Source organism: Schistocerca gregaria, chromosome 3 (genome assembly GCF_023897955.1).
Source record: "Schistocerca gregaria isolate iqSchGreg1 chromosome 3, iqSchGreg1.2, whole genome shotgun sequence".
NCBI lineage: Eukaryota > Metazoa > Arthropoda > Insecta > Orthoptera > Acrididae > Schistocerca > Schistocerca gregaria.
Genome location: NC_064922.1, coordinates 875527702 through 875649597, shown reverse-complemented (window position 1 = coordinate 875649597; position 121896 = coordinate 875527702). Strand labels below are relative to the sequence as shown.

General features: G+C 42.4%; 1 protein-coding gene and 1 long non-coding RNA gene across 2 annotated transcripts; one reads left to right on the top strand and one right to left on the bottom strand.

Annotated features, from left to right (window-relative positions):
- The first annotated feature begins 7874 nt into the window (after positions 1-7874).
- Positions 7875-103554, top strand: LOC126354965 (uncharacterized). The gene is made up of 4 exons (XR_007565423.1): positions 7875-8061; positions 25624-25813; positions 32461-32655; positions 103252-103554. It is a non-coding gene; the product is annotated as an uncharacterized LOC126354965 (long non-coding RNA).
- LOC126354963 (rhythmically expressed gene 2 protein-like) lies at positions 9175-10657 on the bottom strand. Its single transcript, XM_050005048.1, has one exon. The coding sequence runs from the start codon at positions 10554-10556 to the stop codon at positions 9741-9743; it is 816 nt and encodes a 271-aa protein (XP_049861005.1). The 5' UTR covers positions 10557-10657; the 3' UTR covers positions 9175-9740.
- Positions 103555-121896: the final 18342 nt, after the last annotated feature.

Here is a 121896-nt window from a genome sequence, read left to right as displayed (position 1 = left end):
CAGGAGCTCTGTCATCTTGGAACACAGCATCACCACTGGGGAATAAACACTGTAACATAAGGTGTATCTGATCAGCCAAAATAGTCACATAATCCTTAGCAGTAATGTGACCTTTGAGAGTAACCTGGGGCTTATGAAATACCATGATATCATTGCCCTAATCATCAGTGAACCTCCTACACATTTCACGTGTGTGACGTAAACTCTGCCAGAAGTTGGAATCAGTGCAAAACAAGGCTCACATAACCAAACAACATTCTTCTATTGCTCCACTGTCTAGGTTTATGCCTTCAGGATCACATTTTTCTGTTACAGCCATTTCCATCACCAAACAGTTTTTGATGTTGTTGAGCAACAGTCATACAATAATTTTTAAGCGAACACACTGCCATTTGACTGTATTAGTGTTTATTTAATTACGACACAGGTTTCAGCCTTTTATGCCATTTTCAAGTGACTGAGTTTATGTAATTAATAATTAAATAAACAAGAATACAGTCAAATGGTGGTGTGTCCATTTAAACATTTGCATCACTGATGTGTGGTTTTGGAATTCCAGCTCATCTTGCAATTCCTTGCTTCATGTTGTTTGGGTGCTGACAGGGGTCGCAAGTGTGACATTCAGTTTTACAGTGGCTTTTGCACCAGTCGTCCTCTTATTTTTTATCACAGTTCTCTTCAATGACCATCTGTCATAATCACTCTACACAGGCTTTCATTCATGCTGTGAAGTAGTGCATAATGGTTTTCTTTTTCCCTGTATGTAGCATAAATCCTCAGTATGGTACCTCTTGAAACATCAGACACTTTCCCTAGATGAGCACCAACAATTTGCCCACATTCAAATTCACTTAGCTCCGACAATGCACTCACAACTGCAGAGAACAATTTTCTGACCACTACTGGCCCTTGCAGTGTACTGAAGACATTGCACAGGTGCCGTGCAGGGTTGGCTAGCACCAGCATTTATGATCAAGCATGCATTTCTCACAGTGATTCCATATTTCTGTTCAACCCCTATACATGGGCAACACACGTGAGTTAATGTTGAAATGTCTTTTCTGCTAAGCATAAACCCTTCCGGTAATATTACTCACACGAGTCCGGACCTCCCCGTGTCCTGAAAGTTTTTCTACGCCCTTAATAATAGTTTTCCTGTGTAACATGCCACCATTAATAAACTATAGATGGTATATCTTTCACATGCCACTGGGTAGCCCAAGGTGACTATGATGTTTGATTGATGATGCTACTTTTATCATAAGGTCTGACTTCTGGGTTCCTGCAATGTCATGAATGTAGAATGTGTTACTTTTTCATCAAAAATCTTCTCTACAATTGTAGATAATTTAGGAGTACAGGAGGCCACTCGGCGAATAGTAGAAGTGTTGAGTTGTCAACAGGAACACAAAAAAGCATGAAACCTTTGCTAGTTTTCAGGTGAATCCTTTAATGACCTACAGTTCAAACATATGCACATTTACACACTTATGCACAAGTCTGTTGATGAAACTGCTTTGAAAATCATTTATTTTTTGACTTAGAAAAGACTTCATTATAGCTACTTCCAGTGAGATCTCTATTTAAAATTACCAACTTGGCAGAAATTGTCAGAAAGCACCAGATCTTTTCCTGTTACATCATACTTGATTTTATCACATAATTTAATGTTGATGCTGTTGTTTTGGTTATCCTTGTTGCACTATTGGCCAATGAAATAGCACCAGATTTACACGGAATGTCCAGAGAAGTGTTACTAACTTCATTCTTGATACTTGTGTCAGTTACAAAACCTCATATAAAATAACATTACCTTTAAAGTTAGAGGCCATATCCAAAGCTTGGATTAATTTGCTAGAGAAGACATTCAAATTTCCACTAGGTGATCTGTACTCTCATAGTGTGGTAACTTCTTTCTCTGTTACAGATATTACAAAATGCTTGTCTTCACTGTGTAAGCTAATATTAGATCTGACTTTAAACTGTAAACATATATTTCTTTACATGGGAACAAATTCCTCCACATTTCAGGATGTGCTACAATAAAAACGTGCAATTTCATAAAAGGTTAAAGCTACATTCACTATTCCTGATTCCTTATACCAATTGTCTGTAATCCATACTAGTATGATATCTACTTCAAATTGTTGAACTATATTAGTCTTGACTGAATATTTTGGTGCAGAAATTTTAGACCAGTAAGCTGTTCAACCACTGCTTATCCTGGGTGTCTCCTCTTCTCTCTGGTGAATAATAATAATAATTTTAAAAAACCTTCAGGTCTAGAGGAAGCACATGTTCCTTTTTTGTACTGCACTTTTTATGATGTGGCCATTTCCATGCTTAAGCCTACTGCACTGGCCACATATAGGAGTAGGTCCCTCTCTGGTTATTTCCAGTACTGTTGGTTCATCTACTGCTGTGTCCTCCTCCACTTACAGTATTGTATTCCTTTCACTTGAAGATGCAATTCCCTGTGCAGCAGGAGATTTAGTTCCCTCATCTGTTGGTCTGGATGCTGTTGTTTCTTATGTTTTTTTTTTCCATTTTGCTCTTTTGTCTATTTTCTGCATTGTCACTTTCCTGCCCCTTCTGGTTCTGGTTACTTTTCTGTAATGATATCCATTTCATTGGTTGGTAACGATAGGAGTGCTGAAGGCGCTTGCAACTATATGATTTAGTGCTTTTTTAATAGTATTTTCACTGATTACTTTTAGGATTTCTTCAAACAACTTTTTCTTTCCCATCCCTACAAAGTCCATGCTTTGTAAAATTGTTCCTTACTGGAGATGTTACATGTATAAATGCTGCATTTGGCATACTACTACATACTTTCTTGAATTTTCTACTGGTTGTAATTGTATCTGTGTTGATACATGACTTTTCCATTAGATCATTTCTTTGTGGAATGCCTACCACAACAAAGTTCACTTATTGGTCTCCCTGTAGCATACATTGTAGCACTCTTCTGGCTGCTGCACTCTCATTATGGTAAACATCTTTTGGTTCTCCACTATATACACTTGCATCCAAGACTGAGTGAACTTGTACAGCCTACTGATCTGTAGCATAGTTAATGTTTATGTTCATGCCAAGTTTAACCCACTTTCTTATACAATGTGCTTCTTATAATAAAAACTACAACTGTGAGGTAAATTCAGAGAAAAACAAGTCTCCATTGGGGTATTTTGATGTATATTATGTATGTACATCAGGCAGAAACTATGAAGAAGGCAAGAGGGGGGCGGAAGAAAGGGGGGGGGGGTGTCCAGAATATTTAACTTCTGTCAGTTTTAGATATCATCTTTCCCAATTGCTGAACCTTTTGTAGGAGAAAGCAAGGTGGAACAGTACTGATGAAAACTGCAACATACAATAATATTATATTTTTTATGGAATATTTCATCAGTTCTTGGAGGAATACAGACATATTAAAAACTTGAAAGCATGGTATTAATGTTCCACAATAATATTTATTTGATAATTGTTATGAACTGTCTTTTGGTTTCCTGGGCCATTGTCATGTAACTTAATACTAGTATTAACCAGCTTTTGGCTTCATGGGCCATCATCAGGTAACTATACTAGTATTAAGTTATCTGATGATGGTCTAGGAAGCCAAAAGGCAGTTCATAATGAACTATTAAATAATTATTATTGTGGAACATTGATACTGTGTCTTCAAGTTTTTAATATTAATACACTGTATTCAGTTTTTTCATGTCTGTATTCTGCAAAGGAACAACGAAATGTTTCACAAATAATATTATATTATTGCACATTGCATTTTAATACTAGTATTATGTTACCTGATAATGTCCTAAGAAATCCAAAAGCCTGTTCATAATGAACTCTTAAATAAATATTATTGTGAAACATTAATACTAAGTATGCAAGTTTTTAATAATAATATGTAAATAAGGATAGATTTTTACTTACCAGAATGGAAGACGCACTGAGCACTCGGCAGGCTCATACATAAAGCTGAAAAGTCCTTATTTTTTGGAGAGAGTCTTCATTCAGTGGTACGGTAAGGAGCTCTAGGGAAGGTTGTAAATGCACTTCTGCTTGTTTTCCTCTTTCAGACTAAGTTCAACAACTTTTGAACCGTGCCTTTGTGAATTTACTGTTACAAGAATGGGGCAAAGTCACATGGCGTAAGATCAGGGTTTCATGTCAGACGCTCAAGAAGCTATATGCTCACTGCAATGAATTAGTCAGTAGAAAATTTTCACCAATGAGCTAAAGCACTATCACAATGAAAGAACCAATTATCGAAATACTGGTTTTAAATGTTAAGGAACACTATGTACACATTGTTTCAGTTTGACTGAAAAAAAGTTTTGGACATAAAACACTTCATCAGTTTTCTCTATACTGAAAAAAAAGAATGACAAAAGTGATAAGCACCTTCAAATAACCAAATCTGGTTATGTATGGTAACTTTTATTGCTCATGATAACTAGGAATTCTTGGATAATCATATATGACTTTATTCATTTAGTGATATACATCATTTTTGAAAATTTTTGGCATTTCTTCATGCCACGAGACTTGCCACTGGCTCCTCTGTTTTAGAATTAGTTGCCCACAAACGGCAAAACTTCTATCTGAGTGCACTCACCTGTTGTAGATCTTAAACTTGTAACACCTCCAACTACATTATGTGTTTATGGCATATTTTTAAGATAAAAATCTCAAAAATTGACTTTCTTCTGCTATATTCACTCGCTAAAGTATTACAGCATCATATTCCAGAGTACCTACTCTTTCTGGAAAAATGTGTACATTGCACAGAATTGCTTAATAGTGATAATACAGGGCGTCCACTTTAGAGATTTTTGTAGACACATCTTTAAACAGTTGGACATAATGACAACAACCTCGCATTGCATTTACTTCCTTTCAGTTTCCTGTCGACGCAAGTGCCCCCCCCCCCCCCCTCCACACACACACACACACACACACACACACACACACACACACACACACACACACACACACAGGGATTTACACCATTGTGGTTCCCACATTCAATATTAGAATGGGACGTGAAGAAACCTCAATATGTGGAACAATGCTGAAAGTTTTTTGCCAAGTGTGGGCGTAGGTACAGATAGTAGGAGATCAGATTTATGATCCAGGGAACATGCAAATAGCTAACAACTGGGTTTAGGTCTGATCAGTCATTAGCACGATACCTGTCACATGTCAGCTGTATTAGACTTGTTCAGACAACTTCGATTTCGTAAACTTTTGACAGACCTCAGTAAACCATAAAAATTTTAAATTTTCCTGGTTTTTCGTTGCAACCTTCCAAAAGCCAGACACACTAGTTCAGGTGCATAATACAATACGGCTATACTGAAATAACTCTATGATTAAATACATAGTAACAAAAGTTGAAGAGTTGTGTTGAGTGGGGTGTATGATCAAGGTGTAAGATGTACCTGATTCACCCACACACAATCTAATCTAGTCCTGTCTCAGGCTTATCATAGCCCATCAGAGAGCTGAGAATGCAGCCATGTGATATATCAACTCTTTTGCAATTTCTGCGCAGTGTTTTTTGTGGGGGTGACCACCAACTGGCCAACTGCCAGAACGAATGGCCTCTGCGAAACTGTGGCTATGAACAGAGTTGACCATGCAATGACAGAGCACACTGCTGAGTACAACATGCTCAGTTTCAATGGCTGTTTCACACCTTGTGCCATCTGCATCCTTTCCCCAGCACCAGCTTTTCTGAACTACATTGAGGGGAGTTATCCTTGTGAGATGTCCTTCATCCCTGTAATCTTCCTGGCCTCAATCTCTGCTAACCCACAGCAGCCACAACCTCTACACACCAGTCTACCCTTTCTATGTCCTGCCACCTCCTTCCAACCCATGTCATTGTCATTGTGCACTGCAAGAACTCATCAGCTCCGGTGCCTGTATGTCTTTGCATTTCTACCCGATTCACCTGCGTGCTCTCCCTCCACATTTCTATCCTTTATACATGCTGCTTCCCTCCGAGCCACCAGATACCCTTCCCCATCCACTCCTCCTGCTTCCTACCTCTCTGTCTACCTGCAACACCTGACAATCCCTCACCCCAGAGCATCTGCTGAACAGCAGTCTCGGTACTGTAGGCTCAACCGGCAGAATAAAGCTGCACTGATGAGCGTTTTCATGTTAAGGAAATGTACAGGTTAAGTATTGTAAATTTTCAAGTGTTTAAACTAAAATTTGAAGAAACATTCCCAAAAAGTATTAAATTCTATTGGAGGCATGAAAAATTATGATATCCTTCCAAACCCTGAAATACCTTGGCTTTCCAAAAAGAATCAAGTGTTGCTAGCTGTAAAGAAAGTCATGAATGACAATGTCAAGTGCCAATTGGACAATAAAGCAAAAGTGATTAGAACAGTTGAAAGAAAGGAAACATGGAAGGGAACTCACAGGGAAATAAATTCCAAATAAGAGAGAGAGAGAGAGAGAGAGAGAGAGAGAGAGAGAGAGAGAGAGAGAGAGAGAGAGGGAGAGGGAGAGGGAGAGGGAGAGAGAGAGAGAGAGAGAGAGAGAGAGAGAGAGGAGCATTAATTTGTAAACCAAGAATATTAGCCAACTTCCTACCAGTTGCTTCTTCAACACTGCAATAAAACTACAGAAAAACTTTTGGGAATCATACAAATTGCATGCCAGAAGCTACTTAACGAACAGTTGTGTTGTTACGCGCTACTGGGAAGGAAGTCAGAAACCTAGTACACAGGTTAAAAAATAAAAATGCTTCGTATAGATGAAGTGCTCAAAGAATGCACAGATAACAAAAATGGCTCAAAACAGTTCAGGCACCATTCTTGAGTACACCAGGCAAGTCTGAGTTTTGCCAGTAGGTATACAGTAAGGGTGAGACTGAAAATATAGAAAACTGATCTATCACTCTTACTGTTGTTTTCTAAGATAATAGAAATGATCATGAAAGATAGCTTTATCAAATACCTCGCTAAAGAAATCACAATTTGGATAGAGATAAGGCACTAGTAAAGCAGCAGCAGCAGTAGTAGAATTCAATTCAATTCATCATAATCAGTGGTTCCAGGGCACATGGGTACTGTGGGGAATGAAAGGACTGATGTACCAATCAGAGATAAGTGCCGTGATCCTCAGTTACTTCAGTTTGGTGTACCCCTGCATGTTATTACCTCGCTGTTGAGGTACAAGAGTCAGGTGTCATTAAGGATTTAATAATCAAGTACTACACCAGTTACATTTTTTCTCATGTATAGCATGGTGCACTTTAGGAATTTATTCCCGTTATTAAGTGCAACTATTTACATTGGTCAGCATGTGTGTTCTTCTGTCTCTCTCTCTTGCTCCGCGGTCATATTTCCTCAACTGCACAACTACCAGCATAGGAGTCCCGCAGGGAAGTACGTTCAACCCAGGTCTATTTTTCCATCTTCACAGAACGTGTTATGCATGGAGAAAAAATACTGACTGTTGACAACAACACTCATGATGTGGTAAAAGATGTTTGTGTGTGTATGTTTGGAGCTTATGGGTGCTCAATGCCGAGGTTATTAACGCCCTTACACATATTAAAAGAAATTAATGTGGGTAAAATGACTAAAATTGAAATGACACAGTAAGGAGGAAAGCTATAAAATGTCACTCATTCATCACTCCCACCTCACTTGTGCTGGCCCGCACGCTCTCTCCATCTCACAGGCCTTAAGACAACAGAGAAGGGTGAAAGCTGCGAGCCAGTCATCCTGTTAACACATTAAGAAATTTTACCTAAAACTTTTTTGGAAACACCTTGGATGCATCATGTAAGCTTTAAACTCTAATCACATTTGTTTCAGTATCATTAAAATAGAGGACAGATCTGCCGCTGCCCTCTGGTCCAAAAATAAAACACAGCCTAGCAAAATGTAGCGCACAGTGAGCTATACACCACTAACAACACACATTGGAGGATCCTTTCACTGGAGCAAGAAGCCATGCATCAGAGGACTGTGGCCTATGTGAAGACGAGGAAGGAGGATCTTGCCCTGTCCTCGTGACTGAAATGAGGTACACCACAGCTGCTTAGTGGGTTTTACAAGATGGAGGTTTTTATGTCACTCGCCTTTCCATTGATACCTGACTCTGTACAACAGTGAACAGTATTGCTAGTGCCCTGCTTGACACAGTCAAGTTTTTTTAAATAACTGGGTGTAACGTTGCAAAGCAATGTGATTATGGAATCACCAAGTGAGAACTGCGATAGGGTACGCGAATGGTCAGCTCCAGTTTATTGGGAGAATTTTAGGAAAGAGTGGTTCACCTGTAAAGGAGACCACATATAGGGCACTGTTGTGACCTATTTTTGAATATTATTTGGCATTTGGGATCCGTACCTGCTCAGATTGAAGGAAGATATCGAAACAGTTATGAGTTGGGCTGGTAGATTTGTTACTGGTAGGTTCAAACAACACCTAAGTATTACAGAGATGCTTCAGGAACTCAAATGGGAATCCTCTGAGGGATTTTCGAGTAACAATTCGAGACAATAAAGAAACATAAGATTGCAACTTCAGATAAACCTGCTCAAATACACATCCTCAAAAAGAATTATTGTGCAGTAAAAGATAATATAGGGCCTAAGTGAAATGTAATGAGTTTAGCAATTTATGTCAACGTTCAAAGCTAATGTGTACTGCGAATTTTTTTGGTTAAATGGTAGGTTATAAATTAGTGCACTGTGTCTCATATTTTTATTGCCCTGGTTTTTCTACGCAGTTATTAATTTTTCTGTGCTATACTGTATGTTATGTATACTTATCACTTATGTATATATCTAAATGTATTTAGTTGTTATGCATCTATCCGACAAAACCTATATGACAACCATTATTTTGCATTCAAGTCTGCCAGCTTTTCCAACTAAGAATGAAACTTTGACCTTCAAACCTAGCTTCCATGTCGGGCTATCATACAAATCAGTTTGTCACTCAGATTTAAAGAGATGAGTGGAGGGTGCAGGAGGAAGTGCTTGTCCAGTACCATGTTGTAGCCCTAAAATGCATACAAGATATGACAACTGATATCTGTAACATTACATGAGGAGACCATGAACCTATTACTCTGCCAAAATTAAGCAGGTTAATTATTTAACTTATATCTATTTATTTAAAAAAATAAAAGTGAAATGAAAGCAAAAAGTAGATCTAAGAAGAGTTTTGGGCATCGGTCTCATTACATTGCTCTACAGCAGCAATCATTACACAACATTAAAAAAATATACCGGCTAAATTAAACTATACCAAATTAAAAATAAGTTGTCCATTCTGAATGCAGCAGCTGCTAGCATCAATACGAAAAAAAGATCCCCAGGATAAAAGGATATATTTTAATTTCAATTTCTTATATAGTAGCAAATTTTTACCTCCAAGAATTATTTTAATTTTATTCCTGTATTACACTGGAATGAACACCATTTACATTACACACAAAATGTATAGTTTCGTGGGTAGCACTACATGTAATTCAGACAGACTTAACTTTTTTTCTTTTTAATGCAGGTTTACAGTTGATCTGTCTTTGCACGCCTACCCTTACAAACTCAAGATGCCAATATCAAACATTAATTGTGTTTTGACCATTTAAAACACGGTATAGTGTCACAACACTTATCACTAAATACACCTCTTTATTATCCGGTTCTGGTAAAGCACAAAGTTTTAGTAGTTCCATGGGCAGACTTTCTTTTCTCAGATATGAGGAAGTCTTGCCTTAAGTTCTGACAAATCATTAAATACGTAATTCGTCAACACTCCATCTTTTTGCAACCGCTTAATCAACAATTCGTCTTTGTTTTTCTTTAACAATGCACACTTCCACTGAGCTTTCGTTGCCCCTTGGTAGTCAGTTTCAATCTTGTCTCCGATATGCAGTGCGCAGGTTGGGCTAACATTACTATCAATTTTCATGGCTAAGTCAAGAGCTTTCTCAAAAATTTTCGTAGAAGGTTTTTCAATACCAGCTTCATAAGATGTTAAGACAAAATTAAAATATTTATTTAAATCCAAAGAGTTCAGCACACAGTGGAGCCTTTCGTCGTAGTTTGATATAATACCGAGAATTGTATTTGTTTGCTGAAGGTATGACAACAGATCTTGGGCGCCATCTGCGACATTATACTGTTCTCCGTCTTTGTATGCGGTTATGAGATACTCAGCAACTGAGTCATATTTGGTTCTGCTATACTGACTATTTGTTGCCTTCTCAAGGACTTCTACAACTAGTTGGTTCCACCATTTTTTCCAGCCTATACCCGTTTGCTGGCCGAAATTTGGATGGAGACTGCTCTGCTTCTCATATTCCGATAGAAATACAGATGCAATATTGGAAGGCTGCGCCTTGATACCAAAAAGAGATGCTGCTTCCGAATAAAATGTTGGTGGTGGGGTTCGAAAATTAAGGAGCGTACCAATAACGTCGAAAGTCACTAAACGGAACCGATGCATTGCACGCCCAACATACACTTCTACGAAGAACAGCTGATCGCAGAATTGTTTTTTCAGCATACAGGTGGCTTTTTTTTGTTCTGTGGGCTCAATGACCTTGGTCAAAGAGCTCAACACTAAGTTAACGACAGTCTGCTTGACGCCACTGTCTCTGGAAGAATGCGTTGTTGGATTGATGTAAAATCAAATATTTGTCAATGCTTACAAAGAAGAGTTGTGTTATATCATCAATTAACATAACCATACACAAATATTGTATGAAGGCCAATTCACACACTGGATGTCACGTCACATCACTTTACGCCACGTCGCTCCATGTCACGTCACATCAGGGTGTATTGAGATCTGTGCCTGCAGAGAGCGGGGAAACAAAGTCAACATTGCTGAATTGTGTTGCTGCGAACAACGATCAGGTTCATTCGCCTTCGGTACATCGTATTATACGTTCAGATTTATGAGGGAGTAATACATCAGTCGTCTAAATCAGAGAAATCTTACTTCACGTTTTGAGGTCGTGTCCACTGCCCCATAGCAAATGTGGTTGTGACGGAGGGAGATGAAAACACTGACGCAGCTTTGTGAAGACATCAAGTACAATTTTTCGCAAAACGATGATTGTCTAACGACGATATCATCGAAAATGGTTGCAGTAATTGCTATTTATTGCGATTTGGACTACATTACAAGTAAAAATTTAACACACAAAAAATAAGCTTCAAACTCAAACCGAAATCATTATATTTTTTTACACAACTGCTTGTATCCCATATATTTTTTAAATGTGTACAATGCACGTATATGGGTATGTTTCACTGCAGTTCAATGTAAATCACTATGTGTAAAAAAGAATTACTGCTAGGAAACACTAACGCAAAAGAATGACGTAAAAATTGTCAGTATGTTACCATATTTTTAGGCATCAACAGTCATTATGAGTTTCAACTAATTCGTCCGACATTACAGTGGGAGAACGCATTATGATCCACTGAACAAGGCAACAATTACCAATCTTCTGTGAATAACTCGACTGAATGCCGACCGATAACGTCGAAAACCACCAATATCTTGATAGGTAACCTCCCTTTCATTTTAAGGCATTTTCCAACTCGTGCCTTTAAACTGACGTGGCTATACTTGTCGAACTATTGAAGTTTTTGACGAATTTACGTGGCTGCATTCTCGCAAGTAGTTAGAGCATACAGCATGCTGGGCAAAGCTTAACTTCTCCTTGCACAACGTGTTGAACATTATAGTCTGAATATATCATAGGCTAAATCAGGGCATCCCAATCTTTTCAGCTGGTGGACCCTTTCTTCAATCGAAAACCCATGGCGGACCCATAGTCAGTCAAGAGCACAATAACTTTAAATTTCAGAGCAAAACCCGTGGGAACTGAAAGCTTCTGAATGCAAGTTCCCTGTTCCCAATGACCCCCCCCCCCCCCCCCCCAAAGTATCAATACTCTTTAGTTTAGAGATGAATGAAAACATTTTCGAAGATTGACTTATGAAATAGGTAGTGCACTGACAAAACAAGTTTAACATTTAATGATGCCTGGGGCCGCATACGTGCCAGCGAGCGCTGTGATTGGTCAACAAAGCTCACTCTGCGCATGCGTGAAAGGTATCACCACATCTGCCACCGTGAGCCGGCGCACAAACGACCCCCGTATTGTTGCGAAACAGTCGATCAGAGAAGCCACATTCTCCAGCACTAAACTGTGTATGTGTTCTCACTTACAAACCGCAAAGGCTGCTTGGGAATGCCACCTGAAGTAAAAGTACACATATTTTTCACACGAAAAAACTAGTAATGAATTTGATTTTCAGATTTTTATTCAATAATTTTACTCATTATTTTACACTTTTTGGTGAAGGGTGGCTGCAGACCCCCTAGAAAGAACCAGCGGACTCCTAAGGGGTCCACGGACCACACGTTGGGAAGCCCTGGGCTAGATACTCCTAGTAAAAAAAGCTAGGGAGTACTAATTTAGTATGTATGCAACTGATATGTCGACAAACCAAGTCCTTAAAACCAAGAAAGATTATTACTTTACTGTTTTTCAAAGTCTGCAACTTAACACCATCTGCTACCTGAGTCAATGTTGAAACCATTTGATTGTAAATTGAGAGTGATAGGTTCAAGGCTTTTATCCACCTTCACTTCCCTGTGAAGTCATACTCCTGAAGCTGCCACACACAGTTGCGTATGCTGAAGGGGGTTACTGTCTATTGCTTCATGCACAAGCGACTCAGTGGTTGTTATCTTGAATGTTTTATTTGCTTTCCTACATAGTTTGTAACCTGTGCACAAATTAATTCCATCAGATTATACTGACATTGATATGTGTGTAATCGCAAAACTGTGTGACCACACTCATATGCAAGAAAGTCAGATTTGTACATCTTGTCATGTGACTTTTATGAATCAAAGAGCTGCAGGAGTTCAGCATGAGTCTGGCTTATATTGTCTGGAATATTTATATTTTTCAGCCAGAGTACAATATCCCTTTTCTTGGTGCTTGTACTTTGTCTTTTCTCTGTAACAGCTGCATTATAATTTGTATGATAATTACAATGACCGACTTCGAAGCAAGGTATAGCAAGAATCGCTCATTGAAACACTTCTTGAGAGTGACAGCGTTCATTTCCTAATGGTAGTCATTACTGTTTCTCTTACACCTAAATACAAGTTTACTCTCAGGAACCCAATCAGAAGAGCCAAAATGCAGAATAAGTATATGCAAGCTTTTTCCTATGGTAACATTAAAGCTACTAACACTATCGCTCATTTTCCAACAGGTATTCATGGAATTATCACATTAACTCATGTTTCATCATGGTTATACACTGTAGAGCTACCTCCTTCTCTTGTATCATGCATCTTTATAAGGGACGTGGTTCGTGCTGCGTCTACGTCACTTCTTTCAATCAAAAACTCCCTTCTTAATGTATTTGAAACCAATACCTTTTAAAATTCTTTGCATTGATGAGGCGCAACATCTCAAACATGGAGCTCTTTAAAATATCGTTGTCAAAACCATCTATTTGTGTTACAGGTTACTTACGAGTTCATTGGTTTCCAGGAGACATGAAAACAAATTTTTCCTGAGGTTTCTACAGCTCTGACACTTTTGTTTATTGTTATTCTCTGTAGAGATCTCTTGCCGACGTGGGTTCTGCAGTTTCTTCTTGAGTCTTTAAAATGGCAAAGATAGAAGTCTCGCTTTCAGATTAACATTTGAAAAAGTTATAAATGTAGGACATGAACCACCTCAACTACTTGTGAAGCGTCTATATGTACATAATTACTCTGCAGTTCACAATTAAGTGACTGGCAGATGGTTCATGGAACCACTATCAAGCAATTCCACTCTCAAACAGCGTGTGGGAAGAATGGGCACTTTAATTTTTCTGTGTGAGCCCCAATTTCTCTTATTTTAGTATGGTGATCATTCCTCTGTATGTAGGTGAGTGCCAACTAAGTATTTTCATAGTTTGAGGAGAAAGCTGTCGACTGAAATTTCATGAGAAGATCCTGCCACAACGAATAACGCCTTTGTTTTGATGACTGCCACCTCAATTCGCACATCATATCCGTGGCAGTCTGTCTCCTATTTCGCGACAATACAAAACGAGCTCTACTTCTTTGAACTTTTTCGGTCAATGCTATCTGCTGTGGATTTCACATTGGACAGCAATACTTCAGAAGAGGGCAGAAAAGCATGGCGTAAATAGTCTCTTTAGTAGATGTATGTTGCATTTTCTAAGTGTTCTACCAATAAATCGCAGTCTTTGGTTTGCTTTCCACACAACATTATGAATGTGATCACTGCAATTTAAGTTATTCATAATTGTAATCCCTAAGTATTTAGTAGAATTTAAAGCCTTTAGATTTGTGTCCTTTATCCTGTAAACCGAAATTTAGCGGATTCCTTTTACTCACGTGGATGACTTCAGACTTTCCATTATTTAGAGTCAATTGCCATTTTTCTGCCATACAGACATCTTGCCTAAATCGTTTTGTAATTTGCTTTAATCATCTGAGACTTCATAAGGCTGTAAATCATCTAAAAACACTCTAAGAGGGCTGCTCATTTTTCTCCTAAATCGTTTATTAGATCAGGAACAGCAGAAGGCCTACAACACTTCCTTGAAAACGCCAGATATCTTTTCTGATTTACTCGATGATTTTCCGTCAATTACTATGTATTGTGACCTCTCTGACACGAAATCCGAACCCAGTCGCACAACTAAGATCCACAACTAGGCATACAATTTAATTAACGTTGCTTGTCAGGAGCTTCACGTTTATTGCTGTCACCTGACTTATTCATTTGGAAATCACAATAAAACGTTTGCAGATACATATTCACTGCAGTATTGCCATAAGAAAGTAATATCGACGACTGAATGAATAATTTGGTCGCTCTTTGAATGAAACTGTATTGTCACAAGCTGAAAGCAAGACGCTGTATTGTATTTGTCGTGTTTAGAAGCCAACATTCGGTGGGTTTTCTATTATATGTTAAACTGTATGAATATATGCTGTTTCTAACCATCAGCACACGGAATGTATAGAGAACAAATCGTTATTCGTACGATTTGTTGTAATAAAATGACGGGAAAAGTTATACTAGTGTTTGAAGAATTTTGGTATTTAGTTATTTTCTCGTTATAACTTGCATGTTATGAGAAAAATCTGTTTTAAGGCATGGATCCATTGAAGACAGTTCATGAAAACCTGTCATTCTTCTTATAATCTGTTAGAATTAAACATCAATAACATTTGGGCAAATGAAGCTTTCAGCATATTGTAATGTAAGATACGAGATTAGTGGAGGCAGATCATTAGCATAGCATCGTTAGTTAAACCATCATAATCCAGAATGGAGATGTGGATTGATAGCGAGTTTGAATCCTGCTGCATTCTACATTTTTCCCCAGTTTCGCCTTTTCTGAAACGTTATGGTAGTTTCCTATGAAATTAACAGTATTAACTTCTCTACTATTTGATTTTATGTAAATGTAAGTGTGCTCTCTGTCAAGAAAGAGGTTGATTGATTTTGTGAACTTTGTAAGGGTGATGTCTTCCTGAGTGGTCATTTTTTTCAGTTTTGTGTTATTACATGTTCTGGGATGTTGAAGTTTTTATTTATCTTCACCACAGACAGAACAACTCAACTAGCATACAGTCAAGAAAGGAAATGTGAGTTTTGATAGAAGTAACGTACAAATTCTATACATGTCCATTTTCGTAAACAAACTGTAAGATTTGCGAGCCAAATGAAGCCAACATCTGCCACTGCATAGTACTGAGAGCGCAAAATCACGTTAAGCAGCTCGTGGCATGTTCCGACAATGATGTGTGTCGTGACGTGGAATATCTCATGTCTGCTGCATGTCAGCATTAGCTGTCTCGTCCCGTGTGCCAAGAGCCTTAGTATCAAACGGTGAAACTGAGTTTATGAGTTAAGACTAATTCACACTGGCTGTCATGGTAGCATCCTGTTATGGCACCATCATGTCAAGGTGCATGCCAAAGAGTTATAGAATAAACAATTGTTTGTATAGGTCGTTCGTCGGTGTATATGATTGTCATGGCACTCTAAGTCCATTAAGTCAAGTGATAACAACTTGTATAACTGCCCTCGGCTGTTTTTTCGCGGGAATCGCCATCTTTGCAAGATGATTTTCAACTGTCCTTGTGCATGAGATACACATACACAATACGGCAGCTTATACATGTGAATGCTGGAGTACACATTTCTATGAAAATGACATTTATTGGTCTGAAATGGTTTGCGACTTGTACATTAGAGGAGATAGAGAGAAGTGCAACACAATGCAAGAAAGAGAAGCATGTGGGTCTGAAAAATGTCATGATGTGGTGCAGCAAGGGGCTTGAGGAAGAGAAATCTGCATTTTATAAATATTTTAACAAGTCGAAGCACCAGTTTTTTACATTTGTTATGTCAAACTGCAGCCGCAATTACTAAAAGGAATGCAGTGCTATGAGCTGTCATCATATACTGTGAAAAATTATTTTCTTTAATGTTACAGTTGATTACAAGTCCAGTGCAAATTTTTGTGTAATAGTAATATCTTTCTTAGTACCTGTTCCTTTAAGATTTATAGGTTTTCTTTAAATCCTGTGTGTGGCTTTTAATAGTCCAAGTATGTTATGTGTGATGGGTTTAGATAGTGAAACCACATGAATATGGACCACAGATTCTGGCAAATCTGTTTCACACACAGTGAAGGGAGCTACTTAACAATAACTGGGCCTGACACAAAGACATATTTAAACAAACAATTATAATACATTACTTGATGTATGACTGATTTTACTTAATTCCTTTGACGTTTATGGGGGCAAGGGCAGCCAGGAGAACTCGCCATCCAGCTCTGCCCTTGGCCATTTCCCTTAATTCCGCTCAGATCTTGCCAACTCTCCTTGCTACCTCTTCTGCCATCCTCTTCCATGTACCTCTAGGACTGCCTCTGTTCCTTGTTCCTTGGGGATTCCATTCAAATTAATCCACTTTCACACCAGTATCATTTTTGTCAGACTTTCTAAGAACAGGATCACTAGCACTAGAATTTAAATTAAAAATTACAGTTAAATCTGTTTTCCACATAATTTCTTCATGATTTTTTAAAAAGCTACCAAACATTGCTGATGGAGAAACTTTTTCAGTTTCTTTACTCTTTATTTTACCATTATAAATAATCTTCTTCCATATAAATTTAGTCAGGACATGAAGTTAAATTAAGTAAAACTGATGAAGAAATAAAAGAATGCTCTCTATTCATGATAAAACATTATTTTCTTTTGTTACAGTTACAAAATCAAATAGTTTTGGAGTATAATAATCAGTTAAATTCTTATTAGATTTTCCATCATATGTAGCGTAAACCGATCTATCAGTCTGAACGATTTTAAATTTCATATATAACTGAACACGTTTCGGATAAACCCAACAACCTCCAATATTTATATTAATTTCTATATTTCTACTAGGAATATTTAAATTATCTTTACTTTTTTCAATAACAGGAAAGGAATAAAATTAACAGATTTCAACTTTGTTCATTGATAATGATAAAAGTTGTATAAAAATTTAATAAAAACATCCTATTAAAAATTTATAATCCCCAACCATTATCATTGAGGTCCATACCTATTTCTCGTTTTCTGTACATTATTTCTCTAACTGCTGCCGCTGCTAATTTTCAACATTGAAGCATCTTCAACATACATTCTTTCTTTTGTCGTTAATTGAAGTTCTTTATCTGCTTCATATCTTCTTTCTAAATCTATATTACCTCTGTATGCAGTATTATCTTTTTTACATGCTTCATCTGATGGATTTATTCCATTATCATCCCTAGCAAATCTTTCTTCTCATTTTGTTCCTGGATCAAAATAATTATAACTAAGAATATGTATTTCAAAAGGTAATTTATTAATTAAAATATTAACTAATCCTGTTTCAAATTTTTCCGATTTCCAAAATGTGAGAGATAAATTATTAAAAAATTCGATTGAATAGGTTATTCCTTTTGGATTATTAATAATAAAATCACTGAATTTATTTGGTAAAATCTTTGTTAGGCTAACTTTTTCATTATAATTTTTATTTACAGCTAATTCTGCTCTGTGAATTATTGCTAATGTAACGATTCGGTTGGTTTTTATGTGTTTCTATGAAGCCTTCACCAGTGTTTGCATCTTCACTTGAATTTAAATCTACTAATAATTTTTTTTGAAAAACATACAGCTCTAAGCAAGCCACAATCCTGGACCTGTCATGATTGTCGAACCAGACTAATACTGATCCTAAAAATATTTCGCAGGATGTAGTGAATCTTTAAAGATGTGATAATCCATACAACTACCATACCCAACACACGGCAGATAATACTTCAAACTGTTTAAAGCCCATTATCACCAAACATAACATCAAGTTTAATATGACTGCTATGATGACAGAGAATGCTTCAAACATCAAATTATTTGGTTCTAATAAGATTACGAATATCCCAGTTATGTGGTTGCCCTCTGAGCAAATATGCAGAAAGACGAACTGGTCAAATTTTGTTTATAAGTCATAATGGTGATAGGTTTCCCCTTATGAGATACATACAGTGTCATGTTGATTGTAAACGAAATCTATAGGTGATTTCAGGAGGTAAAAAATTAATTTCCCTTATGTTGTAGTTTTTATATCATGTTTTGTTTTCAATAAAATTATGATAAAATGAAAAGAATGGGTTCTATTTCAAATATTGCTCAACTTGATAAAAATATTCAGAATTTTGTTGTGATAGTTTCAGTTTTTATGAAATATAGGACTCTCCGGATATATATATAATGGAAAATTACTAATTTTCTTTCTGTGTTATTCCAAAACATTAAAATAAGGTAAAAATACAGATTCAACGACCTTGACTCAGAAGTGTGAGGCACTTCCTTTCATTTGTTTTAGTAAGTGAACGGTGAGCCATGAAAAAATGCCAGTTCAGTCCAGCAATGAATACTTGTGAGCTAAGTCCTGAAAAGAACGGTTTTGCTTATTTCTATTTAGGCCACGGCATAGTAATGTTGCCGAGGAGCTGGCAGATTTACTTGTGGTGCAGAATCTACTTAATATTTAATGTTTCACTCTGACTCAGTTATTGTCATCCAGCACCAATAGAGGGTACTTTCAGACTGTGTGCTGTTCTCCAGGGGCAAATTTGTTTTTTTTTTTACCCCGTAATTCAGTGCAGATTCATGACATGTTGATCATGACCCATCAGAAAACGTCATAAATTGATCATCTGTTTGATGTCTGGGAAGAAGCCGTAGATTACTCTTCACTTTTTGGCGCCATTCCACGGTTGTTGCCAGAGGATGCTCTGATTTCTTACTTCTTTATGGTCTGTGGCCCGAATATCTGTAAGATGCTGAAGTTGATAACAGTCTTTCGTCTTCAACCAGCACGTAATTGCTTTCTTCCGTATTTGTAGGTCAAGTGGGTGTATTCTAAGCATCACTTGAAGTGCCTCCACAGAAACGGTGCCAAATATCCAGATAATCTGGGGAGCACTCCTTGCTCTATTATCTTTATTATTTCTGCTGGCATTACTAGTGGCAGCCAATGCATCCAGACACCTGAAAAATAGCCCACAATAGCAGTTAAAATCACCTTGGCAGTACAGTCATATTGCTTGTGATGCCAGCTTACAATTGCATCTGGCCAAGTGTTGCATCACTGTTCATCTACTTGTATCCACTTCTTTTAGAGAGCTGAAATTGAGTCGCTGGTCTATAAATATAACTCTGTATCAGGACTGAGTTCTTTTTATGGACATGTTACTAAAACACACTAGTAACCCCCAGCACATAGCACATATTTGAATGTATAGTGCCTGTTCCTTCGAAAGAACAGACACCACACAGATCCAGTAGCTGTGACATGCTATATGTAAATTAAGGGGGGATCACTGCGATCAGCTGCAGCAGGACATTAAGCTGATTCAGGTTAGCACATAGTTTCTGGGGTAATTATGTCAGGAGGAGGAGTTGGTCCAAACTGGTTTCGAAGGGCAAAAGAGCCTGTATGTGATACCTGCTTTGGTGCCTCTTTGTTGCTGCCTTGGTAATGACACAGAGGATGTAGCATTTGTCTGACGAATTTGGGAATGTTCAGTGCTGTGACACACTCTGGTCTGCAATGAATCAGATGTTGTTAAAGTAATGGCATGATGGTTAGCACACTTTTGATATCAAATTGATATTCAAATTAATTAAATAGTCACAGCTGATTGATTTATGGCCTTAACCTGTTGTCCTGCTACTTGGTTTTTCAAATAACCCCTCCCCCTCAATTTAATCTATTGCTCAGTTAATTGATTTATGACCCCAGGGATAATCTGTCCTTCGGAGAAACCCCCCACCTACCTTCAACTCCACCTCCCCACTCCTCTGGGAAATCCTCAAGCCCTCCCCTCTCGTCCCACACTCCCCCTCTCCAGTGTGAGTTAACGAGCATTTCACTCTCATTTAAGGATATGGCCAAAAGAGCTAGCCTTCAGGAATTGTGAAACGAATCCTGTCGACCAGGACCAGGTGCCACAAAGAAAGCAGATTCACCACGAGATGGGGAAACTCATAGATGTCTGTTGTCTTTTGAGGCCTAAGCGCTGTAGTGTGCGAGTGAGTCAGACGAGAACCTACATCATAGGAAAACCCAGTAGAAGCCGTTTGTGGCCGACGAGAACTAGCAGTGTTAAATATGGCGGACCTAAGATCAGCTATAAAGTGAAACATTTATGGAAACTACATAATTCTGTAGTAATTCAGGGAATGAAGCCACAGTAATTTTAATCTAGCGTCCTTCATAGATTTTTATGGTGACCCCATAAAACTTGAACATTGACCATATCTCTAATAGTTTAGGATTTACTGTTTAACTGAAATTAACAAGTTTTGTAACAGATACTTGAATACTAAAATCTAAACGCTTTGGTCGGTTTTATAGATCAACATTTCATATAGAAGCGCATCATTAAAATAACAAATGTTGTAAATATCTACTCTGTAACTTTATTTGTTTAAATAATATAGTAAATTTAAATTATCAGTATTTTCAGTTAAGCATCAGCTGATCATTTCCTCCACACAAAACACATTGAACGATGACAGCATGAGACCTTATTGAATCATTAGGATATCGAATTTTTTTTAAGTTTAGTGCATAATAGTTACTTTTGTTCTTTATTTATTTATCGGAAAGCACATGGGTGCAAGGCTACTGGCTATGACATTCAAAGTTAAGAAGGAAATTGTATTGGTTTTAGGTACAAGAATTTAAGGTTTATTAAATAATGGATATTATTGTTACTTTATTTAGAACATTAAAGTGGTCAAGCTTTGATTATTTAAATATGTTAAAATATAAAATAATGTAGAATAAGCTATAGCCAACCACATCGACGGCCTCAGGAAAGATAACTGCCCTAGTCTGTTGAGTGAACACGTTCGGTGTGCGGGAAAATGTGGTAGGAGACAGGCAGAGAGACAGTGGTGGTAGAGACGTAGAAGCGGATGGTTGGTCCTTAGGTAGCTAGGAAGTGAAATGACATAGAAAATTTCGCGTTGTGTGGTACCGAGGGACTTTCTCTCTGAGCGGTGAGCAGCCGCGCGCCTGGTGTGAACTCTTAACTTCTCGCATAGTTAACGAGGTAGAGTATTGGACCTGTAATTCACGATGAGATTGTGAATGATCGAACTGTGTCAAATGGGTATGCGCTCCAGTATAACAGTAACTTTAAATACGACCACTTTCGCTATTAGTTTCCTTTCTGAATAAACATTATTCTAACAATATAGCAATTTTGTGGCCTACATCATTTACAGGTCGTTAATTTAGTTCCCGACATTATTATTACCATTATTATACATTGTCTTAACTTTGTATTTCGCAAACTTTCCATTAGCCAGACAATTTAACTGAAGGGTCACAAGCGTCTAATTTAGGGCGTGTAATGCGACGCATGTGGTCTTTGGGAGGTTAGCTCGCAATTGGTGGCTCGTCTGGGATAGGAATTTGGAAAATGTTAGTGAGGGACAAGAATCGTGCAAAGTGTTGGAACACGAATGGATTTTGGAAAGTGTTAGTTGTGGAGTATGAAATCTGGAAAGTTTAGAATTGGACCTGAATTCTGCAAAGTATTTCCAAAACTATTATCTGAACTTTGATAGGCAGGACCCCTCGCAAAAATTAAATGTGAGATCGGTTCAGGGCTGAATATTAGGTTTCTTTAATAGTTGTGAAATTACAACTGTAATTCTCACAGTTAACGACATTCTGTGACCTAGGTCCCAAGTCTGTGGCAGTTTGTGTGGGGGCTCTGAGCTACCAATTTTGTAACAGTTGTGTGCACCGTGTTTTAGCAGTGGTTAGGAATCATGAAAAAGTAACGTGGACAAAGAGGCGACACTGAATGCACGTGGCTCCAGCCAGCAGCGGCACTTCAATGACGATTCATCGCGCAGCGGCGGTTGCAGTATCGCAGCAGAGGCAACGAGATCTTCAGCATTGGCTTTAACTGCAACATCGGCAGCAATACCATGGCAGAAGGATTCAGCACGTCAGTGCTAAGTACCTGCGCTGATAGCGAGATTACGTATGGTTCTGTAGTTCAATCGCCAATAGTAGACGTCGCTAATATTGAGCAGTCGGCCAGTTTGTGTGGGTCAGAAAATACCAGAGAGCTGCTTAGCCCATAGTCGTAGCACGAGAGCGTGATCGGCTGTGAATTTAGTAGGGCAAATAGTCCGATATCAGGCAAGGGAGATGAATTTGGGGGAGACATGATGTCGCAATTAATGCAAATGATAAGAGGACTGGGACCCAAAACTGATTCTGTTGAAACTGATATGGATGAAGTAAATTTAAAAATTGATTCGGTTAAATCCGAAATACCTTCAGCTGTGAAAGACGAAGTAGGTAAAATGGCTAGTGGAATCGAGGGATTGATAGACGAAAAATTAAAAACCATTCAGAATGAAATGAGCCAAATTTCTAATGAAGTTGGGGTACTTGACTCTAAGGTAGATGGGGCAGAGGAAAATTTCAGTTATAAGGTGGAGAAGTAACAGGCAGATCTGGGAGGCAATGTAAGAAATTGTATGAGTAGGCAAGAGCTCTAATGGCTGAGACGACAGAGGCTATTAGCAACTTATTCGTTTGAATAGGTAAAGGGGAGAAAGAAGTAGATAAAATAAAGGAACAAGTAGAATCTGGCATTAAAACTGAAAATAGTGAAGTTAAAAAGCAAACCAATGAAATAAGAAACCGAACTGAATTCCTTAGCTGCACATCAAACCTCTACAGTGATCAGTGTTCCGTGGATGAACTCGGGATCACTCAAATGTTTTGGAGACGACGGAAAATATCACCCAGCAAATTTTCTAGTGGTGTGCAGGGATGGTTTTATAAGGGGAATGTGCGACGAGACGAAGATAAAATTCGTGAAAAGACAGTTGGAAGGTGAGCTGCAGTCGTGGGCAAATATACATAGTGATACATTCACTGCCTACGAAATATTTGAAAGCAGTTTCCTGAACAAGTTCTGGAGTGAAGTGAAGCAAACGTGACTCCAAAATGAGTTTCTGAACGGGACAACATTTAAATACATGAACGGGTAGATGCGAGATTTTTATAAACATGAACTTGCGAGGTTAATGCATCTGAAACGTCCATTGGGAGTGCTTACTGAAATTACGACTTTGAAAAGGCGATTACCGGAAAATTTGCAGTGGGATCTAGTGCACAGCCCTAGCAACTCAACAGTCGAAATTTTGGACTTTGTAGAAAAATTAGAACGGGCGTTGAAATTTAAACCACGAAGTAAGCAGACAAATAGTTTTCAGAGCGGAAATCATAATTACGGTCTGGGTAACTGCTATGAAAGACATCTAGGAAGTTATCAACGGAACACAAACAACAGTTTTGATAAAGGAAACGGTAACAGGAACAAATCCAATGATAAATTCGTGAGAAATGCTCTCTTCTTTTTCAAAATATTTCAAATACCTTGTTAAATTTTTGTTAAATGGTTTTGGGATAAGCTGCCAAAAAGAAAGAAAATACAGAAAAACAAAATAAAAGAAAATGAATAGAAAATCCAAATAATAAAAGATAAAAACTAAATAAGAACAACTAAGACCTGCGTCCAAGTGGCGGGACACGGGGAACGGTGCGACTGGATGCAAGAACTGGTGTGGGGGTTCAAGCCACATCAGGGCCCACACGCCTCTCTTAGCAGCTAAGTGGTCAATAAAGACCCACCGTAAGCTATTAGTTGGTGGGTTGTAAAATAAGGGCGGCAAATGAAAATAAAAATCACACGAATTTTCCAGTCTTGATATACAGCATTTGAATCCACATGGGTTCCAAGAGTAAGAAATTTCCTCTGCCAAGTCACAGACCCCTGTTAATTCTCTGAGAATCTCATCACATTCTGACAGCACTGTTCCATTAATTAGAAGGCTGTATAGTTCCCAGTCCATCACTAAGTAGAGAGCTATCACAATGAGAAAAAATAGATACTGACATACAAGAGGAAATTCACAATAATGCAGAGCATACGTTGACTGCACAAAGAAATACAGAAACATAATACCTACAATTCATCAGTGTCGAATCATGGTCTATAAATATCACCCTGTACATGTCCTGATCTCCTGCATTGTATTCCTATGATTAGAAATGCCTTAGACATATGGCAGTGTAATGGCGCCAGAGACTTCGCTGACATCACAGTCTCTGTCTTTCTCGCTCTCTTCTCGTTATTTTTATACCATCCAATGGAGTCAGACTACAAACTATAATAGCTCACTAACGCCACTTGGTGGAGAACTGAATAAGATATTACTCAACTTCTCTCTTTTGATAACTCAAAAACAAATAATGTCTGTGTATTAACATCAAGCATATGTGCTGATCCTATTAAATATGCATACATTGGTCCATTGGAGCAGGTGGTCAGCGATTGAATTCGCTTGCACAGAACTGTGTAACGTTTTGTCGCCTGTACTGTAGGAGGACCATATCCCACAAACAATCAATCACAAGTGCTCCTGTGTTTTTCTCTAATAAGCTGTTTGATACAATGTTTTTATGCTGTGGCACATCCAAGCTGGGCATGACTGTAGCTTTGTACACCATAATACATCTTATTTTTCCACCGTGACTTTGACATCTGCGTCAAGTGCCAAACTGGCATTAACACGCTTTTATCCATTGGGTCTCACAGAAAGCTGGACATGGCATGTTGTAAGATAAGTTGCTTCCACAAAACACAGCACAGTTCAAATAAAAGACAGAGGCAGTGTTTCTTATTGACAAAAATGTGGAAGACATCACAACTAATGGAAACTGGAGCAATTTGCAGCATTGTGGAGTGTCTCCAAGCATCTCTGAAAAGGTGACAAACTCTATATTTAAACTCATGCTCGCATTAATGGGATAGCAGACCTCGGTGTTTGTTTTCAAAGAGACCAAGAGCATTGATTCCTATTATTGGTGGGGTATATTGAACAAAAGTATATGATCACTGTTTTGGTGTTCTAGGTGGTGCTCATCATGACTGATAAATCTTTGGACACTGCAATTTTCATTTTTATGGCTTACAAAGCATAACTGCATGCAGAAAAGACGTACTCTGCAGGACTTACACCCATGGAGCACAGATAATATCGACTATTAGTTATCAATCAAACCAGTGGAGGAATGTAATGAATTCATACACCCAGGCGAGCATGTAAGTACCCTCATTCATCCACATTTTTGTTGTATTTACCTCAGTTTTCATTTTTTCCATTAATTTTCGTAATTTTACCAGGTTTCCCATACCTTAAACACTTACTCGACTTCCAGCCACCACTCTCGACGACTTGTCATGTCAACAAAATGTCTAATCACATCGATCTCGTCATGCTATCAGCCAATGACATTGCAGTACGATTCTCAATTTCTGTGTCAATGCTAAACCACCCTGCTCCAATACCTTGCGAAGGCTATATACATGTGGACACGTCGTGAACCCTGTTACACTGTGTACACAATATAATGAAAATACTGTTTATTAGTGTAGCAGTAGAGAGGAGGTGCAAAAACTACTTTACTTGGCCACAATACTTTCTAAATTCGGTAACATTTTATTATTATTGGGCATCTCTCCATATGTAGAGGGGAGTCTCAAAGTATTCTCGCACTAGTAGATCCTGAGCAAAACTCTAGATGGTCTCTCTATGCATCTTGCAACTGTTCCTGTGTCTTTAACCAACTCCGTGCCCGTCCCCTCAACACTGTCAGCGATTTAATTTGGAACTGTCCTGGAATAGGAGAGCACTATATCCGCTACATTCGAGGTCTCTTTAAGAAACAGAATGAGGTAAGTTCCACATAATCAATAAACTTCGATATTATGCTTTCAAGAAGAGCATAACACATGTTCCAGATTTGCACAACCGACCAGCTCCTATGATACAGGCTGATATTCTTACTTCAATACTGCAATTATCATTCTGTGAAGTCTGTTCTGTACCAATCTCACTCACATCACTCATGCAATTACACACGATGCTTCCATGATAAGGAGTGTAGCACTCCTAATTGGTGGATACTAAATATGAGCCTGATACCTTTTAGAGTATTGTGGTGACATAACAGACGATTAAGAAGAAGGAATGTATGATTTATGCATAATGGAGCTCTAGATTGAAGGAGTTTGGACATTTTATGTAAAGCACTTGTGCTATCAATTCAGCAGAATTGTTATATGGTTTGGATTCCATACCAAGAAGGTACTGAGAAGAGGGAAATGATAGTAGGACATAAGCATAGATTCCTAAAAACACAAATCTGCGTTTAAGCACGCTATAATGTTAAAACAGCGTGGTTTCTTGTATATTAGTCCTGTGGGATGAAATGCTGTTGATACTCCAATGCAGGAAATACAGGGTGTCCAGAAACTAAGTATCTGTTTTGTAGAAATAGTGGTGGTACTTGCAATGTTTGCTGTGGTATCAGTTTATTAGTGATGAATCATGGGCACAAAACCGATAGAAAACCTATTTTTGCACTCTCCTTTGGGCAAACGAAGATGTATGCGAAGTACTCCATTTCCCTGCCACATCTTGGACATAAAACGAGTCTTCAGTTTCGTAACTGCAGTGATTCCAAGTTAGTGATAGGGGTTTGTGACATACTGCTGTCCCTGTGTGTACATTTGCTTGACATATGTCTTGTGTGGAAGAGATTGCATTCTGCTCACAGAGTTAGAGCAGCATGATGGTAATTTCGCATGTTAAACACTGCAGTTATATGTTTGTCTACTTCCTCAGAAGACGTCGTTGTTTCATGCATTTTCTGTTGCTAGCAATTATTTTATACAACTGATGCGAACATAGCATAATTTCCGAATCGTAATCAGATATGAACACTTGGTTATTTATACCTCCGGACAGCTATGTAATTAATAACGTTGTGTTTTAGTGAATGGCAACTGTGATACATTTCTGAATAGATCTTTAGGAGAGGGAATGAATTAACGAATAAAAAAAACAGGTTGACATTTAAAAAAGTCATACCGATGTTCATATCTTTGTTAAAAAAAAAAAAACAAAGCTACAACGAAGCCAATCATGCTGATTGATGTCCCCTGACGGCTAAAGAACATTTGCTTGAAACATTTTCTAATTTGCATCTGGACAAACTATTATTTACGGTGGTCAAAATATAAGGGACACTCTGTATAATGCATGGATCACAAATAATCTATGCTTCTTTTCGTTTGGTGTAGAAGTTAGTATTTTTATCATCGTAAAGTTTCTCACCATAGTGAGTGAAATAGAAAATCTGCAGGGTTAATATATACTTTGTGTTCGAGATATATTTCCTGGATTGGAGTATTGACAGCGTTTCATTCCACATAACTAATACACTCCTGGAAATTGAAATAAGAACACCGTGAATTCATTGTCCCAGGAAGGGAAAACTTTATTGACACATTCCTGGGGTCAGATACATCACATGATCACACTGACAGAACCACAGGTACATCGACACAGGCAACAGAGCATGCACAATGTCGGCACTAGTACAGTGTATATCCACCTTTCGCAGCAATGCAGGCTGCTGTCCTCCCATGGAGACGATCGTAGAGATGCTGGATGTAGTCCTGTGGAACGGCTTGCCATGCCATTTCCACTTGGAGCCTCAGTTGGACCAGCGTTCGTGCTGAACGTCCAGACCGCGTTAGACGACGCTTCATCCAGTCCCAAACATGCTCAATGGGGGACAGATCCGGAGATCTTGCTCGCCAGGGTAGTTGACTTACACCTTCTAGAGCACGTTGGGTGGCACGGGATACATGCTGACGTGCATTGTCCAGTTGGAACAGCAAGTTCCCTTGCCGGTCTAGGAATGGTAGAACGATGGGTTCGATGACGGCTTGGATGTACTGTGCACTATTCAGTGTCCCCTCGACGATCACCAGAGGTGTACGGCCAGTGTAGGAGATCGCTCCCCACACCATGATGCCGGGTGTTGGCCCTGTGTGCCTCGGTCGTATGCAGTCCTGATTGTGGCGCTCACCTGCACGGCGCCAAACACGCATACGACCATCATTGGCACCAAGGCAGAAACGACTCTCATCGCTGAAGACGACACGTCTCCATTCGTCCCTCCATTCACGCCTGTCGCGACACCACTGGAGGCGGACTGCACGATGTTGGGGCGTGAGCGGAAGACGGCCTAACGGTGTGCGGGACCGTAGCCCAGCTTCATGGAGACGGTTGCGAATGGTCCTCGCCGATACCCCAGGAGCAACAGTGTCCCTAATTTGCTGGGAAGTGGCGGTGCGGTCCCCTACGGCACTGCGTAGGATCCTACGGTCTTGGCGTGCGTCGCTGCGGTCCGGTCCCAGGTCGACGGACACGTGCACCTTCCGCCGACCACTGGCGACAACATCGATGTACTGTGGAGACCTCACGCCCCACGCGTCGAGCAATTCGGCGGTACGTCCACCCGGCCTCCCGCATGCCCACTATACGCCCTCGCTCAAAGTCCGTCAACTGCACATACGGTTCACGTCCACGCTGTCGCGGCATGCTACCAGTGTTAAAGACTGCGATGGAGCTCCGTATGCCACGGCAAACGGGCTGACACTGACGGCGGCGGTGCACAAATGCTGCGCAGCTAGCGCCATTCGACGGCCAACACCGCGGTTCCTGGTGTGTCCGCTGTGACGTGTGTGTGATCATTGCTTGTACAGCCCTCTCGCAGTGTCCGGAGCAAGTATGGTGGGTCTGACACACCGGTGTCAATGTGTTCTTTTTTCCATTTCCAGGAGTGTATGTCGGAAACCACAATGCTTCAAGATGATGATAATGCCGGGTCTCCAGTTGGAACATAACGTCATCTTGACACAATATTTCGGCAGCCTATATAGTCGCCATGTTCACGTGAATAAGCCGTCGCAATAACTCGGCAGAACTGTAATCAAACACGCCGCAGTGGCTCCTTTATACACTGCCTGTAGGTCCCCCATGCGTGCATGAACATAACTGTCCTCTAGCACAAAGCACGAAAGCGCACCAGTGGTGAAAACTCGCGGAAACGATAAATTTACATCAAACTCTGTTGTCAACTTTTGATGACTATAACAAAGACAGTTGTATTTCAATGTTAAAAAAAAACTCTTTGAAAATGGAAGACTGAGGCATCTTCTACCCATCACTGTGGAGCATGAGCTAAAATGCAGAGGTTGTCACCTTTGGAGAGCTGTTTTGGAGACACTCCACAATGCCGCAGACTCTTCCAGTTTCCGTATGTTGCGATGTCTTCCACATTTTTGTCAATAACAAAGACCACCTCTGTCTTTCGTTTCAACCATACTGTGTATTATGGCAGCAATTTAATTTACAACATGCGATGTCCATCTTTCTATGAGAGCCAATGGATCGAAATGTGTTAATGCTGGTTTAGCACTTTACACAGACCTCAAAGTCATGATGGAAATACAAAATGTATGGGGGCATACAAAGCTGTAATTACACACTGGTGGTATGTGTTACAGCAGAAAACAATGTATCACACTACTTACGAAAGGAAAACTTAGGAACACTTTCTTGTGAAATGGTTCCCCTCCAGCACAGGTCTGTGGAAACGGCTTCGATCACTGGCCACCTGCTCCAATGACCAATGCATGCATATTTAATATGATCACCACATATGCTCGATGTCAACAATCAGACAGTATTTGTTTTCGATGTATTGAAAGAGAGGGGTACAGTAATATCTTACTGAGTTTGTAGTTTGACCCCACTGGATATTGTAAAGATAACGAGGAGAGAGACAGACAGAGAGAGACTGTGCTGTTAATGAAGTCTTTGCCGCCATTTCACTGTTGTATTTGTAATGTAATAATCATGTGAATACGATAATGGAGATCACAACATATACAGGGTGGTATTTATAGACCATCATTCGATATCAGGGAATTGTAGAAGTTATGCTTCTGAATTTCTTTGTGCAGTCTTCGTATACTCTACATTATTGTGAATTTCTTCCTGTTTGTTAGTGTGCTATTTTTCTCGTTGTGATAGCTCTCTACCTAGTCAGTGATGGCTTGGGTCTAGACAGCCTTCTAACTAGTCGAACAATGCTGTCAGAACATGGTAGGATACAGAGAGAATTAGCAGGGATCTGTGAGTTGGTGGGGGACATGGTTTACTCATGGAAATCACGTGGATTCAAATGCTGTACACTGATGACTGGAAGATTCGTGCGAATACGGCAGGTAAGGGATACTCAGACAAAATGGGAGTTGAGAGGTGAGCTCTATACTGCTTCTTCTACATCTACATCTACATCTACATGGATACTCTGCAAATCACGTTCAAGTGCATGGCACAGGGTTCATGGAACCACCTTCACATTTCTCTATTATTCCAATCTCGTATAGCACGCGGAAAGAATGAACATATATATCTTTCCGTACGAGCTGTGATTTCCCTTATTTTATCGTGGTGATCGTTTCTCCCTATGTAGGTCGGTACCAACAAAATATTTTCGCATTCGGAGGAGAAAGTTGGTGATTGGAATTTCGTTAGAAGATTCCGTCGCAACGAGAAACCCTTTCTTTTAATGATTTCCAACCCAAATCCTGTGTCATTTCTGTGACACTCTCTCCCATATTTCGCGATAATACAAAACGTGCTGCCTTTCTTTTAACTTTTTCGATGTACTCCGTCAGTCCTATCTGGTAAGGATCCCACACCGCGCAGCAGTATTCTAAAAGAGGACGGACAACCGTAGTGTAGGCAGTCTCCTTAGTAGGTCTATTACATTTTCTAAGTGTCCTGCCAATAAAACGCAGTCCTTGGTTAGCCTTCCCCACAACATTTTCTATGTGTGCCTTCCAATTTAAGTTATTCGTAATTGTAATTCTTAGGTATTTAGTTGAATTTATAGCTTTTAGATTAGACTGATTAATCGTGCAACCGAAGTTTAATGAGTTCTTTTCAGCACTCATGTGGATGACCTCACACATTGCATTATTTGGGGTCAACTGCCACTTTTAGCACCATTCAGATAACTTTTCTAAATCGCTTTGCAGTTTGTTTTGATCGTCTGATGACTTTATTAGTCGATACAGGACAGCGTCATCTGCAAACAACCAAAGACGGCTGCTCAGATTGTCTCCAAAATAGTTTATATAGATAAGTAACAGGAAAGGGCCTATAACACTACCTTGGCGAACGCCAGAAATCACTTCTGTTTTATTCTATGACTTTTCGTCAATCACTACGAACTGTGATCTCACTGAATGGAAATCACAAATCCAGTCACATAACTGAGACTGTATTACATAAGCACGCAATTTCACTACGAGCTGCTTATGTGGTAGAGTATCAAAAGCCTTCCGGAAATCCGGAAATACGGAATCTATCCGAAATCCCTTGTCAAAGCACTCAACACTTCAGGTGAATAAAGAGCTAGTTGTGTTTCACAGGAACGATGTTTTCGAAACCCATGTTGACTGTGTGTCAATAGACCGTTTTCTTCTAGGTAATTCATAATGATCGAACACAATATATGTTCTAAAATCCTGCTGCATATCGACGTTAACGATATGGACCTGTAATTTAATGGATTACTCCTACTTCTTAGGTTGTGGGCAAACATACTACAACCTCTCATGAAGTGACTGCAGTGACAAATTTAGGAGCTAATATGAAGATTTTTACCAAGAGACAATCAGCAGCAGAAGTTCTGTCTTTCGTTATCTCAATAAATAGGAGACAACATTCTTCCGTGTGGTCTGTGTGTCTGCAAGTGGGTGGAATGACATTTTAACAGGTAAATTAAATTTAAATTTACTTCTATACACTTCTTTTGCAGGCCATCATATGGGTGTGGCAGACATAACGCATCCATATTATTGATTCATGTAGACGGTCATTGGATCCTCCATCTTCAGTGCGGATGCAGAAGTATGTCTGACCTTCTGCAGGAATCTCAGAGTAGCGAGCATGGAGGGAATGGATGGGGACTGCCGATAGGTGGCGCATTGTGGGAATGTGGGTCAGCCATGAGGTATGCTGAGATAGACTGCACAGTTGCGATACCACGGTGTCCCAGATGGTGCAGTGGTTAACACACCTGCCTAATGAACTAGAGATCCTGAGATCGAACCCCAGTCCAGTACACATTTTCGCTCATTGCTGTTGATTCCGTGTTATTTCCTGATGCAGCTGACATTAGAAATCCCTTTCCTTTCCTTTCTCTCCCCTCCCCTCCTCCCCAACCCCTCCACCATCAATTTACATATAACAGACCAAAATTTTGCACATGAACTGGCATGACTATATCTCATAATATTTTAACTTAATTTAAAAGTGTTAGTGTAACTAAGCCTTATGGTGTTTACAGGGAAAAAATCTACATAAAATATCTACATAAAAAGGAAAAAACTAATTTTGTAAGAAAAGTGTACATACTCCATTTGATCATATGGCACACAGATATATGTTCAACCAGAACCCAGGAGGCACATGCTACTGGTCAGCTACATTATGCAGCATTGCTGGACCACACATTTTGTAATTTATACTTCTGAACTATACTACCATAGAACACAATATCTTTGAAAAAGGAGTGTTTAAATCTGATTTCATCAGATCGGAACAGTGGATTCTGTAAAGGTAAGCGTTAATACACTGCTAAGATAAAACTTAATGACAGCCTCTTTACTAGCCTGTTGGTCCACCTTAGTGAAGCAATACAGCAGCCATTGTGCATGGTGTGGACTCGACAAGTCCTTAGATTTTCAGGTATGTTGCACCAGACGTCTATGCATAGATTACAAATTCCGGAAAATTATGGGCTGATGTTTAAGGGTGTGGAACTGGTTCCTGATAGTGTCTCAGGTGAGTTAGGTCGTCATCACACCAGGCAAATTCTGTGGCCAAGATGTCAACATTCGTTCACTATGATGTTACACTGTAGCATAATTCTGGTTTGCAATAATGTTCACATGGTTCACGGCTGTATGGTGCCTTCGATTACTACCACAGCTCTCATGGAAGCCCAGGTGTATGGTCCCATAATTTTGGCCCCACCGGCCTGCGTCTGTTACGCACTGCTTCTTGCGAGCAGCTGTTCCCCTGGACGGCAGTATATCCTAATACAACCTTTGACGCTCGACCAAGAGACGTGACTCCTCCGGCCGTGCGACACGTTTCCATGAATCCCTGCTCCAATATTGATGATCCCAAGCCCATTACAATCGAAATTGACGATCTCATTTGGTCTGTATGGAGACACGTAGGTGTCGTCTGATACAGAGTCCATGTTCAACAATGCGCAATAAACAGTGTGTTCCGAAACACTTGTTCTGGCACTAGCGCTGTACTCAGTCGTCAGATGTGCCACAGATCGCCGCCTGTCGTACTTCACAGAGCGAGCAAGCCTCCGACCTCCACGTTCTTTGATGAGGCACGTATGTCCAACGCAGAATCGTGCTTTCATTGTCGATCAACTGCCATTCATGAATGGTCACGGCAGTTGCACGTGAACAGCCGACCAGCTTCGTCACTTCCGAGATGCTCGTTCGTTGGAGCCAGATCATAACTGTCCGCCCTCTACCAAAGTTGTTTATGTCAGTGGATTTCCCCATCTGCAGCCCACATCGTCGCTAGAATGGTTTTCCATTCGTCTCTGTTGTGGCAGTGGACACAATATTTTGGCTCGTCAGTGCAGGACATCGACTTCTACATCTCTCTCTTCTGTGTATGATGGGGAATCAAATAAAAACTGAACACTCGCCACACCGGTACTATGGAATGGTTCCATTCAAAAGTAATCGCCACACAAGTTAAGATATTTATCCCACTGGAAGACCAGATGATCAGTTCCTGTTCCGTAGAACGCGGTCGTCCTCTGATGGATCCACATCTGCATTCACTCTTGCACTTCCGCGTGCGACTGGAACCGATGTCCACACGTGTCTTTCTTCAGTAAGATCGATTGTAAGTAGTTTATACAGTGTAGTTATGTGTATGTGACTATGAAGTGGTTGTTCTTTACTAGTTAAGATCTTTGAACTGTCAGAGGGAAGTTGAAGTTTGTGAAGTTCTTATTGTAAAAAACTTAATAATGTTTAAAAGTAATGAAACTTTATAAAATATAAATGTTAAGAAAGAGAAATGTGTATGTAAAAAAGTGGTTCATGCTTAGGGATCTTATACTGTATAGTAAAAAAGGTGCAGGGAACCCCCTCCGCTACGGAAGTGGCCTGGCGCGCGCTAAAAGATGGATTAGGCGGTCGATCTGGGTGGCTACAGGGGGAGCACGCTACGCAGTTCAGTGGCTAGCCGTTTTACGGTTAACATCGAGGATGCCAAGTGAGGCATTTGAAAGCCAATTTATATTGAAATTGCCTCGGGTGTGGTTTTGGCTGTCGTATGGTGCTCTTGTTATTATGGAATGGCTCTAAAACGAGGATAATGCGTCGCCAAGAAGAATTTACAAAGAATATTCAACAGCAAGGGTGTGAGACCAGATAGCTGCCACGTGCTTGCCACCACTATCGAGCCACTGCTCCACCTTCTTCAGGGACTCAGATATGTATCACAGTATGGACCAGTATGTTCGTGTGAGTGGTTGTTAATAATAATTCCAGTGATATAAACATGTATGTGAACCTTAAAGTTGTCCTGATCATGAAACCAATGTAGGGTCCCATCCTAAACATGCAGAACTATTGATTTGTTTCTGCATTAAACGTGCCAAAATTCAGTGCCAAACTATATATATGGTGCTAGTTAAAATACCTGCTTCACAGGTAATGAGAAAGGCACACAAACTGAACTTATACAGAAGTAATTTTGCTTTGATTATTACTATGAACTACACTCCTGGAAATTGAAATAAGAACACCGTGAATTTATTGTCCCAGGAAGGGGAAACTTTATTGACACATTCCTGGGGTCAGATACATCATATGATCACACTGACAGGACCACAGGTACATAGACACAGGCAACAGAGCATGCACAATGTCGGCACTAGTACAGTGTATATCCACCTTTCGCAGCAATGCAGGCTGCTATTCTCAAACGGAGACGATCGTAGAGATGCTGCATGTAGTCCAGTGGAACAGCTTGCCATGCCATTTCCACCTGGCGCCTCAGTTAGACCAGCGTTCGTGCTGGACGTGCAGACCGCGTGAGACGACGGTTCATCCAGTCCCAATCATGCTCAATGGGGGACAGATCCGGAGATCTTGCTGGCCAGGGTAGTTGACTTACACCTTCTAGAGCACGTTGGGTGGCACGGGATACATGCTGACGTGCATTGTCCTGTTGGAACAGCAAGTTCCCTTGCCGGTCTAGGAATGGTAGAACGATGGGTTCGATGACGGCTTGGATGTACCGTGCACTATTCAGTGTCCCCTCGACGATCACCAGAGATGTACGGCAAGTGTAGAAGATCGCTCCCCACACCATGAAGCCGGGTGTTGGCCCTGTGTGCCTCGGTCGTATGCAGTCCTGATTGTGGCGCTCACCTGCACGGCGCCAAACACGCATACGACCATCATTGGCACCAAGGCAGAAGCGACTCTCATCGCTGAAGACGACATGTCTCCATTCGTCCCTCCATTCACGCCTGTCGCGACACCACTGGAGGCGGGCTGCACGATGTTGGGGCGTGAGCGGAAGACGGCTTAACGGTGTGCGGGACCGTAGCCCAGCTTCATGGAGACGGTTGCGAATGGTCCTCGCCGATACCCCAGGAGCAACAGTGTCCCTAATTTGCTGGGAAGTGGCGGTGCGGTCCCCTACGGCACTGCGTAGGATCCTACGGTCTTGGCGTGCATCCGTGCGTCTCTGCGGTCCGGTCCCAGGTCGACGGGCACGTGCACCTTCCGCCGACCACTGGCGACAACATCGATGTACTGGGGAGACCTCACGCCCCACGTGTTGAGCAATTCGGCGGTACGTCCACCCGGCCTCCCGCATGCCCACTATACGCCCTCGCTCAAAGTCCGTCAACTGCACATACGGTTCACGTCCACGTTGTCGCGGCATGCTACCAGTGTTAAAGACTGCGATGGAGCTCCGTATGCCACGGCAAACTGGCTGACACTGACGGCGGCGGTGCACAAATGCTGCGCAGCTAGCGCCATTCGACGGCCAACACCGCGGTTCCTGGTGTGTCCGCTGTGCCGTGCGTGTGATCATTGCTTGTACAGCCCTCTCGCAGTGTCCGGAGCAAGTATGGTGGGTCTCACACACCGGTGTCAATCTGTTCTTTTTTCCATTTCCAGGAGTGTATTTTCTGAAGTTAACTGAACTTAATATTGGAATTACTTGCTTTAAAGAACGAACATATAAATTGTTTCAAATGGGGTTAGAAATCAATATTGGCAAATTGCTATTTGTTTCTGAAATAGTCACAGTATTTGCCTGTAAAGAGAGTTTCAGTTTATGGGTCACCACTATATTCTTTTCTATTATAAGAAAGATAAACGGAATATTGCACTTACTAAAGAAATCTGACACATTTCCATAACAGTGGGAGTATAAAAAAGTGTTTATGTAGTGTTATTTAACTTCATTTGTGGTGTTTGTATGTTAGTTAAACCAGGGCTCTTGTCATGCCCAATTTCAGTCTCGTGATGTCTTGAGTAATATCTTAGTGCTGAATTGGTTAACGACTGAGATAGTAATTATTATTGTTATGAGTGAAATATCATTTAACTTCCTATGGTTGCTGATTTGTGGAACTAGTATCTACTGCTACCCGCTACTCAGTTCGTCCGGTATTCATTGTACTGTTTAAAAGGAGTATTAATGAAAGTCACTTTAGCAAGTCAGTTTCATTTTTATTTAAACTTAATGTTTCAAATTATTATGCCTAATTAGGCTGGAGACCGTTTGTTGTTTCATTCACGTGAAATTCACTACTTTCATTACTTCCAAAATAAAGCCTTACAGTTTTCTATTAATTGCCACAGATACGAAATTACTGTTCGATACCCTCTACCTATTAGGTAGACCCACGGTCAAAACATTCTATGCTCCTCCCAGAGGGTAACGCTAGCTTGCTATATAGTGTTATACGTGGCTTTTAAGTATGAGAGCTTAAGGTTACAAGGAAACTGCGGCTCGCGTTATAAGGTCGCCAAAGGTGAAAGAATGGCACTGTGAATTATCTAGGCTGTACAGAGGATGTTACAGTACTTCCCAATCAAATCTCTGAAGCGTAGCCTTCGTTCAAGTGTCGGTGTGGGGACGGGCGTTATTGTGCAAGAGGATGATGCCGTCTGACAACACTCCTTGACCGGTTGACTTTATGGTGTGTCGCAATTTTTGCAAAGTGTCTTAGTAGTGCAGAGCACTGGCCGTGATCCCACGCTTGAGGGACTCGACCAGCAGAGGGCGCCTGCACTCAAGGAAGGAGCGCGTCATGATCTGTGTGAACAGCTTTGGTTTTCTTTTACAGGGGAAGTGTGGGTTGTTCCGACTATTGGCTTCACTGTTTTTCCTCGGCCTCTAAATGGTGGGAAAACGAAAGGCCGTGACGAGCTTCGTCGATTTTGGGGCCTTCTGCTCCTCGAGATCCTCAAGCGTGCAACCACAATCAATGCGCAGTGCTATGAAGTCACTTTGCAGGAACTGTGACGCGCCATAAGTCAAAACTCCCAGGAATGCTGTCGGGCGGAGTCATCCTGTTGCACGACAGCGCCCGCCCCCACACTGTCAGTCGGACGGAGGCTGCACTTGAAACATCTCTGTGGAGTCGTTTCATAAGACGCTTGTCTCACTGGATTCTGTGCATCCTATTCTGTCCACTGCCTGATTGCGGTTTAATTTATTAACTCTTCCAGAAAGAGTGACCAAACAAAGGCTTATTAAATCATATTATGTTTGATTTTCTTGTGTTCCTTAGGAAATCATGAGCTGTATTTATTACGGTTTTCCCTTCACCCTACCCTATGTGTGTGAATGTGACTGACTGAGTGTTTTTACGTGTAGTTTCGGGTTTCTTTTGTGGGGGACGCTGAGTTGGTTGTCGTCTGCTAGGAGCAGGTGATGTTTGCTTCTCGTTTGGAGGGTGGCACAGGATGACTAACTTAGGATCCCAGTACCTGGACCGAGAGGTTTACCCCTTTCAGTCTGAGGTTGGTTTGTCTGTCAGGTTGGTGGCTAAGCCGAAGCTCGGGGGAGAAAGGACACTCTGCAGCTAGCGGCTGGTGAGTACAGTTCGTAGCTCCTAGCGAGGGTTTCTGCCTTGCCGAGTTAATATTATTTCGTGACGGCAAAATAATTCTGCTATTGTACCATTAAAATTTCTTACATTTGTGCCTGGTTTCATGTCTAATTTCTGAACAGTTAACTCGTAATAAAGTTTACCACGGGCTGAATTTCGGCCGTTCGTAAGCGGCAGCCGCGGATTCCGTGTGATATATCTACTATACGAATCTTGAGAATCGGATAAACCTCTTTTCAAGCTAGTGCATGAGCGTAATGGTGATAGGTATCTCTCTGTACTATTTCTGTCGTGAATATGTAGACGGAATGATTGAATTATTGTGTTCCACTTCCCTTTTGTGTGTTTTTCATTTTCTAATTGCGCTATTCTACCACTTTTTGGCGAATTATTTAGTTAAATTTTTCATTCAGGTCCAGTCATGTGTCTTCATAGGATGTGCATCAAATTCAGTAATGAAATAAATATTCTACGTAAAAGATAAACTCCGCGTCCTTTATCTTTATCATTGATGCCAGTTTTCAAATTAAATTTCTATTCCCTGATTTTTTTTAAAAAAAAATTACTGTGGTTGCTTGTGATGAACACAAATGGGAGAAGAAATCAATTTAATTACACGACCTCACTGATATACGGCATACAATGCTGTTCATCTTGTTAGTGTCTTTAAATAACTGCATTCTTATAATTAAATTCTTAATTTAATTGAATTGATACTTTCCAGTTCGGTCTTTTCTTAATTGTTAGGAAGGGCTTGGGCTGGTGGCGACCCTGTACTGTAATTTTTAAAATTATAATTGTCCATGTGAGGAGGCTTAACCAGAAATTGCACACAAGGATTACATCTCCATTATTCTTGTACGTAACGTATGTCGAACCTTGGCTAGGATTCGTTTACAGTTCTACATACATACTTTACACGCTTCAGCGATTTGATTGCCAAGCACTTCCGTACAGCCTGGATGGTTCACTGTGCGTCAGACAAGGAAGTCCAAGAGTGTTCGTGGTTGCGGATACGTCAGCGGCTGATGCCTTCTACGAAACAGGAATTGACTGTCTCGTCTCGCAGTGGGATAAATGTCTTAACATGACTGATGATTACTTTTGTAAGAAACCATTGCGTGATCCCATTGTTGCGAGTGTTCCGTTTTCCTCTGACTGCCTTATACATATATTTTTACTAATTTTAAGTATAAAGAGACGCAGCGCTCACTACGAGATTCCGCCGATACAGATAAGTAATCTGGGAACAACAACGCTATGCAGTATAGTTGGGCTCTTTTTATACACCGTTGCAATGCATGTATTGAGGTGAACCACCTTAAGTCCTTAACACCTGAATAATTTTTTACATCTACATCAATATGGATATTCTGCAAACCTCATTTAAGTGCTTGGCAGAGGGTTCATCGAACCACTTTCACAATTCTCTCTTATTCCAATATCGTATAGCGCGCTGAAAGAACGAACAACTATATCTTTCTGTACGAGCTCTGATTTTATCATAGTAATCTTATTTTATCATAGTAATCGTTTCTGCCTATGTAGGTCGGTGTTAACAAAATATTTTCGCATTCGGAGGCGAAAGTTGGTGATTGAAATTTGGTGAGAAGATTCCGTCGCAACGAAAAACGCCTTTGTTTTAATGATGTCCACCCCAAATCCTGTATCATTTCAGTGACACTCTCTACCATATTTCGCGATAATATAAAACGTGCTGCCTTTCTTCGAACTTTTTCGATGTACTCCGTCAGTTCTATCTGGTAAGGATCCCACACCACGCAGCAGTATTCTAGAAGAGGACGGACAAGCGTAGTGTAGGCAGTCTCCTTAGTAGATCTGTTACATTTTCTAAATGTCCTGCCAATGAAACGCACTCTTTGGTTAGCCCTTAGCCCTACCCGCAACATTTTCTATGTGTCCCTTCCAATTTAAGTTGTTCGTAATTGTAATTCATAGGTATTTAGTTGAATATACGGCCTTTAGATTTGACTGATTTATCATGTAACCGAAGTTTACGGATTCCTTTTAGCATTCATGTGGATGACCTCAAATTTTTGCGGTATTTAGGGTCAGTTGCCTAAAGGAAAAAATTTAAAAAATCATATTTTGTAACCAGTAACGAAATTTTATAGAGTACATTAAGGTCAAATCTGAGATACGTGTATTGTAACTGTCAGGTATAACTGGGTATGACGCGCATATGCGACAACAGGCATTTGAGAAATTAAACACTTAGAACACTTCGTTCAGTAAAAGTTTTATATGATTAAAAATAAGTTAATTAATGGTAGCATACATTTTAAATAATTGTGTATAATACAGTATACCATTATCCGTGAATTTATTGCAAACAATTTATTCTCTTGCCTAGGCACACGTACTACACATGAATACTGGCTGTCCTTTACAATATGGTCTGTTACGTATTTACCTTGTGGCTGTAACTAGAGGCCAATGAACTAATGAACCAGTTTAGGTAGGCTTAAGTAGAGCTGGTTTTATTGGATCTGGTGTTTCTTTCATTGTAGTTTTCTACATGCTGGCTGAATGCCTTTTTATTTTTCATGCCTTTCCCCAGCTGCTGAATGCGTAGGCTATCCTGCATTTGAATTTTCTTGTTACGGCGAACTATGAAACCGTTACAGTCCATGTCCGAGTTAAGAGCATGTGTTTTGAAATATCCATTTGCATTTCGTGGAGCATAAACCCTGGGGATCCATCGCCCATAACATGATAGCTACAACTTGTTAACATTTCATTAGATTTTCCATATCGGAATAAAAGTGAAAAATAACCAGTGAAAAGAGTGTTGAAATCGTATGTTCATATGAGTTAATGGAAAATTTTACTAAATTGAAGTGAATATGGGACCGATGACCTCGCTGTTTGGTCCCTTCCCCCAAACCAACCAACAAAGTGAAAATACTCTGAGGTGGCAAATGCCATGGGTTCGATGTGTAAATACAAAGATGGCGGTAGTCTCGGTAAGCAATGTATAAAAGGGCGGTGCACTGCCGGAGGTGACATTTCTTGAATTCAGCACGGCCGAACTACATCGGCTAACGGGCGTGCCGATGCTGAAAGACTGCTTCAAGCATTCGGCGAGACTCTTAAATGCCGACACGAGAAGATCCACAAATCCTGTCATCAGGAATCTGGGAAACCAGATTCACTGGCGAGAGACAACAAGATTGCCGGACTTGCTACGAGAGTAGCAACGCTGCTAAGTAGCAAGAGGAAGGAAAAAGAAGAGTGTCAAACCAGAAGAAAGAAACCACGACGCGATGAACCGAAAATCAGACCAGAGGAACAAGAAGGAAAAGCAGCTAGACCTGCTAACCCTTCAACCCAACGAAGCTGCAGCTTCGAGATGACACAAAGCAAGCAAGGAGGAGACATTTGTACTCTACGATTCACGTGAAAAGGTTTCCGACGTGATTGTGGCCACACGATGGGAATTACCAGACTTTGAAAGCGGAACGGCAGCTGGATTTAGACTCATTCGACATTCCATTTCGGAAATCGTTGAAGAATTCAATATTCCGAGATCCATAGTGTCAAGAGCGTGCCGAGAATACGAAATTTCAGGCATAACCTCTCACTACGAACAACGGAGTGGCCCTCATTTAAGGACAGAGAGCAGCGGCGTTAGCGTAGAGCAGTCAGTGCTAACAGATACGCAACACTGTCTGAAATAATCACAGAGGAGGAGATTAGTGTTTAACGTCCCGTCGACAACGAGGTCATTATGAAACATCCCTTAGAAAAATTATACACGACTGTGCTTAAACTGACACACAATATTTTTAGCGCAACACAATCTGACTTTCAAAAATCCCTACGAAAGAATGGCCCTGACTAACATTAACCTATACGTTTCACAAATCACTTACCTCACAAAAATCTTCGTTACTCAAGCTGCTGCAATACAGCGAGCACCACTACTGCCAGCTAAATAAAATATTCAAACTACTGAAGGCACTAACTACTGACAGTCATAGTTAGCAAATGAAAGATTTTAATAGAGAACAAACAGTGTATTTACCTTAATAGTCAAAATATATATGGTAGTTCATGACATCCAGTCTTACAAATTACAAAACTCTGCCATTTCTCTCCTCACATCCACCACTGCTGGCGGCTCGCCTCCAACTGCCCAACGCTACGCGCTGTTAGCATCCAGCTGCCTCTGCTCAACACTACAATGGCAGACAACAATGCAAACTAAACACACACTGCACACAGCACAGCCAGTGATTTTTCATACCGAGCGCTAAGCGGCGTTACCAATAAGAAAACCTAAACAGCCTACTTACAATTAGAGACGGAGAGCAAGCTCGGGTGAGGGAAGGATGGGGAACGAAATCGGCCGTGCCCTTTCTAAGGAACTATCCCGGCATTGGCCTGATGCGATTTAGGGAAATCACGGAAAACCTAAATCAGGATGGCCGGAGACGGGATTGAACAGTCGTCCTGCCGAATGCGAGTCCAGTGTGCTAACGACTGCGCCACCTCGCTCGGTAATAATCACAGATTCAATGTTGGATATATGATGACTGTATCCATTCGGACAGAGTAGAGAAATTTGGTTTTAATGGGCTATGAGGGCTATGGCAGCAGACGACCGACGCTGGTTCCTTTACTAACAGCACATCACCTCTCCCGTACTCATGACCGTATCGGTAGGATCCTAGATAACTGGACAATCGTGGCCTGATCGGATGAGTTCCGATTTCGTTTGCTAAGAGCTAAAGGAAGGTTCCGAGTACGACGCACATTCCACGAAGCCATGGACCCAAGTTGTTAACAATGCAAGTTGGTGGTGGCTCCATAATGGTATGGGCTGTGTTTACGTGGAATGGACTGGGTCCCCTGGTCCAAGTGAACCGATCACCGAAATAGTTATATTCGGCTACTTGGAGGCCCTTTGCAATTGTTCATGGACCTCTTGTTCCCAAACAACAATGGAATATTTATGGATGACAATGTGCCATGTCACCAGGCCACAGTCCTTCGCGATTAGTTTGAAGAACATTGTGGACAATTTTAACTAATGATTTGAGTACTCAGATTAGCCGACGTGAGTCCCATCGTACATTTATGGAACGGAATCGATAGGTCAGTTCGTGTACAAAACCATGCATCGGCAACACACTCGCAGTTATGAATGGCTATTGAGGCAGCATGGATCAGTGTTTCTGCAGGGGAGCCCATGCCACGTGGAGATGCTGCACTATGCCGGGCTGAAAGAGGTACGACATGATATTGTTGTTGTTGTTGTGGTCTTCAGTCCTGAGACTGGTTTGATGCAGCTCTCCATGTTACTCTATCCTGTACAAGCTTCTTCATCTCCCAGTACCTACTGCAACCTATATCCTTCTGAATCTGCGTAGTGTATTCATCTCTTGGTCTCCCTCTACGATTTTTACCCTCCACGCTGCCCTCCAGTACTAAATTGGTGATCCCTTGATGCCTCAGAACATGTCCTACCAACCGATCCCTTCTTCTGGTCAAGTTGTGCCATAAACTTCTCTTCTCTCCAATCCTATTCATTACTTCTTCATTAGTTATGTGATCTACCCATCTAATCTTCAGCATTCTTCTGTAGCACCACATTTCGAAGGCTTCTATTCTCTTCTTGTCCAAACTATTTATCGTCCATGTTTCACTTCCATACATGGCTACTCTCCATACAAATACTATCAGAAATGAATTTTCGACACTTAAATCTATACTCGATGTTAACAAATTTCTCTTCTTCAGAAACGCCTTCCTTGCCATTGCCAGTCTACATTTTATATCCTCTCTACTCCGACCATCATCCTTTGAAGACACCGTCCATTCCGTTCAACTGTTCTTCCAAGTCCTTTGCTGTCTCTGACAGACTTACAATGTCATCGGCGAACCTCAAAGTTTTTATTTCTTCTCCATGGATTTTAATACCTACTTTTGTTTCCTTCACTGCTTGCTCAATATACAGATTGAATAACATCGGGGAGAGACTACAACCCTGTCTCACTCCCTTCCCAACCACTGCTTCCCTTTCATGTCCCTCGACTCTTATAACTGCCATCTGGTTTCTGTACAAATTGTAAATAGCCTTTCGCTCGCTGTATTTTACTCCTGCCACCTTTAGAATTTGAAAGAGAGTATTCCAGTCAACATTGTCAAAAGCGTTCTCTAAGTCTACAAATGCTAGAAACGTAGGTTTGCCCTTCCTTAATCTAGCTTCACGACATGATATTAGGTTGTATCCCATGACTTTCGTGACCTAAGTGTAAATAGAGACCGAGGTTTTGGCTTCGATTCTGCTTGGGATCCTGCTACCCCCTGTGATCTCCCAGGTTTTCTCGATTTAATTATCAATAGTATGCTTTTAGGCGTTCAGTCGAATTGTTGTTTCCATTTTACTCTTGATATTTTGACGACCGATCCAGTCGTCTTCGTCAGGTGCCACGAATTGTGCTGTTATGTGTACTCGCTGACTGTATACCAACCAGGCAGTGAACTGTAGTTGGTGTCGTGCCTCTGTTTACAGGCGAGATCTACACTTTATGCCCATTATGGTCTTTTGTTTTTTAGAGTGTGTACTTATAAAGGCAGGATTTCACAGCTTCTCCCAGTTCTTGTGGGTGCGATGGCTGGCGAGATCTTAATAAATTTATAACGATCTTGTCAGCGATTACATGCACCAGCACTTGGAGACGCTGAGTGATCGTGCGTCTCGCGGGCAATTAGTGCGGTCTCTGAAAAACAAAAGACCATAGTGGGTGTCGCGAGTCAAACTCGGCTATAAGCAGCGGCACGAGACCAACTAACTTAATAGTAGAGTGTCAGCACATCAAGGCATAAAAAACTTAAATATCTGAGTAGCATCCTGTCGGCAGACGCAACAAATAACTGCGAAATAAGCAGAGAGTAGCCCACGGAAAAGCGGCAGTCCAAAATCTGGTCTTCTAAGTCAAGTTGAAAAGTGAAGAAAATGCTCTATGGAAGAATTGTAGACAGTATAACAACCTCTGATTCATCTCGCGCGGTATGAAGACATAATGCAAATGACGGACGAAGAAGATCTTGGCGTAGCATCCTTAGGATAGAAGGAAAAGAGGAGGACCGAACGTTGCTTGGACAGATGGGGAATATGAGGCCATGAGAAAAAGAGAAATAGAAGATGATATGGAACCATGGAAAAACGTATGTGGAATGCGGCGACGGCTGTAGGAACCCCACAGGAGAGAGAGAGAGAGAGAGAGAGAGAGAGGCCAACAGTAGTTCATAGTCTTGTTGGTGTCCAGTCAGCGAGTACTCTTAATAGTCAAACTAGCGGCACTAGAAGAAGAGAGTGGTCGAAATGCAGTTCATAGAATGGAAATAACGTCTCGGCTGAACACCTGGAAGTTCACCGTTAATGACTGCTCTGTCCCTGGTTAAACAACAGAGTGAAAGAGCGCTACTTGCTCAGCCATTGTTATTTAATATTTCACTATCGATAATGTCTGACGTTAATTATCTTTGGTTGTTTTCGTTATCTATTGTCTTTCTCCGAGCGGTTCTAAGAGCTTCAGTCCGGAACCGCGCTGCTGCTACGCTCGCAGGTTCAAATCCTGCCTCGGGCATGGATGTGTGTGATGTCATTAGGTTAGTTAGGTTTAAGTAGTTCTAAGTCTAGGGGACTGATGACCTCAGATGTTAAGTCCCATTGCGCTTGGAGTCATTTGAACATCTGAACATTTTTTGTTGTCTCTCTACATATGTAGTCTCTTGATTCCTGATTGATGAAGCTCCTCCCACCGAGTGTTCAAGCCGCCCATAGCAGAGATCTCTCTTTTAGTTTGTTTCTTTAATGACGAGGTATTTGCCCGCCGACGGATTGGCTATTGTGGAGGATGTGTCCTGACTGCATTCCCGTAAGATATTTGAACTTCAGGTTAGTTGGTAATCGTGCACGGAGTCAGCTGTCAGAAGGCTTGGGCACAGCTCCGTGCAGTGATCGTATGGCATTTTTGGCTTGGAGACCCCTTCAGCCGCCTAGTGGGAAAGTAGTCTGTACCTCCGTGCACAACAGCCTGTTTGCTTGCGGACATGTGACAGTTGTGCCTCACGCGTATTTGCTGAGTGTAATGGATGTGTTTACGGGTGGTGTTATGTTTGCGTCGTGTGATGATGACGAGAGAAAAGGCAGTGGGGGCGCGGAGTAGGGTGAAACAAGGTGGCGGCATATAGCCTCCCCTCTCGAATAGCACCAAGGAGTCTGTCGGACTTAACGACTCCATACGACGGACATATCACCGTCAACATTGCCACACGCCCTCAATTCGTGAGACACTGCGGAGAGATTTGGAATTTAGAATATTGGCGCAAAGTCAGGTGGACTTCAGGCGACCACCTCTCCTCTACTTGCTGACCAACTACAGGCAGAGATAATTTCACCCACCAGCAGAATTCGACCGGCTTACCTGCGAGTTGAGCGCCACCGCGCAGGCGTGTGCTAGCGACCTCGTGCAGCGGTGCGCAGGTTAGCTGCCAGTCGATGACGGCAGTGCCCGGGTGACGTCAGCCGCTTGCCTCACCGGACGAGTCGGGACGGTGTGTAGCTAGGCTCTCCGCCTGCGACTGCGCTCGCTTGCTCACGCGATCTTCGTGCAACTCGAAAATAACGCAGCCGACTTCCGGGTTGCGTCTGTAGACCAGAAGTCGTAGTAGTAACACTGTTTTTCATCCATGGATCATTTCTGAACATGTTGCGGTTCCATATTTTAAGAACAAAGAACATAATTTATATACACTGGCATTTACACAATTCTTTAGTTTCAACATTCCAGCAACTTGATTTAAATTCCGTAAATGTTTATTAACGGTTCTGTCAACAGCTGTAGCATTTATTAGGCGACTAGTTTCTAGCCTTACAGGTTCATTTTCAAGCCTGGCCTACTGAAAAAAAAGTTGCTCTAAGCGCTATGGGACTTAACATCTAAGGTCATCAGTCACCTAGACTTAGAACTACTTAAACCTAACTAACCTAAGGACATTACACACATCCATGTCCGAGGCAGGATTCGAACCTGCGACCGGAGCAGCAGCGCTGTTCCGGACTGAAGCGCCTAGAACCGCTCGGCCACAGCGGACGGCACCCTGGCCTACTGAGGCTGCACTGACAGTCCCTGGTCTTAATAATAAACATCGAGTGGCAAGGCATGCTCTATAAACACATACCTGTTACCATGTCAAAATCAAACTCCGTAACAGGCATGTGTGAACTGTGACATTCATCCTGCAAACATTTATAGAGCATGTTTTGCCACTCAAAGTTCATTATTGAGATTAGGCACTGTCAGTGTAGTCTCAGTAGGACAGGCTAGAAAATCAACCTAATAAATACTACAGCTGTTGACAGGACCATTAATAAACGCTTTAAGGAATTTGCACAATTGTACACCTTAGTTTGACAAGGGTAACAGAGGTAGTAAGCTTACAGTAGGAACTATCCCGTCATTTTCCTGAAGTAATTTACGAAAACCACGGAAAACCTAAATCAGGATGGTCATATGGCGATTATAGCTCCTTTTTCCCAAATACGAGGCCAGTCTATTTAAATCACCCTAATCACGCCCTGTTTAACCCAATTGTACAAAACCGCTCTGTTTACAAGTTCTTGTGAGGTAGCACAAACAGCAGAAAACTACTGCTATGTGATTCATTCACTTCTCAGTATCAATTAGGATACACATTACAGAATACACTCACTCTTTCATAATGTAAGTGGTTCACTGTTGATTTATTTGTCAACACCAACCATGAGCCCCCCCATGAACCCTGGACCTTGCCGTTGGTGGGGAGGCTTGCGTGCCTCAGCGATACACAACGGAGGGGTATCTGTTGAGAGGCCAGACAAACGTGTGGTTCCTGAAGAGGGGCAGCAGCCTTTTCTGTAGTTTCAAGGGCAACAGTCTGGATGATAGAATGATCTGGCCTTGTAACAATAACCAAAACGGCCTTTCTGTGCTGTTACTGCGAACGGCTGAAAGCAAGGGGAAACTACGGCCGTAATTTTTCCCGAGGGCATGCAGCTTTACTGTATGATTTAATGATGATGGCGTCCTATTGGGTAAAATATTCCGGAGGTAAAAGAGTCCCCCATTCGGATCTCCTGGCGGGGACTGCTCAAGAGGATGTCGTTATGAGGAGAGAGAAAACTGGCGTTCTACGGATCGGAGCGTGGAATGTGCGATCACTTAATCGGGCAAGTAGGTTAGAAAATTTAAAAATGGAAATGGATAAGTTAAAGTTAGATATAGTGGGAATTCGTGAAGTTCGGTGGCAGGAGGAACAAGACTTCTGGTCAGGCGGCTACAGGGTTATAAACACAAAATCAAATAGGGGTAATGCAGGAGCAGGATTAATAATGAATAGGAAAATAGGAATGCGGGTAAGCTACTACAAACAGCATAGTGAACGCATTATTGTGGCCAAGATAGATACGAAGCCCACACCTACTACAGCAGTACAAGTTTATATGCCAACTAGCTCTGCAGATGACGAAGAAATTGATGAAATATATGATGAGGTAAAAGAAATTATTCATGTAGTGAAGGGTGACGAAAATTTAATAGTCATGGGTGACTGGAATTCGGTAGTAGGAAAAGGGAGAGAAGGAAATAGGTGAATATGGATTGGGGCTAAGAAATGGAAGAGGAAGCCGCCTTGTAGAATTTTGCACAGAGCACAACTTAATCATTGCTAACACTTGGTTTGAGAATCATGAAAGAAGGTTGTATACATGGAAGAACTCTGGAGATACTAAAAGGTATCAGATAGATTATATAATGGTAAGACAGAGATTTAGGAACCAGGTTTTAAATTGTAAGACATTTCCAGGGGCAGATGTGGACACTGACCACAAGCTATTGGTTATGACCTGTAGATTAAAACTGAAGAAACTACAAAAAGGTGGGAATTTAAGGAGATGGGACCTGGATAAACTGAAAGAACCAGAGGCTGTACAGAGTTTCAGGGAGAGCATAAGGAAACAATTGACAGGAATGGGGGAAGAAATACAGTAGAAGAACAGTGGGTAGCTTTGAGGGATGAAGCAGTGAAGGCAGCAGAGGATCAAGTAGGTAAAAAGACGAGGGCTAGTAGAAATCCTTGTGTAACAGAAGAAATATTGAATTTAATTGATGAAAGGAGAAAATATAAAAATGCAGTAAATGAAGCAGGCAAAAAGGAATACAAACGTCTCAAAAATGAGATCGACAGGAAGTGCAAAATGGCTAAGCAGGGATGGCTAGAGGACAAATGTAAGGATGTAGAGGCTTATCTCACTAGGGGTAAGATAGATACTGCCTACAGGAAAATTAGAGAGAGATTTGGAGAAAAGAGAACAACTTGTATGAATATCAAGAGTCAGATGGAAACCCAATTCTAAAGGTGGAAGGAGTATATAGAGGGTCTATATAAGAGCGATGTACTTGAGGACAATAATATGGAAATGGAAGAGGATGTAGATGAAGATGAAATGGGAGATACGATACTGCGTGAAGAGTTTGACAGAGCACTGAAAGACCTGAGTCGAAATAAGGCCCCCAGAGTAGACGACGTTCCGTTAGAACAATTGACAACTTTGAGAGAGCCAGTTCTGAAAAAACTCTACCATCTGGTGAGCATGATATATGAAACAGGCGAAATACCCTCAGACTTCAAGAAGAATATAATAATTGCAATCCTAAAGAAAGCAGGTGTTGACAGATGTGAAAATTACCGAACAATCAGTTTAATAAGCCACAGCTGCAAAATACTAACATGAATTCTTTACAGACGAATGGAAAACTAGTAGAAGCCGACCTCGGGGAAGATCAGTTTGGATTCCGTAGAAATACTGGAACACGTGAAGCAATACTGACCTTACGACTTATCTTAGAAGAAAGATTAAGGAAAGGCAAACCTACGTTTCTAGCATTTTTAGACTTAGAGAAAGCTTTTGACAATGTTGGCTGGACAGCAAAGGACTTGGAAGAGCAGTTGAATGGAGTGGACAGTGTCTTGAAAGGAGGATATAAGATGAACATCAACAAAAGCAAAACGAGGATAATGGAATGTAGTCGGATTAAGTCGGGTGATGCTGAGGGAATTAGATTAGGAAATGAGACACTTAAAGAAGTAAAGGAGTGTTGCTATTTGGGGAGCAAAATAACTGATGACGGTCGAAGTAGAGAGGATATTGAATGTAGACTAGCAATGGCAAGGAAAGCGTTTCTGAAGAAGAGAAATTTGTTAACATCGAGTATAGATTTAAGTGTCGGGAAGTCATTTCTGAAAGTATTTGTATGGAGTGTAGCCATGTATGGAAGTGAAACATGGACGATAAATAGTTGGGACAAGAAGAGAATAGAAGCCTTTGAAATGTGGTGCTACAGGAGAATGCTGAAGATTAGATGGGTAGATCTCATAACTAATGAAGAAGTAATGAATAGGATTGCGGAGAAGAGAAGTTTGTGGCACAACTTGACCAGAAGAAGGGATCGGTTGGTAGGACATGTCCTGAGGCATCAATGGATCACGAATTTAGTATTAGAGGGCAGCGTGGAGGGTAAAAATCGTAGAGGGAGACCAAGAGATGAATACACTTCGCAGATTCAGAGGTATGTAGGTTGCAGTAGGTACTGGGAGATGAAGAAGCTTGTACAGGATAGGGTAGTATGGTGAGCTGCATCAAACCAGTCTCAGGACTGAAGACCACAACAACAACCATGAAAAACCGAGTCAGCATCCCATAATGAGTGAGATGTTGATCTGAGAAAACTGATGAGATGTTAATATCAGTGTTGCAGAACTTTGTTGTGATGTTTTCCAAAGAAAAGATACGAAGAAAATAGCGTTCTGTCTTTCGAAGATAAAGACACTTTGTCGTGAGGATAGTTTACAAACTGCGGGCGCTAACAGATGGCGAATTTCTGGAACAGGCTGTAAGAAACCAATGCTCAGCAGAATTAGCATGCGATATGGGTTACCTCCGGGCGATTTTATGGTTCACATGTCGGATACATGTCGGAATTGTAGCTAGTTTTTTCCGCGTGACAATTCCTTTGTAGTTAATCAATTACCAATCAGCAAAGGTAAGAAAGTGACATCATTCATTCGGAATTATTACCGAATCATATCATGTGTACAGACGAACTTACTGATTTTCATGTGTGGCCATGCAGTCCGCCCCATTCAAATAGGAATTCCAAGGTCATTCTCACACCTCATTCACGGGCATTTAACATCTCTACGACAAGTCGATTTGTACAATAGAGCCTCTTTCTAAGGCCTATTGTCTTCTATTCATTAGTTAAGTTTTTTTGTGCATCTTTTCATTTACATTAAACGTTTAAGTTTCTGTCTGTGATATCCATGTGTTCTTCTCAGGGATCTCATATCTGATCTCTTTTACTTTCTCTTCACAGCCATACAACAGTATAGGCTCCGCCATAACTTTGTAAAATTTTATTTCTACGTTCTCCGTTGTTTTGTTGATAAGCATTCTGTTTATGTGACATACATCAGTTGGAATTTATTTAGTTTATTTCTCAGACCTTCATCCTGATCATAGGAAATTTCCTTATTATTACTACAAAAACAAATATGACTTTATCCTGAAAACATTGATGAATCAGCTCTGAAAATTTTTGAATTGAATAATAGATCTTCCTGAAGAAAATAAATGCGTTATGAGAATGCCTGTCGCGAAGTGTTGGTGGAAATAGCAAACACCAGAAAAAAATACACTCCTGGAAATTGAAATAAGAACACCGTGAATTCATTGTCCCAGGAAGGGGAAACTTTATTGACACATTCCTGGGGTCAGATACATCACATGATCACACTGACAGAACCACAGGCACATAGTCACAGGCAACAGAGCATGCACAATGTCGGCAGTAGTACAGTGTATATCCACCTTTCGCAGCAATGCAGGCTGCTATTCTCCCATGGAGACGATCGTAGAGATGCTGGATGTAGTCCTGTGGAACGGCTTGCCATGCCATTTCCTCCTGGCGCCTCAGTTGGACCAGCGTTCGTGCTGGACGTGCAGACCGCGTGAGACGACGCTTCATCCAGTCCCAAACATGCTCAATGGGGGACAGATCCGGAGATCTTGCTGGCCAGGGTAGTTGACTTACACCTTCTAGAGCACGTTGGGTGGCACGGGATACATGCTGACGTGCATTGTCCTGTTGGAACAGCAAGTTCCCTTGCCGGTCTAGGAATGGTAGAACGATGGGTTCGATGACGGCTTGGATGTACCGTGCACTATTCAGTGTCCCCTCGACGATCACCAGAGGTGTACGGCCACTGTAGGAGATCGCTCCCCACACCATGATGCCGGGTGTTGGCTCTGTGTGCCTCGGTCGTATGCAGTCCTGATTGTGGCGCTCAGCTGCACGGCGCCAAACACGCATACGACCATCATTGGCACCAAGGCAGAAACGACTCTCATCGCTGAAGACGACACGTCTCCATTCGTCCCTCCATTCACGCCTGTCGCGACACCACTGGAGGCGGACTGCACGATGTTGGGGCGTGAGCGGAAGACGGCCTAACGGTGTGCGGGACCGTAGCCCAGCTTCATGGAGACGGTTGCGAATGGTCCTCGCCGATACCCCAGGAGCAACAGTGTCCCTAATTTGCTGGGAAGTGGCGGTGCGGTCCCCTACGGCACTGCGTAGGATCCTACGGTCTTGGCGTGCATCCGTGCGTCGCTGCGGTCCGGTCCCAGGTCGACGGGCACGTGCACCTTCCGCCGACCACTGGCGACAACATCGATGTACTGTGGAGACCTCACGCCCCACGTGTTGAGCAATTCGGCGGTACGTCCACCCGGCCTGCCGCATGCCCACTATACGCCCTCGCTCAAAGTCCGTCAACTGCACATACGGTTCACGTCCACGCTGTCGCGGCATGCTACCAGTGTTAAAGACTGCGATGGAGCTCCGTATGCCACGGCAAACTGGCTGACACTGACGGCGGCGGTGCACAAATGCTGCGCAGCTAGCGCCATTCGACGGCCAACACCGCGGTTCCTGGTGTGTCCGCTGTGCCGTGCGTGTGATCATTGCTTGTACAGCCCTCTCGCAGTGTCCGGAGCAAGTATGGTGGGTCTGACCCACCGGTGTCAATGTGTTCTTTTTTCCATTTCCAGGAGTGTAATTTCATACAACATCGGAGTAATTCAGTTGGTACGATTTCGTCTCATTTTGTCATCATAGTTGATCTGCGTTCTTCACATACTATTAACATAGCACTAAACTAACTATAGCAAGATTGTACATTTCCAGTTCACAATACGCCACTTTACCTTACATGATGGAAGAAAGCACAGATCACATCCGTTTGTAAGGACAGCGGAAGTGAGCCACAAAACTAGCGTCCAGTATCCTTGACATCCATTTTTTGCAGACTCTTTATGTATATTCTGAGCTCATATGTAACAAGACATCTCGAACAGAAAGACCTCTTCCACGCCAACCAGCGTGGATTCCGAAAACGTCATCACGTAAAACCCAACTCACTCTTTTTTCACATGAGACCCTGAAAAACATGGATCAAGGCAGTTGGATAAATGTGGCGTTTCCTTACTTCGGAAAGGCATTTGACTCAGGACCGCACATAGGCTTATTATCGAAGCTACTATCGTATGAGGTATTATGCGAGACTTGTGAATGGAGTTTGGATTTCTTGGTGGGGAGGATGCAACACGTTATCTTCGATGGAGAGGCATCGACAGATGTAGAATTAACTTCAAGTGTGACCGAGGGAAATGTATTGGGATCCTTGCTGTTCGTGATGCACAGTGAAGCGCAAAAGAAACGTATAAGCATGAGTATTCAACTACAGAGATATGTAAACGGGCCAATACGGCGCTGCAGTCGTCAACGCCTATATACGACAACATGTGTCTGGCGCAGTTGTTAGATCGGTTACTGCTGCTACAGTGGCAGGTTATTAAGATTTATGTGAGTTTGTACGTGGCGTTTTAGTCGGCGGACGAGGGATGGGAAACAGCATCTCCGAGGTAGGGATGAAGTGGGGATTTTCCAGTACGACCATTCCAGTAGTGTACCGTGTATATCAGGAGTCTGGTAACATCAAATCTCCGACATCCCTGCTGTCGGGAAAAGATCCTGCAAGAACGGGACCTACGACTACTGAAGAAAATCGTTCAGCGTGACAGAAGTGCAACCCCTCCCCAAATTGCTGCAGATTTCAACGCTGGGCCATCAACAAGTCTCAGCGTGAGAACCATTCAACGAAACATCATCGATATGGGTTTTCGGAGCCGAAGGCCCATTCGTGTACCCTTGATGATTGCACGACACAAAGCTTTACGCCTCACCTGGGCCCATCAACATCGACATTGGACTGGTGATGACTGGAAACATGTTGCCTGGTCGGACGAGACTCGTTTTGTATCGAGCGGATGGACGTGTACAGGTATGGAGACAATCTCATATCAGCAGGGGACTGTTCGAGCTGTAGGACGCTCTGTAATGGTGTGAGCGTGTGCTGCTGGAGTGATGTGGGACCCCTGAAACGTCTAAATACAACTCTGACTGGTGACACGTACTTAAGCATCCTGTCTGATCACTTGGATCCATTCATGTCCATTGTGCATTCCGACGGACTTGGGCACTTCCAGCACGACAATGCGACACCCCACACGTCCAGAATGGCTACAGAGTGGCTCCAGCAAGACTCTTCTGAGTTTAAACACTTTCGCTGACCACCGAATTCCCAGACATGAACATTATTGAGCATATCTGGGATGCCTTGCAACGTGCTGTTCAGAAGAGATCTCCACCTCCACGTACTCGTGTGAACAGCCCTGCAGCATTCATGGTGTCAGTTCCCTCCAGCACTACTTCAGACATTAGTCGAGTCCACGTCACGTCGTTTTATTGTGTTTCTGCGTGCTCACGGGTCTCTGCACGATACTAAGCAGGTGTACCAGTTTCTTTGGCTCTTCAGTGCATATTAATGACCTTGCACGCAATATAAATAGTAGCCTCAGGCTTTTCGTAGTTGGCACAGTTATCTATAACTAAGCACCACCTGACAGAAGCTGCACAAATACTCACTCACTTCTTGATAAGATTTCAAAGTGATGCAAAGATTGGCAACTCACGTTAAATGTTCAGAAACGTGTAACACTGGGCTTCCAGAGTGAACATAACATAGTATCCCGTTACTACAAAATCAACGAGTCACAGCTGGAATCGGCAAACTCATACAAATACCTGGGTGTAATACTTTGTAGGGACATGAAATGAAACGATCACGTGGGCTCTGCCTTGCGTAAAGCAGGTGGCAGACTGTGGTTCTCCTGGAGAAATGTGGCCAGTCTACAAAGAAGACTGTATACAAAACACTCGTGTGACTCACCCTGGAGTATTAATCAAGTGTTTGGGACACTTGCCAGATGGGACTAACTGGGGATACTTAACGGACACAAAGGAGGGCAGCGCGAGTGGTCATAGGTTTGTTTAACAGGTGGGAAACTGTCACAGAGATGCTGGATGAACTGAAGGGCTAACGCTTGAAGATAGACACATGCTGTCATCTGAAAGCTTACTCGAAATATTTTAAAAACCTATTTCAAGTGATTGAGTAAGGAATGTTCTTCAATCCCCCAAGTATCATTCCGCTAATTACAGCGCGCAGGGAGACGTATAAGCATCCATTCTTCCCGTGCTCCATACGTGAATGGTACGGGAAAAATCTGTAATAATGGGTGCAGTGGGACGTGCCCTTTGCCTTTTGTTCATAGTGATTTGCGAAGTATACAGAGTGTTTCACAATTTGTGTTACACACTTCTAGAAGTTGTAGAGGGAACTTAGTAGATCAAGTTTTACATAGGGCTCCATGTCCAGACCTGGTTGTTTCCACGCTACAACGAAAACAAAATGAACAGATTTCACCTCTATTTACTGTGATATTACCACAGCTGTTCGATGTAACGACCATCAAGTTGGTGCACACAGTGTATCTACGCAGCAAATTCGCATAAACACTTTCCTATGTGTTTGGTGCATGGTTAATCACTTCTACCGGAGCCATGATCCGTGCAACCAGGTCTTCCACCGACACGACAGGTGTTTCGTAAACAAGACTTTTCATACAAAGGGGTTAAATCTGCGGATCTTGGTTTGCCAAGCATGTGGTCCACCTCAACCGATCCACCTGTCCCCATAGGCTATGTTCAGATGGTTTCAGATGTGAAATGCAGGATGTTCTACCGCGCCATCATGCTGGAACCACAATTCGTGCGGAAGGTCCAGTGGCACATCTACCAAACGTTCCGCCAGAGCCTGTTGCAGGAATATCAAGTACCTAGCACCCGTTAGGTGGGGAGGAAGGATGTACGGCCCAATAACACGACCATCGCAGAAACCTGCTCAGATATTGACGCCGAAGGTGTGCTAAAATCTTCGTGTGGCTTTGGGGTTTTCTTGATACAAAATGTGGCTATTTCGAGCGTTCAGAACACCTTCCCTGTTGAAATGCGCTTCGTCACTGAACAAAATTCGCCTTGGAATCTGAGGAAAAGCCACAGAGCGGTGTAAAAACCAAGTGCAGAAATTGGCACAAAATCCGCCTGCTGTATGACGTGTACCTTCTGAGAGTGATGTGGTGGAATTGCTGTTCATAAGAAACACACCTGACAGTCGGGTGAGATACATGCAAGTCACGTCCAGGGGCTCGAGTACACGTCGATGCCTTCTCTTCAAATTTATGAACCATTTCCTCTTACAATACGACAGTGTGCCGCTTTCTTGGTGCACCGCAACACAGTTTCCTCTATCGCTTGTGAATTTCCCACCTTCCCGCAGCCTTGTTCTAGTCTGGAAAAAATGGGATGAGATGGAGCTATGAGATTTGGAAAGTACTCGTGGCACAGACACTGAGCTTATCTTCCATTACTGCGAGCTTCACCGTAAATCAATAACGGTGTAGTCTGCGAACATGTATTCAGGCAGCCTGTTATTGCAGTACTAGTCATCTAAATGTCAAATGAGGCATCACTAGGAAGCATGACAACAAGGCCGATGGAAACAGAGGACCTCACGTGACATCGCGTCGTAGAATCGTTCAGGAACGTGTGTGGATTACCGTAACAGGCGAACTGAGAGAGAAACATATAGCGCGCGATTGAGTAGCTCTTGTTTCCCTTCTAACTTGGAAACGAATATATTTCCTATGTAATACTTGATCTACTAAATTCCCTCTACAGCCTCTAGAAGTGTGGAACATGAATTATGAAACACACTGTAGATGTGCGTAATTGTACATTAACCCTTCATGAGCAGGTTTCTGTGCACAAATAGTACTGAAACATATGCTGATGAGTAAATTCCTAGCAATATAAAATCCCAAAATATTTATACATTCATGCACTATTAAACTGCAATACATGCATGATCAAGTGAAAAATACTGTAAAATATGCACCACCGTGTCATTTTTGTTCTCAGTTTATAAATTCACATCCCTTTTTCCACACTTAATAACAAAATTTCTAATTTTTTTGTGATATTCGTGCGCTTGTTAGTCAAAATATTTTTGTAGGCAGAAAATGACCTTTTTATCACAAGGAGTCATAGGCGCAAAATTTGAACGTACACATTTGTGACAGTGTCAGGTAAAGTTCAACATTCTTGTTTTCACCGCAAAATACTTTCTTCACCGAATAAAGGACTCGGTAGTCAGGATTCTTGTTTATGACACTGTGCAGCTTGTTCTTTGCGTCTACTCCGACTTTGCTTTGGACATGATTGTGGAATCTCTGGAATTCCTCAACAGTTGATACTGAGTTTACTAGTGACAGACACGTGGATGTCTTTGCACCTACTCCGACTTTCCCTTGGAGATGACTGTAAAATCTCCGGAATTCCTCAACAATTGATATTGAGTTTATAAGTGGCAGAGACTTGGGTTCTGTTTTGTTATTGAAGAGGGCGATTTAGAGAAGTTTGTCTTAACGTTAATTGAATCCGACGCATATTTTTGAATTCAAATGCTGCTTGTGCATCTCTGACGCAATCAGCATCATCTAGCGAGAAACTGTTTGCTAAGTAAAATGAAAGAAGCATAGACTTTATAATTAACTATTAAAATATTTATTTTATTGCAGTTAACTACCTGTCAATTTTACTTCATACCGATTTAATGGCATCAAAATTCTGAGAGTAAAACATTGCAGTTTCCTCACAAGTACCTCTTATAGTAAGAATGGGCTGAGGGGGTAACGGTATTCAGGTAGACTCTCTTCGTAAGCAGCTACACGTGAAGGGACTTTTATAAAATGAATATGATTTTAAAATTTCGAAATGACTCCGTTCGCTGGTGCTGCACCGTGTCCTGTACTCGTCCACCGTAGCGCTCAGGGTCACGGCACAAAGTTATAACACCTGATGATAGGGCATGTAAAAGTCGAAACCGATCGTGTTTTAAATAAAAAAACCTTACAACTGAAGCGGTATTTTCAACTTCTACATAAGGGCGGCCTGTTATGGCTTGGCGGCTGGGAACGAGCACCTCGGAAACGGCGCAGCTGGTCGGCTGTTCGCGCGCTTTTGTCGTGGGTACGTATGTAAACTGCTGGAAGGACCATAAAACCACTAGTAAGCAAAACTATTTTGGAGGCCCACGCCTCACCACAGAAAGCGGAGGTCGGCGGGCTGCCCACTTTGTGAAGCAGGGCAGGCGGCTTTCAGTGGCAGACCTGACGACAGAGCTCAGTAGTGGTGCAAGCACGTTTCGGAGCACCCCGTTCATCGAGCATTGTTGAAAATGGCGTTTGCAAACTGAAGTCGCCACGAAATCGCCGATACTGGATCAACGTCAGTAGAAACGTGTCGCCTGGTCACATGACTCACGTTTCTTCTTATACCATGTCGATGGTAGTGTCCATCCAGACAAATGGGTGTTTGAAACATGCACCTCACCACGGGCACAGGATAGTGAGGGCATTATGTTGCTCTGGGGGTCATTCTGCTGCTCTGCTATGAAGCCTGTGGTAGTACTCGAAGTGGCAGTGACAGCTGTGGACTATGTGAACGTTACTGTGGACCATCTGCATGCTTGGTGTCTTCTTCATTACGATGGCACTTTCTATTAGGATAACTCGCCGTGTCTGAAGGCCAGAATCATGGAACAATGGTCGGAGTAGCAAACTGGGAACTCAGGTTGCTGTCTTGGCTGCCAAATTCGCCTGATGTTAACGAAACGGAGGACATCTGGGAAGCTATCGGGCAGAAGCACTGCGTCCACGAATCACCGACCTGTAGTTTACAGGAGTGGCCTGCACGTAGTTATCAGGAAGTGTAGAAAGGACTCGTCGAATGTATATCACGCAGAACAGCTGCTGCACTGTGTTCCGAAGGTGTAGCAATATGAAGCAGGTGGTCATTATTCTTTGGCTCATCGGTGTAGATATTTTATAGAGTCTAAAGTATCTCCTGAAAGAGATAGGCAACCTGAAAAATGCTGAATTGAAGTGAATTATTTCACGATTTATCGGAAACCATTTTCTGCAATACTACGAAAATTGGTATACAGACAGATATTCTCAAGGCTCATTACCGCTCACCTCAGGATTATGGAGATACCACACTAAATTGCATTCTGAAGTTACTTAGAGCTTTGTAATTAAGGACTTGAAGCAAATCTACACGATCTTTGAGGAGGCAGCCTGCTAGGAGAAATTAAGCCCTAATTCTGTTTGCTCATGCAGAAATCAAAATTTTTCGGTGGAAAGCAAATACTTGGTTGCCTTGGAGTTAGCCAACTAGCACTGCTGTTGTGCTTCCCGACAGAACTCGTATGCTGGTTCATAGTCCTATCCTAAAGCAACGAGGTCACAAAATCTAAGAAACTGCTGTGGGCAAGAGCCAGAGTTGTGCTCTGCCAAGACTGTGGTTCGGTAGTTTTGGTACAGTACACAAATGACATATTAAATGGTAGGACTGCCAGTGGCGTTGGCATCATTGGAAGGGAAAGAACCTTAAATGAATGTGTGTGAGAGAAACTGGGAGCCGATGACTTCTCTTTTTTTTTGTTTACTTGTTTTGCACATAATTAGAGCCACACATCTTTCAACGTTAGTCATTTGTGTATTTTATATCCTAAAAAATAGAAACTGCATTTTACGAGTAAAAAAATTAGTTGATCACGTAACTTCTCTTCTTACGTGTACCCAAAGCAATTACTTTTGATGCAAGTACAGTCTACATGGCCCCAAAAAAATCTATATACGATGGTTGGAACTTTAGTAGTGGAAACTACTTATTTACAGCTGGTACAAAATAGGTACATGTTTCAGAGTTTTACTGACTTCCAAAGTAGTCACCAGCATTGTGTATAACTCGTTGCCAGCGATGTGGAAGTCGTAGGATACTCTTAGCAGCGCCAGTTGTGTTGACAGTTCGAGTGGCCCGACGAATCTGTAGCAGTTCTGAAGAGAATGCCGTGAAGTGTTTCCTTCAGTTTAGAAACCGAGTTGAACTTACGAGGGCTTAAGTCAGGGGAGTGCAGTAGGTGGTATAGCACTTAGCAGCCCCATCAGTCAATCAAATCAGAAACAGAATGCACTTGCCCGCGTAAGGCAAAGATCCCAACTTCGAGTCTTGGCCCGGCACACAGTTTTAATCTGCCAGGAAGTTTGAAATCAGTAACAGGTTGCACTGTACATCCTTGAGCATTCTCCTGCAAAATGATGGTCAGTCCCTGCAGAAAGTTTCATCACTTCTGTCTCTATGCTTTTAATTTTTGGAATGCAACTTACGACCAGCTTAGAGACAGAGTGATGACACTTTCTGCAAGACCCGACCATCATTTTGCAGGACAACGCTCAAGCACGTATTCTGCAAGCTGATACTGATTTGATTGACTTATGGGCCTGCTAAGTGCTGTACCAACTACTGCACTCCCCTGACTTAAGCCCTCGTAAGTTCAACTCGATTTCTAAGCTGAAGGAAACACTTCACGGCATTCGCTTCAGAACTGCTGCAAATTCGTCGGGAAACAGACTGCGCCGCTCGGACTGTCAACGAGCTGGCACTACTAGGAGTATCCTACGACTTCCACATTGCTGGCAACGGGTTATACACAATGCTGGTGGCTGCTCTGAAGATCAGTAAGACTTTGAAACACATATCTATTTTGTATGAGCTGTAAATAAATGGTTGCCAATTAAAGTTCCAACCCTCGCAAAAAAAATTATCGCTGTTATTTTGTACTCAGCAGAACGTTCTTCACCATTATGAAAGGCAACAGTTTCCTGTCAATATTGATAAGTGTGAACTTGTTTATAAATAATAGAAACATGTTTTATATATGCAAGACGAAGTACTGAAGCGATGTGTAGTACGTTTTTGTTTTGCGTTTTTTTTAAATTTTACCCTTTTTGTTTAGGAAATTGTGTTTTCTAGTTCTATAAGATAATTCTGTATTTTTTTATTTTTACGGCATCGTCCCTCGGTTTCACGTTGCAGATCAACAATTTTCGAATAAAACCTGAATTAAACATAGGCGATTTCAATTTTGCTATAAATACTGTTAATATTTACGTAACAGACAGAAAGATAACTATGTAGAACGTGGTCCTGTACGTATTCCCACTCAGTTTCTAGACGGTAAACTGCTTCCGGTTTTGAGGGGAATAATGTGGTACGACACTGATCGCATACAGGAACAAAGGGATCGAAATGAAGTAATGCCGCCTGCCGGTGTGACCGAGCGGTTCTAGGCGCCTCAGTCTGGAACCACGCGACCGCTACGTCGCAGGTTCGAATCCTTCCTCGGGCATGGATGTGTATGATGTCCTTAGGTTAGTTAGGTTTAAGTAGTTCTAAGTTCTAGGGGACTGATGACTTCAGATGTTAAGTCTTATAGTGCTCAGAGCCATTTGATTTGAAGTAATGCCCAACAGGTATGCAACACACCTAACGTATAGGTAACGTGGATACGATCTTAGCCGACCAAGGCTACCAAGAAAACTACCATAGTCAGTGCTTATTTATGATAGTCTCCTGTAGCCTATGGTACTTTTCCAACTCTAGCAAGAAACCCACTTCATCAGTTTCATTTACAGCCGTGTCAGGTAGCGGTGTAATTGCCTTGCTGGGAGCAGTGCAACGGTCGTTCACACAGTAAACAATTCTTCACCAGTTGCAACAGAGGTGATGTGTAATACATCAGCAGCGTGCTTTTGATAGGTAGTTCACATATTCAGTATGTGTAGTAACCATATATTCTCAGGTCATAACAATTAAAGAAAGTAAAAAGCTAATACAGAAAACCTGATTTATTTTTCGCCCAACAAACATTTACAACCATTTAGCAACAGAATTATCGTATTTGCAATGTATAGCAAGGTTTCTCAAGGTTGCGCCTACAGAGCTCAGCGGTATAAATTTCCAGAATATCGGTTTACACAACATGCACTACAATGCACTGCATGCACTACATGGGTTCACAGCCAATGTAGAATTCTCATAAGAAGTTTTTTTCCTGCGTAGGTTCTCCTTTTATTTACAAAAGTTGTTTGATTATTTAGTAATTAGCTAAATTCGACCCCGCGGGCGTTATAAAGCTGCCTGCAGGTAAATATAATAATAAAAGTTACGGGTAGCTTCAAGTAAAACAGAACGAGTGAAGTTTCGAAAGTAGGAAAAATGTAATCGCAGAAATGACATAAAAAGGAAAATATAAAAATAGTGTAAGTAAATTGGGGAGTGTATTTTCAAATTTTTCTATATTTTTCATTTACTTATTATCTCTTGTTTCAGTTGAAGCTGTCTGGAACAGCTCTTCATGTGTTTACCACCAGGTAGCTTCACAATGCCTGTGGAGGCAAAATTAGCTAATTTCTAACACTGAAATAAAGTATTTATTTCAAAATTAAAGAACAGATTGCAAAGGAAAACGACTTTTAAAAAAAAACTGTCCAAATTCAGTCTCCAGATCGCTTCGCTTTTTTCTGTTTCCGCATGATCAGGAGACCAAATTTGGACAGTTTTATGTAAGTAAAGAGCGTGGACACTCCCTTATGAGATGTATGTCTAGTTTTGATAGACTTACAGTTTTTTAAGATAATGTGCACTGCATAACTTCCAGTGACTTTCTAAGCACAAAATGTGATTTTATCATTAACGGTGATTGTCGTCCCGTGCTACGAATACGACTATCTACTGATTTTCGCATTTTGTTTTCTAACATATCGTTTGAACTTGCTTCAGGTCCACGGTTACGAAGTTCTAAGCAAATCTGGGTGCAAACGTTGCTTTAAGTACTAAGCTGTTAAATTTCTTTAAAGTCGTGTTGTATTTTCTGCGTCTTGTCAACCAGAATAAATCTTGTCTTACACTCTATAGGGGAGTGTGCGCTGTTTTAAAATATCCTGACAGACTGAAACTGTGTGCCGGATCGGGACTCGAAAGCGGAGGCAAGGTATGCTGGAGAGCTTCTGTGAAAGTTGGAAACTGGAGGACATATACTGGCAGAAGTGAAGCTGTGTTAGCGGATCATGAGTCGTGCGTGGGTAGCTCAGCAGGCAAGAGCCAAATTTAGCAACATTCATGGCTAGACTTCCAGTCCGGCACATAGTTTTAATCTGCCAGGAAGTGTCCTGTGAGCCGGCCGGAGTGGCCGAGCGGTTCTAGGCGCTACAGTCTGGAACCGCACGACTGCTATGGTCGCAGGTTCGAATCCTGCCTCGGGCATGGATGTGTGTGATGTTCTTAGGTTAGTTAGCTTTCAGTAGTTCTAAGTTCTAGGGGACTGATGACCTCAGAAGTCAAGTCCTATACTGCTCAGAGCCATTGGAACCAATGAAGTGCCTTGTGAGCGTTTGTCTGTAAACCGGTTTTCGTACTGTTATTGCATATAATCTCAATTTCTCTTCGTCAAATCACACATTTCAAATCAGCATATTTTGGTGTTCCTAGCTCCTTCAAAGATCAGTTTATATCCTATACCGCACATTTGTTTAAAAAAGTTATTTGAACCAAGAAATCTGTCCAAGGCAGCTTAGACGGTAATAATGACATACCGTGCGTCTGGTGTTTAAAGAAAAGAGCCCCATATCCTTAAGAGAGATAGTATTGTTGGAACGCATTCAATTCTGTACAATGGCATCTATCAGTGTTGCGACAACAGGAAGTGCTCGAATAATTACTTACTTATACTGGTCACACAAACCGCAGCCGGTCCGTGGGCTCACTCAATCCAGTCTTCCACACTTTCCTGTCATCTGCATCTTCATCTCGCAGACCCAGTACCTGCATGTCTCCAATGGTATTAACCTTCCCTCTGTTACCCGGCCGTCCCAGTGGTCACTTTCCTTCAGCTTCTCCATACATTACAGCCTTTATTACGGTGTTCTCCCCTCTCCTCCTCACATGTAGGTACCACTGTAGTCTCATAATTTTCACGCTCGCTACGACGTCAGGCTGTGTGTATAATTGTCTGAGTTCTCTGTTTTTTCTTATTCTCCACTGTTCATTTTCTTTGATTGGTCCATATATTTTTCTCAGTACTTTATATTCAAAAGTGACGAATTTTTCCTCTGGTTTCTTTGTCAGGGTCCATGTCTCACTTCCATAGCACACTATTGGCTTGATGATGGTCTGATATATTCTTATTTTCGCCTGCCTAGATAGTAATTTCGATCTTATGATGTTGCGCATAGCTCCTAGACGTCTTCCCCAGGTTGAATTCTTGTTACTATATTTTGTTCTATAAGGTTTTGTTGGTTGATGTTGACACCGAGGTCCGTGGATGCGACTGTCTTCTGTATCGTTAGATTTCTGATTTTTAGATGGTTTGATGCTAAATGGGCTCTTCTCCCTACTACCATGAACTGTGTTTTACTTTCATTTATACTTAGGCTTACTTTCTTAGCTTCTTCCATTAGCACAGTCCCCATTTTCTCCAGGTCTTCCATGTTCTTTCCTATCAGCACAATATCATCAGCAAAAGACAGGACATTTCTCTTTTTTCCTATGGTGACTCCTGCACTTTCACATGTTACTCTTCCTCAGGGTGTTGTTGAGGGTCAAATTGAACAGTGTTGGTGATCTCGCTGTCTCACTCGTGTTTTTACTTCAGATGCATCTGAGAACTCCCCCTGTACTTTCACTCTACACTTTGATTCCACCACACACATTTTAGTTATCTTTATCAGCTTTTCAGGTATCCCATACTGTGCCATTATCCTCCAATCTTTCAGATTTAAAAACGCGCCTCGCAACTTTCGTTTATGTAGCACAACTCCTTCTTGCTGCTGCAATTTTTTTTCCGTTAGTGCATCACAAATGACTATTGATAATGACTGATAATCTTTAAGATAACGACGATATTTTATAAGTGAGTCTCTCTGACATTCATCAGCCACTTGTCATTCAGTACCAGATAAAGATGTCCTCGTTGCACTACAGCTTTAAGTGGTATGTATCAATATTACTTGTGCATACTCTCTGTTGTCATCTACAAATCATTATTATGACATCTTCTTGAATTTTTTCCTAATGAAATCCACCAAAGAACTTCCTTTGTCCATCTGCAATCCCTTCGCCTAGCTACTTGTCTGGTCTATCTCAATGTTATTTTTATTACAGCCGTACAATGACTGACCAAAAAGTGAAGGCTTAGCAGGGGAGGAGGCAACGAAATGAATCTTCACAGTTCGAGAGATTTTGTTGATTAAAATTCTAGTGAAAATATTATGTCCTCCGGTGCCCTCTGGATAACATTCCTTTCTGTGAGACGGTGTTATTAGCTGCCTAACCAAAAAATGTTCAAATGTGTGTGAAATGTTATGGGACTTAACTGCTAAGGTCATCAGTCCCTAAGCTTACACACTGCTTAACCTAAATTATCCTATGGACAAACACACACACACCCATGCCAGAAGGAGGACTCGAAAATCTGTCGGGACCAGCCGACTGCATAATCAGAAGGAGCTGGTGTTTGGCAATGTTAATTTAAACATTGATGAACACATTGTTAAATTTTAAGTAGGTACTGGGTCTTGAATTATTAATGAGGATACTTATGCTTTAATTTGTTCTCGGCAAATGTTGTGTTCTGGTACTCTCAAAAAGAGTAATAACTCTGAAGTGCCACTTTAAGGCAATTGTCATGTGCATTTGCAACACAGTTCAGTCAGTGTGTCAGAATAGTCTTTTGTCACTCGCTCGCGCACATCATTGTCTATAAATTCAAATTTCCTCCAAGACGACTTCCTGTATGCCACTGTACCGGGGCGATGCTGCTGACTGATGACTGACATAGACAGCAGATTATTGGCTTGGTAGAGCGGACTCTAACCATGGATTTATCATGCCGTGAACTTGCTGTGTTCAGACAGTAGACTTATCAAGTGGATGACTACACAATCCACATGATCAGCTGATCCTAGCCGCTCGCACACATCAGCTAACATTTTTAGCTTTGATCTCCTCTTGTGCCTGTGTTTCTGTGTCCTCAATCAAAGTGTCCTCGACCAGATATTGGAGGTAGCCTATAGCGTGCCTCACTACCTCCTTCCCCACCTGGGCTGGAGCCATTGATTGGTACCATGGTATCAGCTCCCCTTTCTCTCCAGAGGACCCATTCAGGATTGAAATTGAATGGTCATTCTGGATGTTTACTCTGTATACCCATAAGTCAAACTCAGGACAACCTGCTGGTGCTCACGTCACCCAGGTCATGACAGACTCTGATGCTCACTTCAGGCTGTGTGATTCTTCATTGGCTGACACAGCGAACAGCATATGTGTCCTCCATGACACTGGATGCACGCACTGACAGCTTCCTCCATCTGCCTCAAACCTCCATGCAGGGTCCTTCTGCTGTTGTTCTTCAGATGAAAGCCTCTCTTCAGGTAAGCTCTCATCCCAGGCTCACTTCTTTTGAAAACGTGTTACCACCTGGAGGGTCTCACAAGCGCAATTGGCTGCACCATCTGTCCATATTGGCGCTCTGCCACAGTGATACTCGTGGTGATCCTGGCTTCCCTGCTGTGCTAGGTAACACTATGCCACAGATGGGCTAACCTGAACGTGCCTGCTACGCTTCTGCAGCTGACCGAAGCCTACAAATCAGTTCCTTTGCTCTGTCTTCATCTAAGGATCCTTTTTAACTCCAAGTGCCGTTATACCATCTTCCTGAAGGGGATGGGAATGGGAGGGGACGTTTCGCTGGTTTGCTGCGCAGAGTCAGTGACCTACAACGTCACCTGACGACTGGGCACCAGATGGATGTCACCTCAGTCATGGTTATAGACCATTCTGAAGGCACATGTTACATCCTCCGGCACCTGCCAGACAACATTACTTTGTATGTCGCAGTACCACTGCCTGCATAAACAGCATACCAGCCATTCGACGAGGTTGACAGTGATGGCCACCTGAAGAGTGCACTGCAGCCGATGAAACTACTTCACCACGCCTTCTACAGACGCCAATCACCCGCCAGATGATATCACATCATGTCCAGAGCAAATGGCTGGCGGCAGCCGATCCTGCGGATTGTTTTTGCTCATCCGCTTGATAGTAAAATCAGCTCTGCCTGGCCTGTACGGTCAGTCTACAGTCAGTTCACAGCGAGTTCACGGGAGTATCAGTCCATGGTGGAGTCGACAGTAGCAAGTCAGCAAGCTACTGTCTACGGTAGTCATCAGTCAGCAGTATCGCCGCCGGTGCAGTTGACCTATGGGAAGTCATCTTGGAAGATAACTTGGTACATAATAAGTTGTAAGAGGAACTATCAGACTTGTACTGTATATCAGGTTGCGGACTTAGTTATTGGAAGTTATCTGTTTCTAGTAGTGTTATTTGTATTTATTTATACAAGATTTCTACATTCCATTGAGTGTTCTAATAAAAGCTGTTATTGTATTTGGCTTGTTTGTTTGTGTAGTTGTCTCCGACACTATACTGGCGCAAGCGTTAATATATGTTCTCACTTATCAACATCACTGTCAGTGTGAGTACCTCACCTCCATGCAGAGAGATCATAGACACACGCACCATGTATGAAAGAGCACTTTTCTACAGAAAACTGGTATCACAATACTGTCACATGGAAGGACTCAGGATATCCCCAGCGTATCATTCCACCATCAGCGTTGTGCCGTCATAATTCGCTGAGTCGTAATCAGCTGTGACCTGAAGTCATACCCAGTGGCTCCACACACTATTATGCAAAGAGTAACACCATTGCGCCTCCGGAAAAAATTTGTAGAATGGCACTTTCATCCGCCAACGATGCCCGTCTGAGGTAGTACAGAACCGCGATACAACGCTGAACACAAAGCAACTCCATTCATCTGCAGACCATGCTTCCCGGCCATGGCAACACTCCAAGAGTCGGCTGTGTAGTCTACCCTCACTTCTCCTTCCTTCTTCCATCTGTTGTCCATCTTAAACAATGCCCAGTCCAAGTAATTAGTAAGCAAAGTCTTCTACCAAGATGTGAGAGGAGCGAAGTTTACAATAAACTTTCAAGTTTACTTAGCCTGTCATGTTGAGATCGCTCCAGTTCCTCTTGTCTAGGGGTCTGATTCTTGAAGATGAAAATCTAACGTCAGGTCCTTAAGGTTGGTTTGAACTAAATAAATCGGAAGATTGTTGTTGCAGATATTTTTTTACGTAAATATACTTTCCACTGATTTTCTCACATTTTATTATATCTTATAGTATTTTGATTTTGATTAATCAAGAGTAAATCGAGCAAACGCATAGTTGTGACGACCACGGCGGACAGAGCCATCACACCGACGTCATCTCAGACGCCGTCGCTACCGTGGCGCGGGGCGCGGACGGCGGAGGGAGCGCGCCGCGGGCGGAGGGTATTTAAATAGGCCGCCGCCGCGACCGAACCCAGTTCCCCCTGAGCAGCCATAGCGTACGGATCTCCGTGCCGGCACGTTCACAGGAGCTCAGTCCATCAGTTCACCTGATGATGGCGACATGTTTGATCGCCGAAATATTGTGCCCGTTGGATACTATACACCGGTAGTACACCCATCGATATTTTGATTATCAAATACGCCTGGAGAAACTCAAGAATCTCATCTGGTATTGTTTCCTGAATGTCAGTATTTTCATGATTAACTACACTCATACCCGTAAATTAAGAATAATGTTGATACATGGTGAAACAACGCTCTGGTGGGCGATTTGTGGGTTTAAATCACCTCGGGGTATGACCATGCGGTGCATTTGACCTGCGGTCGTCGCACGGTGGCGCTGGCACCAGTCCACATACGCAGAGGTGTGTTGGTGTATGTCAGAGTACGGTGCAGCGAGTAAGTGTGCAGACGTTTTCAGACGTGCTAATGGTGACTGTGTGTTAAAAGTGGCTCAAAGAACTCATATTGATGACGTTATGAGGGGTAGAATACTACGCTGACTGGAGGCTGGTCAAACACAGCAGGTCGTAGCACGGGCCCTCCGTGTGCCACAAAGTGTGATCTCAAGATTATGGCAGCGGTTCCAACAGACAGGAAACGTGTCCAGGAGCTACAGTAATGGACATCCATGGTATACAACACCAGAAGAAGATCGATATCTCACCATCAGTGCCCACAGACGGCCACGGAGTACTGCAGGTAGCCTTGCTCAGGACCTTAACGCAGCCACTGGAACAGCTGTCTCCAGACACACAGTCTACAGACTACTGAAGGAACGTGGTTTATTCGCCCATAGACCTGCAAGGTGCATTTCGCTGACCCCTGGTCACAGAAGAGCCCGTAAAGCCTGGTGTCAAGAACACAGTACATCGTCATTGGAACAGTGATTCTCGCAGGGTTTTCATCTGGCGTGAACCAGGAACCAGATACCAACCCCTCAATGTCCTTGAAAGGAACCCGGATGGAGGTCGTGGTTTGATGGTGTGGGATGGGATTATGATTGGTGCACGTACACCCCTGCACGTCTTTGAGAGAGGAACTGTAACAGTCGGGACGTCATTTTGCACACCAGTATGTCCACCTTTTCAGGGGTTCAGTGGGTCCCACATTCCTCCTGATGGATGGTAGTGCACAGCCTCACCGAGGCCATCGTGGAGGAGTACCTTGAAACAGAAGATATCAGGCGAATTGAGTGGCCTGTCTGTTCTCCAGACCTGAACCCCGTCGAGCACGCCTGCAAATCCCTAGGACACTTCAGTAGCTCCGACAGGCACTGGTGCAAGAATGGGAGGCTGTACCGCAGCAGCTGCTCGACCACCTGTTCCAGAGTATGCCAACCCGTTGTGCGACCTGTGTATGTGTGCATGGTGATCATATCCCATATTGATGTCGGGGTACATGCGCGGGAAACAGTGGCGTTTTGTAGCACATGTGTTTCGGGACAGTTTTCTCAACTTATCACCAATACTGTGGACTTACAGATCTGTGTCGTGTGTGTTCCCTATGTGCCTATGCTATTAGCGCTAGTTTTGTGTAGTGCTACGTTGTGGGGCACCACATTCTGCAGTTATCCTTAATTTATGAGCATGAGTGTACATTGCACAGCTGGGAAGACAGCGTCGATTTGGTCTGATGACGGCCCATGCCGCCTGGAGGATAGTAGATGTACTGAATATGGTTTCATCGTCGTCCGCCATCAGATAGCGTAATGGTATATCTACCAGATTGCCGTCTGTTTCTATCTATTAATAGGGAATGCTCACAGCGAGGAAGCTCAGTGTGGTGCGAAGCAAGCAGGCAACCTTGCCACGGAGATGCATACGAACTTCCTACAGCCAACTGAGCGAGTTTGAAGGGGACCGAATTATGGCCTTCGAAATAGCGAGATGGTCGTGCCACACAGGTTGGACGAGCTGCGTCAGTTGTGCCATGACGCTGGTATCAGTGGTCACGTGAACATTCCCAAACCGGTAGACGATGTTCTAGAAATCCACGCAGCACAGACGCTCGCCAGAATAGACGTCCTGGAAGGGCAGCAGTGGCAGATCGTACAGCTACCACAGCACAGGTAAGAGAATTTGTGGGCCCAGACGTATCAACATGAACTTTTTTTTTAAAAAAAAAGGTCCAAATTTCTCTGAGCACCATGGGATTTAACATCTGTGGTCATCAGCCCCCTAGAACTTAGAACTACTTAAACCTAACTAACCTAAGGACATCACACACATCCATGCCCGAGGCAGGATTCGAACCTGCGACCGTAGCAGTCGCGCCACAAACTTTAAATGCGAACATTTTAGGTTAGGCTTTACCGTGACTGTTATGACAGCGAAAGGAACCTGTGACCACTGGATGTACTCTATTTTACTTATTTTATGTTTACCGTTAGATATAAGTTTATTTTTTGTCAGAAGAAACCCAAAACCATGTTCTGAAATAGTGTCTTGTTTCTCCACTAGACAGTGCCTCCAGTTCCTCCAAAAATTGTAACACAACACACACACACAAATGTCATACTAACTAATGTAAATCCACATGATGATGGAGGTTTAAACCTTTGAAACGCGCCGTGGAGATAAATTAAAACGGTGACTGGTAACAGTAAACTTGTTGTTTCATTTAATTTAAAATCAACACGAACTGCTGCAAACGAGCTGTTAGTAGTGGAACTACGGTCACACACAACTTTAGCCTGTCTTCCACGCAATCCACAGCATCGACGTGCACGGCTCGATTGATGCTGGCAGATGATCACTTGGAGGATAGAATGGCGCGCCCTGGTCTTCAGTGATAAAAGCAGATTCTGCCTGCACGCACATGACGGCCGTTTGGCCCCACCCAAGGCCTTATTGTCTGGGGTACGATAAGTTACGACTTCTCTTCACCTTTGGTGTTTCTAGAGGGCACGCTAACCAGTTCTCGATACGTGCAGAAATGTTGTTAGACCGGATATTTTGTCGTTCTTGCAACAGAAGGGTGATGTGTTGTTCCAACAGGATAATGCTCGCCCACAGACTACCTGTTTAACTCAACGTGCTCTGCAAAACGCGCAGCAACTTCCCTAGCCAGCAAGATCTCCAAACCCTTGTCCACTGGAGCACGTGTGGGATGTGATGGGACGAGAAGTGTCTCGTACGAGTCGCTAACCAACTCTTACACAATTACGTGAACAGGTCGAGCAGGGGTGGCCTAACGTATTCCACGACAGTATTCGCGATCTATTCGATCGACTGGATCCCAGAGTAAGCAAGTGCATTATAGAGATGGGTCGTTCGCGAACCAACGGGTCCAAAGAAACAGTTCACCAAGATGAACGGAACGAACGAGGAACGAATTCTAAGGAACGGTCTTTCACAGTTGACTGCGGTCGCGGCTTCCTACGTATAGTTCCCGGGAACGGGAAACGGTCGATCTCGATCCCGCAACGACACGTCGGCCGGTCTCGTTCCAGCCTCGGTCCCGTTCCCGTCGGTCTCGGTCTCGCTCGGCTGGACTCGTCCTTCTTCGCTTGGCCACCCGTCGCACTTCCACTGCCGACTGTTCCTAGACGGCTCAATACAGAGTTGTTGTTGTTCGTTTCGTTAGCTTCGTACGCCCATTCTGGATCTGTTCGAAAAATGGTTCAAATGGCTCTGAGCACTATGGGACTTAACATCTGTGGTCACCAGTCCCCTAGAACTTAGAACTACTGAAACCTAACTAACGTAAGGACATCACACACATTCATGCCCGAGGCAGGATTCGAACCTGCGACCGTCTCAGTCGCGCGGTTCCGGACTGAGCGCCTAGAACCGCTAGACCACCGCGGACGGCATTCTAGATCGGTTTCCAACCTTTTTTGAACTCTGAACTTCTGTTTCTTTTCGTATTCTATTCAGCATCCAGGACCGGTAGTTAAAATGTATTTCATAATTACGTAAATTACATAAAAATTATGTGGCATGTAATATGCATATCTCTTCAGGCAACAAAACGGCGTATCAGCGTACTTCAATATTTCGGTAAACAACGCAAGAAATATTTGTAAAAAGGCAAGATTCTTTGTTATTATACACTCCTGGAAATGGAAAAAAGAACACATTGACACCGGTGTGTCAGACCCACCATACTTGCTCCGGACACTGCGAGAGGGCTGTACAAGCAATGATCACACGCACGGCACAGCGGACACACCAGGAACCGCGGTGTTGGCCGTCGATGGCGCTAGCTGCGCAGCATTTGTGCACCGCCGCCATCAGTGTCAGCCAGTTTGCCGTGGCATACGGAGCTCCATCGCAGTCTTTAACACTGGTAGCACGCCGCGACAGCGTGGACGTGAACCGTATGTGCAGCTGACGGACTTCGAGCGAGGGCGTATAGTGGGCATGCGGGAGGCCGGGTGGACGTACCGCCGAATTGCTCAACACGTGGGGCGTGAGGTCTCCACAGTACATCGATGTTGTCGCCAGTGGTCGGCGGAAGGTGCACGTGCCCGTCGACCTGGGACCGGACCGCAGCGACGCACGGGTGCACGCCAACACCGTAAGATCCTACGCAGTGCCGTAGGGGACCGCACCGCCACTTCCCAGCAAATTAGGGACACTGTTGCTCCTGGGGTATCGGCGAGGACCATTCGCAACCGTCTCCATGAAGCTGGGCTACGGTCCCGCACACCGTTAGGCCGTCTTCCGCTCACGCCCCAACATCGTGCAGCCCGCCTCCAGTGGTGTCGCGACAGGCGTGAATGGAGGGACGAATGGAGACGTGTCGTCTTCAGCGATGAGAGTCGCTTCTGCCTTGGTGCCAATGATGGTCGTATGCGTTTTTGGCGCCGTGCAGGTGAGCGCCACAATCAGAACTGCATACGACCGAGGCACACAGGGCCAACACCCGGCATCATGGTGTGGGGAGCGATCTCCTACACTGGCCGTACACCTCTGGTGATCGTCGAGGGAACACTGAATAGTGCACGGTACATCCAAACCGTCATCGAACCCATCGTTCTACCATTCCTAGACCGACAAGGGAACTTACTGTTCCAACAGGACAATGCACGTCCGCATGTATCCCGTGCCACCCAACGTGCTCTAGAAGGTGTAAGTCAACTACCCTGGCCAACAAGATCTCCGGATCTGTCCCCCATTGAGCATGTTTGGGACTGGATGAAACGTCGTCTCACGCGGTTTGCACGTCCAGCACGAACGCTGGTCTAACTGAGGCGCCAGGTGGAAATGGCATGGCAAGCCGTTCCACGGGACTACATACAGCATCTCTACGATCGTCTCCATGGGAGAATAGCAGCCTGCATTGCTGCGAAAGGTGGATATACACTGTACTAGTGCCGACATTGTGCATGCTCTGTTGCCTGTGTCTATGTGCCTGTGGTTCTGTCAGTGTGATCATGTGATGTATCTGACCCCAGGAATGTGTCAATAAAGTTTCCCCTTCCTGGGACAATGAATTCACGGTGTTCTTATTTCAATTTCCAGGAGTGTACATAAAAAGGATGTCAGCACGGGACACACGAGTGGGCATTTTCCTTCTTTTCTTTGATCCAAGGTAAAAGAGCATGTTCGCTGTTATGGAAGGCAGTCCGACTTACAACCGAGTGAAGCCCGCGCTTCGTAATCGAGCGTTTGGTGTCACATTTTGTAAAGAGAATATGATAACTACTACAATATTTTTTCAGTGGTACAGGGTGGCGCACGAAAAATCGGCCCCGAGTACTACACTGCTCATTGTCGCTTACCACTCATCTATTGTTTCGAAGTTGTTTACAGTTGCTTATTTGTTATTTGTTCACTGTCTAATCGTTACATGTTTATCTATCCATTCTCGTAGCGGTGAACAAATCGTGCGTAATTGGCGAGCAGTCTGTACTTGAGGCCGGTTTTTCGTGCGCCACCTTATATTATTTCATAGCGATCAGGCACATAACGCTACAGTTGGCTAAACGAGAGGGTTTGCAGAATCACGAAAACTATAAGTGTGCGATAATTCTGTTATGAATAAATTTATTACAGGGAGGGAGGCAAGTGCCCCCTCTTGACGCCTTCCACCTTCAGTCACCTATGCTACTAATTTTCAGTTTTTCATAAGAGCCATATACCAAGCACATTGAACAGTAAACGAGTTAAAATGAACGGTTCCCAAAAAGAGAGATCACCAGTGAACTAGTTCCCGAGGATAAACGACTGTGCCCATTTCTACTGCATTACCGTCCGTGGACGCTATACTAAGTACTAATACGAGTGTTTCAGCATGGGTCGATTCATGGTACCTCAGAACAACTTGTGCTATTGATATGTAAATGTGATCATTTAATGTACTGCATGTGCACTGTTGCAACAATAAATACTGAGTGAATTGAAAACCTCTAAAAGGGGATACTGTCTTTTTTTCGGTAATATATTTATGTTTCTGATTCATCTCTGAAACTACCACTTTAATCTATAAGAATCTCGAGTTTGCTTGTATAATGTTGTTCGTTGCTATGCCACATGATTGCGATGTTATTAATTTAACGAACGGCAGTGCACTCTTAGTAATTACTGACGTGACTTTGAACTTGGGCCCGATGAGACGATTACACAAGCTTCTGCACTCGGCAGATAGCAAACGTGAGCACTGAGCAGTTTGTTCCCATTACGTATTTATAGCTGAACAAACGGCAGTACAAGACTTGCATGGCAGGCATGCGTACAAGGATAACCACGTAATTCCCAGCTGCAGTCTCTCTTCTTTGTTACTGTTGATTTCGTGATGGTATATGCTCCGGTTTCGTGATAGGGACTCCCTGCTCCTGAGCTTAGCTTTTGTTTCTATGGCCTAAAGCTATCACTGGCGCCACAATGTCACTTTATACAAGAAAAGAGGGGAAGTCGTGGCGGTAGCTGCAGCTGCTATGAATCCAGTAAACGTGACGCAGCTTATTTTAACTGCTTGAGTGTCGTGTTTTGAGAGCAAAGAAAGTGGGCATATGCATAGACTTATGTCCGAAGCCGCCTTTAAACCACTACCGGACAATCTGATACTTCGCCAAAAGACTGTCAATTCCACGTGCATGTTCTACCGGGCATTAGAAAACCGGACACTCACTCAGGAGGATGACGATAAAGAGGGAAAGGTTAACATTCTGTCGACAGTGTAGTCATTAGCTCCGATTACGAAAGGGTGGGGAAGGAAATCGGACGTGCGCTGTTTAAAGGAACCATCGCGACATTTGCCTGCACGATTCAGGGAAATTACGGAAAACCTAAATCTGGACGTCCTCGTAGATTTGTACTGACAGGGACATTAAAACACGAAGAATAATCGATAATTCAGCAGCGACTGAGTAGCGCTGCTGGTTGGCGCTATCAATGAGCTCGGTCCAGGCCGGCAAGTCCGCCACTGCTGGAATACTCGTTACTCATCGTGTTTTAATGTCCCTATTAATACAAATCTATAAAAAATTCCGTACTTGGCTAATCTGTGACCATTCTACCGAATGGGCACGTAAACAGTCCGCCGTGAAAATCACTTTAGTTATCCTGGGAAACAAACCGACGCTTTTCGTCGACATTGAGCGTTGCATCGTTTGACATGACTCCAGCTACATACGGCAAAAACGAAATTGCAAATATCTGCCGAATCGCCAGAGAAAGCGTGTCTGACGACTGTCAGAAGGGACACCCTGTATACAGTACATTATGAACAATAACGAGCCGTCACTCTTTAGCAGCTGTTGTCTTATAATAATAAAAAAAAATTACATACATATATGAATGGAAAGAAAAAAATTTAAAGGATAATACAGTTGCGTTATTAGAAATGGTCTGCTCGTACAAATTTAGGCTATTCGGACTTCTTCTCTTACATTTCAATTGTAGATGCAGGTAGCCGACTTCGAGGACAAGCAGTGTGTGTCAAAAAATGAAGAAAATCCTCCTTACTTGGTTCCACTTCAATAAAAAACACTTAATACTGTTGTTAAGTATTATCTTAATGATACAGACTTACAAAACTTAACACTCGTAATACTTCATATTTTAAGCACTACATCTCAATCTTCCTTCTACATAAGAGGAAATGAGAAAAACAAAATCATGTTCAAAGAAAAAATTTGATTTTTTTTCATTTGTCTGCGACTTGCCGCGCATTCATAATTAATGTCTTTGGTGTCGCGTACAGTCGATCTGTATTTCATGTTTTGTTTTTAATAAATTTTAACTTTACGATATCCTGTGTGTGTGTGTGGGGGGGGGGGAGGGGTCTCTCACCATGTACCTACACACTGTATGAACACCAAGAGCTCAGACGGCATGCCTGTATTAAGGAAAGAAGAGAAGGTTGAAACATGGAAGGAATCCCTGCCAATCCAAAAAGTTTCGAGACTGAATTAATAAAAAAAACGAGAAAAGTTCAGATGGTAGTTTTAAGGCTTCATGTGCAGTGTATAGCCTTCTCCCACTTGAGAAGAATGCACAGACGTTCATATAACCAAGTGAAACGATCAGAAAAACCCTTCTTTGGGCTGTTGTTCAACATGCGTGTCATTTGGTCTTGAATGCTGGTTACGTCGCCAAAGTGTTGAACCTTCATGTGAATTTTTGCACTCTGTGGTAGGTTCGTATTGATGACACCGAGTCTTGCCACCACTGACGATTCCGTAAAAGAACTGTTCGCGTTTTGGGTTTCTGCCAAGTCGCAGCAGGAGTCGTTTGTCGTTTTTTTGTTCGGGAGTCAATGAGCTCGGGACAAACGTTACACACACTTTTCTCTTCTTGAAAGCGTTCTGGAGAACGTCTTGAAAATTTAATTTAGAGAGGTCGCTTCACTACGATTTGTGAAACAGCAATTTTGATGCATTATAGGCACATGTCCACTACTTAACACTGCCTGCTCTCAACTGAGAGATCGAAGGCACATCTGCTGTTTACAGTTCTAGTTCAAGCTTCCACTGCAGTTACTGCGCTGACGTCCCTTACACGACAGGAATAAAATCAGTCTCGGATGGTGTGTATGAAAGGGCCACAGAAAGAAAGGGAGCTTGCAGAGAACACTGTGGAAGGTGAAGAGGATGTAGATGAATATGAGAGACATGATGCTTCGAAAAGAATTTGTTACAGCACTGGAAGACATACTCGAAACAAAGCCCCCGGACAACGACACACAATTATTGAAATCCTTGGGAAAGGATGTGCAAGACATGCCCTCATACCTAAAGGAGAATCTAATAACTCATATTCCAAAGAAGGCAGGTGGCGAGGGATGTAAACGCTACTGAATCATCAGTTTAGTAAGACATTCTCGCAAAATGCTGACACTTATTATCTACAGAAGAATAGAAAAAGTGGTAGAAGACCTCGGGGAAGACCAGTTTGGGCTCTGCAAAGAAGTGAGAACATGGGAGACAATAGTGAGCCTATTACTTACCTTAGAAGGTAATTTCAAGAGAGCCAATCCTACGTTTAAAGCATTTGTATGTTTACAGAACGCTTTTGACAGTTTTGACTGGAATATCCTCTTTGAAGTACTGACGGTAATAGGGTAAAATACAGGGAGCGAAAAGGTACCAACTTCTTGCACAGAAACCAGACTGTAGGTATAAAGTGTCGAAGGACGTGAAAGGAAGGCTGCACATGAGATGGGAGTGAGACAGGGTTGTAGCCTATCCCTATTGTCTTTCGGTCGTCCGCCCCCAGTAGCTGAGTGGTGAGCGCGACAGACTGTCAATCCTAAGGGCCCCGGTTCGATTCCCGGCTGGGTCTGAGATTTTCTCTGCTCAGGGACTGGATGTGTTGTGCTAATCATCATCACTTCATCCCCATCGACGCCCAAGTCGCCGAAGTGGCGTCAAATCTACCCGACGGGAGGCCCTAGTCACACGACGTCTCTATCATTCAGTCTGTACGTTGAGCAAAGGTAACGTACGCGACAGAGAGACTGAGAAACAGCGTTTAAGTTGAGGGAAACAAATTAAATCTTTAAGGTTTGCCGACGAGACTGCAGTTCTCTGAAGGAGAGCAAAAGACTTGGGAGATCGGTTGAAAGGGATGGATAATGTCTTGAAAAGACGTTCTTGGATTATCATCAACAGAAGTAAAACATGGGTGACAGAGTATAGCGAAACGAAATCAGGCGATGCTGAGGAAATTATGTTAGCGAGGGAGACATAAAAAATAGCAGACGAATTTTGTTATTTGAGCAACAAAATTATTGACACTTGCCGAAGAAAAAATATAAAATGTAATCTGTAAATAGCAAGGAGAGCTTCTCTGAAAAACAGGAATCTATTAATGTCGAATAGCAATGCAAGTTACGGAAAGTGTTTTCTAATGGTATTCGTGTGGAGCGTAGCAGTACACGGATGTGTAAACGCGGACCAGTACAGGCCAGAAACAAAGTTTTTTTAACTGTGGAGCTACAGAAAAATGCTGGTGGGTAGATCGGATAATTAATGAAGAGGTATTGCACCTATCAGGGAGATAAGAAATTTTTGGTAAAACTTGTTTAAAAGAAAGGATAGGTTGACAGGATAAGACCTCAGGTGTCAAGGAATTGTATTAGAGAAAAGTTTGTGTGTGAGTGTGTGTCTGGAGGGGGGGAAGTGTTAAAACATTAGCTGGACTATAATAAGCAATTTAAAATAAATGTAGGTTGCAGCAATTATGCAGATATGAACAGACGTGTGCACAATAATTTACCGTGGAGAGCTCTATGAAACCAGTCTCCGGACTGAAGACCACAACAACAACACACTTGAACAAGTACAGCACACTTCCTTGGTGTACAACCAAAGTTAATTTCATATTTGATGATTTCTCTTCGTTAAGAGGAAGAGTTCTATCCACTAAGAAGTTCAAATGGCTCAAATGGCTCTGAGTACTATGGGACTTAACATCTGAGGTCATCAACCCCCTAGAACTAACAACTACTTAAACCTAACTAACCTAAGGACGTCACACACATCCATGCCCGAGGCAGGATTCGAACCTGCGTCAGTAGCGGTCGCGCGTTTCCAGACTGGAGCGGCTAGAACCGCTCGGCCACACCGGCTGGCCACTAAGAAGTCCCAGATCCTTGCATAACGCTGGTACGATATCCTGTAAGCAGGTATTTTGTTCGCTTAGCGCGACAGCTCGCAACTATATCGAACGTCTTACGAAGGTCAAGGTATGCCGGTACTGCATCACTTTGGACGCTGCTAGCTACTGCTATCTGGATCTCATGCAGGTAGTGGAATTACTCTTGAAGATACTGTTTGATAAGCGACGAGCTATACTGTTCCCTTGTTAAGTTGTATAACATTATCGATGCTGGTTCTGCGGTACCATTAAGTGGTCCATAATAAGCCTCGCGATTACCGCGAGGGGCCAAAAGTTATGAGATAGCAGCGTCCAAATACTCGAATGTCAAGAGCGTTACGTTAGAGCTGTGTAAATCAAGAGGCTGTTATCGGCTCTTGGACTCATGTGTGCGTTGTCAACAGTCTTCTCCCTTGATTGCAACCGCACGAAGAGAATCACCGCGGTATAAGCACGGAATGACGTTTGCGAACCGCAGAGGACATATTTGCATATTCCAAATTGTTCGGCCTCTCACTGTTTCCCAATTTCGTAAGTATGCCTTGAGTAGCTCTTCAGAGACACCACCTTCTATCATGACAAGCCAATTCTAACATTCTGGATGGTGTCTGTTTGGTCTATATCGTGTCTCCCTACCACTTTCGCGCAATGACGCTCTGAGCGTATTTTTTAAGGAATTGACTAGTTTGAACCTGGGACCTGTTGCTGGTAAGGAGACGCCAGACCACACATGACATGTAGAATTCAGAAGAGTTCAGTGAGACTAGCGATGATATAACCAAATACTTAATGATTTCAGCGTCAGCTCCACTGCACTCCCTGTAAAAGAATCTTAATACTAACTAAATTTAGTGGAAGGGGTTCAAGGCTTTCCTACTTTTAGTCAGCTGGTAAAATAACGTCGAAAAAGCAGTTAAGTTTACCATTGGAAATTTTATTCTACTCACAAAACATTGTTTATAAATTGCACTATTGATAAAAGGAAATGTTTCAATACAGGATGGTAAAAACCAACTGCGTTCAACAAAAAATGTGAACGAATATTCCCTGAATGGGTTTCCAAGTTCTACAATAGATCGAAGGATGACCTATGCCATATCACATCTATAATCTAGGTTTAAATTAAGTTTCACAAGAGAGAAAACTATCAAAATGGTCTACAGTCACCCTCAATTATCTTTAATTACTTATCTAAATTGTCGTAAATTACAGTGACTGATGTGGCTTCTCAATAATTATACAACAGAGAAATCATCGTGTTTCAGATTTTTACTTCAAGTGGCAAATGTGAACACCATGAGCTTTAATTTACGATCGACACTAGTATTACGCAAAAAGGGGGTGTAACAGATGAGACTTCTGCAGTTCTGAGTGAAGCTTTATGCGCTGTTATGCGGCATCGCGTGCGTTCATTACCTTGTCGTTGGTTAGGCAGCTTCAGGGGGGCAGCGGCCGGTGCAGCAGCCATCCAGCTCGCCGTCTCGGAACTAACCTCTCCTAACTTCTCCTTACTACCATTTACCGAAGTTGGTTTAAAGAAAAACTATCTGCCTGTGTTTTCATCTGACCAATCAGGGTCTCAATGTTAACCTTGAGCTTCGCCTACAAAAATTCTGTCTATCCAATGAGAAACGTTATACTTTTCGTGGTGGGGCAATGCTTTTAAAGTTTGTAACGTAACAGACACGCGAAAAAGTCTCACGCTAAAACTTGCGGGTGGTGTGGCCCTTTTTGTGTTATCGTAAGATCTATACTGTTTTTCTGGAGGGCTCTAGCTTTTAACATGGGCTGGGGGGTGGTCCTTGACGTAACAGAGACGCGAAAAAGTCTCACGCGAAAACTTGCAGCTGGCGTTGTCCTAGTGGTTAGCTGGCGACGTGGGTGTCCGTCCCTCATCATAGGGCCTTCTAGCTTAACACGGTTCTGCTCTCGGCTTCTGTTCTCGTTTCTCCCCTCGGAATTGCGTCTGTCTCACGGTGGGGAGGTATGGCATGCACTTGTGTTAGTCTGTGGTATTCCATTTGCTCACTCGTTACTCGTATTACTTTGGTTAATTTAATGTCACGATTTATTCGGAGCTATGTGACATACTACTGGATTTGCTTATCATGTCAGGGTTTTCATGGAAGGCGTTGGATCTGACTGACACCTTACACAGTGACTGAAGACCTGTGTTTGTAGGCGTTACCACTGACTTATGAACGTATCACAGATCGCATGAAACATATTTCAATTTCGAAAGCGTGGAACGTATTTTGTGGAATGACGCTCCCTTTACAACATATAGTGGGTGTGTTAGATCTTCCTTCAGTTCCACAGGGAACAAATAAATCTCTGACATAAATGAGTTTCAGACATTGGCTACGAGTGGGCATTGGTTTAAATCACTGAGTAAAGCACCCGGGTCTTTTGCTTACTAGGCAGCTGCGCTGGCCTCTGTGGCATATGGACACAGTGGTCATTGCTCCTGCACAGACCACCCTAGCACGCCTCCCGTCAGGCACAAATTCTCATGTTATCCACACACTACCAGTGCAGTGCTCCCTTCCCTGAACAGTTCAGTGAAGCTCCCACCATACCACGCATCAGAGACGATGAAGTAACTGATGACTAGTTATCAGACGAATGTGCTTCCCCAAACAATACAACTCCACGGCAGACATCGCAACCTAGTCTACACCTGTATCTCCCGCAATGACGGCCAAACACACTGAGAACAGGTAAAAAGCCAGTCGCTAATATCTGCAGCCGATAAAGTTTTTATAGGCTTCTGTAGTCAGTAGAGTAATATCACAGAAGACAGTCCAGCAAAACGTTTTTTACTAAGTCTACCGACAGATGTGGAAATCAAGACTGATAAACATTTTCTTTGGTTCAGAAACGAAGTGCTACCATTGACAGATGGTATTCTAGACTCCTCCAGTTCGTCACAGTCTCTTCTCCATGTCCATGGATAACTCTGTATGAAACACCTCTTCAGTATAAAAGTCACGAATGTGTAACCAGACCGAGCGAGGTGGCGCAGTGGTTTATCACACTGGACTCGCATTCGGGAGGACGACGGTTCAATCTCGCGTTCGGCCTCCTGATTTAGGTTTTCCGTGATTTCCCTAAATCGCTCCAGGCAAATGCCTGGATGGTTCCTTTGAAAGGGCATGGCCGACTTCCTTCTCCGTCCGTCCCCAATCCGATCAGACCGATGACCTCGCTGTCTGGTCTCCTCTCGCCATAACAACAACAACAACAACAGCAACAACGTCTAACAACAATTCTGGATGCCACATCCGATGAACAAACAACCTACTTCTCTGGATTCCCAGCACCGATCAGTCAGTTGGTAGCAATTTGATGCTGGCAGCCCAAATTTTTAGTTCGAAAAACTCACTTTGTTGTTTCTCATACCTTTATGTTAAGAAACTTTTTGGCAGATTAAAACTGTGTGCAGGACTTGCCCGCGAAAGGCAAAGGTCCCGAATTCGAGTCTCGGTCCGGCACACAGTTTTAATCTGCCAGCAAGTTTCATATCAGCGCGCACTCCGCTACAGAGTGAAAATCTCATTCTCTTTATGTTAACTTTTTTAAATACGGTAGAATTATGTCATATTTAATGGGTTTAAATTTGTAAGTATAAGGATGTGCTTCACTTGTTTATACATAATACTGATTAATAAATGCATTTTACCTCAAAGTAAGCAGTAGTCTTTCTTCAACTGAGACACTTTTCCTCCAGTTTGTATCAGCGCTGCAGTGCATACGAAGGAAGGAGTGAACGGTAGGTTCGTATGCTAGCTAGCACAGGCGGTTGCCCATCTGGCGCTTTCAGAGCCAGTGGGATGAGATGCCGATGCAGAAATCGCTCCTGACGTCAGCAAAGGGAAACCTAGGGAAAGTACATTTATTCTGGCGCGAAACAAGTAATTGTTATTAATAAATGTTTGCTGACAAAAGTTCCCTTTTGTCATTCAGACATTAGGAGGAGTCTACGGGTCGTAAATACTATCCTTCAGTAATTTTACAATGACAGGAAACGTTGATATTAATAAATAAATGTCTAACTTTGACATAACAGAAGATGTACGATCTTATACGAACTACACCGATTGTACCCTCAAGTTAAAGACAGCGCGCCATAGTCGGCAACCCCCGATATGCTACCTTTTGATCTAGTCACGTGGTAGACCATACTCTCGCACCGGTGGTGGTGGTTAGTGTTTAACGTCCTCTCGCACCGGTAATCGTTAGCTTATAACCAATGTAAACAGGTTAATTTTACGGTGCTTATTAAACAAACAAACTATAAAGGCATCCCGTGTACAAATCATTCGCACAGAAAACTTCTTACCGTTTCATTACGCAAACCATATACAGTATTATTGTACTTTCAGGATCCGATGTCTCTGTTACGGCTCTGCGAGGGGATATGAAACTACGAGATCATCTCCACATAAGATGTAGGAAGAATCCTTACGCAGCTGCACACTAAGCCAGTTCAAGGACGGACTCCCTCAATTATCGCAAAACTCGGGTGGGAAAGCGTGGCCAGTTATGTTGCACGCTCCTTACACCATCATCTACGGACTCAGCGGCTAAACTGAAACATTTCTCGAGGTTTAGTACGAGTGGGCGGGCTCTTGCAACATCCTATACTTTCCTCTGAATTTTACTTCATCTTTTTCAAGTTCTTGCGCTAATACGAAAGCTGAACGTGTCTGACTATCGCGAATGAATGGATGATTCCAGAATCTCCCTTTTCTTTGAAGGTTCCTCAAGCACAATATTCAAAGAAAGCCGGCCGCTGTGGCCGAGCGGTTCTAGGCGCTTCAGTCCGGAACCGCACTGAAATGGCTCTGAGCACTACGCGACTTAACTTCTGAAGTCATCAGTCGCCTAGAACTTAGAACTAATTAAACCTAACTAGCCTAAGGATATCACACACATCCATGCCCGAAGCAGGATTCGAACCTGCGACCGTAGCGGTCACTCAGTTCCAGACTGTAGCGCCTAGAACCGCCAGGCCACTCCCGCCGCGGAACCGCACTGCTGCTACGGTCACAGGTTCGAATCCTGCCTCGAGCATGGATGTGTGTGATGTCCTTAGGTTAGTTAGGTTTAAGTAGTTCTAAGTCTAGGGGATTGATGACCTTAGATGTTAAGTCCAATTGTGCTTAGAGCCATTTGAACCATTTTTTTGAACGCAACGAGAACATTATGAAGCGCATAGCTTGGCAACGTGTAACAGACTCGCATAAATCAGTAAGTTGCAAAAAGAGTTCCATCGAAGTTGCATCAGTAGACGAAGAACGTGCAACTCAGCTCTCATCCAGCTGTAGCCAAAACGTCGCGTTGCAGTTGCATTGCACCAGTGGACGAACAGCCAGACGGATGATGTTTTTCCGCTTTCCCTCTATGCGGTATAAAGTTTCGATCCGGTGCCTCTTCAAACACCAAACACTTCGGCTATCTTGGTGCAGAAGTGCCCACAATACAAGCACTAACAATTTGTCCACGTTCAAATTCATTTATCTCCTACACCACACAGGTGACATCTTTACTCAAGCACAACAGCGCACGACTTGCAGGCTTGGGTAGCGTCTGCATGTATGTTCAAGCAAGTATTTCTCGCGGTGTCCTCATTTTTGTCCAACATCTGTATCTGTGTTGAGTGGATGATGGTGATAAATGCTTGCCGAACACAGTATTCTGTTTGTGCAGTTATAGATTATTATATAAATGGAATAAAGTGAAGAGGAAGGCAGAAAAATGTTTTTGGTGCTGTAACATTATGTGATTGCCCTACCATTGTAAGTCATTCACTAACCGAGCGGTCGCTAGGCAACAGCTACAGTTAGCAAATAACGTTGCGAGAATGCAGAACGTCCTCTGGCGTGACATGTTTATTGTGGAAGCGCCGTCTGAGATGCTGTGAGCTATTGACTTTGAAAGGCGGACAAAAGAAGAACATTTTTTACACATTCTTTTGATGTACGAGATATTCTCAATGAACAGTTACTCACTCTTCTGTCTCTTGTAATTTGTGTCGGACACGCATGTCTTGCCACCGTATTATTATTGTTTAAAAAATATTATTTTAGTGTAATGTGAAGGTGCCATACTGCATAGCAGTAGGTTTATGTGAGAAGCTACATTGAGCGACGCGTGTCTGGTAATGTCGAAGGATGCAAGTTACTTATATGTTGATTGCCATAAATTCAAAGTTAAATGGAACTTGCGTGTGGACTAATATTATTTAGTGTAGAACCTATGTCTCACTACTTCATGACCATACGTATTTAGTTTTCTTTTATGTTTCTGCAGAGATTGATGGTTCACAGTCACGAATTGTTTCAACGAAATCGGACGGAAGTTGCATACGGCGAAATATTTTCTCGGCACCTTATTCTACTTTTAAATGCATGATAAACTTCGGTCCCTTAGGAAATTCATGTTGAGCTATCCAAAAACAACTATATTTTCAATAGTCATTTACCCTCCTCTGCAAAGTAACTTCCGTTTGACCAGACGATTCAAGAACAGCCGCATACAGTTGGCGTAAAATTCCTGACCATTAAACGTATTCAAAACCACTACAATAACTAGTTATGTCTATTGGCCTAAAATACAATATATATCATTATGTGCTTTTCTCTGCAAATATATTTCCACCGCTGATTATAGCTCTATGTCAATGCACAGAAGTAAACATAGTGTTATAGTGCACAGCACAACATCTTGAGAACAGCACCAAGGCGGCATCCGGATATAACTTCTGCGTCTGACATGAATTTCACCATCAAGTGTTATTTTCCAATACTTTACGAGAGGCTGAGGAGGAGTATTGACCCCCCCCCCCCCCCCCCCCCCCCGTCGTTGCGTTTTTAATGGCCGGCCAGCAGTATAACTATGCTAAATTTCCCATATTCACGTACCACTGGTTTGTGTAGCACTATAAGTGTAGTGTTTCTATCTCTAAACATATTTTCTACGCTTCAATGACTGTGTTGAGTGCAGAAATGTTCATCAATACCTTCAGTGATGTAACAGTAGCATCAAAGAAAGCGCTTAGCGCAAGAATGTAAGATAAGTGCAGAAAGTGAGCGAGATACAGTCATCTGGTAGGCTCAGTGACAGCGTACATTACAATGAGAACCAACCAGTTCTTGGCAGCTGTTCAATAGTTTAACGGAGTTCTGACTGATTTCTTGGAAAGGTGTTTCACGCTGTAACGTTTCGGGTGTTGTCTGACTGTGTAACGAGGCTTAAAGTCCGGATGGGGTTACACGCGTGACTGAGCATACAGGAAGTTCAGCGCAGTTCGCTATACGCAGCGGCAAACAGTCTCGCAGCAAGCGAGCCGTACTCTTCCCCGAAAGCTTTCTCACACAACGCACTTAACTGAATGCGAGTGAAACGAAGAAATGTCTGTCGGCAGAGTGTAGAACGGTAATACTTCAACCAGGTAGCCTATTTCACGCCACTCGGTTAGGACACGGAGTTTTGCGTCAGCAGAACTTAAATATGTCACGCATTTGGGTTTTCCTAGAAAATGAAACCGTGAGCGCGTAGACTATTCAGTCCACTCGCGCTACATGGAAAGGGTGCCCAAACAAAGTGTTGTTACTTTGTAGAAAGTGCTAATATACTGTACATTATTGATGGAACGCATGGGAGAAAAGAGCAGGAAGAGTTACGCTTGGCGCAGAGAAATAGTCTGCAATAAGAGGGCATGCAGCTTTACTGTATGATTAAATGGTGATGGCGTCCTCTTGGGTAAAATATTCCGGAGGTAAAATAGTCGCCCATTCGGATCTCCGGGCGGGAACTACTCAAGAGGATGTCGTTATCAGGAGAAAGAATACTGGCGTTCTACGGATCGGAGAGTGGAATGTCAGATCAATCAATCGGGCAGGTAGGTTAGAAAAATTTAAAAAGGGAAATGGATAGGTTAAAGTTAGATATAGTGGGAATTAGTGAAGTTCGGTGGCAGGAGGAACAAGACTTCTGGTCAGGCGGCTACAGGGTTATAAACACAAAATCAAATAGGGGTAATGCAGGAGTAGGTTTAACAATGAATAGGAAAATAGGAATGCGGGTAAGCTACTACAAACAGCATAATGAACGCATTATTGTGGCCAAGATAGATACGAAGCCCACACCTAGTACAGTATGTAACGTTCCCTCTTTCTGTTTATTTAGGTTTGATTTGTTTGATTGTTATTCTTTATTTCTATTATTCGGAAATTTTTTTTTATTAAATTGAGCCTGAAACTTACGTAATAAATACTTCGCGTGAAGTACGATTTGCAGCATAAACAAAAATTAATTTCGGAAATGTAATCCACTGAATATTAAAAGTAAAGCTTTTGAACAACGCGCGTGACTGACTAGATACATTCAGAGGGTACGTATATTCGCGTGCGAGTGGTTGCGGTCTGATGAGAAATTTTCATTGTGAAATAATTTCGTCGTAACACACTCGGAGATTGCGAACGTACATTCAGAGTAGAGGCACGTACGTTCTATCATTCCCCGTGGCCTGGGTAAAAGAATGGCAATTATTTAAATCTAAGAGTATTTCTTTTGCATCGGACTAGTATTTTTATAAGAAAAAGAAGATTGCAGGTTCTGAATGTCTCGGCAAAACGAATCGGAAGTAATTTTAGCGGCCACGAAAGGAAAGTAGAGAGCACAATCACGTACCTCTATTGTTGAGCAGCGCCGTTTTGAAGATCTTCGGTTCCATCTAAAACTCGCCTTCTCTGCTTAACATAAATACTCCATAGGCATGGGAATAAGGCTTGTTGTGCGATGAAAATAATATAAAACACATCTTCCGTCTTTTAACTCATTCATTTACCACACACACACTAGTAATTAGACATTACGACATCCCACCAGCCCATCAGAACAAAAAGTAGTCGTTCATACAAGAAAAAAAAACGAAGGGCGAAATTGTTCCTATGTCTCTCAAAGATAAAAAGTTTACCAGATATTTCTCTGGTGTGTCACTGGAACAATTTTTCAGCACCTCTGCGATTAAATCACAATATTTTCAGTTCCTTTACAAGTAGTACAAGTTTATATGTCAACTAGCTCTGCAGATGGCGAAGAAATTGAAGAAATGTATGATGAAATAAAATAAATTATTCAGATAGTGAAGGGTGACGAAAATTTAATAGTCATGGGTGACTGGAATTCGGTAGTAGGAAAAAAGCGAGAAGGAAACGTAGCAGGTGAATATGGGTTGGAGGAGAGAAATGAAAGAGGAAGCCGCCTTGTAGAATTTTGCACACAGCACAACTTAATCATAGCTAACACTTGGTTTAAGAATCATGACAGAAGGTTAAACACATGGAAGAACCCTGGAGATACTAAAAGGTATCAGATAGATTATATAATTTTAAGACAGAGATTTAGGAAGCAGGTTTTAAATTGTAAGACATTTCCAGGGGCAGATGTGGACTCTGACCACAATCTACTGGTTATGAACTGTAGATTAAAACTGAGGAAACTGCAAAAAGGTGGGAATTTAAGGAGATGGGACCTGGATAAACTGAAAGAACCAGAGGTTGTACAGATTTTCAGGGAGAGCACAAGGGAGCAATTGACAGGAATGGGGGAAAGAAATACAGTAGAAGAAGAATGGGTAGCTTTGAGGGATGAAGTAGTGAAGGCAACGGAGGATCAAGTAGGTAAAAAGGTGAGGGCTAGTAGAAATCCTTGGGTAACAGAAGAAATATTAAATTTAATTGATGACAGGAGAAAATATAAAAATGCAGTAAATGAAAGGCAAAAAGGAACACAAACGTCTCAAAAATGAGATCGACAGGAAATGCAAAATGGCTAAGCAGGGATGTCTAGAGGACAAGTGTAAGGATGTAGAGGCTTATCTCACTAGGGGTAAGATAGATACTGCTTACAGGAAAATTAAAGAGACCTTTGGAGAAAAGGGAACCTCTTGTATGAACATCAAGAGCTCAGATGGAAACCCAGTTCTAAGCAAAGAAGGGAAAGCAGAAAGGTGGAAGGAGTATATAGAGAGTCTATACAAGGGCGATGTACTTGAGGACATTATTATGGGAACGGAAGAGGATGTAGATGAAGACGATAAGGGAGATATGATACTGCGTGAAGAGTTTGACAGAGCATTGAAAGACCTGAGTCAAAACAAACCCCCGGAGTAGACAACATTCCATTGGAACTACTGGCGGCCTTGGGAGAGCCAGTCCTGACAAAACTCTACCATCTGGTGAGCAAGATGTATGAAACAGGCGAAATACCCTCAGACTTCAAGAAGAATATAATAATTCCAATCCCAAAGAAAGCAGGTGTTGACAGATATAAAAATTACCGAACAATCAGTCTAATAAGCCACAGCCGCAAAATACTAACACGAATTCTTTACAGGCGAATGGAAAAACTAGTAGAAGCCGACATCGGGGAAGATCAGTTTGGATTCCGTAGAAATAGTGGAACACGTGAGGCAATACTGACCTTACGACTTATCTTAGAGGAAAGATTAAGGAAAGGCTAACCTACGTTTCTAGCATTTGTAGACTTAGAGAAAGATTTTGACAATGTTGACTGGAATACTCTCTTTCAAGTTCTGAAGGTGGCAGGGGTAAAATACAGGGAGTGAAAGGCTATTTACAATTTGTACGAAAACCAGATGGCAGTTATAAGAGTCGAGGGACATGAAAGAGAAGCAGTGGTTGGGAAGGGAGTGAGACAGGGTTGTAGCCTCTCCCCGATGTTATTCAATCTGTATATTGAGGGAGCAGTAAATGAAACAAAAGAAATATTCGGAGTAGGTATTAAAATCCAGGGAGAAGAAATAAAAACTTTGAGGTTCGCCGATGACATTGTAATTCTGTCAGAGACGGCAAAGGACTTGGAAGAGCAGGTGAACGGAATGGACAGTGTCTTGAAAGGAGGGTATAAGATGAACATCAACAAAAGCAAAACGACGATAATGGAATGTAGTCGAATTACGTCGGGTGACGCTGAGGGAATTAGATTAGGAAATGAGACACTTAAAGTAGTAAAGGAGTTTTGCTATTTGGGGAGCAAAACAACTGATGATGGTCGAAGTAGAGAGGATATAAAATGTAGACTGGCAATAGCAAGGAAAGCGTTTCTGAAGAAGAGAAATTTGTTAACATCGAGTACAGATTTAAGTGTCAGGAAGCCATTTCTGAAAGTATTTGTATGGAGTGTAGCCATGTATGGAAGTGAAACATGGACAATAAATAGTTTGGACAAGAAGAGAATAGAAGCTTTCGAAATGTGGTGCTACAGAAGAATGCTGAAGGTTAGATGGGAAGATCACATAACTAACAAGGAGGTATTGAACAGGATTGGGGAGAAGAGAAATTTGTGGCACAACTTGACGAGAAGAAGGGATCGGCTGGTAGGACATGTTCTGAGGCATCAAGGGATCACCAATTTAGTATTGGAGGGCAGCGTGGAGGGTAACAATCGTAGAGGGAGACCAAGAGATGAATACACTAAGCAGATTCAGAAGAATGTAGGTTGCAGTAGATACTTGGAGATGAAGAGGCTTGCACAAGATAGACTGGCATGGAGAGCTGCATCAAACCAATCTCAGGACTGAAGACCACAACAACAACATGTTTCTGACAATGCACCAATTAACTGTTGATCTTCCTCGGCACTGAAAAGCACTCGTATGCTTTTAGCACACATTGTAGACATTTGCTCGCGAACTGTCTTATAGAAGACACTGTCCATTCCTTTTAACTGCTCTGTTTATACTGTCACCGCCTCTCCAGGCCTGTTCAGTCGACGAGTCAAATTCTCAAAGTTATGTACAGAAATTGATTTGTAAATTAGTTTTCTAAATTTTATTGTTTCTCTGTTTCTGGTGTTGTCTCTTCGTCAGTATACTGTACAGTATATCCTTATTTTGGCGATTTAGTACGTATAAACATTGCCTTATTTTTATCGGTGTCTGAGGAAACCTCTTTCATCCATTACCGACCACAGTTTTATTCTATGGATGAGGTCAAATGTCCTTTCATATTCGATAAATGGTAAGTGTGTTTACATACTGAATTTTCGTCTGTTTTGTACAATTTGTTCCACTGTGAAAGCCAAGTCGACTCTGGATCTTCCTTCACCGAAACGTGCTTACTAAACCATGGAGTAAGGAACACTGTTCAACATCTACATTGAGGACCTGGTCAGAGAATAAGTGAAAGATAGGTTATTTCAAGGAATAAGAATTGGAACAGATTAATATCTAAATGCAATGTCTTTTTACTGGGGACCACATAATCATACACGCGGTGAAGACAAAATAAAGGTTGGGGAGAGAAATCCCTTTACCCCCTAGTATTGATTTGATTTGTTTTAGCACAACTACTTACTTAAACATTCATTGTCTAATACGTCAGTGTCTTCCCCACTATGTGTAAACACATTTCAATTCAGCTCCATGTTCTTCTTGACATATTTTTGAGCATGTCCGGTGTTACAGTGCGAAATGCATCCTCAACAACATTGCGCAGTTCATCGTTTGTAGCATAACGACATGCAGATTGCGCCTTAACGACTTCTCGTAATGAGTTATTAGGTATGGTGACTTGAGAATTTCTTGGTGGCCATTTCAAAGCTGCTGGTATTGATGATGAACCACGATATATCCTCCGTCCTGGCGAGATTTTATTTAGGAACTTGCTCACTGCAAGAGCATAGTGTGGAGGCGTTCGTCTTACTCCAGCAATGTGCGTTCTGTGAGGTCACTTTCCTCAAGCTGTAATAGTTTTTGTAAATAATTTGCACCATTCAAAGTCCCTTCAAAAAAGTAGGGTTCAAGCAGATATTGTGATGTCATCGCTGCCTACATTAAGTAAGCTATGGGTGTTCGAACTGAAGGCTACAGTTGATTACGTAATAGGATATCAGTTTAAAATGTTCACAGTGTAAAACTGGTTGTGAGAGGAAGCGTTATCAAAGTGAAAGCTAATAAACTACAAGTTTCGACAAGCTAGACGTGTTTTACAGGCAGGACGCATAATGTCCCGAGCAGACGCTATCCACGAATAGAAAGTTACAGCCGGCCGGAGTATCCGAGCGGTTATAGGCGCTACAGTCTGGAACCGCGCGACCGCTACGGTCGCAAATTCGAATCCTGCCTCCGGCATGGATGTGTGTGATGTCCTTAGGTTAGTTCGGTTTAAGTAGTTCTAAGTTCCAGGGGACTAATGACCTCAAAAGGTAAGTCCCATAGTGCTCAGAGCCATTTTTTTAGAAAGTTACATAGTAGCTGCCAGTCGCAAGCGTCCACCAAGTAGCTGCTATGAAAGAACAGATAACTCGAGCTACTATTAGACAAGTGTATAACTATATCACTAACAATACTGAGTATGGCAAATATAATGTACAAAACTACCATAAATGACTCTTTTTCAGAGCTCTGTGTTTTCCAAAGTGCTACATGTGCAGATATGATTGATGCATGAATAGAAGCACAAACTCACCAAGTTTGCATTTTACGCTCTACAAATGTTGTATGACTGCCCCTCTTGCCACACATCACACTTGAAAGCGGTAGTCAAGTTCGTCCCATATAGTATGTAGCAGTATCCTTCAGTGGTCATCACGGCAGCATTTAGCGTTCTCTGAGCTGTTGCAGTGTCCTTCGCAGTGTGGGTTCGTAAACACGGCCCTTAATGTAACCCAAAACGAAAAAGTCACAAGGCATTAGATTAGATGATTTGGGCGGTCAAAGAAACAGCCATATCATCTTCACCACTACGTCCAACCCAACGATGCGTACGTTCTTGTCTAGGTAGCGACGAATATCGATGCTCCAATGCTCCCTGTCTTGTTGGAAGATGAAATTCTCAGAATTACAGTCGTTGGTGGAAACAAGAACTGCAACATATTAAGGTAAGTGGTACCCATCACAGTCTTCTCAAAGAAGAAAACTGGCCCATTCAGCTTCATCTATAACATTGCACAGAAAACGTTAACCTTCGGCGAATCTCATTCTAGCGTCACAATTTCCTTGTAACACTCTCACATTCTGCTTCTGGGTTACAGGGTCCGGGTTCGACTCCTGGCCGGGTTGGGGATTTTCTCTGCTCGGGGACTGGGTTTTTGTGTTGTCCTCATCATTTCGCCATCATCATCATCATTATTCGTGACAGTGGCTAGATTGGCCTGTGAAAGAAATTGAATTGTGTAAAAATTGGGCGCTGATGACCGCACAGTTGAACGCCCCACAAACCAAACCAATCCAAACAACACTCTCACGTTGTAGCATTAACATTTCCACATGAATTGAAGATCACTTCGTCGCTGAATGGCATTTGGAGGCGAATGTTCAGCCTCAAGTGCTTCCTGCATTGCCGGCCGCGGTGGTCTCGCGGTTCTAGGCGCGCAGTCCGGAACCGTGCGACTGCTACGGTCGCAGGTTCGAATCCTGCCTCGGGCATGGTTGTGTGTGATGTCCTTAGGTTGGTTAGGTTTAAGTAGTTCTAAGTTCTAGGGGACTGATGACCACAGCAGTTGAGTCCCATAGTGCTCAGAGCCATTTGAACCATTTTTGCTTCCTGCATTGTGATGCAAAATTGAAGGCGCCGGCCATAATCTTCTAGTTTTAATTGTTGCACGAGCTGCAGACGGTACGAGCTGAAATGTAACTGCCGTGGCAAAAACATCCACACAGTTCGTTGCGGTATTCCAGGCTCATGCGCGGACCGTTGATTTTTTGGGTTCGAAATGGTTCAAATGGCTCTGAGCACTATGGGACTTAACATCTGAGGTGATCAGTTCCCTAGAACTTAAAACTACTTAAACCTAACTAACCCAAGGACATCACAAACATCCATGCCGGAGGCAGGAATTGAACCTGCAACCGTAGCGGCCCCGCAGTTCCAGACTGAAGCGCCTAGAGCCGCTCGTCCACTGCGGCCGGCCGATTTTTTTGAACTGCATATGAAACTTGCTTCCCCCTCTCCCCCCCCCCCCCGCCCCCCGTCTTCGCTGTTGCATATGGCACACTTGAGTAGTTTTCTTTTTACAGAGACAACCAGTGTCCCTAAATTGTCGGTACCAACGTACAATGGTCCATTTACATGGTGGTCTTTTTACACAATTCCTTCTGAATGCAAGCTGCAGTGTTATAACAGATAAACATGTCGCATATTCCAAAACACAAAAAATCTTTTCTTGCGTGGTCGCCATTTTGTCAAGCAGCTGCACTCGTAACGCGAAATGGTGGGCACAATTCAAACTTGGTGAGTTTACGGTTCTATTCATACATCAGTCATATTTGCACATGTAATACTTTGAAAACTACAGAACTCTGAAAGCGAACGAATCATTTATTGCAGCCCTGTGCTTAATTTTGTTTTGGGTTGTAACTTCTACGAAAACAAGCTCAGAAAGAAAGCTTCCTGGCTCAAATCGGCGAGGCCGCCTCTAAGCGCATTCTAATTAGTAGGGAGTGCTTGGCCGAGCTGCGCCGTCGGCTGTGACCCGTCTGTACAGATGGACCAGAGCCAGCTGCTGCTAAATGATTAAACTGCCGCCACTTGGGGAGGAGACGAGCGGCAGCTACAGTTTAAAATGTTATCCAAGCAGCGACTGACGTTTTACGACTAACTGTTAACAAATAATGGAACTTTTTATGTTGTTAGAACAGTAGAAGTAAAAAGATCCTAACCGACGGGTACCAGAAAAACTTTTGACGCATTATCAATGACAGTCGGTTTCAGACTCAACAGGAAATGCAGATACCGCAACCCTCAAGTACTATCGACCGCCGGCCGGAGTGACCGAGCGGTTCTAGGCGCTACAGTGTGGAACCGCGCGACCGCTACGGTCGCAGGTTCGAATCCTGCGTTGGGCATGGATGTATGTGATGTCATTAGGTTAGTTAGATTTAATTAGTTCTAAGTTCTAGGCGACTGATGACCTCAGATGTTAAGTCTCATAGTGCTCACAGCCATTTGAACCATTTTTTACTATCGACCGTCTCTCCGACCGCAACGACTTTTCGTCTCGTGACATTCCACACACCCGTCCGAAGCGAAGTGCACTCTTCTGTGTACCTCCCTACTGGATGGCAAGCTACACGTGTCAGAACTCTTGCATTGTTGCCGTGCTTTGTTTCTAATTTTTGGGTCTTGCGAGTTATCACAGACCAGTCAGGTGGCTTGCGGAGTATGGATGTAGATGTAGATGTAGATGTAGACCAGCGGTGTACATATTACGCTTTTAAAACCCAAACAGGCTTAAGGAATCCTGCTTGCTTGCTCATCTTCCCACGAAGGTACGCTACGTGGTAATTTATTCTGTACACTTTCACTGTAGTGTTATGAATAGGGTTCGGAAGCTTTTTACCAGATTATCACAAAACGAGGCCCAATATAATGTATATAGGGTGTTCAAAAAAATGTCGAATACTTTGAGAGGTGGTAGTACTCATCGAACAATTGTTGTAGCTACATCACCTACGGCGCGTTGAGGCCCCAAAACAATAAGATCATCATGGAAGACAGGCGCTTCTGTCAATGGCTGTTGCAGATCCACTGTTCACATCCAAGGTTTTATTTACCGACGAGACAGGATTCACAAAAGATGGCGTTGTGAATTTCCATAACCAGCATGTATAGGCAGACTTAAATCCCCATGCAGTTCAGGAAATAGGGCATCAACACCGGTTCTCAGTCAACGTATGGGCAGGCGTACTAGATGATAAACTGGTAGGGCCATAAATGCTGCCACAAAGGTTATCTGAGGCTCATTATTTGGACTTTCTAATTGATGTATTGCGTATCTTGCTGGAGGCTGTGCCATTGCAGCAACAAATACAACTGTGTTTCATACATGATGGCGCACCATCTACTACATCGGTACTCTGCAAATCACATTTAAGTTCATCGAACCACCTTCACAATTCTCTATTATTCCAATCTCGTATATCGCGCGGAAAAAATGAACACATATCTTTCCGTACGTGCTCTGATTTCCCTTATTTTATCGTGGCGATCGTTCCGCCCTATGTAGGTCGGTGATTGGAATTTCGTGAGAAGATTCCGTCGCAACGAAAAACGCCTTTCTTTTAATGATTTCCCTCCCGAATCCTATATCATTTCTGTGACATTCTCTCCCATATTTCGCGAAAATACAAAAGGTGCTGCCTTTCTTTGAACTTTTTCGATGTACTCCGTCAGTCCTACCTGGTAAGGACCCCACACCGCGCAGCAGTATTCTAAAAGAGGACTGGCAAGCGTAGTGTAGGCAGTCTCCTTAGTAAGTCTGTTACATTTTCTAAGTGTCCTGCCAATAAAACGCAGCCTTTGGTTAGGCTTCCCCGCAACATTTTCTATGTGTTCTTTCCAAGTTAAATTGTTCGTAATTGTAATGTCTAGGTATTTATGTGAATTTACGGGTTTTAGATTAGACTGATTTATCGTGTAACCTAATTTTAACGAGTTCCTATTCGCATACATGTGGATGCATGTGGATGCACCAGAACGCTTTCGTCACAGCGTGCGCGAACATCTGATGCAGACACATCAGCACCTCCGGATTGGTGGGGGAGGGGGGCAACAACTTTAGACTTTTGGTAATGGGAACACTTCAGGGAATTGATTTACGCCTCGGCAATCAACGATGTGCGGACACTACAGGTCGCGTCTTCAGAAGGTACAACAACAACAGGGTATATTTCAAAGGTTGCGTCATTGCTTATGCCGGAGAACAGTGGAGAACATTGTCGTGATTGGACACCACGTTGAACACCTCCTGTAAACACGTGTTTATCGCAGAAAGTATGCATTTCCGGACCTATATTTACTGGACTTATCTCACAAGATATGCGTTTCCGGACCCACGTGTGTTGCACTTATTTTTGTTGTTTCGATGAGTACTACCACCTTTCAAAATATTCGACACCTTCTTTGAACATCCTCTATTCATTCTGGTTCATTGTAGCCCAGAAAAAGGTGGATTTGTCCTTTTTTCTTCTCAGCGTATTTCGGGCTTATTTGTTTATTTCTGTATGAACGATTTTTCCTGCAACTTCACCCTCTCTCGACTAGTACTAGCTGTTGTCAGTTCAGGTGACCTCTAACGTACGTTTTCTTTAGTAAGCAGAACCATCTCTGAAAGTCGAGATTCTTTGCATTTAAGAACCTGGAATATGTCTATTATACTGCAACGCCAACTAAAATAAGGGTTTGGAAGTCTAGTTTCTGACACCTTAGTGCGTTTGAGCCAAATATGAACTCATTTACATTAATTCTCATTACTTTTTCCAGGATGTGTACTGTGCATTCACTAAGTTCATTCTAAGTGGCCAAAATTGTTCATTCTAAATTCCTCAAACGCATTTAAGCAAACAGGAAGTTCGTTTTTCATATTACGTCAACATAAAATGTACATGTATGAAAGAAGAAGGTGTCTCTTCACAGCAAACTTTCTTCGCACTACGCAGCGTATCACCAGAATGTGGTTTTCAATATCCATTGAGCCATATTTTTTCTCACGCCGATCAATATTTGCTCTAAATTTAGCAAGCTTTACTACTAAATGGCCTCAAGGAAGTACCACACATTTCCACACTCTTGTCTACATTTACATATATACTCCGCTAGTAACCGAGCGGTGTGTGGCGAAGGGCACAATTCGCGCCAAAGTCATATTTTCCCCCCTCTGTTCCACTCGCGGATTACGAGAGGGAAAAACGATTGTCTGAACGCCTCAGTATGAGCTCTAATTTCTCTTATCTTTGAATGGTTATCATTGCGCGACTTGAAAGTTGGCGGTATTAATATATGCTCTACATCCTCGGCGAAGATCGGATTTCCGAATTTAGTGAGCAGCCCCTTCCGTTTAGCGCGTCGTCTATCTGCAAGTGTGTCACACTTCAAACTTTCAATGAGATTTGTAACGCTCTCGCGATGGCTAAACGTCCCAGTAACGAATCTTGCCACTCTTCTTTGGACCTTCTCACTCTCTTGAATCAGATCAACAGTAAGTGTCCCATACAGACGAACAATATTGTAATACTTGACGGATGTTACCGTTTCCAAAGACTGGGAATTCATTTTGTACTCGTAAATTAATGAGGATTTTCGTCTTGTTATACACAGTAGGTTACACTTACTAATATTGGGAGATAACTGCAAGTCATTACACCACGCATTTATTTTCTGCAAATGATCATTGATTCGTTCATAACTTTCGTGTGATACTACTTCCCTGTAGACTACAGCATCATAAGTCATCATCCTCTTGTAGAATATTTATGGAGTGAGGAAAGTGCTGATCAAATTTACAAGTATGTCTTAACATACTCGAGGTTCACGAATGAGTGTTAAGTAATTTTTTTACACAATTTGCATTGCGAGACATCTGCCGGTTTATTTGAAGCTGTCTCATAAACTCGCGAAAACTTTTCCCATTCTGAACTTGTGCTCTGTTTCGTGACTGGTGTATATTCCCCAGTTGTTAATTTATTCTCAGTTTCCTTTAAGTTTATTTGTTCATTTTGCTGCTCCCACCGTTAAGATAGACGTGCTGCAGTGAACCTTGCTACGCAAACGTATACCTGACTATGCTGTAGTAAATGAAATGAAACGAACGTATGGAATTGTTGACCGGGAGGCCCAACCTGGGAAAGCTCGGCCGTCAAGTGCAAGAATTATTTCGGTCGACGCCACACTGGGCGACTTGCGTGCCAGTGATGAGGATGAAACGATAATGAGGACAACACAACACCCAGTCCACGAGCGGAGAAAATCTCCAAACCGACCGGGAATCAAACCCGAGTCCGCATGCATGGGAGGCGAGCACCTTACCAGCCAGCTAAGCAGGCGGGTTATGCTGTTGTAAAGTTGGGTTGATAGCTCAACTTGATGTCAAGTTCAGCAGGCCGAAAGGGTCCCGTGAAGCTAGCGGTAACCCGCGTTGGCGTGCCTTAACCACTGTGCTTCAGTGCACATGTACTCTTGGGTCTCTGTTGCGACCGACTGAGCTGCTTTAATGGTGGCAGTGGAGATAGCGGCAGCCCGCCAGGTTAGCCGAGAGCGCTAATGCGCTGCTTCCTGGACTCGGGTAGGTGCGCCGGCCCCGGATCGAATCCGCCCGGCAGATTACCGGCGTCAGCCGGTGTGTCGGCCAACCTGGATGTAGTTTTTAGTCGGTTTTTTACATCCCACAGGTGAATAACGGGCTGGTCCCCACGTTCCGCCTCAGTTACACGACTCGCAGACACCAGAACACGTTCATTGCAGGCACGGTAGCTCTGCGTGTTCGGTCAGAGAGCCGGTTGGCCTCTGTAATAAGTAACTGAGTCAAAGGATCAACCATCGAGCTTGAACAGGATGTCCTGCGACGTCCGCAACGACCAAACGAAACAATCAATAACGAACAAAATGAAAAAAAAAGAGCGCTAATGCGCTGCTTCCTGGACTCGGGTAGGTGCGCCGGCCCCAGGTCGAATCCGCCCGGCAGATTACCGGCGTCAGCCGGTGTGTCGGCCAACCTGGATGTAGTTTTTAGTCGGTTTTTTACATCCCACAGGTGAATACCGGGCTGGTCCCCACGTTCCGCCTCAGTTACACGACTCGCAGACACCAGATCACGTTCGCAATATTCCATGACTTACACTAGACACAGCCAGTTGGGGTACGTACACTAATTCTGTCCTGGGGGTTGCGGGGTGGCGGCAGGAAGGTCATCCGGCCACCCCTTCTCACTTACCTTGCCAAATCCGTTCCTAACTGTGCCGACCCTGTGAAACTGCGGGACAAGGCACCAGCAAAAGAAAGAAAGTGAAGATAGCGGCAAGTGAAGTTGTACGTCTCTGACACAGACGTACCATAGCGTTTGCGTGTCGTGGTTTTATTGAATGTTACCGTTACACCATGGCAAGAAGAACTGAATCTTCTATGCAACGAGTTTTACACAGATAGGTATGGATGTTCAAGAAAGAATCAGTGAATCCTCAGATGAAGACTGCAACCACATCGATAACGACCCTGATTTCCAGGTATTTAGTGATCATGACACGGCCGACCGATGTGGCCGAGCGGTTCTAGGCGCTTCAGTCTGGGGCCGCGCGATCGCTACGGTAGTTCTAGGGGACTGATGACCTCAGATGTTAAGTCCCATAGTGCTCAGAGCCATTTGAACCATTTTGTTGATCATGACACTAATTCGGAGCGGCAAACTGAAAGTGATGAGGATGTGAAGCTGACGACGATGGAGAACTTGCTTCTTTGGTAAGAACAGATATTTTCGCTGGAGAAACCAGTAGCCTCTAATTAACGTAAGAACAAGGCGACACAACACCATCTTGCAGCTGCTTGGAGTGCGAAAAGTCTCGGAGAAAACCTTTCTATTTCAGAGGTATGAGCTCCGTTCTTCACCCAACAAAGAATAGTCTGAAAAACGAAAAACTAGTGCTTTACCTTTGAAGAGAAACATTACATATTCATGTCAATAGTGTGGTGTTTCTTTTTGTTTGGAGTGTTCTAAGAAGGTCTACAAGATCATGAAGGATGAAAGTGGCTTAGATATGATTGACGGCCTCATAAGAATACGTGATTACTTTCTACTTCAACTTTTAAAATTAAACAGTAGCGTTGTTTCTCTCTTCATAGATAGACTGCACTAGTTCCTCTTCGATGAAAAGATGAATAGCGAAGTCAAAGCTGATTTCACATAGAATTTCTCATAACTGAAATGTGTTTTCCTAAATAGATGTTGTGAATCTATAATATTATCTTCCACATAACTATGTGGGAAAAGTAACTATTTACAGTTATTTTAGTAATGCATAAGGCAAAAATGTACTTCAAATTTTCCTGTGTTTTAATTGTTTAATTGTTTTAAGACTTGCAAAATTTAAAAAAAAAATTTCTGTGTGGTCTGCTTCCAAGAAGTGTGCTGAACAATGGAAGTCATCAAAATATATATGCACTGAAACAATAGCTTTGTATACAAAAAATAAAAATGCGGTCTGAGAGACTCCTCCATAGTGATTGTGTTGCTGTCGTCATCATTAGTAGTTGAGGGTTTTGCAGATCCACCTCAACCAGTATCCGAGCGAAAATTGCAAACAAAACTGCATCCTACAGTCGCATTCCTCGAAAAAAAGCCATTGCTCGCAGTTCATTGGTCACACATGCAGATGCACATGTTCAGTGGGCCAAGCCACAGAGTGGGGAGTAGCTGACTAAAGGCGTATATTGTGTGGTACGAGAAATCGTGATTTTGGAGGAGGAGGTCCAGACCAAAGGTGGTTCTATGATATTTAGGGGCTATTATCCGTACAATCACCTGGGCCCACTCATTCTCGTTACAATTCATATGAATCAGGTTCTTTAGTTTAACATTCTTCCTGACAAAATATTACCCTTTCTGTTACAGCGTAAAGCCAGCGCTGGCACGCCAGTAGGGAACGACAGAGAAGAGAAGGCTGTGAGAAGAAGTCAGCCAATAGCACAAGAACGCGAAAGCAGCGGCCCCTACGTCAAGAGGATATAAGCGCTTCGCCTGACTGGCAACGTCCACTTCAGTTGCAGCTTCAAGATTAGCCACTTCGATAGCAGCTTCAACGTTCGCCACCTCGAGAGCACTTCAGGACAGGCTTTTGTCAGTTATAGATCAGCAGTCACTGCAAAGTCTGACTATTTCGTATGTCGCCTTCGCTTGCGACACATCTGTGTAATTGCCAATGTTAAGAATTGTATTTGATTAATTGTAATAAAACTCATTCGTACGAGCTGTTACATTGTTTGTCTAGCGAAACCGAGTAGGCAAGATTCCTAGACACAACTACATTGACGACGAGGGTGGTCCAAAACAGTGACGACGAGGCTTGTCCAAAACACTTTCTTCTACAAGTTCGTCGTGAGCGTGCTGTGGGTACATCCGGCTTCTGAGATGATAACGGCTGTGTTCACAGGCTGTCGGCATTCTCTTCTGATCTGCCGAGCATTCAGGCGTCGTATCGCATCCTGAATGGCCCGCTAAATAACTTCATCTTAAACTTATAGGAAATTTCTGCGACTATCTTCAGTAGCGAGTGAAACCTCTCATTCTTCCTGCACTCTGGTAGAATGTGTGAAACATTACATGGCCGCTAGCTGCGCAGACATTTCGTTCTCAAATCAGGAAATATTCTCTAACTGTGATACCAATCTGATTAAACATTTGATGTATCTTTAGCACAAAATTATTATATTTTTTTATTTTTCTACTTTTCACTCATATGTTTGCGATGTAGCGAGACAGAAATGTTATGGAATTAGCACAAATATTCTAGTCAATTAAAATAAGTTGTTTTAGTGATTTGACTGAGAGCTGTTGTTGCGGTCTTCAGTCCTGAGACTGGTTTGATGCAACTCCCATGCTACTCTATCCTGTGCAAGCTCCTTCATCTCACAGTACCTACTGCAACCCACATCCTTCTTAATCTGTTTATTTTATTCATCTCTTGGTCTCCCTCTACGATTTTTACCCTCCACGTTGCCCTCCAATACTAAATTGGTGGTCCCTTGATCACTCAGAATATGCCCTACCAACCGATCCCTTCCTCTAGTCAAGTTGTGCCACAAATTTCTCTTCTCTCCAATTCCATTCAATACCTCCTCATTAATTATGTGATTTACCCATCTAATCTTGAACATTCTTCTGTGGCACCACATTTCGAAAGCTTCTATTCTCTTCTTGTCCAAACTATTTATCGTCCAAATTTCACTTCCACACATGGCCACACTCCATACACATACTTTCAGAAATGACTTCCTGACACTTAAATCTATACTCGATGTTAACAAATTTCTCTTCTTCAGAAACGCTTTCCTTGCCATTGACCGTCAACATTTTATATCCTCTCTACTTCGACCATCATCAGTTATTTTGCTCCCCAAACAGCAAAACTCCTTTACTACTTTAAGTGTCTCATTTCCTAATCAAATTCCCGCAACATCACCTGACTACATTCGACTACATTCCATTATTCTCGTTTTCCTTCTGTTGATGTTCATCTTATATCCTCCTTTCAAGACACTGTCCATTGCTTTTAACTGCTCTAACAAGTCCTTTGCTGTCTCTGATAGAATTACAATGTCTACGGCGAACCTCAAAGTTTTTATTTCTTCTCCATGGATATTAATACCTACTCCGAATTTTTCTTTTGTTTCCTTTACCGCTTGCTCAATACACAGATTGAATAACATTGGGGAGAGGCTACAACCCTGTATCACTCCCTTACCAACCACTGCTTCCCTTTCATGCCCCTTGACTCTTATAACTGCCGTCTGGTTTCCGTACAAATTGTAAATAGCCTTTCACTCCCGGTATTTTACCCCTGCCACCTTCAGAATTTGAAAGAGAGAATTCCAGTCAACATTGTCAAAAGCTTTCTCTAAGTCTAAAAATGCTAGAAACGTAGGTTTGCCTTCCTTAATCTATTTTCTAAGATTAGTCGTAGGGTCAGTATTGCCTCACGTGTTCCAACATTTCTACGGAATCCAAACTGATCTTCCCCGATGTCGGCTTCTACTAATTTTTCCATTCGTCTGCAAAGAATTCGTGTTAGTAATTTGCAGCCGTGGCTTATTAAACTGATAGTTCGGTAATTTTCGCATCTGTCAACAACTGTTTTCTTTGAGATTGGAATTATTATATTCTTCTTGAAGTCTGAGGGTATTTCGCCTGTTTCATACGTCTTGCTCACTAGATGGTACAGTTTTGTTAGGCCTGGCTCTCCCAAGGCTGTCATTAGTTCTAATGGGTTGTTGTCTACTCCTGGGGCCTTGTTTCGACTTAGGTCTTTCAGTGCTCTGTCAAATTCTTCGCGCAGTATCATATCTCCTATTTCATCTCCATCTACATTCTCTTCCATTTCTATAATATCGTGCTCAAGAACATCGCCCTTGTATAGACCCTCTATATACTCCTTCCACTTTTCTGCTTTCCCTTCTTTGCTTATTTCTGGATTTCCATCTGATATTCTTGCAGGTCGTTCTCTTTTCTCCAAAGATCCATTTAATTTTCCTGTAGGCAGTATCGATCTTACCCCTGGCGAGACAAGCCTCTACATCCTTACATTTGTCCTCTAGCCATCCCAGCTTAGCCATTTAGCACTTCCTGTCGATCTCACTTTTGAGACGTTTGTATTCTTTTTGCCTGCTTCATTTATTGCATTTCTGTATTTTCTCATTTCGTCAATTAAATTTAATATATTTTCTGTTACCTCGTCTTTTTACCTACTTCATCCTCTGCTACCTTCACTATTTCGTCTCTCAAAGCTAACCATTCTGCTTCTACTGTATTCCTTTCCCCCATTCTTGTGAATCGTTGCCTAGTGCTTTCCCTCAAACTCTGGTTCTTTCGGTTTATCCAGGTCCCATCTCCTCAATTTACCACCTTCTTGCAGATTCTTCAGTTTTAATCTACAGTTCATAACCAATAGGTTGTGGTTAGAGTCCACATCTGCCCCTGGAAATGTCTTACAATTTAAAACCTGGTTCCTGAATCTCTGTCTTACCATTACATAATCTATGTGATTCCTTCCAGTATCTCCAGGCTTCTTCCACGTATACAATCGTCTTTCATGATTCTTGAACGAAGTGTTAGCTATGATTAAGTTATGCTCTATGCAAAATTCTATCAGGCGGCTTCCTCTTCCATTCCTCACTCCCATTTCATATTCACCAACTACATGTCCTTCTCTTCCTTTTCCTACTGTCGAGTTCCAGTCACCCATGACTATTAAATTTTCGTCTGCCTTCACTATGTGAATAATTTCTTTTATTTCATCATACATTTCATCAATCTCTTCGTCATCTGCGGAGCTAGAGACCTATATAACTTTTTAATGTTTACTGAAAGATGCAAAACAATTTCGGCGATACACTCAGAAATTGATCGATGCAAAAGAACTTATTGTGATGATTGCAGAGAAAATTAAAGGCTGTTCTTCCTGGTCAAATTTTTTTAACCTTCATCATTTGCATTGAACTGCTGCAGATTAACAAAGACAAAGACGTAAGTGCAAGATTGTGTGAGAATTACAGTAAGTGAAGTGCAAATGAAATTTGCTGCAGTTGATCATATCTCTGCTTTGTGAATACGCTGTATCCTAATGACAATTATAACAGTTTTGGAAGGGTTTAAAAGGAACACCGATCTCAGACGCGTTTAGGTACTGAATTAAATTCAGTGGCGACAAGTGAAATTTTCTGCCGGACCAGGGCTCGGACCTGGAGTACCCATATTACACGAGCGGTCGTCTTAATCGCTTCGGCTATCTGGACACGCTTTCTGTCTAACCCGGATCTCAACTCGTCGCAGACTGCACATGTAGCATCCACAGCCAATTATACTTGTTGCTCACAGCTTTGCCTGATGCCTGGAAGAGTCTGGATATAAAGTGCTTCCTGCCTGAATTTATTATTACCGTCAAGGTACATATATGTTATTATATGTGTGGTGTCTGTCCTGTTGAACATGTCTAACAGAACAGACACTGCAATATAACGATTCTCACAGGATTTCTGTGTCAAGTGCAATAAAATACTCATTATATTCACATTCTGTAAGTAAGTGATGGCACTGGTTCAATAACCAGATAAGTCGCATTAACACAATTAAGAGTAAACAAAAATAAATAAACTCTACACAGATTGAAAAAATTTTGTTCGGTCTTGTCTTGTCTCAAATTTTGTGCAGGCCACCGGCTCACTATAATAACTTATGACATAACAATGATTTAGTATGATATTTATTGAATTTAAAAAATCGGACTTATCTCTCTCTTGCATCAAACAACTGTGTTTTATGTCCAACAGATAAAGAAAGAACCAAAAAAACAATAACTATTAATACTTTACAAGTTACTGAATATTTTGAGGAGTCCGTGAGTTAAAAATTATGGACACCCTAATAAAAGTCATGGCTGTGGAAAGGTTAATATGAAGTTCATTATGGTTCTCCTTCAACTTGACGCAGCATCTGTAATAGTCCTGTCACAGACCAGCTTATCATAAAATTCCATGTCTGAGACTGGCACACACTTTTTGACAAGCTTCATTGTGTCTTTATACTTCTTAGTTTTAACTAACACAGTCACGAAGTTTTTTCTCAGTAAAAGTCGACATAGTTGTGATTTTATGAATGGTGAAATCACGATAAATAAGCGTAATCACGATGCACTGCTCGAGTTCTGTGGAGTATTCAAAGAACCTGTACTTTGTCATTAGCACTCTTAATGTTAGAGTGACACAGCTTTTTTTAAATGGGACGAGAAGTTTAAAAGCAGACCCTGTGAAACATGAACCACAGTGAACCTCTTGGGTGGATTTTCGATTAACTTTCTTCCAGTCATTTGGTAGGGAAAACCGTTCACGTTTCATTCTTTCTTTGCAAACTAACCCAAAGCTACGGCCACAGGATAAAAAGCTGTGACGAGGGAGAGGAAAAGCGTGAGTTAGTGTCTTGTCTTGAGACGTCCTTCAAGCATTTCTGTCTACAGATACTTCACTTTGTTTTGAGCACTACAGTTGTCCGTAAATACATGCAAAAAGCACAATAACGAATGTGAAATACTGTTTACAAGTTGCAATGTTACGTAAATTCAATAAAATAAATAAATGTCTTTTTGTTAAAGCATGACATTCTGTACACAGAGATGCCCTCCAGTAATACCGGTGTTCTGTTCTACTCTTTTCACATGCCACAATCTGTTTACTATTTGGTGCAATGACAAGAAAGTCTCGGATGTATCTGGTTCTTCACATAAACAGCCGACGTTGACAAGTCTGTCTCCTATGTTATTCTGAATTGGTCTGAACACGTCACAATCGAGCAATTTTCAAACTATGCAATGGTAGTAAAGTCTGATTTTGGCCAAAAGTAGATATATCTGATTACTGAACCAATGCCTTCAATTCCTCTCAGTATGTGGGCACAGCATTTCAGCAGTCACTTCACAACAATATTCATTTCTTCCCTTTATTATGTGACAGGTGCTATTTCACGAAGAAAAATGGATTTTTTTTAAATCAGCAGATTCTTGGGCGACGTACATTCAGGGCGTTTAATAGTTTTTAATTAGATTGTACATTGTTTTGACCTGTGGGATCTGTCAACAGTCGTAAGTAATCTTACCATAGTGACAGCTTCTGCGATACAGGGCTTAAAGTACTTCGTGAAAAACAAGAGAAATGTATCTTTTGGCTAGAACAAGTAACGATCCTGCTTTAATTGCACACTACAAAAACTACTAAAAATTACTAAGAAAGGTTACTAAAAATCGAAGAACATTCACATAATGTCAAATATAAGTGATCAAGGCAATAGACTTCAGACTATATAGGACGCACTGAGACTTTAGACAGGACAATCGGTCACACAACAAGATGAAATCACTACCGAACCGAATAGAGGGGCTATAAATGATGAGTCACAGGCAGCAAATGTATTTAATAATAGTTTCTTAAATATAGTAGAAAGTATAGGGGAAAACAGTTCAAGAGAAAAATCATAGAGGTATGTTGAAAAAGCAACTCTCAAAATTAAATTATACGACTGTATCACCAACTCCTCCTTCTAAAATTAAGAAAATTATACTTTCTCTCAAAAATAAAAGCTGATCTGGTTCTGACGGTGCTTCCAATAGAGTATTGAAGATATGTTCCCATACCATAAATAGGTAATGCATCACTAACTCAGGGCGTTTTTCCAGAGAGAGTGAAATATGCTGTTGTTAAACAGCTCTTTAAGAAAGGTGGCAAGAGAGATGTCAATAACTATCGACCTGTTTCGCTGTTGACGTCATTTTCTAAAAGTTTTGGGAAGGTAATGTGTTCTTGAATTGTATGTCGCCTTACCAACGACAATATCCTCACCAAATCACAGTTTGGGGTTTCAGAAGGGTTGCTCTGCTGAGAATGCCATTTACATGATCACCCTCCAGACTTAACGAGCATTAAGTAATAGAAAGCGCTGGTTGGTTTCTTCTGTGACCTATCTAAGGCGTTTGACTGTGTGAATCACAGTACTCTCCTAGATAAACTACTTATAAAAGCACTTTGATGGGTAACCAAGCAATGGATAGTGTCGCATCTAATCAAAAGAATACGAAAGTCCCCCTTAGTAATTCAACAAATATAATACGGGGTCATAATTCTGTTCTGATTGGTGAGAAATTAAAATTACGTACAGGGTTCTCCGAGGCCCAATTTTATGTCGACTATTGTTCTTCGTGTAAGTAGACGATCTTCCGCCTAAAATACAACAAGCAGAATTAGTTCTTTTTTCAGATTACACTAGTATTATAACAAATTCAAGCATACACACAGAAACAGAAGAAAAAGTAAACAATGCTCTTAAAAGTACCTTTCAATGGTTTTCTGCGAATGGTCTCGCCCTCAATTTTATAAAGACACAACAGTTCAGATCTGCAGATCTAGGGATGCTAAAGGTATGACCAGTGTAACACAAGGTGAGAAAATAATAAATAAGACGGAAACTTCAGAATTCTTAAGTGTTCATATTGATGAGAATTTAAATTGGAAAAAGCGCATTCTGAAACTCCTAAAACAACTTCGTTCAGCCATATTTTCACTTAGAACCATTCAAATCTTGAGGACAGACAAGTGAGTAAGTTGACATATTTTGCATATTTTCATTCAATAATATCATGTGGAATAATGTTCTGAGATAACTCATCAGTAAGAAAGAAAATCTCCATTGCGCAAAAACGTGGTATAAGAACAATGTGTGGTGCTCGCTCACGATCATCCTGTAGACATCTGTTGAACGAGTTGGGAATCCCGAGTACTGCTTCACAGTGTATTTATTCCCTCATCACTTTTGTTGTGTATCATCAACTACAGTTCAAAAGGAACAATGATGTACCGTAATTGCAATCCCAGAAGGAAAAACGACATTCATTACTCCACATTAAGATAGTTTTTAGTACAAAAAGGGGTGCATGTTGCTGCAAGAAAAATTGTTGATTACTTACCCACTGAGGTAAAATGTCCCAGTAAAGTAAAATTTGAAAACAAACTGAGAGAGTTTCTCTTTGACAATTCCTTCTATTCTGTAGAATAATGTCTATTCAGTGATGTGTAAAAAGTGATGGATAGGAATAGCTAACTCACAGCTGTATATCTTTCTTGTTTTTGTAAGAAAAATGTTAAGAATGTAAGTATATGTACAAATCAATTTGCGATGTCAGTGTGAAATGACCCGTACCACATCATTACGTCCTATCGTGCAAAACGATCTGTGGGACCTCTAAGTAACTAGCAGGGACGATCTTCTTAAAATATTGGCAGCACTGCCCAGTCTGACTTGAGGAACACTAGAGACACAGGTAGCAGATCGCTTGTGGCTATCAGTTGCAGCGGTCCGAGGTTGCAAGTAGGAAGCCGCAAGGAACCCGGAGTCCTTGGCCGGGACAAGGAAGCAACCCGACACCCAGACCCAGGGCTGGGGAGACCGCGACGCTCCGCCAGGCCGCTGGCTCGGGTTCTGAGCTCCCCAGGTCAGGAAAACTAATAATCAGCTTCTGTTCTTCGACACAGTTCCTCTGCAGGATGATACTCTCCGGAGAAACGATCGTTGTTGTTGTTGTGGTCTTCAGTCCTGAGACTGGTTTGATGCAGCTCTCCATGCTACTCTATCCTGCGCAAGCTTCTTCACCTCCCAGTACTTACTGCAACCTACATCCTTCTGAATCTGTTTAGTGTATTCATCTCTTCGTCTCCCTCTACGTTTTTTACCCTCCACACTGCCCTCCAATACTAAATTTTCGATCCCTTGATGCCTCAGAACATGTCCTACCAACTGGTCCCTTCTTCTTGCCAATTTGTGCCACAAATACCTCTTCTCCCCAATTCTGTTCAATACCTCCTCATTAGTTATGTGATCTGCCCATCTAATCTTACCCGCACTTCTATTTTTTTTTATTCATTATTAAACCTACACCTGCATTACCCCTATTTGATTTTGTATTTATAACCCTGTATTCACCTGACCAAAAGTCTTGTTCCTCCTGCCACCGAACTTCACTAATTCCCACTAGTTTACCTAAATTGCTCAATTCAAATGCTGGCACTGTCGATTTCGTTCCCCATTATTCCCCAGTCAGCGCTTGTGCCCCATCGACAATGACTTCGTCGTCTGCAAGACGAATTTTCTTTCCTTCGGAGAAACTGGCAGAAGAACTTTTCCTCTCTTTTAAGAAATAAAGAAAGAAATAAAAAAGTACTAGCTCCCAGGCAAATTAAACATGTGTACAGAATCGAACTCTGATCCCTGCCTTTCGTGATCATTACTTTTCCAAATGAAATGCCCTAGCATGCCTCATGCTGTAACGTTCCTGCTGGCTGACTTCAACGATTCCTTCAGTCGTTATTGTTTATACCGAACTAATACCATTTTCGTAAGTGCAACTCGTCGTCTCTATTATGGAATTAGCTGGTACGAGGCGGAGGAAAACACAACAACGTATGGTTATACCGGTAGATTGCTGAAATAAATTATCTCGAATACCTTACTGATTCTTTTGCTTTCTTTCTCTCTCGAATTTCAAATTCGTTGGAGAAGACGGACCGAATTTAAAATCGCATATACGAGGGTCACTCCAAAGGAAATGCACACTATTTTTTTTAATCCATCTTTTATTCTACATGTTTAAAAGTTTTACTGTGCGTAGATACATCCTTTAGGAACAATATTTTCATTTCTCCACATAATTTTCTTCCCTCTCAACTGCCTTACGCCATCTTGGAACCAGCGCCTGTATACCCGCACGGTAAAATTCTGGACCAACCTGTTGGGGCCACTATTTGGCAGTGTGCACAAACCTTGTCCCACGAAGAGAGTCTTTCAGTTTCCCAAAGAGCTGATAGTCACATGGAGGCAGGTCACGACCGTAAAGCGGGTGTTTCAGTGTTGTCTCTCCGAGTTTTGTGATCGCTTCCGTTGTTTTTTGACTGACATGTGTCCGAGCAGCAGCAAAACATCCTGCTTTTGCAGATGTGGTCGAACACAACTCAGCCGAGCTTGAAGTTTCTTCAGTGCCATCTCATATGCATCAGAATTTATGGTGGTTCCACTTGGCATGATGTCCACAAGCAAGAGTCCTTTGGAATCGAAAAACACCGCAGCCATAACTTTTCCAGCAGAAGGTATGGTTTTGAATTTTTTTCTTGGGTGAATTGGCATGATGCCACTCCATTGATTGCCTCTTCGTGTCTGGTGAAAAATGATGCACCCATGTTTCATCACCTGTCACAATTCTTCCAAGAAATTCACCTCCAACATTCTCGTACTGTTCCAAAAGTTCGCTGCATACCGTTTTTCTTGTTTCTATGTAAGCCACTGTCAACATCCTGGGAACCCACTTGGCACAAACTTTTTTTAACGCCAACACTTTCAGTATTCTGCACTTCCTTACCCTGTCCCAACGTAGCGTGACCGTTCACTGTGATGCGTCTGTCAACAGTCACCAAGTCGTTAACTCTCTGCACATTGTCTGGAGTGTGTGCAGTACGAGGCCTGCCGGTGCGAGGACAATCCTCAATATTGCTGTGCCCGCTTTCATCGCGTAACCTGCTTGCCCACCGACTAACTGTACTGCGATCGACAGCAGCATCTCCATACACCTTTTTCAACCTCTTGTGGATGTTTCCCACTGTCTCATTTACACAGCACAGGAATTCTATGACAGCACGTTGCTTCTGACGAACGTCAAGTGTAGCAGCCGTCTTGAAGACATGCTGTGACGGCACCACTCACGGGAACAGGATGAACTAAGTTTGAAAACAAGCCGGTAGGATGTATCTACATACTGTAAAACTTTCACACATGCAGAATGAAAACTGTATTTTTACGAAAACAGTGTACATTTCTTTTGGAGTGACCCTCGTATTTACAAGCCAAAACAGTTGCTATTCGATCAATTAATCGGATGAATAGTTACTCAAACACACTCTGAGCCTATTTATTTATGGCTGTGGCGTACTTTATTAGATATACATTGTCTGGCAAAACAGGTGAAGCACCTATAAGGGGAGAGAGAAACGAAATAGCACTCACATTGAAAAATAACATCACAATGTCATAATATTGACACATGACAGGTTACACAAGGGGACATAGGATGTCCGTGATGTACTGTTGTACCGTCAAAGTTTCTTCAATCACTACGAGCCATGACCTGAATCCATATCTGCTGTGTCTCTCCAAAAGATTGGTCAGGCATGGTCGATCACACCACTGGCGACGAGTATACCTGCCCAAACGTTCTCATGCGGTCCAACATGATGCTACTGTCGCATCCGAATGTCCCACCTATGTGGATATTGCACGATTCGACCAGCCGGCTATATGGAGACCCGCAATGAGGCCGCTTTGAAATTCTTACAGGTGCTGACAACGCTGTCTCACACGAGTACGTAGCATCTCCGTGTTCTTTAGAGTGATCACTCAAAATCTAAAGCTATCCACGCCAGTTGTACAACCTACACTAAACTTGAACAACATTAATGCACCCCAGTGGTCGCTCTATCTATCACAGAGATTTGCAACTGTTATGATTTACGTACCTGCTAATGGTGTCCGAGTGTACGAAGTTACAGTGACATCAGACCATGTCATCGGGGTGCTCCCTATTTTTGTTAGGCAGTGTAAATTAAAACTGGTTCCAAATCCCCGATCCTGATCACGTTTTCCGTATGTTTACCTTACTTTAAAGACAGCTGCCGCAGCCGCAAATCTCCCCTCAAATATTCGCAACTGGAATCCCTTCTGCTACACTACCAGCTCGCCTGGTTTTGGTTGAGAAGGGCTGAGCTCAAAAACTTCCCTGGTCTCGAACAGCCATCTCTACCCTTTTGCTGTGGAGACTAGAACGTACATAATTTCAAAATAGGACCACACTCGGTTGAGACTGGTGTCGGATCATCGACTGCGATTTGCAGTAACATAGGTACCATACAAACGTCGAACAAGTCACCGACTGTGCTCTGTTATACAGCATGTCCCAGGAGGAATGGTCAGTATTCAGTGATATGACAGGAATGATCATTCGGAGCAAAGAAGTGCAATGAACTTGCGCCCTAAAATCTGTACTTTAAGAACTACGAGCACTTCTCCATCTTCCATACTGTGAAAAAAAATCTCTGCTACTGGAAACTCTCTGAATTCCGTATTCTGAGAGGTGGTAGTACGGACCAAACCAATAAAAAAATTCCAGTTTACATGGGCTTTAAAGTGTATACCGTAAGAGCTGTGAGCACTTGTTCATTTTTATTACTGTGAAGCAAATCTCTTCTACTGAACGAGTGCTCATATCTCTTAAGGTATGCATTTTATAGCCCATATTTACTACACAGTTTTTTATTATTTTGGCCCTTACTACCCTTCCCAGAAATAAGGAAACAGGGAGCAGATAGCACTTAAGCATGCATTTTTACGAGTGGCTCGCTGTCATTACATCACACCTATACGTCAATACCCTAGACAGCACAATTTATCACTGACACGCTCTTTTCACAGACGGTTTCCCAGTAACGACACTTTTTTTTTTTTACAGTTTAATGTGCAGGAAACAAAGTTTCATCTCTATAAACCCCAGCCGCTTCGATTCTGTTCTTCATTTTATCGAAAAATCAAAGGTATACTTTCACCGCCGTGGCTACTTTGACCGGTCATACACTAAAAGTTTTACAGCTCTCTTCTGGATCGCTTGAGGGTGTTAGTAGGTACCGTTTCGTAGTATGGCTAGATCAATGTATACTAGAACTTTGTATGAAAAAGAGTATTGTGCAAAATCAACTGATATCATTTAACAGTAAAGCCATCGGTGTTCTCAACTGTATTGTGTATGTTACTCGGTTAATTCTCAAAACAGATCACTGATTTGTTTTTGTTGCCATATAAATATCTGCCAGAATATTATAATTTCTGAGGTCATGTGCACGATTTTGTTTTGTTTTGGGGTTGCTTTAACTTCTGGTCATTGTTATTCCAGGATTACAGATAAATAAGTTATTAAACAGTGTTGATTAGGTTGCCATATGTAGCTGGGACCTCGCCGGGACACTCTAAGATGGGGGCATAGAAATGAAATAAAAAATATAATTAATTTATTTACTTTTTGTTTAGAACACAACTATATGGAACATGTTACGGCAGAAGTAGTAGGTAAACCATATTTTTCGGAAGATTTCAAATTTTTCAGAAAGCCTTTTTTCCCTTTTACGTATTTATAAAACTCCATGCAAGTCGGCTTGTAGTTAAAGTGACACTGTAAGATTGATTCCACAGTTCTGGCAGCAGTCGATTTCTTTCTGCAGTTCACTGGGTTGACATCAGCGAAAGTACTCTTTCCACAGTGGCGTTGTGTGCGGAACAGAAAACAAATCTGGGTTTCAGATAGCGTCATTCAATCATATAACTGATATTTCTTAAAAGGAAAAGCGCATTTCTCTAAGTAATCAATATCTATGGTATAGAAAGACGTTGTCTCTCCCTCAAATTTCGACTTCCTTTCATTTAACTTCTTTGAGCGTCGATTATATATTTCTTTTTTCTACTATCGAGACTTGAGAGGGGCTAGTGTAATTGGTTAATACAAACCATAAAAAAATGCACGGAGATCGTTTTTTAACACAAACCTACGTTTTTTAAAATGGAACCCCGTTAGTTTTGTTAGCACATCTGAACATATAAACAAATAAGTAATCAGTGCCGTATGTTGCATTGTGAAATGTTAATTACATCCGGAGATATTGTAACCTAAATTTGACGCTTGAGTACCACTCCTCCGCTGTTCGATCGTGTTTATCGGAGAGCACAGAATTACTTAGGGATCCAAAGGGAACGGTGATGGACCTTAGGTACAGAAGAGACTGGAACATGCTAACACCTTTTTATTGGTCTTTTACACTGACGCACATGTACATTACCATGAGGGGTGAGGTACACGTACACACGTGGTTCCCGTTTTCAATTACGGAGTGGAATAGAGTGTGTCCCGAAATGTCAGGCCAATAGATGTTCAATGTGGTGGCCATCATTTGCTGCATACAATTGCAATCTCTGGCGTAATGAATGTCGTACACGCCGCAGTACATCTGGTGTAATGTCGCCGCAGGCTGCCACAATACGTTGTTTCATATCCTCTAGGGTTGTAGGCACATCACGGTACACATTCTCCTTTAACGTACCACACAGAAAAAAGTCCAGGGGTGTAAGATCAGGAGAACGGGCTGGCCAATTTATGCGTCCTCCACGTCCTATGAAATGCACGTCGAACATCCTGTCAAGGGTCAGCTTAGTGTTAATTGCGGAATGTGCAGGTGCGCTATCATGCTGATACCACCTACGTCGACGCGTTTCCAGTGGGACATTTTCGAGCAACGTTGGCAGATGATTCTGTAGAAACGCGATGTATGTTGCACCTGTTTGGGCCCCTGCAATGAAGTGAGGACCAATGAGGTGGTCGCCAATGGTTCCGCACTATACATTTACAGTCCACGGTCGCTGTTTGCTCTACCTGTCTGAACCAGCGAGGATTGTCCACGGACCAGTAATGCATGTTCCGTAGATTCACTGCCCCGCGGTTTGTGAAACCCGCTTCATCGGCAAACAGGTAGAACTGCAACGCATTCTCTGCTAATGCCCATTGACAGAATTGCACTCGATGATTAAAGTCATCACCATGTAATTGCTGATGTAGCGACACATGAAACTGGTGAAAGCGGTGACGATGCAGTATGCGCATGACACTACTTTGACTCAGTCCACCGGCTCTCGCAATGTCCCGTGTACTCATGTGTGGGTTCATGGCAACAGCAGTTAACACACCAACTGCACCCGCTTCTCCTGTGACGGGCCTGTTACGGACCCGTTTGCGTGCTACGGCAATACCTGTTGCGTACAGTTGGCGGTAGATGGTTTGCAATGTGCGGCATGTTGGATGCTCTCTTTCCGGGTACCGTTCTGCATACACCCTGAAGGCTTCAGTTGCATTTCGTCGACACTCGCCATAGATGAGTATCATCTCCGCCTTTTCGGAGCTCGAATACATCATGGTCACAGTTCCTACAACACTACACTATCACAGACGCCTGGTAACACGGTGTACTACAGTTGGTCTGCGTGCGGAGACGAATGCAGAATAACAAAAGCAGCAAGCGCTACATGCGGACACTGCGACAGCTAGACCAAACCACAACAATGCACTACAGCCACACTCGTAAACACGGTCGTCATCGTAAACATGTCCCTGCAGATGCTGCTCGCCGACCGTGGGCCGTGTTTGTTACAACACGCAACTGAACGTCGGAGGTTTCAAGGTTACAATATCTCCGAATGTAATTAACATTTTACAATGCAACAAACGGCACTGATTACGTATTTGTTTATATGTTCAGATGTGCTAACAAAACTAACATGGTTCCGTTATTAAAAAACGTAGGTTTGTGTTAAAAAACATACTTCGTGCATTTTTGTATGGTTTGTATTAAACAGTTACACTAGCCCCTCTCCTCACGTTCGGTCTGTGGAATCGGTTCGTCAGTATTTGATGTGTTTTACGAAATATATCCAGCGCTAACGTTAGGTGACTCACCCTGTATATATCAAAAAAGTTTTGCATCACCTCGGTTCGGAGAGTTCCGGAACCTGTGCAGAAAATTGGAATAGAGATCAACATAAAGATCATTTCCGCCCTTTTTATTGCTCGTGAAAACCACACATTGCATGTTGTACCACCATACAGAGAGACCTACAGAGGTGGTGGTCCAGACTGCGGTACACTCCGCTATCTCTAATATCCAGTAGCACGTCCTTTTGCATTGATGCATGCCTGTATTCGTCGTGCCATACTATCCACAAGTTCATCAAGGTACTGTTGGTCCAGATTGTCCCACACCTCAACGGCGATTCGGTGTAGTTCCCTCAGAGTGGTTGGTGGGTCACGTCATCCATAAACAGCCCTTTTCAATCTATCCCCGGCATATTCGATAGGGTTCATGTCTGTAGAACATGCTGGCCACACTAGTCGAGCGATGTCGAAGGGAGTCATTCACAAGATGTGCACGATGGGGGCCAGGTTGTCGTCCATGAAGACGAATGAATTGTCAATATGCTGCCGATATGGTTGCTCTGTCGGTCGGAGGATGACATTCACCGTATTGTACAGCCGTTACGGCGGCTTCCATGACCACCAGCGGCGTACGTCGTCCCCACATAATGCCACTCCAAAACAGCAGGGAACCTTCACCTTGCTGCACTCGCTGGACAAAATGTTTAAGGCGTTCTGTCTGACCAGGTTGCCTCAAACACGTCTCTGACGATTGTCTGGTTGAAGGCATATGCGACACTCATCGGTGAAGAGAACGTGATGCCAATCCTGGGCGGTCCATTCGTCATGTTGTTGGGCCCATCTGTACGGCACTGCATGGTGTCGTGGCTGCAAATGTGGACTTCGCCATGTACGTCTGGAGTGAAGTTGTGCATCATGCAGCCTATTGCGCACAGTTTGAGTCGTAACACGACGTCCTGTGGCTACACGAAAAACTTATTCGACATGCTGGCGTTACTGTCAGGCTTTCTCCGAGCCATAATCCCTAGGTAGCGGTAATCCACTGCAGTAGTAGCCCTTGGGCGGCCTGAGCGAGGCATGTCATCGACAGTTCCTGTCTCTCTGTATCTCCTCCATGTCCGAACGACATCGCTTTGATTCACTCCGAGACGCCTAGACACTTCCCTTGTTGAGAGCCTTCCCAGGCACAAAGTAACAATGCGGACGCGATCGAACCCCGTTATTGACGGTCTAGGCATGGTTGAACTACAGACAACACGAGCCGTGTACCTCCTTCCTGCTGGAATGACTGGAACTGATCAGCTGTCGGAGTCCCTCCGTCTAATAGGCGCTCCTCATGTATGGTTGTTTACATCTCTGAACACTCAAAGGGATTGTGTCTGAGATACAGTATCCACAATCAACGTCTATCTTCAGGAGTGCTGGGAACGGGGGTTATGCAAAACTCTTTTTGATGTGTCTACACATATATACATTTCAAACAGAGCCAAGTTTTACTGCAGAAACATGAAGAAATTTTCACTGATCGGACTACTGAAAAAATAAAAAATTATTTTAGCTGGCCTGTCTTCGGCATCAAGAAATTTTTTTAATGGAGTCCAAAGCATAAGAATTGTCTCAACTTCGGACATTAACGACAGCAATTTTGTCTTTGAGTGCGATGGAAGAGTCTGATGCTTGACATGAACGTATAAGCAGAACTTGTACAGTTTCTCTGTACTTACCCAATGTATTGAAAAATAATTAAATATTATCGTCACGATTATTTCAATCTCGAGAGCTGAGACAAAAGCAGCACTTGATATAGTATTGTGGAGAATGTGGACAGGGTATCCATCTCTTTCTAGATTTTTTCTAATTCTCCTTTAATTTGGTGAAACACATTCAATTGGCCGCATTGATAAAGTCCTCCGAATTTGGTGTTGGTATTGTCTGCACAAAAAGCGATTAATTTATCTAATGGAATTTACAGTTGTCGTTAAGCGTCTAGACAAAACTTTGCAGGTGTCTGCGATGTTTCGTTATTCAGCGAATCAAACTTCAACAGCTTATGTTGGATTGTACTGAACGACTAAAGGAAAAATCTTTTCAGCCCTATGGGTTGATGCGTCGGTGCCTATGCCGTAAAATGAAACATCTTGCAATTGTTTTATGCATTCGAACACGTAGTGTGGTGCGAGAATTTTTTTAACAATCGCTGTAGACTGCTTTGCGGCGACTTTGGAGTCAGGATACATCGCGGTATCCAGTTTTACGGTACAGTCAAGAGAACTGAAGGGTTGACGACGCTTGACAACTCCATAAGGTGTTGTTAGTTATGCAGAAGCCTTCCTCGGTATCTTCCTTAATCATGAATGTAGAAATAGGCTTTGATGTCGATGTTATCTATTTGGATGATTCTACGTAGAAATATGATGCTGGACACCTGCCTTACCTCCGTGATGTACTGAGATGAAACAGCTACAAATCTCACACAACGCTTCGTGATCCGTACGTTATTTCTCGACAAAAACCACTCTTTTGTGTAATCAACCGAAAAGCGACTTTTTCTATTTCCATCATTAGGCATTTTCGTACACTATGATAAGTTTACAAGACGATAAACAGTCGACAATAACACTTTAGTCATTGAAGTACACGTCACTATACACACCACGCCCTATATACCCGCAGTAAACACTTCAGACATTACTGTCTTGCAGTCATTGTTCGTATTACGTTTAGAAAGAATCGTCTTATCACACCGCAATTCAAATGGGAACTGCCAGCTTCTTCCGCGTAGCGCTGCTTAAATAGTTCCAGCCCCTTACTGCTGGAGAAGTCTGGTACTTTATCAAATGATGGCGCGAGAGCCAGGATACAGAATACGCAACATGCAACAGCATCTGTGAGACGGCCTTGTTAACATAAAATTATTGACAAATAAAACTAACTGAGGCTGCATTTTCATACTGCGCCAACAAATGGCGTTACTTCAGTACTTGATCCAAGCTCGTAACAGTATTTTGCAAAATCTGGACAAAATTGGGTCTTGTCGGAATATTGGAACAAAAAGGTCCATAACAGGGACGTTCCCAATATATCGGGACAGATGTTTCCTAGAATGAAATTACAATGAAATGAATGCTCCTAGCTGCATACAGGATATAAGTCAAAGGCGACAGTTGAAAATGTCTGCTCCAACTGCGACTCGAAACCGCGATCTCCTGCTTACATGGCAGACGCTATGTCCATCTGAGCCACAGAGGACACAGAGGATACTGCGACTGCAGGGACTTATCTCTGGCACGCCCCCCGTGAGACCCACATTCCCAGCTTATTGTCCCTCACTATGTTCATAGTGCCCTGACCATTATGCCCATTACTCGCAGCTTTTTGCCGATTCCCGTAAGAGTTCGGGCACTGTTTGTGCATCCGCAGAGAAGAAGAAGAAGATG

Coding starts and splice junctions, on each gene's coding strand:
- LOC126354963 (XM_050005048.1), bottom strand. CDS start 10,556: ATGCTGAAAAAACAATTCTGCGATCAGCTGTTCTTCGTAGAAGTGTAT.